At 38.5% G+C, this 144,179-nt stretch overlaps 1 protein-coding gene across 1 annotated transcript; it reads left to right on the forward strand.

Annotated features, from left to right (window-relative positions):
* Positions 1-5,685: 5,685 nt before the first annotated feature.
* Positions 5,686-109,401, forward strand: SLC39A12 (solute carrier family 39 member 12). Its single transcript, XM_020966907.2, is given in 14 exon segments — positions 5,686-5,887; positions 7,634-7,992; positions 20,241-20,522; positions 24,805-25,012; positions 37,410-37,588; positions 47,981-48,152; positions 64,108-64,170; positions 64,173-64,279; positions 65,942-66,094; positions 70,053-70,160; positions 72,487-72,553; positions 82,221-82,379; positions 87,350-87,537; positions 107,252-109,401. Coding segments are annotated over 13 exon segments (2,082 nt in total). The 5' UTR covers positions 5,686-5,887; positions 7,634-7,725; the 3' UTR covers positions 107,381-109,401.
* Positions 109,402-144,179: the final 34,778 nt, after the last annotated feature.

Below are 144,179 nucleotides of genomic sequence, written 5' to 3' on the forward strand. Positions count from 1 at the left end.
AGATCTGTGGATTCTTTCAATTTCTATTTTGCCCTCTGGTTCTAATATATCAGGGCAGTTTTCCTTGATAATTTCTTGAAAGATGATGTCTAGGCTCTTTTTTTGATCATGGCTTTCAGATAGTCCAATAATTTTTAAATTCTCTCTCCTGGATCTATTTTCCAGGTCAGTTGTTTTTCCAATGAGATATTTCACATTGTTTTCTAATTTTTCATTCTTTTGGATTTGTTTTACAGTGTCTTGATTTCTCATAAAGTCACTAGCTTCCAATTGCTCTATTCTAATTTTTAAGGAAGTATTTTCTTCAGTAATCTTTTGGACTTCCTTTTCCATTTGGCCAATTTTTCTTTTTAGGGCATTTTCTTCTCCTCATTGGCTTTTTGGACCTCTTTTGCCATTTGGGTTAGGCTGTTTTTTAAGGTGTTATTTTCTTCAGTATTTTTTTGGGTCTCCTTTAGCAAGCTGTTGACTTGTTTTTCATGATTTTCTTGCATCACTCTCATTTCTCTTCCCAGTTTTTCCTCTACTTCCCTTACTTGCTTCTCAAAATCCCTTTTGAGCTCTTCCAAGGCCTGGGACTGATTCATATTTTTCTTGGAGGCTTTGGATGTAGGAGCTTTGATTTTGTTGTCTTCTTCTGGTTGTATATTTTGATCTTCTTTTTCACCAAAGTAAGATAATATAGTCTGACTCTTTTTGTGCTGCTTGCTCATGATCCCAGCCAATTACTTGAGTTTTAAACTCTTTGTTAAGGTAAGAGTCTGCTTCCAATGTGGAGAGTGTACTGTCCCAAGCTTCAGGGGTTTGTGTAGCTGTTTTCAGAGATACTTGTAGGGACCTATAAATTTTCAGTTCTTCCAAGGTGGTATGATAAGGGGCGAGGTGTTTACTCCTTTCCTGGCCTGTGACCACAAATATTCCTTTCTGACCTGTAACTGTGAGGATGGGTTCCTCTTCACAGCCATTACAAGCTCTATCATGCCACCTCTCCTCCTCACCCCAGCACTGCCTCCCAGAACTGTGACCCAGATCCACACAAGGGCAAAGCAAGAGATTCCTGCCTCAGCACTGGCAAAGAGATCCCTGCAGTCCCTGTCTGATCAGCCACTGGATTTCCCCTCAGTCTGTGGGCTGGAAGCTCGGGAAGCAGCTGCGCCCCCCCCCGGCCACACTCTTAGGGAATGAAGCTGAAACCCTGCCTTCCTCTCTGACCACCGACAGAAACAGACTTTTCCCACTGACCTTCTAAGTTGTCTTTGGCATTGGTGGATTGAGGAGTCTGGAAACCGCCACAGCTGCCTGCGATTTAGTCCTCTGAGGCCTGCTCCAGGTTTGCTGTGTGGCCTGCGCGCCCACGCTGCGCTCCCAGCCCAGCGCGATACACCTTTCTGATCAATCATCCAGGTTGTCTTGGGCTGGAAATTTGTTTCACTCTGTCTTTTTGTGGGTTCTGCTGCTTCAGAATTTGTTGAGAGCCATTTTTTATGAGTATTTGGAGGGGTTTGGGGGAGAGCTCAAGCAGGTCACTGCTTTCACTCTGCAGTCTTGGCTCCGCCCCCCCCAGCCAGTTCTACTTTTTAAAAACTTCTTTTGTCCAGTGAATTTTTGTGCCTCTTTCGCCATTTGGCTAGTTCTGCTTTTTAAGGTCTTATTTTCTTCAGTCTTTTTGAGCCTCTTTTACCAAGCTGTTAATTTTCTTTTCTTAATTTCATCGCATTGTTCTCATTTCTTTCCCCAATTTTTCTCTACCTCCCTTACTTGACTTTTAAATTTTTTCTTACTTCTTTAGCTCCTTTAAGATTCTTTTTGTGTTTGTGTCCAATTTGCGTTTTTCTTTGAGCTTTTGCATGTAGCTGTTTTCACATTACTGTCTCCTCAGTTTGTATTTTGATGTTGTCTGTTAATTGTAGTTGATTTTTATGGTCAGGTTCTTTTGTTGTTGTTGGCTCATTTTTCTTCTTTTTTTCCTAAGGCAATTGGGATTAAGTGACTTGCCCAGGGTCACACAGCTAGTAAGTGTCAAGTGTTTGATCTGAGGCTGGATTTGAACTCAGGTCCTCTTGACTTCAGCGCCGGTGCTCTATCCACTGTGCCATGTAGTTGCCCCTGTTACTGGCTTATTTATTGACTTTGAACTTTATACTGAAATCAGTCTCTGCTCACCAAGGGAAAAGCTTTAGGCTTTTTTGTGCTGTTGTTTTCAGGTTTAGTTCTAGGGGTACTTCTAAGGTTTTGTGATCTGGGGAGAAGTGCTTTCATGGTCAGTACTTTGGGCCTTTATCCAGGAAGGATCCCTACTTTGCTGCAGCCACAAACACGACCATTTCTTTCTGCCCTGGAGCTGTGGGCCAGAACTCAGTATAGGTGATAGGGTTGCCAATAGTACCTGGTACTACACCAGTGCCAGCATAGGGGTCACTTTTAATCCCTTTTTGACCAGTTGTCAAACCCCTTTACATTCTCTGGGCTAAGAGCTCCTGGAGCTGCTTTTGCCACCTCCAAAGCTCACCACTAGCATTGTCTACCCCAACTTCCTACCCCAGTGTCATAGACCTCTCCTTCCAACCTCCTATGTTGTCTTGGGTTGGAAAAATGTCTTACCCTGATCTTTTGTTGGCTAAGATTCTCCAGAATTTGATTTGAGCCATTATTTTAAAGGTTTTTGGAGAGTAATGTTGGGAGAGCTCAGCTGGGATGCTATTTCTACACTGTCATATTGGCTTTGTCTCCCTAGTAACATTTTCCAAAAATTTTTCTTCCCATCACAACCTCTATCATATCGTTGGCACATTCAGTCAAACAACAAATTTTTATTAAGTACTTGGACTTGAAGCCACATCTTCTGATGCCAAATTCGCTATTCTTTCTATGGTATTACTACTTGTAAGTATTAGTATGTATAATGTCATACATATGTGTGTGTGTTTACACTTCAGTACTCTCAGATAGCTATGATTTCATTGATGTGGGTGCTTCTGTCACTGATCCATATCCCAACCCATACATGCCTTTTCACCTTGTATGCCAGGCACTGTACTACTGGCTGGGAATATGAAGACAAAGATAAATTAATACTTGCCCTCAAGGAGCTTTACTCTATTGGGTGGCAACATGTACACAAATACTATAAATATATGTGAATAAATATCAGGTAGTTTTGTAAACCTTGTGTAAGGCTGTGTGTTGCTCATGTAGGTTATCTCTTTCCATGTGGTTGTCTAAATGTGGCTCTCTTGAGGTATTGATGAATACTTCTAGGATCTTACCAACTTCTCTTTGATTCCTGCTTGGGAAGAGCAGGGGAAAGGGCTTCTTCTCTGAGTTAGAGTTGTGCCAGGCTGGAAGTGTATATCTCTTTCCCTTTATAAAATTGGTGGTCTAGGGGCATGGCTTTCTATGTGGTATGCTTATTGCTTCCAGAGTCTTTCTCTTTTCACAAGCCTTTTTCCAAAGATTATTTAGAACCATTTGTGTCTTTCTTGAAGTGTGAATTAAGAACGTCACTCCTTTCCAAAGATTTCATGCTAACACTGCAACTCACACAGAAATGCAATATTTACTTGTAATTCTCTTGACCAATCTGGAATCATGCCTAAGCAACAGCTTATAAAATATTTCAGGCTTGAAACCTGAGCTACATTCATATTTGTATAACTATACCTGCTCCCAAGAAGAACATTTCTATCCATTTAAAATAAGTAAATCTCTGAAACTTTAAGGTAGGCTTCCATTACACAGTGTAAATCTATGTCTTTGCTTTATCACTCTCACTACCTGTCTGTAGCACAGTGCATTGTTGTAGAAGATTAATACATGTGTGTTGTTTGTTAAATGGATGAATGAACGAATTAATAAAACAGCTTTAAAAAAACACATCTGTCATTGGTATAAAGGATTCATGTTCTTTTTCCTCCCCCAGCCTCAGTTTATATAAAACTTTGGTACAGTATGTAATCAATATTTTTCCGAGTGCACCATAATAATAACTTTGTGTAAAGTTCTTGAAGATTTTCAAAGCGCTTTATATGAGTTATGTCATTTGGCTCTCCCAAAAGTATTGTGAGATAGGTAATGCATGTATTATGCCCACGGGGCAGTACTGGATACAAAGCCAATTCTCCTAATGCCAACTCCAATGCTCTTTCTATTGCATTACTATTGTAAGTATGTTTACATATTATATGTGTGTGTATATGTACATATATGTTTTAGAACTTCAAGAGATGATAATTACCAAAATAATAATAATAACAACAGCTAGCATTTATATAATGCTTTAAGATTTGCAAAGCAGTTTGCAAAAATTACCTTATTTTATCTTCACAGCACTCCTTAGAGGAAGGTGGTATTATTATCCCCATTTTACAGATGGGGAAACCGAGGCTGAGAGAGGTGAAGTGATTTGCCAATGGTCACCCAACTAACTAGTACACATCTGAGGCCAGATTTGAACTCAGATCTTCCTGCCTCTCGTCCCAGTTATTTATTCACTGTACCACCTAGCTGTGTGGATCAATGAGATATAGGATCTCATTGCTGTAGGTACTTCTGCCACTGATGCAGATCGCTGACCCTTCATGCCATATTACCTAATCAGATTTCCCTCCATAGCTTCATGCAAGGAAGAAAAGGGGAAAATGTTATTAAGTACTTGCTAAGTATTGCCAAGTGATGGAGGTACAAATATAAGCATAAAGAAACACAGTCCCTTCCACCAAGGAACTGAAATTCTAGTAGGGGGCAGGGGGAGACAACACATAAAATAGAGCTGAAAGGGGGAGAGGAAATGGAGGTACCTTGTACAGGGGCATAATTTTAGAGTCCATAAAATCAGGAGTTGGGCTGGGAGGGCAATGAAGGCAGGCTGGTCTAAGCATCTCCTCAAGGAGGAACTCACCAATTTGAGAAGATGAGATGGGGACCCTTGTTGAGGGATATTCCAGGGTGAGTAGGGCTATTCCCCAGGTGTTGAGGAAAGTTTTGGGATGAGCCAGTGACAGAAGGGACACAGTTTTGAAGTCCAGAAAGTAAGGAACAGGGATGAGAATGCAAAAATAAGAATTAATTTAGATTTCTTTTTATTTTTGGGGTACCAGTGAAGCACTTTGACTGATCTTTCTGTCATCTCTTACTCTTGCCAAATAACTGGCCTGCCTCCCTTTCTGATCATACATTTTCTCAATTATAGCTCTCAAACCATTTCTTGAGTACAGGCTATTATTAGAAATTTACTGCAGTTAGCTTGTACCCACTATATATGCCCACATGCATGCATGCATGCATACACGCATATATACCTTATTCAAAATGATTATTTTGAGGGTGGAGCCAATATTTGAAGGTGGTCCTGTTTTAATAAAGACAATATTTTTCAATAATATTTGTATTGGTTCCTAAAGAAAACTGAAAGGAATTGGGAGATTCAACAGAAAAAAAAATACTTATAATAACCTGCACCTAAATGTGTGTTGAAAGTGTTGGAAAAGTTTCTTCTACAAAACTGGGCCGTCCTCAGGCTTTTGATCAGGATTTTCTTCCTTAAGGGACCAGCAGCAAAATGAGTGCCAGGGATCCAATCTTAGCCAATCAGGGAACGCTGATACAAAATGATAGCTCATTAATTAGCGAGCTGCATTTATTTAGCTACTCTGAAAACCTGCCAGGCAGAAAAATGTTGTAACTTTTATCCACCTTCATTGTTACCTTAAGAGCAGCTCTCTCCATAGCAACTGAAAACTTTTCAAGGCCTCAGTAAACTAATCCTCTCCAGTTCCCAGTGCACCATCAAGGAATTTTAAAAACATAGGACTTTGCAGCCGTGAAATACGTTCAGGGATTCAAAGGCCGCAAAGCTCCAGATACATTATCATTTATCTTCTTACTAAAGGTAAGCACTAGGTTTGGAAATGTTTGTGTCTTCCTCTGTCATTTTTAAATGCTAACATAAGTAACTTAAACTCTTTTTAAACACTGAAAGCAATCCCGGCCTCTCAGTTACATCACAATAGCTGTTAGATTTCAGGCCAGATTCTAACATAAGACGCTGTTAGCCTCCTGCACTCCATTAACAGCTGGATTCCACAGATTTATTTTTTCAGGAAGTTAGTCAGCTCTAAGATTACTTTTCTTTTCTTCAGTGACCAGCTAGTGACTTGGATTTATCAGGGCTACTGAGATCTTCAAACTCTAGTTTTCTTAAGACACTTTTCATTGATTCTCATTCATTGCTAAATAACCAAGAAGAAATTCACTGTGGAGAACAACAGTTAACTGGTTTTGGTTTGAATGTGGTCTGGTTTTTGTATTTAGGGAAGGATAGATGTTCTGACCTGTTCAAAAATGGCATCTTTGGCCTGCCACAAAATATTTGTAAAGATAGATTCACCTTTGTGAATTTCTGTTTTCTTTTACTAACTTTTCCCTTCCCAGTCTCCAATGTTTGAGTCAACTACAACTTTCTAACCTCCAATAAATATGATTTTCCCCTCTACATTGCCAGCAATGGGATTCGTTTTCTATTTGATTTAACTTTATATACTTGTCTCCAGATTGATGAGAGTGAGACGTGGGGAACCACAGGGAACAAGAACAAAGCTGAAAATAGGGGGAAAAAATGAAAAATCAAGAAAGGAAAGTTGGAGGGAAGGAAGGAAAGAGGCAGGGAGGGAAGAAAGGGAAAGAGAGAGAAAATGAGAAACAGAGTCAGGGGAGAGAGAGAGAGAGAGACAGAGACAGAGACAGAAAGAGACAGAGGGAGAGAGAGAGACAGAGACTATATAGTTATAGACATCTATTTCTTATATTAAGTTCCTTGAGGACAGGAAGTTCTTCATTTTAGACCTATTCCCACCACTTACCACTATGTCTGGCCTATAACTGATGTTTAATGAAGTTTTGCTGAATTGGATTGGATTTTACAGTGAAACAAATGAGAGTCTTTTATTTTGCAGACTTCTGTAAATAACTTTGACCAAACAGAAGTTGACATAAATAAATAGACAACGTTAACTAGCTCAGGTATATCAATGACAGGAAGGTTACCAGGATGGCGAATGGACTTTATGTTATGCTATACAAGAATCAGGTGAAGGATCTAGGAATATCAAACTGGAGAAGAGAAGATTAAGGAAGGACTCCATGGATGTCTTCAACTACTTGGAGGGCTGTAACAAGGAAGGAGGGAATAGACTTGATCTGGTTGGTCCAAGAGGTTCAACTAGGGGCAAGGCTTGGGGACAATGTAAGGAAACATCCTATAACAAATCTGAGTGATTGGAGTTATTGTAGGTGGTTTCCTGTTTAGGTAGACTTTGGATTAGGTGACTCTTGGGGTCCCTTCCAACTCAGACATTCTGTAAAGTAGCAATGAACTGAAAAACTTGTTTTTATTACTACTTTTCTTTGAATGTTTACATGAGGGCAAGACAACAAAATCATACTCCCATCAATGTTTCTACAGAATTTTTAAAGTAACAATCATCTTAGTTTCCTGCTGTTTGGGGTTATAAACTACCTACAGACCCTCTGTTGTTTAGTGACAGCTTGTCATTGCAAATCAGCTTAGCCACACAATTAATAACCTTTCAAACACATTGCATTCATTCTAATTAAAGCCTGTTTTCCCCCCTTTTAGCACAGAAATTCCTCAGGTTTCAAGTTTAAATTGTGAACTTCAGTCTGCAGATCACCATCCAAGAGAGAATTGTGCTCCAGTGTGGGGCAGAAATGCATTTAAGGACAAAGCATCCCCTGTGGGGGGTAGTATCCTTCTTTCTACTCCCCATTGTTGTTCCGGAAATTCTGCAAGAGAATCCCACAGCCTCTGACGGTCTCCATCCTCAGAGCCCAGGTCAGCTAATGGAAGTGTTACACGTTCTCTCAAGTGAGAACTACACCCGCTCGCAGAACTACTCCAGAAGACTCATCCAGACCTTACTGGAGAAAACTGGGTGCCCTCATCGGATTCATGGGATGCAAGAGGATTGCAATCTGGTTAGTGCAATGTAGAGGACTCTGACCGTCCTTTACTTCAGGGTGCCCAGCTTCCATGAAAATGCTTGGGATGGCTATGAATACAATTGCTACATTTGAGCCAAGTGCTCAGAATCTATACTTTTAAAGAAAGTGGGTACTTTGGCTTTAGGGAAATATTTCAGTAAGCCTTAAAATGTGACCCTGCAGGGTGTTTTCTTTTTTACTGCCAGAAGCAGTCAGAGGCATTTATTTCCAAATATGAGCCTTCTTCTTCTTTGTTTCTTTTTCTTTCCTTCTTCTCCTTTGCTCCTTCTATTGAGCCTACAATCTGCTTAGAAATGCTGAATTTGCCGTATGCCCGTTTTCTCCCAGGAAATGTGCATTCATTGCTGTAGGATTATGGACTAGAAAAGCAGGGGGGATAAAAGCAAGAGCTTGTGTTTAAAGATAAGAAGGGTGCTTGCAAAACTTTTAAAAATAGCTATTAATTTTTCTTCTGCTGCTGAATTCCCCAACGTTGATAACCTTTTTTGATGGACCCCCTCAGCAGCCTAGTGAAGATTTCTAATGTTTTTAAATGCATAAGATTACAAAGAAATCTATCAATCAATCTATCTATCTATCTATCTATCTATCTATCTATCTATCTATCTGTCTATCTATCAATCTATCTATCTATCTATCTATCTATCTATCTATCTATCTATCTATCTATCTATCTATCTATTTTAAATAAACAAGTTCACAGACCCCAGGTTAAGAACTCTTGAGCTACGATGAGATAATAGTTTTAGTCCAGAATGAATCAGAAAATCTGGTATAAGTGGGATTGGGAGAATGAATCTGGGAGGCATAAACAAGCCTTTGCTAATACTTAGAGGGAAAGTTCAAATGTTTACTGGTGATGTGTACTGTTTTTCATGGTCAAAATATCTTGTTGATACAAAGAATTGTTCATTGCTGTGGGTGAAACGTAAATAATTGAATGTTCACTCAACTTCTTTGCAGCCCCCAGAGATTACCCATACTATATAAGCACTGGAGCATATCTCTATGTAAGCATTTGAGATGTGGCTTTAGTTTTGGTTTACACCATTATAAAGAGAAATCAGAGCTCCCTGGAGTTATCTAGAAAATCATGGATTCTCAGTGTCCTCTAAGAGCTCACCTGAATGGCATGTTCTCTTTTAATGATATACAAGGGCTTATTAAAAATAGGTGACTGTAAGTTTACTTGCAAGTTTTTTTTTTAATCTAACCCCCCTCCACAAAGTTTGGTCCCAGAATATTATTTTAAATGCATTATTCTAAGATACTCTCAACATTTTTGGACCAGTTTTGCCTCAATTTGAATGAACATCTGGTCAGATAAATTCCAATAATAGGCAGTGAAAGTTATCATCTCATGGCTGACTTTTCTTGCAGTCCAGTTGTTTTTTTCATTCCTCCTTGAGTGAAACTCCGTATGAGGAAATAACTGGAAGAGATGGTGAACAAAACAAAGCGTAGATTTTAGGATCCTCTGCACAAAAGTACTTAAATTCAACTGCATAAACAAAGAGAGGCAAGCATACTAAATGTTTCACTGTCTACAAAGCTGGAGAGAAGCCTGGTATCCTCTGAAACATGAAGGAAAGGCTTTGGCTCAGACCAACCACTCAAGGGCCCAGAAAGGCTTCTTTTCTCTGGAGGTCAGTTGCCTCTGGAGAAATTGCTACATGGAAAATAAGAGGGTTAGACGATGTAGGCAATTTCCTAAGTATAAGGAAATGTTTGGGAGATTTGTTTCTTTGCCCTCAAATTTGGGCAATCAGTTAAGACCAAGTTGAAATTAGAACTGCGCATAAAATCCTGTATTTTGTTACTGTGAACTACTTAGAGTGTAGATGTGATTTTCTAAAAAACACATCTACACAAAGACCAAAACCAACAGGCTTTGAAAATATAAATGCTCCTGGAAAAATAGCTGACTTTATTTCAGTGACTGTGATAGTCATAATAGCTACCATTTGTATAATACTAAGGCTTTCAAAGCACGTTACTTTTTTCCTTTGATCCAAATAACAACCCTATGAGGTAGGTGCTATTATTATCCCCATTTTACAGATGAGAAAATTGAGTCTGGGAGAGATTAAATAATTTGCCCAGGGCCAGATAGTTAATTTGTGTTTGAGGCAGGATCCGAACATGAGTCTTCCTGATTCTAAGTCCATCTGAGTATCTATTATGCCAACTAGCTGCCTTGTATGCCTGCCACACTCATGGTTTTTATGCCACTTCTTGCACACAAGTGATTTTTGGTGATATGCTACAGAGCACTGTGGGTCTCTCTATTGTCCACCATTTTGATCCTTCTCAGAGATAATGGTGTTGAGTCATTAGACACCTTGAGGAAAGGCCAGGAGGCAGCTTGAGACAGGCAAGGCAAACCACAGCCACTATCTCAACTATTACCTCCCTTGAGACTTGGAAAGAGACAGCCTAGGACCCTAGGCCCAGGAGCATTGTGAGTAGCAGTGCCCTCCAACGCTCTCCGCCCAGACCATTTGTCTTGCTTCCAACCCAGACCCTCCTCCCTGCATCAAGGCAAGCAATGGATCAGCCATTCCCATCAAATGCTGACTAATTGCCATCTATGTGATAAGCAAGTCAGCCTACCTAAAACACTGAGGTGCCTGGGGGAGAGCTAGAAGGTGGCACGTATGTAGCAAGTCAAACAACCACTACCATCACTACTGCTTCAACTACCACCAACCCTTAGACTCTACTGGAGATACTCCAAGCTCCTGAACTCAAGAGTCTTAGGAATAATGTTATCCTCCACTCCACTGCTCCTATTTCCAGCCTGAACCTTACAATCATGATTTAGGAGAGAAATCACTGTGGATGGGGGGCCTGCCATGCTCATCACCACCAATGCCAAGTAATCTACAGGCAGAGTAAGCCCAAGAGCCCTGGGAGTAGCAACACTGCCTAGAGCACCAGTCTGTCTTCCAGCCCAGACCACACAAGCATAATCCTGGGAAGCAATGTTCAGAGACACAACCAGGAAACTTCTGAAGGTGCTATAGCTACAGCTACTGAAGACCTAGAAAAGAATTTTTGCTACCAAAGTCTTTGGCACTATCAAATGGTTTGCCATCAGAAAACAATAGAATTTTATCAGTGGAAATGACATTTTAAATGTCTCTCTTTTTAAATGTCCTCTTTTTAAAAGAGGAATTGTCAGCTGCCTCATGATCATACTGTCCTAAGGATGATAGGATTTTTCTATCTAATTTGCAACTGAAATCTACCATGTGTGTTGCCTCTTCCATTAGAATGGGAGTTCCTTGAGAGCAGACACTGTCTTAATTTTCGATGTCTCCTAGTGTTTTATAACAGAGTAAGTGTTCAATATGTGCTTTTTTGCATTCATTCATTCATTCATTCATTCATTGCATAACACCACTGGGAAAGTATTGGTAAAAAAAAATGGACTTTGTACCAAGGAGTGGTCTATGATCGTTGAAGGAACTATACAATCTTCCAAATGCAATTCGGCCAGTTTTCATTCTACTCAATTCTGGACTCTGATAATTTTTTTATACACAGTGACTACTAAAGATATGTATACACTAGATCTCCATCTGACTGCATGTCATGATATGGATAACATGACATCTCCATTTATTTGGTTCTTCCTATGCTGATTGCTAGGCCAATCTCTTTTGACTATCTGTGGATCTCACAGAGGAGGTTCTGGAGCATTCCAGGTTTTGACACAATTGGCATAATGTCATCACCAACCACGAACATCTGAAAGAGCTCACTATTTTCAAAGACACCTTCTTCCATTTTGATTGTGCACAGGACATCCTCCACAGTGGTGATAAAAAAAACCCAACAAACCTTTGGTGAGCATATGTCTCCATCTTCTTATAGCTCATTCTCTATTGATAGTCAGAAGATCATTAGATAAAGTCATTTCTGTTGATGGACCTATCAAGGAATTTTTTATTATAAAACATGCCCCAGAGATAAATATTATTGAAGAGAGCCCTTAAGACTATATTTTATTTTATTGAGTCAATTGCTTTTTTCCCCTTAATAACAAACAATAAATACAGAAGTAACTCATATTATCTAGACCTTTCAGTGGATTGTGTCTGAGGATATAATGCACTTGAGCAAATAATCAGTGATTCCATTCTCCTACTTTTGCCCAGGATACCATCAATACCTTCATAGAACAATTTCACGAAGATTTTGTAGATTTGACAAGTAAGCGCTTGGGTCAATAGTGGCTGATGTCTCTTCAGTCCCCTTTGTATTGTTAATACCATCTGAGATCTTTGCATTCATTTCAGTGTGTATTTATTCAGTGTGTATTTGGATTATCCAGATATTGCTTTCAACTTCATTCCCTTAAGTGCCATTTCCATTTATTGATATAAAACATCAGAAATTAAGTCCCAAAGTCGTGGTTCTACCATCATGTATGAGAAACGTCATCTCACGGTAGAGAACCAGCTTTGGACAATCATGTAACTTCTCAGGACAACTCAGACTACAGAGGAGTTACTTATCTAGATAGGCAGAGGAAGTTTCTTTACCTGGGAGTTACTTGTACCAATAAATCATACAAACAGTCCTTATGCCTTCAGTGGAAAGAATGTTGGATTTGGAATAAGGAGAGATCTATTCAAATTCTGTCTCTTATACTAGTTGTATGACCATGATCTTGGACAAATGACTCCAGCATGATCACACAACTCTGATCCCCAATTTCCAAATATCTAAAATGAAAATGAATATATTGCCAGTACTTATTTCAGACAATTCCAGTGAGGGTCAAATGAGATAATGTAGGTAAATAATATTCAAGCCTTAAAATACTTTGTTATTATTATTATTTTATTATCATATATGAGAATAGATTTCTATAGAAACATAGGCAGATCTGTTTCATCTCAACTCTATCTGTTGTCCTTTCATCTTCAAATATTGCAACCATTTAGCCTACTTTGGTTTATTGTGGGTATTCTGCAGATTTTTGTCTCCACTCCACTGCCTTTTAACGTTTTGAGGTCATAATGTAAAACTGTTTGAGGACAATTTTAATCTTCCATCATCTTTTTCCATCTGCATTGCAAATGAGTTTGCATTTCAAATTAGTGTTGCCTTTGTCTCCCTTTTCTTTCCAATTAACAAGGAGGTTTGAGTGTCTGCCCACTAAGGAGGTTTCTGAGCCTTTTAGTTCTCTCCATTGTGGCAACTGTTTTACAGCTTCATTTTTAAATTTCTCTAAAAATTGATGGCAATAAGATCTGATGCTTACTCTTATCTGTTTCCTATTTTTATGAGACATAAATTACTTACATGTGGCAAGAAGTGTCACAGCAGAAATATTGTTCTAAGATTGTAATTGTATAAGGTGTTTTCTTATCTTTATTCTTTCTTGTTATTAGGTAGTGACCTAAAAATATGTAAAACTGATTCTGAAATGTAACTAATAATTTCTATTCATGTAAGATAGAGATTCTGAATATAGGGATCCCTGAACATTTTTTGAAAATTGATTACTACATTTCAATATAATTGGTTTCCTTTGCAATCTTTGTATTCAATTTTATGCATTTAAAAATATTATTTTGAGAAGTGCTGCATAGACTGTCGGATGCTGCCAAAAATGTTTAGAATCCTTGGTTTAAGATATATTCCCTTTCAGATTTTTTTGTGTGTGTCTGTGAAATTGTGTTCTCCATGTTCAATGCTTCTGAGTCTCTTCTTTGAAGAAGTTATCTATGATAAATGATTAGGATGAGAAATCTGCAGCCCTTTGTATATTACATTTCTTAATCTTGAATCATCATTTCCAACATCCATTCCTCTGCCTTCTTCTGCGTCCCCCTTTTCATTGAAGTCACCTAGTTTGGAAAATCGTTTTGCTTATCATCATTATGTGCCCTGCAAGACAGAGGAATGTGTTCCATGGAATAATGTTTCTAAATTGTCTTTCAGCATGGAATAAAACCAGTCCCACCATGTCCTTTATTTAACTTTTCAAGGAAAATCTAACTCTCCATTTATCAGTAACTTTGCTATATTTTCTAGTTTCATTCATATCACTTAACATAGTTCCTGGCACTTAGTAAGTGCTTAATAAATATTCATTGGTGATGATGACGATGATGATATCAAGAATGTGAATATGGATCTCAGTGAGTTCCTGCAATATTATGTTAATCAGTTCAGTCCAACAAATTTAGTCTACTAGATGCCAGGGGAACAAAATCAAAATTAAAAGAATTTCTTTAAGTTTTTTTTTTCATTCTATTGGTTATGTAACATATGAACAGATAAGCATATACTGATTACTTGTGAAGGAAGTTTGCAGCAATGAAGGGGGGGAGGAGGGAAAGGGTTACAAGAAAGGCTTCCTACAGAATATAAAACATGAATTAAGCCTTGATGGATGCCAGAGATTCTAAGAGGTGGAAGTGAGGAGGAAATTTAGTCCAGGCCAGCCTATGCAAATACATAGATAGAAAGCTGCCATTGGGGAACAAGTGGCTGGATTGTATATGGAATGAAGGAGAATAGTGTGACATGCATGAAGACTAAGAAAAGGCCATTGAATTTAGCAATTAATTGATCATGGTAAATTTGGAAAACATAGTTTCATTTGCATAGTGAGATCCGAAGCCTGACTGCAAGTAGTCGAAAAATGAGTGAGAGGATAAGAAGTCAAAGCAGTGATTATTAATGACTTTTTAAATGAGTGAATGAAAAGTTATAAAATGATAGTTTAAGGGGATAGTAGGGTCAAAGTTGGTTTTTGAGAATGGAGACTTGGGGATCTTTATAGGCAACAAGAAAGGATAAGAAGAGATTGAAGATTAGAAAGTATTGGGAATGAGATCCCAAAGGAGACAAGAGTGGATGGGAACCAACGATAAAAATACAGGAGTTGGTCTTGGATAAGGAGGACTATCTTTTCATGAGAGAATGGAGCAAAGGATGTAAGAATGGGGATGCTGGTGAGGGGCTTTTGGAAATGGAATGGAGTAAAGAAGGGGAAATTTCTCAGTTATAAGTACAGGCCCAGTGATGGGAGAGATGGTTTAGGGGTATTGAGTAGGTAACAGAGGTTTTGGAATAAAATAGTTGGATGTGAAATAGTCATTCAGGGAAGAATAAAAAGATTACTATAGAGCGAGGGTCCTGGTAGAATTAAATGACATCAATTTGTAGTGGACTCAGCAAGTACGATTGCATAAGTTCCTCCAGAAATGCCTGTAAACACAGAGAAGGAAGATGGTGGGAGTAACTGGCTAGGCATGAACGGTGATGGGACAACAGGTCAAGGGATTCAAGTGTAGAGGGAAATGTACAATATTCAGAAAATCAGCTCATTGGTTGCTGGACAAAGGAATCATAGGTAGAATATCATCAGTTAAATAATTTAATAATTTAGATAGTCTTTGCATAGCCTTAGATAGATCTTTGCATGATCTGCCCTGTCCCTCTCTTTCTGCTCTTTTACTACTATCACTAATGAAATGGAAGTGGATTACACAGGAAGGAGAGCAATTAAAAAAATACTTTTTCACAAATGTCCATGGCTGAAGAACTTATTGCCTATAGATTAAACTTAGGTTGATAAGCCTTTCTACACTAAAGTGGGATGGTCCTTGGGCCTTATTGTACTGGAAGCCTTTCTAGCTTGGTAAAAGCTGTATGAGCTTGTACCCACCTGGCAAAGTCTTTGAGAACCTAAAGTCACTTTCACGCCATGGGACATTGGAATTGGACTTTTGTGGAGGAATTATGGCTATTTTTGTTCTTTTTTTGATCATTAAATTCCAGAGAGAAATTTTTTTATAGGAAAAGAAAACATACCAACATAGCTAAAAATTTACTAGGAACAAATAGTCTTATTGAATAGGTGATAGGGACTTTACTATTCAGTTTTAAATTTTCCAGACTTTTAGGTATATAAACCTAGTTTAAATAGCCTCTCTTGTAAAGATGCTGGATATTATTATTACATCTTTAGGAATGAGAGAATGGAGAGATTTAACTATCATTGCTGAGAAAGATTGTATGAGGCCCAGGGAGAAAGGATGAAGAGACATTTCCTAAGATACCGAATGAGGTAACTGTCAAGGAGAACGATTCTGCAGAGACATTTTCAGAGAAAAGAGTTTTGCTGTCACTGTGAAGAAGACATCTTGAGTAGAAATTTTAAATGCCATCCTAAGGGAAATGAATTGTTGGACTTCAAAAGTTGCAGCCTTTGGTTGGGCATGATACTGGCTGTGACTTTTCCCACAACAGACACATTGTTGAAATATTTAAATGTATTTGTATTGTATTGTATTGTAAAGTCTGTGACACTCATGTTTACTCAAGGTTATGAGACCAGTTGAGGTAGAGAGACAAGAGAGACTTGTGGAAAAAGAGCTTTCTCTGGTGCATTTGTAAGATGAGGTTTATAAAATATTTAATCTATATTTAATTAATTGATGAGAGATTCTGTGCTTCTACTAATTTTTGAGAAAACACCAAAATATACTCTTTGATATTTTTTAAACCCAAGATGAGAATTTATAAGGAAATTAGACAGTAGCAGTTAGAAAACGGGCGGGCTTGCTGTTGTCAGTGCACAGTCCATCATACCCCAAGTTTGGCAACGTGTAGGATTGTTGTCCCTAAAGCCTTCTATAAATATTAAATATTTAACATCTTGTAGGCAAAGCAACTCTCAGTGATCTAAATGCAATAACAAGGGCTTCCTAATTTTTTTCCTTCCTCTTGGGGCTTCTACCCAGCCTAAGAACAAGTAATTAAGCAAACCTGAATTAACTGATGATTAAATCAGGCAAATTCAGATTCAGCAGTGGGATAAAGATGATAGACAAACTCTACCAATGTATTAGTCTTCCATTTAGCTTAGTAAAAGCAAGAGTCTTTCTAGTACTTTAATCAGTGTCCAAGAAGATTTTGTTTCTAGAAGTTTCCATGGTTTACTAGGCCATTGCTCAACGTTTCAGCATCCAAGATATTGGCAGTGGCATAACAAAAATTCCACTTTTCCCCATGCTACAAACCCCAAAAGCTTGTTCTCAGATCCACAGTCTAGTGAGGAATCTATATTCTCTTAAATGGTGTCCCTATTGATTCAACTACTGCCAATCCAAGGCATTTGTGTCTTCCACTGTGAGGTTTGAAAACACTGTGAGCATTACTGCACATAGGAACCTTTAAGCCTTCCCTGTAATACTTATGATTTGACATATCATGAAATAGATGCCATGGAAAATGGAAATTTCAAAACATGTGCTCTTATAAAAAGGTATATCAAAAAGTATCTTTGATTGTGCCTCTTGAGCATTGCATGCTAGGTGGCTGCCTACCTTCCCTACCCCTTGCTCTAGTCTTGAAAAAGCTTCTGTTCTCTGAAAAGATCAGTCATCTTTTTCTTAGCAACTACCTAGCTAAAGAAAAAAAGTAAGTGAATGTGAGAAATTCAGATCCAGTTTATTGCATTGCTACTAAAGTTAAGTTAAACTTTATTCCCTCTTTCCTCTCCTCATAGTGAAGTAATCAACTAAGAAAAAGTAACAACTATTTAAAAGTTCAGAATTTAAAGACTGGGGGTTTGTTGCCAGCCACAGGTACATAACAAAATCAGGAATTTGGAACATAGAATTGAGATAGTGAATGCTACCTCTTCGAAAATTTACCTGGGATTTAAACCTTCATTTTCCTTTCTTTCACTTGCATAGAGACCAAAGGATGTTGGGGTAGGGGGAAGGGGTTAGGAAAAATCTTGGGGACTGAGGTTTATATAGCTCTTTCATATTTCCTTGAGAGACTTCTCTTCTCACCTCCCAAATGGAGTTTGAGGTTACAGGATCCCCAAAAATGTTGAGTGAGAATTAGAAGAATTTCTAACTAAATCAGATTATTGCCTGAGTCAACAGACTACAATTCAATTCCAGACACAATAGCTAAAAAGACAGAAACTTTTCTGGGGTGTTTTTCTTTGGGGCAGGGATAGAAATTGGGTCCCTGCAGGCTCTACTTAGCTTTATGGCTAATCTATATTACAAATGAAATTGGTCCCTGGAAGCAAGCCTCTCCATCTGGAGAAAGAAGCTAAGTTAAGAAAAGCTAAAAATGAAAATTGATTGTTTTCTCTCCCTATGAAGAGAAAATAACCAAGAACTTTTCCCTAGTCTGGTACTTATCTCCCTTGTGAAATGAAGCAAAACAAGCTAAAGCTTAAGCATCTAGAATCTAAGCTAAAAGTATGTGTATACAACTCCTTCTTTTATGGAGAGTAGATAAAATCTTAGCTGAAGAATCCTGATGAAACCAGAAAGTAGAAGTAAAGAGATTTCCACAACCACACACACACCTCAGAGCAGCACTCAGCAATAATCCTAAAATCAGTGGAGCACTACCTAACAAAGACTACATACCACATGAGACCAGTGTAGGGCAGTCCAGTAGGAGCAATGTGAGGAGATCATCAGAAGATATTGACAGTACTACAATACAGAAAGTCCAAGTTGGTCCTCTATACATGTGTCATGGCCATACATGTTCCTTACATATGTATCCCTCCACATGACATTCCTATATGGGTCCATTTGTCCCATTGAGAGTTTGTATTTGTAGAAGAGAGTGCCCTAGATTTATGGGGATAGTGATCTATTGCTATTTTTCCTCCTGTGTTATTTTATTACATGCCTTTATTTTGAATTGTGTCTTCTGGCTGACTAGTAAAATCAACAACATTGATGGGGGCTCATGAGCTTTTGTTTTGAGTTGATTTGTAAGTTTATAATTCCACTATCCCCTTACTTCTCCTATTGTTGCAGTTTAGTTAATGAATAATTGGAGTCACCCTGGCTTTGTTTTGGATATGGATGAAGTTGTTTCTGCCTGACTCATATGCTGTGTTACAGCTGTTCCCTGAGCAGGCTGCGTAACAGATATGAAGTCAAAGCCCTACAAGCTGTCACCAGAGGAGAATGGCATTAAGGACAGGCTGTTAAATTTCCCTTCTTGTGAAACAATTCCCTCTAAGAATTGAGACAGCAAATGCTTCTACTCTGATGCAAGTAAAAGGACATCTACTTTGTTCCTGGGAGAACAGATCACATGTCCTGCATCAAGAGAATTCCTGTCTAGCTGACAGATCCCCTTCTGTCTTGACAGAAAAGACCTGTCAAAGGCTAATCTTTGACCTATAAGTCAGCGAAATGAAAAAATAATCCATATTAATGCTGTGAGATAAGAGGGCAAGATATACTAGCAACATTGATATAGTGTATGTATCCCCATATAAATGTATGGGGATCGGTACTAGATTTCTGATTTCATTGATTTAGGGAACTTTCAGGCAGGGAAATACCCTTGGCAAATGTGGGTCAGCACCTCTTCTGTAACTTACAACAGTCTTAGAGAGCTGCCTACAGCAGTGATGCCAAACCTAAATGGAAACAGATCCCTGCTAGCCACATATTGACTTAGAAAACCACAGGTTAACATTATTGTGTTGTATTGTATTTTTGTTTATTTTTGTTAGACATTTTCCAGTTACATTTTAATCTGGTTCCCTGATAAATGTGGGAGTTTTGTGGCCACTTGTGGCCCCCCAAATTTGATTCAAAGGACAGTGACTTGCCCAGAGTCATACAGGCAGTATATAACACAGGTGAGACTTGAACCTAGGTCTCCCTGGCCAAAGCCATCTTCATATCCATTATGGTATGTTGCCTACACTCTTTCCCACCTCTCTCTCTCCTCTTTCTTTCCTTCTCTCTCTCTTTCTCTCGCCTTCCTCTCCTCCCTCCTTTCTCTTTCTGTCTTCCCCTCTCTTTCCCCCTCTCTCTCATCTCTTTCTTTCTTTCTTTCTTTTCTTTCTTTCTTTCTTTCTTTCTTTCTTTCTTTCTTTCTTTCTTTCTTTCTTTCTTTCTTTTTCTTTCTTTCTTTCTTCTCTCTCTCCTTCTCTGTCTCCTCTCTCTGTGTGTCTTTCTCTGTCTCTCTGTTTCTCTCTGTGTGTGTCTCTGTCTCTGTCTCTTTCTCTCTTGGTTCTGGCTCCTGGTTTGCCCCCTTTAGGTCTCCTGCCTTCCTGTGTAGCCTTCTCAAGGTCTAAGACCCCAGGCAGTCCCATAGCTGGCATTTTGTGGGCATTTCCTAGTCATTAATGAATAATGCATGTGTAGACATGTGTGGCTGTCTTCCTTTCTTTACTTTTTAACCTACAGTGTTTGGAACCAGACGCCCTGTTACTCATAGCTGGAGGAGATTTTGAAGATCATCTGAGTGAAGAAGTATTTCAGAGAATTTCCCTCCTCCTTCTGTATTACATAATTCATCAGGAAGAGATCTGTGCCTCCAAACTCAATCTGAGCAGTAAAGACTATCAGTTTTACTTGCACAGTTTACTTAGCTTAAGGCAGGATGAGGACTGTTACTCATTTTCCCAGAATGAGACAGAAGACATCTTGGCTTCCGTAAGGCAGCATTTTAACACGTCCAGAAGCCAGGTAAGAAAATCCCAAATGTGGAGGGTCTGAGTGCACCACTAAGGAAGAGGCTTGGGATTCATGCAAGTAGAGATTTAGAGATGGGAAGGTCCTGAGGCCATCTAGACCATGCCCTTCATTTTGCAGAGGTTGCCCAAGGTAGTAAGCTTCAGAGACAGGATTTAAACCTAATTTCTCTGACTCCAGCTCCATAACTCATTCTATTATACCATGAGTTCATCTTGGGCAAGCACTTATTCTTAAATTTCAAGAGTATCTATTCAAGGTTTCCCAAAAGCCTTAGTGTGGTTTTAAGCTTGAATAACTTAGGTTGTCCCTCTCTCCATGACCCCATTTGGGGTTTTCTTGGCAAAGATGCTGGAGTGCCATTTCCTTCTCTGGCTCATTTTACAGATGAGGAAACTGAGGCAACCAGGGTGAAGTGACTTGCCCAGGGTCACACAGCTAGTAAGTGTCTGAGGCTGGATTTGAACTCAGGAAGATGAGCCTTCCTGATTCTAGGCTCAGCACTCTAGTCACTGTGGTGCCACCAAGCTGCCCCCATTTGCCTATGGACTCTTGAACAAATTCACTTAAATGCCTTAGGTCTCCATTTCCTCCTTCGTGACACGAGTGAGTTAGACTAGATGGATTTTGAGTCCCCTTTCAGCTCCACAGCTATGATCCCATAACCTGGCAGGTATATGAAGGATGGCTTGGGGAGAGGGAGAGACCAAGGAGGAGAGTGTTTACTCCAGAGGATACTTTCCTGGCTCCTTCATGTCCATAAAATCCAGATTCGGCTCAGCCACTGCCATATTCACGTTTATCCAGGAGGGAGGGTTGAAAACACAGGATATCTGTCAGTGTATTTCACCTTCAAAGTGAAGAAAAACAAGAAACAGCTGCAGCCCCCCTTCGTCCCAGCTCCATCACTCATTATCTCCAGGAATGAAACAGGTTGCAAAAAGACTAGTGCTTTGCAGCACTCAGTACAAGCCAGCATCTCTCTGTAGCCCCTCATTAGTGCCCCATCTTTGCTCAGCTCTGCAGTTAGGTACTTGATGTCCCCTGCATTCTCCCTATTAGGCAATGTGCAGCCCCAGCTCCGGAGGCCTCTCCCACCCACTCCACATCAAAAACCTGACTTTTCAATTAACCTCTCCTTTGCTTTCTGACTCTCTGTGGGTAGTCAGGGGCGGGCTTGTTATCTGTGCTTCAGGGTGATCTTCCAAAGGCCCTAGGCAGCCACCTCCCATCACAGTTAGAGGGGTTTGGTACAGCCTGCTCTCCATCATAAATTATTTACTGGCAAGTATGGCTGGATTTGAATCTGAGTGCCAGAGCTGGTTTCCAGGAGCTCCAACTGTATCTCAGCAACCATTCAGAGGCCCTAAGCAAATATAGAGGAAAACAGTCTCCAAATTGCTACAAATGCAGCTCATTTGCTCTCAGTGTCTATGTAGCTGTAAGTTCCCCGGCTAATTGCAAAAAAAAAAAAAAAAGGAATGAAGGAAATGGATAGGAGAGCACTATTAACTAAATAGAAGGAAAATCACAACCACAAAGTTTTAACCCTTTGAATAGGAAAAATCATGTCAATTTCCTCAGTTTGGGGTTTATAAGAAAGCGCATCCTTCTCCAAAGAATTCTCCTTGCCACATGAAGAAGAGGAAATGCTGCACATAGATGTCATAGTGTAGAAAATGTACAAACAATGGATTGGTTCAGATTAACCACTGGAATTTCAGGCTTCCCATCCCCTGCTGGAGATCTGTCTTGTGACAAACATTAGATGCAAACTGGGAACCCAAAACCCCCAAAGTGGTGCTATATGTAGTCACTTTGGATTTCTAGAGTTTTGGAGTGTCCTTAAGAACACATATGGCTATGAGAGCCCCTGTGATGAGAGGAATAAAGCTTCCATGTTCAGAATCCACCAAAGATTGTAGGATCTTAGATTCAGAGCTGGAAGTGACCTTTAGAGGTCAGTAAATCTAGCTCCCCCATTTTATAGATGAAGAAAATGAGGGTTGGATAGCTTGTGACTTGTTCAAGGTCAAACAGCTAGTAAGTTCAGAGGTGAGATCTGAACCCAGGTCTTCCTGTTTTGAAGTCCAGCATGCTATGAATGATAACACCCAGCCTGCCATTACAATATTCACACGACAAAATGGGATGAGAATCACCTAGTTATTATTATTATTAGTGGTAGTGTTAACAGTGATGATAAGTCATTGGGAATAAGCAGGAGTCTAGTGCAGGGTGAGGAACCTGTGGCCTCAAGGTTCCCCACTCCAGTCTAGTGCATCAATATCGGACCTCAGTGTTAGAAAGACCTGGGCTTGAGTTCTGCCTTTGACATATGCTGGCCCTGAGTGAGTTGCTTAACCTCTTAATTCCTCCCAGACAAATCTCTAAGTCTATAAGGTAGAAAGCAAGTGCTGAGGTGTAAGGGTAAAGGAAATAATTCAATTCAATAAAGATTTATTAAGCACAAACAATGTGCCAGGCACTGTGCTAAGTGCCAAGGGTACAAAAAGAGGCAAAAGACAGTCCCTGCCCTCAAGGAGCTTACAACCTAACTGGAAAGATACTCGCTGGGACATCTTGATGCTGATAAAAATCTCAAAACCTACAAAAATGATGCTGATGATGCTGGTGGTGTTACTGTAGAATCACTGCAGATGGATGGGGATTTGAAAATAAGTAAATCAACTCAGCTTCAGTTTAATGTCTTTTTATTCCCATGATGGAATTCCCTGTGGATAATATCTGTATCTTCTCTAAATCATGCCACAGGGGGATAGAACATTCTACCTTGGGATGTGCTGTTAAATGTTTAACAATCAGCTTCCCCAAAAAATGTACACCAGACACTTTTAAATTGAATCTGTGTCATTAATATTTTCTCTACTGCACCATCAAGAAGGTGGATGAACATTGAAGAGAGTTTGGAAGGCATGACCTTCCTGGATGCAGTGAAAAGAATTGAGAACTCTTAGGAGTTTAAAGAATTTAACCTTAAATGATTATGCTCAGATTTGATTTCTGATTCCAAAGGATTTTGGGGCTAACTGGATAAAGTCATTGTTGATGCATTGATGAAGACATTGCTGAAGTCAACAGAGGTAGCTAGTTAGAACCAAAAGCTTAAGCTGAATTTATTGAGAAATGAGCAGGAGATAAAAACTTATTCACAGATGAGAAAATAAAAAATATATACATAGAGGAGACTTGCAAAGATTCAATTTGGGAGCAAGAAGAAAAGATATAGCTTTAGTTTAGTTTCTGACACGTTGCACTTGGAGTGACATGTAGATAGTTAAAAGGAGATGTTTAGGCATCTGTAAATAAGGGAATAGAGCTCTCAGAAGGGTTAGGTCTAGAAATAAAGAGTGTCTCAAAACTCTTAATATAGCTTAAAACTTGAAACTATACTAAGTTTTTTTAGGACACCTTATATAGATCTGAGAATCATTATCATTGTGCCCTATATATAATATGTAATTGAAAATATTTGTTGAATTGCTTTAAATAAATTAGGTAATAAATTTAGACTAAATTAGATAATAATTGTATACATGAGAACAGAGATGACCCTTCGGTTTTCCCCAAGAGAGAGAATGTAAAAATGAAGATTATAGAGCCAGGCTCCAAGTTTTTACTGATGCCTATGATTAAGGAGAATGAGTCAACAAAAGAGACAGAGAGGGTGAGCAGAGAAGTCAGAGAACCAAGGAAGTGTTAGAACATAAGAACCAATAAACCAATCAGTCATCAATCCACAAGCAGTTGATGCCTGCCTACAATGTGCCAGGAATTGTGCTAGGTACTGTGGACACAAAAACTAAAGTGAAACAGTCCCTGCCCTCAAGAAACTTACACTCTTTCAGGGAGACAACATATACTCATATAAGCATGCGTTCACACAAACTATGTATGAAACTAAAACACACATACAAGAGTCAATAAAGGGGCTTGGAGATAGTAGGTGGAGTGTCACATGTAAGGAACAGCAAGCAGGCCTGTTTGGCTAAACTGTTGAGTGTACAGTGGGGAATAATGTATAATAAGGCTGCAAAGGAGGTTAGAACCAGATTGTGATGGGCCTTAAATGCCCAAATAGAGAAAGTCGAAGAAGAAAGTTTCAAGAAAAAGCATTAAAATATTAATGAGAATTTTTGAAAAGTGCTTAAATGGTCCAAGACTGTTCCCAGCCTTGTCAGAGATACTACCAACGTTTAACTTGAATGATGAATGAAAATTAAAAATATTCTTCCAACATGTGTCTTGATTTCAGTGTGTGGAGACCAAAATTCTACAACAGAAATCTGGAATAATAAGCAATAATGGTGCTGACGAGAACACCCTTCCTCGGCTAGCTGCTACCATCATTTCTTTGTCCCTTCAAGGAGTCTGTCTGGGCCAAAGAAGCTTGCCCTCCCCAGATTATTTTATGGAATACATTTTCAGTTCTCTGAATAGTACCAACACTCTCCACCTACCAGGTAAGGATGCTTTATTGGAATTTCACTTCTGTATCCCTCCCGCCATGGAAACCAGGCTGACTAAGCAAAGATTAATGGGGGGTTACAGAATTACTTCAGCTAAGGCTGAGTCACCACTTTATCCTTTAATATGCATAAAACATGTGAACAGGGTTACAAAACAGGCATTGGCCTGAGTCCAGAGCTGAGTAGTTATTCTTGAGCCTTAAACACAATGAGGTATGAATGTTGACTAGAGATGGAAACCAAAGTATTCTTCCACAACTATAAGCTGAGTACTCCAAGATGACTGGCACTGTGCAGCAGTTATGGTCAGTTGTGGTCCCTGTGTTTAAAAAACTTGCAAGTAAAAGCATACTCCAAGGGGAAGAAGATTCCCAGAGGTATCAGACTCGTGGCCCATGGGTCATAGGGAGCCCGCAATACTCCTGAGGGCAGCCTGAGCCAGATTGAAATGCAGGATCCATCTGATTTTAATGGGTTGATTTGTTAATGAAAAAGAAATATAGAAGCACACATGGTTTTCTTAGTCAATGTGTAGCCTGCAAGGAACCACACACTGTCCTAGAACACTTTAGAGCCAAAATACAGCCCTGGAATTTTAGGAATGGGAGGGATCTTAGGGACTATCTGATCCAAATCCTGTATTTTATATATATAAGAAAACAGATGGGTCACACATTAATTACTGAGATACATAACAAGTACCTAAATAGCCTGCACTAAGACACCAGTAGTGATGGTCGTCTGTGCTGTTCTTCTGTAGGGCCAGTTGCAAAGGGAAGGAGAAGGGAAAAGGAGTAAGTATTGACATGGCACCTTCTATGTACCAGGCACTGCCAAGCACTTTATAAATATTAATTCATTTGATCCTAACCCACAACCCTTTATGATGGTTACTGTTCTTATCCCCATTTTGCAACTGAGGAAATTGAGACAAACAGAAGTGATTTACCCAAGGTCACACAGCTAGTAAATGTCTGAGGCTGGATTTGAACTTAGGTCTTCCCAACTATCCGTTATAACACCTAGCTGCCTACATTCAGTGAGAACAGCGCCTGATTTGGAGCTGGAAGCTTGGGTTCCTGCTGCTCATTGACTATGTAGTCTTGGGAAAGTCTCATCACCTCTCTGACACCATTGCCTCATCTATGAAGTGGAAATGATATTTGAAGCACACAGAGTATTTCATAACATGAAGTCAAATGACACAACAAACGTAAAAGTGCTTTGTGAACCAGAGAGTCTTCGAGAAATGTTTTTACTTTGTTATTACTATTTCCTGAAAAGCCCCTCGGAGAGTTACAAACCAAAGTTCTAACATCTAAAGGGGTAGGTAATTGCCAACTTGGTAGGGTCAAGAACATCTTCCTGGAGGAGCTGCCATTTGAGCAGGTCTTTGAAGGGTGGAATTTACCAGGTGAAGAGAAGGGAGGTCATTGCTAGGACAGGCATAGGGAAGGACATGGAAACACGAGAGGTTTGGACATGCCCAGAACATGCAGGATAGTTCAGCTTGTCTAAGACATGGAGTCTTTGAAGGGAATGAATATAAGATAAGCCCAAGAAAGTAGATTGTTGCTAACTCATGAAGCACCTAAAATTACAGGAAAAGATGTTTGCATATTATTCAACAATCACTGGGAAGTCATTGAATATGTTTAAGCAGAGGACCTCTGCATGACCAGACCCCTGCGGAAGTACAATTATTCTGGCAGTGATGTGAAGAATGGATAGGAAGGGAAAAGGGTAGATATAGGAAGCTCTATAAGGAGCTAGTATAGGTCTAAGGTCAGATTTGAATTCAGGACTTCTTGACTCTAGGCCAAGCTAGCTACAACTGAGAAGTTATGAAGAATGGAGAAAGAAAGCTTAGGGAGCTTGTAATGAGGAAGTCAGATGGTCTCAGGCTACCACCTTACCACCTATTATATTAAAAATATTTTTAAAAAATTTTAATTATATTAATTATAAGTATTTTTTGAAAGGATATTTATAAAAGCCAGGGAAACCAGTTAAGTGGATATGACAATGGAGAGCATTCCAGGCTTGAAATGGAGGATGGAGGATGCAGTAAGAGGATTATTGAGTGGCAACAAAGACCCAGGTGAGGTGTGAGATCTCTCCCACTCTCAAATTCTCTGAGTCCATGATTCTGTGAGGCTCTGTACCATTTATTTGTATGAGTGAAATCAGTCTGATTTTGTCATTTTTTCCAATGATACTCAGCAGCCCAGAGACACAAACAGACGAATCAGATGTCAGGTTTATCCTGGAGCAAGGATCCCCACGTTGAGTTTGGGGGAAAGGGACTGTAAGATGGTAGCTATCTGACCATTGAAATAACAGATCATTTGATACAGGCTCAATAGAGTCTAGAACAGTGGGAGACGGTCTAGGTGAACAGCGATGGTGAATATCAAAAGACTGGGCATGATGAGGATGAACTGTATGTTTTTAGTGCAAATGACAGACATTCAGAGACAGACAGAGACAGAGAGAAAAGGTTAAGATGATGAAGCTCTCGTGGAACAAAGTTTCTGACAGGGGAGGTGAAGGGATTTAAAGGGTGACCGTGTCTTCTCTCTGTTGCTGAAGTCAGTTGGTAGAGAATAAGGTCAATTGAGTTGGAAAGGTTGGAGAATAGTGTGAGGGCTTGTCAGTGGGAACATCAAAGTCCTGAATAATATTAGGAAGGCAACATGTATGACGGAGAGGGAAACTGTGAGCCAGGCACTGAACTCAATAAGAATGTTTTGACAGAATGTTAAAATGCCCAGGGCAAAAAGGAGGTAGTATGGCCTTGAATCAATTTTGTGATTCATTTGTTGAAACTAATAAAATAATTATGATTAATTTAATTGAATTGGAGGTGTACTTAGTGACCTCAGTGGCTTAGGGGCTGGCAGCTTAGAACTGAAAGGGCCTCAGCCAACACTAGGGACCCACGTTCTTTTCACTCTACCAGAAATGGCTCTTATAGACTCCCTAATCTGTCTCGCCCCCATAGTCACACACTTTCAAAAGGGTTTGAGGAAGGGAGGACTGCTATTCTCCTGTATGGTATAGCATGGAATGACCTCTACTTCCAGCCAAACTAGCCACTTCTTGTTCTCTGTGCTTGCTAGTTCATCCCCAGTCTATGATTTGGGGAGTTTTTTTGCACAAGCTGACCCCTGACCTCTACGTTTTGAAATCTCATTTTCCTTTCAAGTCTCGACTCAATCACCTCCTCCTCCAAGAGCTTCTTCCTAATTTCCTCAAGTTGTTCTTACTCCTATCCTCTCACCAATTACACTGATTTATTTTCTATATGTTTGGTATTTACCTCACTGTGCCTATGATCTTTCTCCCAAGTAAAATATAAACTCCATGAGGGCACTGGCCAAAGTCAGAAAACCTAGGTTTAATTCTAGATTCTATGCTTACAATCTGAGTGACCTTGGACAAGTCATTTATCTTGCCTGGACTTTAGTTTCCTCCTCTGTAAAGTTAGCCTCTGAGGTCTCTGGGCTCTAGATATGGATCCCCATGACTAATTCATTTTTGTCTTTTCATTCTCATATATAGCACCATGTCTGCCACATAATAGGTGCAGAGGAAATACTTGTCGAATTAAATTTGATGGGCTTGGATTCAATTACAGGCCCACAGGGTGTCGCAATAAAGAACTGCTGGATGGAGCAGGAGGGAGAAGTAGGGTTGTGCAGGGCATCAGAAGCAAGGAGGCTAAGTCACGGCATCAATGAAAGGAAGATATCAGTTGCAGTCAATGTGAGATGGAATGCTGTGGGTTTAATAGATAATCTGTCCTTGCTGGAGCCACATAGAAAGAGAGAGAGAGACAGAGAGAGAAGAGAGAGAGAGAGAGAGAGAAGAGAGAGAGAGAGAGAGAGAGAGAGACAGAGAGAGACAGAGAGAGACAGAGAGAGAAGAGAGAGAGACAGAGACAGAGAGAGAAAGAGACAGAGACAGAGAGAGACAGAGACAGAGAGAGAAAACCACAGACAGAAACAGAGAGAGAGAGAGAAACACAGACAGAGAGACAGAGACAGAGACAGAGAGAGAGAGAGAGAGAGAGAGAGAGAGAGAGAGAGAAGAGAGAGAGGAAATTTTACCTAAACTCATAAACTCATTAGTTGGCTTTGGAGACAGTCCCATTTTGCCATCATGAACTGGTGGTCACTGCATAAATGCAGAGATTTGTTTAGGAAAAGGGTTCTTAACCTGGGTCTGCAAAACTCTTTTTTTTAATGTGTCTTTTAAACCCTACACTTTAGTAGAATTAGTTTCCTTTTAGTTCTATGTATTTTATTTTATTCATTTAAAAAATTATTCTAAGAAGGGAACCCATAACACTGCCTAAAGGATCCATGACACACAAAAGGTTAAGAGTCATTTAAAACTAAATAATATATTAATAAAACAACAGTCTCAATGAGCTATCTGAGATTAATTAAGCAATAAGTACTTGTCAATCTGCCTTCTATATGTCAGGCATTGGGCTAGCCCAGGGGTGGGGAACCTGTAGGCTTGAGGCCACATGTGGCCCTCTAGGTCCTCAAGTGTGGCCCTTTGACTGAATCCAGACTTCACAGAATAAATTCCCTTATTGTTCTGTGAAATTTGGCCTGGAGGCACAGATTGCCCACTCCTGGGCTAGGCCATGGGGATGCAAGTACACAGAATTAAATATTCTTTCTTGCAAGAAGCTCACATCCTAAGGAAAAAGATAAGTACATAAAAATATATATACAGCTTCAATATAAATGGATAAATACAAATATATACAAAAGAGTAAAATACATGATATTTGGATGGGAAGACACTAGAAGCTGTGAGGATCAGGAAAGATCCCTTCACACAGAAGGTAGTATAGGAAGGAAGAAAGGAATTTTATGAGCCAGAGGGTGAGAGTGAATTCCGGGCATGGGGGCTGACCAGTACAGACACACTGAAACTGGAAATGGAATGTTGTGTGTCAGGAAGAAACAAGACCTGTATGATTGGACCACAGTATAACAGGGATTCAGGTGGGGGGGGTGTCCTGGGAAAAATTTAACAACCAGATCTCTAGGGGGAAGATTATTGCAAGACATGTCTTTAAGTTTAACCTGCTTTATTAACATTTTCTTCATCACTTTCTTAAGACTACTCTAGCCCTAAAATGTAGCATTTGCCAATTTCTAAGGTGTATTTGCTCCCACTAATTTTTTTAAAAATATATTTTTATTTATTTCATTAAATATTTCCCAATTACATTTTCCAAATGTGGGAGATAGCCAGAGAGAATGCCCAGAGCTGAGAGATAAAGTATCTTGTTCCTAGAAAAGCCAGGAGGTCAGTGTTACTGGATCAAAGAGTGTATACTGAGAAGTTAGGTATAGGAGGAACTAGAAAGGTCAGAAGGGGCTAGGTTATGAAGGACCTTGAATGCTAAACAGGGCTTTTTCTATTTGCTTCTGGAGGCAATAGGAAACCACTGAAGTTTTATGGAGTGGGTGGGAAGGGGAAGGTATGGCATGATCAGACCTGTAAGTTTGAGGAAATCACTTTAGTGACTGAATGGAGGATAGATTAGAATGGGAGAAACTCAACGTTGGCCCATCCACCAGCAAGCTATTGCAGTAATCTGGACACGAGGTGATAAAGTCCTACATCAGAGTGGTGGCAGTATTAGAGAAGAAAAGGGGGTGTATTTGGGAAATGTTACAAGGGTAGAATTGACAGGCCATAGTAACAGATTAGATATGGGAGTGGTGAGAGATAGTAAGGAATCAGGAATGACTTCCAGGTTGTGTCTGAGGGGCTGGGAGGATGGTAATAAAAAAGAGGGGGTCATCTAGGTGGAACAGTAGATAGAGCACTAGCCCTGGAATCAGGAGGACCTGAGTTCAAATCTGACCTCAGATACATAACTCTGGGCAAGTCACTTAATCCCAATTGCCTAGCCAAATAAATAAATAAAGGGGGGGAGCTTATGTGGGGAAAGCAAATGAGTTCCATTTGAGACATATTGAGTATAAGATATTTATTAGACATCCAGTGTGAGACGTCTGAGTGACAAAGATATGAGATGGAAGGTCAGCAGAAAGATTGAGGCAATATAGGTAGACTTGGAAATAGTCAACAGAAAGATGGTAATTAAATCCATTGAAGCTGATGAGATCACTGGGTGTAGCACAGGGCGAGAAGAGAACAGGGCCCAGGACAGACTCCTGAGGGACCCTGATAGAAGGTGTGATCTCAAGGAAGATCCAGCAAAGGAGACAGAGAAGGAGCAGTCAGAGAGATGGGAGGAGAATCAGGAGAGAAAAAAAACCTAGAGAAAAGAGAGTATCAAGGAGGAGAGAGTGATCAACAGTGTCAAAGACTGCAGAGAAGTCAGGGAGAATGAGGATTGAGAAAGGGCCATTGGTTTTGGCAGCTAAAAGATCACTGGTAACTTTAGAGAGAGCAGTTTTGGTGGAATGATAAGATCGGAAGCCATATTAGAAAGGAAGAGGAGAGGAAATGGAGGCATCTATTGTAGATGGTCTTTTCAAGGAGTTTGGCTACAAAGGAAGAAGAGATATAGTATATATAATTAGCAGTGATGGAAGGATCAAGTGAGGGTTTTCTTTGGTACAGGGGAGACACAAACATGTTTGTAGGCAGTAGGAAATGAGCCAGTAGACAGGGAGACTGAAAAGAAACAAAAAAGTAGGGATGGTAAAGGGAACAATCTGTTGGAGGAGATAGGATGGAACTTGAACAAGTGAAAAGGAGTTAGCCTTGGTAAGGAGTAAAGCTACTTCATCATGTGAGACAGGGGTATGGGAGGAGAGAGCGACAAAAGGCACTTGAGTGACAGGAGATGAGGAAGAGGGAAGAAGGAGTTCAAGAATTTTTCTGTAAAATATGAGGCAGGATTTGCAGCTAAGGGAGTGGGGGGACAAGGAGTTATGACAGGTTTGAGGAAGGTTAGAAAGGTTTAGAAGAGCCTCTCTAGAAAGTGGGATAGTGAGTTGATAAGTGAGGTATAGCAGAATTGCCTAGCAGCAGTGAGGGCCCAGGTGAGGTTGTCTAACATAAATTTATGTTAGACTGTCTAACATAAATTTGTAACTACTCCAGTCAGATCAGTTGCATGTTTTCCACCTTCATGTGCAGGAGGAAAGGTGATGAAAGGTGGAAGTAATCCAAGGCTGAGGCTTGGCATGGCATACTCAGTGATATAATAAAGAGGCTAGGGATTCAAGTGTGGAGGACAGTATAGGGTTGAAGTGGTTCACCAAAGAATCAAGATGGGAAGAAGAGGACAGAATGGCTAGTACAGGGGAGATGGCCTGAGAGAGAACTGAATTGATCAAAGGATTGGAGGTCACTGTGTGAATGAAGAGCGGGTCATATAAAGGAAGGACGAGGGAGAGGCAAAAAGCCAACAGATTATGATTAGATAAGAGAATTTTACAGTTCTTGAACATAGAAGTGATACATTTCTGGGCACTAGCAAGATTAAAGGGAGAACCTGGAAGTGGCAGTGGGGAGCAAGGAGTATGCCAATAACCTTGCCTCAACCCATGAGCCAGGAGAATGAATGAAGGTGCAGCCAGTGTAATAGAAGGCTCTGTAATCAGGGGAAGCCAGCTTTCAGAAAGAGCCAAGATGGAAGAAGTGGTAGAGGAAAAGATTTAAGATGAAGGGAAGTTTGTTGTTTATGGAACAGACATTCAAGAGGGCACAGTGGAAGAGCTGAGTGTAGTTAGGATAAAAACTGAGAAATAGCCATTAGATTTGATGATTAAGATAAAAACGGTCCGTTTGGAGACAAGAGCTTCAGTTGAATAAGATTGGAACCCAAACTGCAGAGTTAAGAAGGTGAGAGAAAAGGAAGTGGAAGCATGAATCACAGATGGACTTCTCAAGGAGTTTGGTCCTGAAAAGCAGGAAACATATAGAATGACAGTGGGGATCAAATGAAGTTTTTTTTGAGGGTGAGAAAGACATGGATGTATTTTTAAGAACAGGGAAGCTGCCAATAAACTTTGGGGATGATAGATGGCCTATCTGCTGGAAAAGATGGGATGGAATGGGTTCATTTGTGAGTGTAGAGGTTTGCCTTAGCAAGTAGGGGTGAAGGAGAAGGAAGCATCAGAAGGCATATTAGTGATGGAGAAGAGTAGGAAGGAGATGGAAGCTCTTGGCTAATAGCCTCATTTTTTCAGTGAAATATGAAGCAAGATTCTCTGCTGAGAGGGCAGTGTTGGTGGGGGTGAGAAAGGTCCCTAGAAGGTTTGAAGAGGGATGAAAAAGTTTGGAAAAGCTGCTTGGAAGTGTGGCATAGTGAAATCTTTTAGGGAGGTGTAAAGTGAGGATCCAGTCGAGATTTTGTAACTAAATTTGTAGTGGACCCAGTCAGCATGGTTTGAAAGGTGGGCTTCACAGTTTTTAAGTTTCTTACAGATTTGGTTAAATTTGAATTTATCATTCCTTGCTATATGCATGTATTTTTAAATGCACTTAATAACAATCTGGCATTTAAAAAAAAATCCAAATGGTAGGAAGGGAAATGGCAAATGCCCAATATAGTTACATAATAATATGTACTTGTTAAAACTTTTAAGGAGAGTTTAAGTACATTTTGATTTACAAGGAAGAGAATGAGTGAGTATGTGGGTGTTTAAGCCATTGACTAAGAGTATAATCAAACCAGTTTTCCATTAACTTTAATACTTTTAGGTCATGAAAAATGTAATGAATTCCAGAGCAGAAGTAACCAGGAGAATCTAGGCATTAAAGTTCTTGTCTCGGGCTGCCCATAGTATGAGGCACTGGGTGATATAGTCTCAAAGACCTGAGTTCAAATTTGGCCTCAGAAATTTAGAAGCAGTGTAACCATGGGCAAGTCATATAACCTCTATCTGCCTTAGTTTCCTTATCTGTAAAATGAGGATAATAAGAGTATTATCTCCCAGGGCTATTGTGATGATAAAATGAAATAATTTTGGTAAAATACTTTGCAAACCTTAAAGCACAATATCATTGTTGCTGTTGTTATAATGTCTATTAGCCAGCATCATCTTTGAGTAGGGCTATCCCTCAGTGCAAATTGCAAAGTGACTTTGTCCTGTGGCAGCTCCACCCCTGGCCCCTTTTACCAACTTTTTCCTCTATTAAAATCAACAGTTCTCTCCCCAACTTATCCTCAGTCATCCAAAATTTTCTTTCTATTGGGAAGAAAATAATGCAACAAACTAACTTAGCCAAAGACTTAGCTTTGAGGGATCTGAGTTCAAATTCCAGATGTACCAACTGTCTGGACCAATGTGATTTAATAACTCAACCTCTCTGGACTTCAGTTTCTTCTTCTCTGAAATGAGAAGGGTTGGACCAGGATATCACCAAGGTCTCATGCATCTCTACATCTATGATCTATATCAGTGCCTAGGGGGTTCAGGGAGGACTAGTCTCCCTGGTGTGGAAGTTTACCAAGCCATTTTCAGGGCTGCTCATCTCCCTTTAGTGTCCATCTTTCACCTAACTCTCACCTGTGGCTCCAAGAGGCTATAGCATTCACAGCAGTCATACTCTGGTGAAACCATCTCAACAGATGAGTTAAACCAGGTTGAGGGTAACTGATGGGCCTCAGATATGTCAGTGAGTAAGGGAGTTGTCTACCCCAAATATGTGAAGACTTTCCCCAGCAGAATGGGTGGATGAGAACAATTTGTACTAATGGCCACGAAGGTGGCTGAAGCATGCACTGTGGAGCACTTAGAGCTTGGTCAGGCATTGAATATGCTAAGGTCAGCCATCACACTAAGGGCCATCACCAGTCATCCTGACCTGTGTCCTGCCACTGGACTTCAATGACTCAGAAAGAGAGAGTGAGGCTGATGACTTTGTGTGACTCTGCCTCACTTTAATCCAATTCATGCAAAAATCAAGACATCACCAGCGATGCCACTGGTCCTCTTTTTAAACGGACAAACAATATCAATGATCATATGAAGAAGTTAATTACTCCATGTGGTTTCATTTTAAAATCCAACATCTGGAGTCCAGGGCAGGGCTTAGTGATGACTTTAGATATGACTTTCTAAGAGTAGAATTTGAGGTTCTACAGTATGTGAGTGAGGAGGATGTTTGGGTCAGAAGGTGTTATCTGGTAAAGCAAAGATCATAAAGACAAGAGATGGAAGGGACTTCAGAAATGTCCTGCAACCCTGTCATTTTGCAGATAAGGCTCAGAGAAATTTAGTGTCTCCCCAAGATCATAAAGGTAGCAAGAAGCAGAGCCTTTATTTAAACCCTATATTATGACTCCAAATCCAGATTCTTGCCTCTTCTCTCTTAAATGAGCAAGTCTTTCATATGACATAACTTCCCATGTGAGACAGTGGGTTCATAGTAATTAGAATGTTAAAGAATTATGTTCCCTAAGTGGAAATTGCAACTTTTATATAGATATTTCTCACCCCCACACCATTTACATGACTTCAATATGTGCTCATGATTCCTGACTTTCATTTTCCCAAAGATGGTCTAATACAAACTAATTTTACTTTGCTTATCTTTTCCCAGCCAGCAGTGGAGATGCACAATTTAAAACATTTCCTTCTTTGTTCATGCTTTTTTGAAAAAAACTCTGCTCCAAGGAGAGAATCATTTAATATCTGTTGATTGGACAATTGATATTTATACATGTCTAGGCTGATTAATTTTGCAGCCTCAAAACACCTATTGTTTGAGGAAGACAAGATCTGGCTCTAGATTTTGCTATTCTGGTTATATTCAATATGAGTAATTTTTGGAAATCTGTTCTTTCACAAAAAGATATGCTTATTTGCAAATGGTCAAAATTGCCTTGCCTATAAATGCTTGTCACCAGTTTATACTATTTAGATGACTGTATACTGGCAAAACACCTTATCCCTAGGTGTAGCTATCACTATGTTCATAGTGATTCATTTAGAATAGCAATGGTCAAGCAGGGTCCATGTAAGTATTCTGATTTTCTACCATTGGTAGGTATGCTTTAGGGCTAGGTTGTTGTATGTTGCTATGTGCCTTTATTGAAAGAATAGAGTAGTGTGATTGCTAGGCTATTTGCTAATGGTCTTTAAAAGTTTATGGAGAATAGAAAAGGTATGGCAGAAATGGAGAAAGGTTAATGTCCTAATTTTTAAAAAATGAAAATGAATAAAGTCTGCCAGTGATGGTCAATGACCTTGGCTTTAAATCTTAGGATGTATTATTAAAGGGATGGTTAATGAACATCTAGAAAAGGAAGCAGTGATCACAAGAGTACAAAGCATGGCTTTATCAAGAAATGTCATGGCAGAATAATTTTCTTCTCTTTTTTTGACAAGTTAACTAGACTGATCAGGAGAATGCTGCAACTGAAGTTTACCTAGGTTTTAGTGAAGTGTTGGAGATAACCTCTCGTATTATTTTAGTAGAGCATGTGGAAAGGTATGGGCTAGATCAGAGCTCAGCAAACTATGGCCCAAGGGCCCAGCCTGCTCCTTATTTTTTACAGCCCAAAGACTAAGAATGGAAACCATATTTGGTTCTCAGGCTGTGGTTTGCTGAACCATTGGACTATATAATTGCATAGTTATCAGAATTGTATAAAGTCAGACTCAAAGAGCTGACATGGTTAGAGATCAACTTAGAAATGTGTTGCATGGAGATCTGCTTGACCTCATGTTGTTTGACATGTTTTTTTTTTAATGATTTGTATAAACACATAAATAGGATGCTCATGAAGTTAAGCAGAGGATGAGAAGCGATATGTCATAATGCATAAAGATTAGGCTTTGGAGTTTGTAAGACCTAGTTTCAAGTCCTACTTCAGATACATACTGACTCTAGGACACTGGACAAGTAATTGAACTTCTCAGTGCCCCCCAAACAACTCTTTAAAACTATAATTATATGTTGAAAGGGAGATTCTTAATCGAGTATGAGTGGGGTAGACTCAAAGGTTTTAGAGATCCCTTCCAACTCTGAGGTTCTGTGATTCCATCATCTCAGAATCTCTGCTGGGTCTAGCAGAGATCTCTCACCTACCCCTAGGTTCACAGCTTTGTGATATTCACTAGTGTCTAAATTTCCTTTATAAAATGTCCCCTGAGCTGTGGTCACCAACCTATAAAAGCAAAAATATCATAGGATTATAGGATTTTAAGCTAGACAGTACCTTAGGAGTGAATCTAGTCCAACATTCTCATTATTATAGATGAAAAGATTGAAACCCAGAAAAGGATGTAGCTTGTCCAAGATTGACATGGTAGTGGGTTCAGAATTTGAACCCAGGCCCTATGATTATACACCCTATCTTCTTTCCATAGGTTAAAAGCAACAATAGTATGCTTTTACTCTGACATCAGTTTTTCTGTAACATTTCTAGAAATAGACCAACTTCTCAATGTTCTTTGGACCAAAAGTCCCTGCAACAAAAGAGAACAAACATTCCCGAACAAAAGGAGATGGAGAAACTTGACCACTCAAGACTGGGCCTCTCTCAATCTTTCAGCTTCTGCTGGCCTGGATGGAGACCCAAATGACGATACTGCAGCCTGGGACCAGGTACCATCTTTGTTCTTCTTATCCCCAGTGACTGTCAATAAGCAGAAATTACATGGACAAGTCAGAGGGCCAGGGAAGCGAAAGCAAATTTAAAAGGTAGTCATTACATTTTCTTCCATGGGAAAAATGATACAAATTTCACAAGGTCACTTGACCAGTCTTGGAAAGTATAAGAATGGTTTCTTATCCCCACCTGATTTCTCTCTGCAGATGTACGTAAGATTTGAGTTATTAGGAAAAATCACGTACACTTATCCTTTCCTTTGGGCCAAGATATGCACTTGTTATTATCTGTGCCACAGCATATGGCAGTAGAAAGAATGCTGGATTTGGAGACAGAAAAGCTGGATGTGAATTGCAATTCTTCTTTGTACTATTTATATGTGACCTTGGGCAAATCACTTTGCTTTTATGGGTCTCACTTTCCTCATCTGTAAAATGAAAGGTTAGGACTACATGATGTCTAACATCCCCTCCAACTCTAAAAATGTATGATGTAAGTCAGAAATTTTAATGGACCCCAAAGCAGCATGAAACATTTCTCCTTTAAATCTGATTTTTTAGTGATTTGGTTCTAGTCCAGGAGCTCTTAAGCTTTTGTGAATTATGGACCCCTTTGGCAGTCTGGTTAAGCCTGTGGACCCCTTTCCAGCATAATATCTATTGCCCAAATTCATGATTGAAGAGAATGATGTATTTCTGTTTGATGCTAATGAAAATTAAAGTGCAATTTCCCCCCCTCCAATTTCACGGGTCCCGTGAAATCTGTCAATGGGTTTAGTGCCATGCAGAAAGGCAATTGTTAAAATTTCAGTGTGAGTATTTATGCTTCAGCTATCAATAAATGCTACAAACCAGGGCTTGATGTATTGTTTTGTTAGTGGTCTAGATCAGACCTGCACAACTTGTAAGCTTCTTCAGCCATGAATAGGTTAGACTAGGGACAGACTGACAGTGGTTGGCTGCCGTGGGCCATGTGACAAACAGGAGAGTGCACAGTGGCCACCCTACATTTTTCACGGCCCCTGAAATCCTTTGGCAAGTGCCCAGTGAGGGCATAAGTCGTGCAGGTCTGGTCTAGACTTAAGAAAGTGATGGAGAAAATGATAACGCAGATTAAATTTAAAAATTTTTGTATGTATACTCTTTGAGACCCAGTTGTTAAAAATTTATAAGAACACCACAACATGGACCCCAGGGAAAGAATCCTTGTTCTACTATACAATTATGCTTCAGAGATAATCCTTATGGGAGAATTCAGCTAGCCTTCCTTCATACATTGTGTGAGAGGGAGACTTCTGTTTGGACTTCCACCAAAGTCTTCCTCTGCTGCTTACTCAGTGCATGGAAGTGACCCTGGATTCTTGAAGGCCGTGCTAGTGGAACTGAAGCTCTGGTAGGTCCTACCAGCCTGGGAAAATCTCCCAGTCAAGGCCTTGTTCAGGACTGTGGCCATTGTTGGGAGGGTAGCCTCTGTAAATTTGGAGAAGCTCATCACCACTTAGGCCAAAAGATGATAAATTTTTTTGGCCATAGCAGCTCTAGAATATTGAGAATTATCACCACCTACATCAGTGGAAGAAAGATCCATGAGGTACTGAAGTGAGGCATCTGTGAGCTCCATTGCATAGAAAGAACAATGGGTCCAGTTGATACTTGGGCCAAATGCACTATGACCTTGTGGTCCAATGATATTAGCGGGCCATGGGCAGAGACAGAGGGCATTCATTCTAATGGGCTTTGCCATATGGAGACATAAGGCACTTGATGCTCTAGCAAGATTTTCTACGTTCTTTGTTTTTGTTTTTTGTTTGTTTGTTTGTTTTTAGGCAATTGGGGTTAAGTGACTTGCCCAGGGGCACAAAGCTGGTAAGTGTCAAGTATTTGGTCTGAGGTCAGACTTGAACTCAGGTCCTCCTGACTTCAGGGCCAGTACTGTATCCACTGCACCACCTAGCTGCCCCTATGTTCTTGTTTGTAAGACTTTCCTGCATCTACCAAATGTGAAAAACAATTTGCTTGATGGCTTTCCCATTTGCATAGAGATCTGTGGTTACTTCATAATGTTTAGAGAGTCTCTAAGGAATGAGACACTCTAAAGAAAGTCCACATATATATGCATATATATTACATATATATAATTAGAGATTCTATATATATTGTATTAGAGAATAGATATACATGCATGTATACATACGTACATATTTACAAGTATACGTATTTGGCCCAGACCTGTTATTTTATCGGTGTGTAAAGCCCCAAGAATTTCCTTTACTGAGTCCCATTGGCACCTTCTTTACCATTAGTTTAGAGAGCTGCCTACAGCATTGAGAGATTAAGTAATTTGCCCAGGTTCACGCAACCAGTCTGTAGACAAAGGCAAGACTTGAACCTAGAACTATCCTGCTCTGACGCCAGCTCTGTAGTCAATGTGCTATGCTTACTCACACACAAACACATACATACATACATACATACATACATACATACATACATATGTAGTTCCTCTAGGCTTTTTCTGTGCAAATCCATTCATTTTTAAGGAAAAAAACCCTAACTTTTTTGGGTAATACAAACACTGATATTAAACAATTCAATTCAGTAGTTTAAGAAAACATTTATAAAGCACCTACTATGTGCCAGGGACCATGCTAAGCTCTGGAGAAACAAAAACAAAACAATCCCAACCCTCAGAGAGCTTACATTCTTTCTGGGGGTAGAAGGAGAGTGGGATATGCCATTAATACAAATGAGTTAATAACATGAGGTAATTTGAGGAGGAGAGTGTTGTGACCACTTGGGATCTGTAACGAAGTGCATCTAACATCAGAGGCTAATGCCACTTGGAAGGAAAAGTCGCTAAGCAAGCAGGTCCTTCCAACGACAGGAAGAAGCACACATTTTCTAAGCCTAAATTCTGTGAACAGCATGTGCTGAACAACAAATGAATCTCAGAGATCAAGACCTTTCTCTGTGAAATAAGCACCCAGTGCTTTCAACCAGGCAGACCCTCGTGCAGATGCTCTGGTTCGATTATTTATTTTTTTCCTTCTGGCGATTGGGGTTAAGTGACTTGCCCTGGGTCACACAGCTAGTAAGTGTCAAGTGTTTGGTGTGAGGCTGGATTTGAACTCAGGTCCTCCTGATTTCGGGGCCAGTGCTCTATCCACTGCGCCTCGTAGCTACCCCTTCTGGTTCAATTTTTAAAGTCTAGCATCCCCATTTCATTAACAATAGACTAGACTGAAACAAAACCTCTTCACTCCTGTGTTCTCTGGGCCTAAGCTAAGAACCATCTCTTCCTGCTGTCAGCAGGTCAAAATCTAAAAACTTCATTGCACGAAGGAAAAAAAAAAGTCGAAATCTGCTTAGTTTTACATAAGTGAATTGAGACGGGGAGGCGTCTGATTTATCGTCCCTATCATCAATGCTCTGGCAGACTCGGAGTAGTCAGTGTGACATCTCCACATGGCATGGCATGAACATGCAAACACTTTTGCTCCGTAGCCTGAGTAACCCTCTGGGTGCCCCTTCTGACCTACTCTGTGACCAAGTCTAGAGTTAGGAGGCAAGCCCTGAGCAGCCTGCCAGTTTGAATTAGGATGTAAGGGTTTAAGTCTTACACAGAAAGCAGCAAACCTAAGCCTGGCATATGCACGTCTTTTGAAGTTTCTCATAAAACTTCATATGGAATAGAGAACTTCATATGGAATTCTTCAAATTCAGTATTCCAAAGAGGTCTGGTTTCATCTAGTGCTCAGAAGTAGTCTGATACAATAAACAGAGAGCTGGTCTTAGAGTCAGGAAGACCTTGGTTTGAGTCTTGCTTCTGACTCTAATGTGTAACCAGGGGCAAGTCATTTAAGCTCCCTGTAAATGGAGATAATAGTACAGACGATATCTTCTCACAGAACAGTTCAGAAGCTCAAATGAGATAGCATCTATAGGGTGTCCCAAAAGTCAAAGAGCAGTTTTAAGTTATTAAAGTTTAATACTGAATGGAAAATGCAACCAGGACAGTCCAGTAGATAGTTATGTAGCTATTTCACCAGTAGGTTGATTACAGTCAGATCCAGAAAGTGTCCCTGGTGCTAATTTTTAAGCTTTAAACTGCACTCTGACTTTTGAGACACCTTGTATCAGGCCCTTTATGAATCTTAAAATCCTATGTAATTGTTAGCTATTATTATCCATATGTGTATTCCAACTTCCTCTGTATATCACAACTTTCCATACTTTTCATGAATTGCTATGACCAAAAAAGCGTCCACCAGTGGTCATCAACTTTCTATTGATGGGAGGCTCTAAACTTAGCGAGGCTGGTTTTCTCATAAAAAGATATGTCATCAGGTGGGCATTCTGCTGGTATCGCCTTTGTGAAGCCAGGACCTTCTCCATGCCATGATGAAGCACGTGGAAAGTGGAAAAGTTCCTATGGAATAAAGCAATTATAACAAGATGCATTTGAGTCAAGATAGCAAAAAACTGGTACACTTCCGTGCTGGCTGTGTTTGGAGGGACACTCAGGTGCCACCAGGACTAGAGGAAAATCACAGAAGGGTAGTAAAAGTTATTAAAGGGTGCCAAAAATTAGGATGGGGTTGGTGTATTGGCTTTGATGTGGACAGGAACTGGACACTGTGGGATTGATAGAAAAGAATATGTTAGTGGGAGCAAAAGGAGTAGAAGAGGCAAAGAGGGGCATTTATCTTGGCCATGCATCTCCTTGCTCTAAATAGATGACTGGGATGAATGACATTGTCAGGGTCCCTGCCTTAAGTGGGTGCTGCTAAGGCCACATGAATGCAGTATACCCCCATTCAGGGAGACAGTGAGGCTGACGCTGTAATAACAGATTCAATCTATTGACTAAACTGTTGCAGCTGAACTGGTTTCCATTTCGGCTCATGGAGAAGGATATGTCTCAGCATGAGTGAGTAATCTATCAAAGGACATTTTTACTCTTTGTTGTTGCCAGTTTATTTTATTTTGTTACAGTTCAAAGCATTATGACTTATCCTGGTGACATCAAATGGCATTCACATCAGTGATGTCAGGAGATATTGAAAACAATAGTAGCCTAAATGACCCAAGCATAGTAAACAAAAATCAGGGGTTGAAAGACTCAGAACAGAAGGTGTGTTCTGGTGAGGAAAGTTATTCTGGAGCTCAGCAGTACTTTCAGGGTCCACATTTTTGTTTAACTGTACACTAGGCAAAGATGCATGGCTTCCTGCTCCCATTTGCCTTTTCATTCCTTTCCTTACTAGCTAGACGTTTTCCATTTGGAGATTTTATCTAAAAAGATTCATCATTGAAAGTTTTCACTCATTTTTATTTTTATCCTGATCTTTATTTTTAGTATGCATTTATGTTCCATTAGCAACAGATGGTGCAAAAGAGAATTTCATGTAGAGTTCAGTCCAAGTTAGTGCCTTTGTGATTGCAAGATACTTTTCACATTTTATTTTTTGCATTATTTTTGCCTCAAAAGTTTTAGGTAAGAAATTTCACATTTCTAAACAATAGCAAATGTTTCACCATTATAATACCTTATGATGAGAAATTCATTGATTTATTGAAATGTCTTTCTGTTGTAGAAAATAAGTAAATCTAATAAAGCATAAAGAAGCAAAGGCTGGCCATGTAACCAATTAGAAATAAGTTCAAGTCAGTCAGTCTCTCTCTCCCTCTCTCTCTCTCTCTCTCTCTCTCTCTCTCTCTCTCTCCCTTTCTCTCTCTATATGTGTGTGTATATGTGTGTAACATATGTGTATATATGTGTACACACACACACACACAAACATGTAGCAGAGAAGGAATTGACCTGCATTTGGAGTTTCCTCCTCTGAGAGTCCTCAGTATCAATGAAATCATAGAACCAATCTTTATCCCATAGACTAGCATTTTGACAAACAAGCCACCAATGTTAAAACCTTATTTTATTGCAAGTGAAGAACAGAGCTGCAAAGGTCATCATTTCAGGATCCTACTCCAAAGCACAGAAGGAAATAAGATGGAAACCTAAGACCACTGAGTCAAGCCCAGACCACTAGCTTCTGGGAGCTTTACTTGGTGGTTTTCTCCTGTATTCTGCCACACAGTGGAAAATAAATCTCACAAAAGTTAGGCCAGCCTGACAATCATAAACCAGCATTGAAGTCAGTGAGAACCTACTTTCAATATCTTCTCTTGGAGGGCAGGGTCAAGATGGCTGAGAAAAGGCAGGGACTCCCAAATTCCCCTCCAAACAACTTTAAATAATGCCTCAAAAGAAATTCTGGAGTGGCAGAACCCACAAAAGAACAAGGTGAAACAATTTTCCAATCGCAAGACAACTTAGAAGGTGGGTAGAAAGGTCTGTTGAGTGTGGAGTCTGTGAGAGTGGAGCACAGTCCACCATAGGTTATGCCAGTGCAGGCTGTGTTCCTACAAACCAACAGCAGGCCTTGGGGGTGACTGAACTAGTAGTGCTTCCAGATCTCTCAGCTCACATATGGTAAGTGGGTGAAACAGCTGATCAGAAGGAGATTACAGAGGTCCTTTTGCTGGCACTTGGGGGCAGGAATCTGTTGCATTGCCCATCCTGAGTCACAGTTTCAGGCGAAGGAGGAGGACTAACACTCCAGAGCTTGTGGCTGACCCTGGTCACATTTCCATGGCTGAAAAGAGTGCTTATGGTTTCTCACAGACCAGAACATAGGCCAGGGGAGTAATAAACACACCTCTCCTTACAGCATACCACCTTGGAAGAACTAAAAACTTATAGGTCCTCAGAATTAGTTCTGAAAACAGTTGCACAAAAAAATCCTGAAGATTGAGACGGTGTGTCCTGCACCCCAGAAGCACAACCCACTTAAAAGTCAAGAAATAGGCAGGAACAATGAGCAAACATCAAAAAAAGAACCTGATCATAAAAAGTTACTATTAACAGGGAAAATCAAAACACAAACTCAGAAGAATGCAACAAAGTTAAAATGGCTATGCAAAAAGCCTCAAATAAAAATGTGAATTGGTCACAAGCCCAAAAAGAATTCCTGGAAGAGCTCAAAAAAAGATTATAAAATCAAATAAAAGAGGTAGAGGAAAAATTGGGGAAAGAAATGACAGTGATGAAAGAAAATCAAGAAAAAAGTAACAACTTGGTAAAAGGAGGCATAAAAAATACTGAAGAAAATACTTAAAAAACCAGAATGGGACAAATAGTAAAAGAAGCACAAAAATTCAATGAAGAGAAGAATGTCTTAAAAAGAAGAACTGGTCAAATGAAAAACAGATATACAAAAATTCACTTAAGAAAAGAACTTTTAAAAATTGGTGAAATGGAAAAGGAGGTACAAAACATAACCAAAGAAAATAATTCCTTAAAAATTAGAATTGGGCAAGTGGAAGATAATGACTCCATGAGACATTAAGAAAAAATAAAATCCAAAGAATGAAAAAAAAATAGAAGAAAATGTGAAATATTTCATTGGAGAAACAACTGACCTGGAAAATATATCAAGGACAGATAATTTAAGAATTCTTGGACTTCCTGAAAGCCATGATAAAAAAAAAGAGTCTAGATATAATCTTTCAAGAAATTATTAAGGAAAACTGGCCTGATATCCTAGAATTAGAGGATAAAATAAAAATGGAAAGAATCCACCAATCACCTTTTGAAATAGACCCAAAAGGAAAACTTCCAGGAATATTATAGCCAAATTCCAAAGCTCCTACGTCAAGGAAAAAATATTGCAAAGAAACCATTCTGATATTGTGGAGCCACAGTTAGGATAACACAAAAATTTAGCAGCTTCTACATTAAAGGAATGGAGGGCAAAAGAGCTAGGATTACAATCAAGAATCATATACCCAGCAAAACTGAGTATAATCCTTCAGGGGAAAATGGATATTCAATGAAATAGAGGATTTTCAAGCATTTCTGATGAAAAGACCAGAGCTGAACAGAAAATTTGACTTTCAAAAATAAGACTCAAGAGAAGCGTAAAGAGGTAAACAGGAAAGAGAAATAATAAGGGAATCAATAAAATTGAACTCTTTACATTCCTATATGGAAAAAATATTTGTAACTCCTAAGAACTTTCATATAGGGTAGTTAGAAGGAGTCTACATAGACAGAGGGTACAAATGTGAGTTGAATATAATGGGCCAATTACCTAAAAAATAAAATTAAAGGGAGAGAAAGAAGAATGCACTGGGAGAGGAGATAGGGAGAGGTAGAATGGGATAAATTGCCCCACATAGAGGAGGTGCAAAAGAGCTATCATAGTGGAGGGGGACAAAAGGGAATGAAAGAAGGTGGGGGGCTGATAGAAGAGAGGAGGGAAAGGTGGTAGTCAGAAGTAAAACACTTATGAGGATGAACAGGGCAAAAGGGGAAAGAGAATAGGATAAATGAGGTAGGGAGGAATAAGATGGAAGGAAATACCCAGTAACCATAACTGGGAAAAATTTATAGCAAGTTTCACTGATAAAGGCCTCATTTCTAAAATATATAGAGAAATGAGACAAATTTATAAAAGTAAGATCCATTCCTCAATTGATAAATGATCAAAGGATATGAACAGGAAGTTTTCATATGAAATAATCAAAGCTAATTCTAGTCGTGTGAAAAAAAATGTTCCAAATCACTATTAATTAGAGAAATACAATTAAAACAACTCCAGGGCACTACCCCATACCTATCAGATTGGCTAATATGTTAAAAAGGAAAATGACAAATGTTGAAGGGGATGTGGGAAACCTGAGATGCACTAAACTGTTGTACTGTTGGTAGAGCTGCATGCTGATTCAGCTATTCTATAGAGCAGTTTGGAATTATACTCAAAGAGCTGTTAAAGCCATGCATACCCTTTGACCCAGCAATACCACTACTAGGTCTGTATCCCAAAGAGATAAAAAAAAAAAACAAAAAGAAAAAAAAACATTTGTGTACAAAAATATTTATAGTACCCCTTTTAGTGGTGGCAAAGAATTGGAAATTGAGGGGATGCCCATCAATTGGGGAATAGATGACCAAGTTATGGTATATGATTGTGATGGAATACCATGGTGCTATAAGAAATGATGAGCAAGATGCTCTCAGAAAAACCTGGAAAGACTTACATGAACTGATGCAAAATGAAATGAGCAGAACCAGGAGAACACTGTATACAATAACAGCAATATTATACGATGATTAACTGTGAATGACTTAGCTATTCTCAGCAATACAATAATCCAAGACAATTCTGAAGGATTTATTGAAATGCTATGCATCTCCAGAGAAAGAAGTGATGGAATCTGAATGAAGATTGAAGCATGCTTTTTAACTTTATTTTTCTTGGTGTACTTTTTGTCTGTTTTTTTCTTTCATAACATGATTTACATGGAAATACATTTTGCATGACTGCACATGTATAACCTATAACAAATTGCTTTCCTTCTGAATGAGAAGTAGGAGAGAATTTTTGACTCAAAATTTAAAAAACGAATGTTTAAAATGTTTTTATATGTAACTAGGGGGAAATATTAATTAATTTTAAAAAATAAAAGACATACATTAAAAATTTTCATTTGACTGAACAAGGTATAGTGGAAGCTTCTGAAATTCATGATGTGGGGTCCCAACTATGTTTTTCTACCCTTGAACTTATTATTAATAGTTTATCTATGGCTGATGTCTATCTGACTGTGTCTACATCATGCAAAGAACTAGATAAACCAGTCAATTTAGTTGGAATCAATCAATTCAGTTACAAAGTAAGTTATTTAAGGCAACATGCTGTCTTGACTGAAATGACCACTCTTCAGCCATTTTGCAGGACAAAATAGTACAATTAACATTACATATTTGCTGAGACTCATTTATACCAATAGCAACATCTTCGATATTATTCCCCTCCCCTGCTTTTGATATTTCATATTACTTTTAAAGACTGAATACCAGAGGTCGGTAATTAGAGACAATGCCCTTATTACTTCAGAGCTTGTGTTTAGAGTACATTTATCTCTAGAGACCATTGGTCCAAAAAGCTATTCTCACTGAAAAACAACAACAAAAGCATCGGCTTAGGAAATGAGGCCAGCGTTCTAACCTACTTCATGAGGTTTCTGTGCAGAATCTCATTAAGCATGATTGCAAAACACTAAAATAAAGGAGGACGTCGCACAAAAAAAATGTTCAGAAATAATTACAATGATGAGTATGATATGTTAAATTTTGACCAGTGGACAAAGTGAATCCTCTTTGTTCACAGAAAATATGTTTTTAAGAAGTATGTTTGATAACCTTTATTTTTTTCCATTTAAAAAATTCCATTTAGTTCTCATTCATTCTTAAAGAATGGACATGCATACTGAGTTTGCTCCAATGGTGTGGTTAATAACAATACACATTTTCCTGCCTAGGCTTGCTTCTCTGCCAAGGAACTTGTGGAGATATTTTTACCAAACAGCCATTCTCCTATTTCTAAGGAGCACTTCCAGCAAATCAGCCCAGCGATCATTCAACAGCTACTCAGTTGCTCTTGCCAGCTCACAAAATACCAGCAAACCAAGCTGCCACCAACAGCTCTAGAAAGTGAGTTGTATCTCTTGACTGTGTGGTTTTATACTGTGCTAATTCACTTGGTTTGTATACATTTCATTCTCTCGAAAGACTGCAAGTATGAGCTACCTTCAAAGAAAAGAACAGGGCGTTCTGTAGCACAGGACTTAAGAACACTCATCCTACGTGGTACAGATGGGAGATTTGGCACATCTAACTCCAAGTGCCTGATCAGGGTCCAGTAACTAGAGTGATGGGAACTGAATTCCCCTTTTGACTTATTTTGATTTCCTTCTTATGTTTAAAATAAAAGTATCTTATATTTAAAACGGCAGAAATTAACTATCCTTTCCAATAATGCAAGGCAGCCATAGAGGTATCAAGAAAATAGAAATTCTTTTAACTTAAGACTAGAAGGTATTTTTTAAAGTAAAGTGTATTTTATTTATCTATTTTTCTTTATTAGATGGTAACCCCAAGTTTTCCATGGAGCAAAGTAGGAGATGGGAAAGAAAAGCACTGCATTACTGGAGAGCTCCAGTTTTGGTAGCAAATTAAATTGGTCAAGTCAAATTGATAATTTCCTACAACAATGAGCAGTTAGTTAGGTGGCCCAGTGGATAGAGTGCTGGTCCTGGAGTCAAGACGGCTCATGTTCTTGAGTTCAAATATGGCCTCGGACACTTACTGGCTGTGTGACCCTGGCCAAGTCACTTAACCCTGATTTCCTCAGTTCCTCATCTGTCAAATGAGCTGGAGAAGGAAATGGCAAACCACTCCAGTATCTTGGCCAACAAAACCCCAAATGGGGTCATGGACAGTCAGACATGACTGAAAAGACTCAACAACAAACAATGAATATACCAGTCAGTGCTTCTGATAGTCTGAATTCTTCATAAATTAAGGCTATTTAGGGATATTTCAAAAATCTCCAGTGCTACACTATGGATTGAGGTTAGAACCGTGGCAAGCTCATGGTATCTGCCATAAGTCAGACCTGCAATAGCATTCCTTTCTACATCCGTAATCCTCAAATGAAGACCAAGGTTCATACCCTACATCTGACACCTACTGGACATGTGACAGGTCACTTAATTTCTCAGTATTCTAGGTAACTCTTTAAGGCTAGAGGTTAAAGAAAATGTGCGAACCTGCTTTGGTGGAAGGAGTTTCCTCAACAGAGAATTCCAACTCTGGTCCTTATCCCTACCTATGTTTTTATCTATATGATGCTGAAATCTTATGTAATTAGGCAGAATGACACAGCAGATAGAGAGCCAGTCTCCAAGTCAGTAAGAATTAGGTTCGAGTCCTGTCTCCGATTGTCATTTAGACTCAAAAGGCTGATATGCATTGGTAGAGGGAACTTCCTCAATGAGAGTTCCCTACGACTATGAAATCAGGTTACATATACATACATTCACACACATTTATGTTCTCCATCAAATATATACCCTCCACTACAATCCTTTTCTGAGGCCTTAGCACAGCCTAAAAATGACATGGTGGGGAGGGGCTTTGGCGGTACAGGACAGGTGCCGACAGATATTGTTGGAAAAGCTCGAAAGTTTTGAACATTGTCTGTTTTCTGAGGAAAAGTTTAGCTAAATTGAAAGGGATTCATATAAATGGACAACCGGCCCAGAGACTGTTTTGTCAATAGCAGGTCTGGGAGCTATTGACTAAGGCATGGAGGATTGTGATTTATGTCAGTGAAGGGAATACTCACTTTGATGACGTCATAGATCCTTTGAAGAAAAGAATCTCTGAATGTACTTGATAGTGAACTGGTTAGATTTATGCCCAATGATCTACTTGAAATGTCAATGCAATTCATCCAAAGAAAAGTGAGATGACATAAAATTAGACTAAGGACAAAACAAATGGTCTCTGGCAATAGGACCTGATTCACATTCCTCTCTCTGGCAGAACACTAAGGATGAATTGGTAAATGGCTCAATAACTGGTCATTTAAAGATTCATCAAATGGACAAAGGTTAGTTAGGGTCAAGAGGCAGCTAGGTGGCACAGTGGATAGAGCACTGAACCTGGAGTCAGGAAGACTCCTTTTCCTGAGTTCAAATCCGGCCTCAGACACTTACTAGCTTTGTGACACTGGACAAATCACTTAATGCTGTTTGCCTCAGTTTCCTCATCTGTAAAATGAGCTAGAGAAGGAAATGGCAAATCACTCCAGTATCTTTACCAAGAAAACCCCAAATGGGGTCACAAAGAGTTGGACACTACTGAAACAATTGAAAAATAACAAAAAGATAGGGTCAAAGGCTTCATTGGTTATGAAAATCTTATTTTTCTTCCTGCCTGTCTCTGGTATTTTCCAAAGGAAAGTCTCCCTACACCCCCTAAAAATCCAACAAGAAAACTACCCCAAATTACTTACAATTTCGCATCATGCTGCTTGAGGAAAACAGATATTTGCCCTGAAGCTGCCTGTCTACATTATAGGAATTTGCAACATTACATTAAATGGGGCCCAATGGGCCATTGTTTCAAAATGTACCTTGCAGTACATTGTAACTAGTTCCCTAATCATTACACTAAATTGTTGTTTCCAAGAAATTAAATGTAGTTTCCAGGAAAGAATCCTGTGGTCAAATTCTGTTAATATTGCAAAATCAATTTTCCAGACTAAATGGAAGTAGATGCTCAGGTTTGGTCAAAAAATTAATGGGTAGGTCAGATATGAGGGATTCATCTTCAAGTTGGCAAATTACCGAAACTGGCTATGTAGGGACTGCCAGCAAATTGTGTAACCCTGGTTAGTAACCCTCACAGTACCCTAATGTCATTGTTAATAACTCAACTAATGCCTTTTCAGAATCCACAATCATATACTGAAATTGTTGGTTGATGATATCCACAAAGTTGTGCAGCAACAGCAGTTGATACAGCAAAGGGCCTTCCGAAAAGGCAGAGGGGTGATGAAAATGACATTGCTAGCAAGAGAAACTTACAAGGCCAGTTTTTCAGTGAGAGGAACTCCATCTGAATAAACTATTACGGCAGCTGACTATCGAGAGATTTGCAAACGTTTGATAAAAATGTTGACCTGCAGGAACCTTAGAGTTGCACTCAGCTTTACGATTCCCTGACCTCTGTTTTCAAATCGATTTGTCTCAAGCTTCCTGCTGTTTCTTAGGCAGACATAAATGAGACTAACTCTCAATTGTCTGTAGTAATTGAAGTACATGTCATTTTTAAATAGTAAATAATCTAAAAATCTGAATTTGGCTTTGAAACTAATTTTATATAATTTTCGAGTTATAGCTTCCTGTTTTGTTTTCCTTAAGCTTATTCCCTGAGTGATCTACATTTTAAATGACATAATTTGCAGGAAACTCGGGAGTATGTTGGCTGAGAGAAGTTAAACCAGTTTAAGATAAAAAAAAATGTAGGATCCCTGATAGTCAAGCTGTATTTGGATAACTGATATCCAACAGTATATGGGTCTGTTGATAGCACGGTGAAAGATCAGACGTGAATCATAAGATCTGGTTTGGAATCCTGCCTCCAAAACCGTCTACCCACATGACTATAGGCCAACTACTTTATCTCCCAAAACCTCAGTTTTCCCATCTGTAAACTGGGGATAGTAAACCTCACCTATGTCACAGGGCTGTGTGTTGTGAGGCACATACATTATAAACCTTGGTCATATAAATCCAAATTATTACTATATCTCTTAAAGAATAAGAAATTCTCTGGCATGTACAATATTTTAGGAAGTCTTAGGAGTTAATATAAAAGCATTCAAAAGTCCGTAATGTATTTAGCCTTCATCTTCCCTACATCTAGTCCATAGACTCATTGTTGCCTCCATAAAATATATTCTCAAGCATTTTTATGACGGGTTCTAGCAGCTCACCGATTCCTTCAGGCTTTTCCTAAATATTCCACGTATCAGCTCCTAGTAGATGTCCGCTCAGGGGAATATCACCCTCATAGTTATGCCAAGAGGCCAGCTCTCAGGTCCTCCCTAATTATGGCCCTAAGGATATAGTCATTTAGACTCTCGGAAGATAAGAAGTCAGGCTGATGGAGACTGTCTCAGCAAGCCGAAGAATAATTCCAATTCCTCACTGGAAGAACATGCTTACATTCTGTTTAACTCTACCCCAGCCTTTGCCTACATTTTGGAATAGTTAACTCACAGCCAACTATTTTATCAGTCTTACCACATTATAAACACCATCATATCTTGCATTTTATGCCATATCACCACATGCCTTACCCTATCACATAAAATATCTTATCACGTGACATGATATAGAACACATCCAACATAATAGAATGCAATACATCCAAATACGTATATGACATATCACTATATACAAAAAACATAATGCAAAACTCAAAATAAAATATTATATATAGCATGAAATAGAACACATTTAGCTAGATGTTAAAATGTATGCATATTAATGAATGCATTTAATTATTTTAATATTTATACACAATTAATATATTAATATTAATTATATTACATATAATATAAATTGAAAATTAAGTATAATTAAAATCAATAGATTTTTAATTATATTAATTATACATTATAATTATATTATATAATTCATGAGTTAACACCTGACTTCTTCCATTGTTTTCTGCTGGTCAAAAGAGAGCCGGCATCACGTGATCAGAGGAAGGGTGTGTGCTATATTGTTTTGCCATCAAAAGATGCTGTAGCTCCTCATAAGTAACTAAGCCTCACCTTTACCCCATGCCCACTATCATTATCCTATGCAGTTCCATTTTCTTAGCTGGCTAGTCACAAAACTATGTCAAGGTTCAGTGGGAGTCTAGAAGGCATGGTTTGAAATATACTCAGAATTACCCAAAATATAAAATAGTGCTCTTTTCAATTCATGTGGACCACCATCCTATGTACTAGTAGGCTTCATTCCCTCTTCCAATCATAATTCTCCCTCAAACTCATAAGATTCAATAGCTCTTTTTTTTTTTTTACTGGCCATGTCATTAATTCAATGGATACCGTAGGAAACGCCAGTGAACAATCAAACAGCGCTTCCAATAACAGCCTGTGTTGATTTTCCTTCTCTGCATCCTTCCTCCTGCTCTGTCTGATGTGAAAGGAAAGGAATGTCATTGGGCAGGTTCAAATATTCATTAAGTTCTTCCTCAACAAGTGTTCTGAGGAAATAAGGGGGACAAGTAATTATGGCGTGGAATTCCTTTTGATCTCCCAAAGACCAGCTGTCATACGGGGGTTGGCTGCTCTCTACTTCTTCCTGCCGCTCTGTTTTTTCCTGGCTCTCTCCAATTCTGCTCTAATCTGGCTCACGCCACATGAATGATGTCTCAGTCTGTCCCACTTCCATGAGTGGCTTTCCAAAGAGATTTTGGTTCACATCCCACTTTCTCCTGCTTGCTGCAACAGAGGCATTGTGCCATTGGTCCACTTCCTGCTTCATGTCAGGAAAAGCAGGGACTCTCAAAGTTGGATTCTTCTTCCTCCATTGCCTCAACTGTGGGGGAGGGGGGAAATCCCTACCTCTTGCCAGAAATCTCTCTGAAGGCAAAGATAGAGAAAATATGAGAACTTGGGGAAATATATGTATCTATCCCCTAGTTTCCTCAAGTCTCTCTGTGATCTCTCATGGTGCTCCTGGGAGGCTTAAAAATGCGATTACACATTGCATGTTGAGGAAGTCTGCTGGTAGCAGCTCCAAGAACTGATTGTTAAATTTTCGGTATGAACATTTACACCTCAAAAATGAACAAATGATGTAAATCAGGGCCTGATTTATTGTTTTGTTGAGTGACTAGACTTAAAGCGGTGGAGAAAATTTTGATAATACAAATTATACTTAAAAGTGTGTTGTGGGTATTTCCCCCCCTCCAGAGCCGGTTGTTAAACATTTAGCAGCATATATAAAACATTCACATACCCCAAAAAAATGTAATTCAAGAAATATTAAATGCATGACATCAGATATAACACATTTAACATATAATACATAATCACATAAAACGTGAAGATATGAGTGAAGTGTTGGTCCTTGAAAGACCAAACCCTGATTAATCACAGAAAAGGGGCTGGTAATATGTTTGACTATAAAAATTTAGTCATACCAGATAATATCTTTACAAAGCATCATAGCATATAATGTACAGCATGTAAGATAAACCACATCATAACATAACACAAAATGAAGCATATGACATCAGAGAACAACTTATAATATGCCATAAAGTATGTAGTAGAAAATATAATGCATGTATCCTGGTTGAATTGAACCACATAAGACACAACATATAATGAGGCAAACTGTAATGCCTAACAAAGAAGCCAACATGAGACATGCAACTAATGGCATAAAGGAGCATAACAGAACATTATCCTAATGCAAATATCACACGTAATATGTTAAATATAGTGTATAATGCATAAACAACATACCATATATCCGACCATATAATACATAACATAATACATTATAAAAACATGGGACATATATAACTATTGTATGATCCCCATCTTGTACTTATGAAATTGATCGTTTGAACCCAAAGGTAAGATTTTACATTTATCCCTATTATATTTCATATTATTTGATTTGGCTGAAATAGCCTATCCTGTTATGAAGTTTTTGAACCCTGATTCTGTCATTTGTTGTTTTGGTCAGAACTGTGGGGTCTGAAATTGGATCAGTATACCATTTATGGCTTTAGTTAAGTAATTGATAAAATGCTGAATAGCACAGAAACAAACAAAAATTATTGAGACACTACACTGTACATCTAATTCCAAGCTGACATTGAATCATTCACAGCCACTCTTTGGAATTGACTGTTCAACCAGAAGTGAATCCACCCAATTGTACAGTTGTCTAGCCCATAACTATCTTTTCCACAAAAATAAAATGAGGCTTAATAAAATGTTTTACTAAAATCTAGGTAAATTATAGTTATGTCATTCTTATACTTGGCTAGTTTAGTAACCCTGCCTTAAAAAAGTTAAACTTCTCCCTATTTTTTCCCCAAAGTTACTATTAGTAGCTCAGCAAACACACATACCATTTCTTCTAGTATGCATGTATACCATATAAACCCCAATGACTTTAACAAATCTAGGGAAATTAGGTTATATTTTACTATATCTCAACTTATCCTAAGTGTCAATTCCTTGTTTGTAATTTTTTCCTTGCCTTTCTGGTCAAAGATATTTTCCTTTGCTGGAAAACAATAGAAGCAAAATAAATATTGGGCATCTCTGTCTTCTCTCTACTATCAGTTATCATCATCCCATCTATCCCAAATAGCAGACTGATGCCTTTTTTTTAATCAATAAAGCTTTAAAAAATCAATTTGGTGGTCCTTAGATTTCTGGCCAAGTTCACCTAATTCTGAGGTTTAGCATTCCTGAGATCATTCTTGCAGGACCACTGTGCCTTTAAATCCATCCTCTGTTACCCTCCTTTGCTTCTATCTTCTGAATGTTTTTAAAAGTATAAGGGGCAGCTAGGTGGCACAATGGATAAAGCACGGAGTCAGGTGGACCTGAGTTCAAATCTGGCCTCAAAACTCAGTAGCTGTGTGACTCTGGGCAAGTCACTTAACCCTGATTGTCTGTACCCTCCAAAAGAAGAGTATAAATAGGTTGATGTATGCATCAACATCAGTATTTTCAGACAAACCTCCTGTTCTTGAAGCTTTCAAAGAATTTCATTCGTGAAAGTTTCTTATCTGTATTAGATTGACTTCTATTGAATTTAAATCCACGAAATCCTACTAATACCTGCTTTGAACCATTTAAAATCTGGTCTCTGAAAAAGCCCATTAAAATATTCCCTATTTCTCTCTCCTCTTTCACAAATTCTAAAATGAAATGGTCACTTGTCCCCACCAAGCTTCCTGTCCTTTCCACCTTAGCAATCCTGTTGATAAGAAACAGACAGTAAAAGAATCTCCTCCTTCAACTGTTTTTTCCTCTACCATTTTAGGATGATATTATTAAGGAAAGCAAGGAAATTATTAGTCACTCTGCTTTTGGCAGAAAGAGAACATGAACAGATTTCTGTATAATTAAAGTCCCTCGTCACCAATAGAGTACAATTCTGTATTAGATCTGGAATCTTTTTGCTAATTTTTTTTTATATTTGCCTTCTTGCTATTCAAGTGGGCTCTAGTATCCTTATATAGAAATATTGCTCCTGTCTCAACCTCCATTGACTTTCACTCACATATTTTTTCCCCATGCACTTACCTCCAAGAGTTGTGAGAATCAAATTAGATAATATTGATAAAGCACTTAGCATGGTTCCTAGCACATAGCAGACATTATATAAGTGCTAGCTATTTATTACAACTATGATTATTCTCTCTGGTTCCTGTATTTTCTCATGAGCATATCTTCTTAACACACTGTGACATAAATAAATCAATTATAGAAATATAAGGTATACAATGACATAATACACCATAGCAATATAATATACAACATAGCATACTATGCTACATATATCACAAATATGATGTAACATAAAACATGAATTATAAAAATCTCATATATAACATACAAGCTAATATAAGTATAAAATATTATATAATATCTGGCATAAGATACAGTATAATAAAAATATATACCGTAGCATATGCAACATGCACACATTACATAAAACATACTTTGAAAGGATTTATAGCATACAAGATAAGAAAAATATACTTCACATCATATATAACATAGTAATATAATAGAACATAAAACATGTAGTATAACATATATAACAATACATAATATAAAACATGTTATGTAACAATTGGACAATACAAGTGAGCGTGCAATATATTATCACATGTATACCACAGTCATATAACATGTAACATATCACACTAGCTATAGCGTGAATAAAACACCAGCTAAATATCATGTCTTAGCATAAAGCATAACATTTAACATAAAGCACGTTGTATAGCATAACCTAAAACAAAACACATATGTAACATACAACAGGATGCAACATAAATTATAGATGATAACACATATTGCCAATAATAATTGTAATCATAATTATTCAGTAGACATTGTAACATGTATGCAACATAAAACAAAACAAAACTTTACATTATAACATAGTAGGCAATATAAAACTTGGCACAAATCATGACATTATATAGCACACAACATAGGAGTATCCATAACCAAACATGTAAATATGACATAGCACATATCTTGTGCACATATGTATAGTATAGATACATCCACATGTAATATATCATGTGTGTTTGTATATGTATATACACACATATAATCATATACCATATAATACAGCCCATGACATAATATATAACATGTAATCTATAACCTATAGCATAGCATAAAATTAAATACTATCAGCTATATCACACAAGGCATATATAGTATATAATATGAAATTATATAAAGCATGGCACATTATAACAAATGAATCTAAAAGCATATAGCACACAACACATCTTAACATCCCATGAAACTTCTGTTATTTTAGAAGTTCTGACCTGTGATTTCAACAAGGTAGGGAACTTACAGTGAGGAAATCCTTTTATCAATGCAGATCAGTCCCTATTCCAGAAATTTGAGTTTAAGGTAATTGATTGGTATCCCTGAGAACTAAAGTAATTTGCCCTAAATCACTATGCAGCAGAAGTGAGACTTGAACACAGTCTTCTTGACTCCGAAGCCAGACTTTTATTAACCAGGCCATGCTGTCACCTTGCAATAAACATAAAATATAACATGAATTAATACGACAAATAGCATACATGCAATATTTTTTTACTCTTAAAGACCAGCCTTAACCTCAAATCACTCTGGCTCTCATTAATTGGCCAACAATAGGTCCCAGATCAAGCCCTACATGGACATTGTTTGGGCCCTGATTGGCTCAGAATGAATGTAAATAGCAATTGTTTCTCTTTTGATCAGAAACCCTGAGGGTCTTCCCCCCCATAACGATTTTTTTTAACTAGGTAAAGAGGCCATTCTTGGCCTCATTTCTTATTAAACCTTAATCACTGAATGGGTGTTGCCTCAATCAAACTGAGACCTGTTAAAGACCTTGCCTTGGAAAGGCCAAGGTCCCCCACTGTATCCTGGGCCTTCTCTAGTTGCCCTGATCTATAAGTTGCCACTGGACCCAGATGGCTGTGGAGGAGAAAGTGAGGCTGTTGATTTTGCACAGCCCTCCCTCACTTAAATCCAATTAACTCGCATGTCATGGCATCACCTCCCTGATGTCATGGTCCTCTTTGAGAATGAAGAACAAGCAACATGTAATATATAAAATAACACCTCTAACATAATTCACAATATAAGATAACATAAAGCATAACATCATAATATAACCTTGTATACAAAATACCATGCAACAATATAATGTTATCCTAGAACATGTAACACAAAAACTACAACATGGTACATAATAGCCCAGATAACATCATATCAAATTACATGACATGCTATGACATGACATGACATCCCCAAGTTTCGTATTATATCCCAACACTCTTCTACCTTTAACCAAATTGCATCAATGGATAATTTTGATAAAATACATTGATACAACATTTCTGAAAATAGTGTGGAAGTTGACAAGTAGCCTGTGTCCACTTGGGCCTGCCTTGAAAGATACTCATGTAGCCTGTGTACTGTAAGCCAGATTTAAGGGCCATTGAATGGTCCTGTGCCCTGTTAAAGGTCAAGTCAGTTTTTAATCGAGGAACTCCAACTTTATTACTGCCAGAAAATAACCTTCTTATTCCAATATCTCTCCTTGTCTGTCTTGTCTGTCCAGAGATGAATGGTTGAGGAGTATGTTTTGCACTCCACCCTATTCAAATTAGCTGTGGAGGAATATGGTGTCAATAGAAAATGAATAATGAAATAAGTGAAATGAAATTGAAATGAAAATGAAATAAATAAAAGTGAATAATGAAATACATATTGCCATATTTAGCTAAGCAGATGAATGCCTACTTCGTTCTCATTCTCTTTCTTTTTTTTAAGGCAATTGGGGTTAAGTGACTTGCCCAGGGTCACACAGCTAGTAAGTGTCAAGTGTTTGGTCTGAGGTCAGATTTGAACTCAGGTCCTCCTGAATTCAAGGCCAGTGCCCTATCCACTGCGTCACCTAGCTGCCCCATTATTATCCTCTTATTGAGATAATTCTCTGTTAACACTATTCTAAATGTGGGGGTCCAAATGGTATGACGCAATGGTCTCCAGTCTGAAGGAGTCCTTTAGACAGAATCCCATGTTCTTTCTTCTCCAGCAGCCGCAGCCTTCTCATTCTTCGGGAACTGATAGTATCTAGAGTCCCTCTTCATTTTTGTGTGTCACTTTTAAGGTCAGGGCCCTTTGGCTTCCAAAATGGAATGCAATGTCTTGCTTTCATTTCTCATATCTTCCATCTTAAAAAGTTCAAGGGGACTTGTGTATCCCAAAGTCCAACCTCAACATATCAATTAGTGGCAAAAGATAACACACAAATCTAAAAATAAAAGGGATGGCTATAGCTGCTCACAATCCAACATCAATCACCTTAACATTTCCTAATTTGGGAATCTGGTCCTCAAATCTAGTTTATCTATCCAATCCAATTCAGACCCAATTTTGACTTAATAGTCCCTCGATCTTCAGTTACCAACATCAGACTTTTCTAAAACTATCCACCCCCTTAATATTGTCTGCACTCAAAAAGGGACAAGTGGAGAAAATGAGAATGTACTCCTACATGATCTCTGTTAGTTAAAACCAGTTTTCCAAAGTCTGTAGTGTTACTGTAATACTTTTTTCAGAATCATTGCATTCAAATGTTCAAACAGGATTCCACTCTCCAGTTTTAGAAAGAGATACTGGATGTCACCAATGTTGTTAATATTCAAACAAATACAATCTCATTGATCTACATATTCCCTTCAGTGAAGTAGATCTCAATCCATCCATGCCAAGTCATCTTCTGTAACTTTGGTCCATTTCATCCTATAAGTTCATTTCAGGATGTCCACCTAATGTATTGGACGACTTCTTTGCCATCTCCTGGATGCCAGGAGAGCATTTTGACTCTCCACCTATTCTCCCATACCCACTCCAACCTATCTTTTCTTCTATCATTTAGTTCCTGGTCAATATCTTCTACTCCTCGTCTTCCTCATTTTCAGAATTCCTTGTTGGTTGTATGTTGTGGCCTGCTCATATCCACTCATTAGCCCTAATTAAAATTCAAAGAATAAAAATAAAAATTTATTACTACCAATGATAGTCTAATCAGATTAACTTGAATGCATATCCAAATTATTCATATGGATGAAATACCCCATGCCTACAGCTCTGAATGTTGGTATTCTATAGTGATTGCTTTCAAAAATCATTACAGAAAATTGAATCAAATTCAATGTGTACCACCTCGGCATAGGTGGAAGCCTCTTTTCCTATAAATGAAAATCAAATAGGCTACTAATTTCATCTCAAATAGTAAAAGAGATATAGTCAGAATTATATAAAAGCTTATTTTCCATGACATTATAATTTGCAACCCACCAGATCAATTTAACCACATTGTGCACGCGCGCGCACACGCACACACACACACACAATTCTGATTAATTTTACCAAAATGCAAAATATAGAAAAAATATTCAGTCTGAAGTCATTTGCCAGCTCATGCTCCCATCTCAAAGCATCATTTAGCTACTTATTCCTTGGTCTTCTTTTCAGACAGAAATTTGTAATGCAGAGAAACTCACATACTGATTAAGTAGCCCTATAATAAATTAATTTAGAGTCTGAAACATACTGTCCTATGCTGGACAGTTTTAAGAAGGTAAGTCAGCTAACATTTTCTTATCCAAAACCCAATTCGTTAATTCAGAAGACAAACGATCTCCCAATTCAAATAAGTCCTTTCCCCAATTAAATACAGATCTAAATTCATGAAGCCCTTTGTTTTGTTTTTCCTCCACTAAAAATGTCAGCATTCACCCAATCCCTCAATTGTAGAGTCAGAAATTTTAGGTAATTTCTAGCTTCCCATTCCATTCCCACTTTTCCATTGCTAAAGAAAGACACCAAACTTATCCCAAACCAAATCAACTCTGACACACTAGTACATATACATTTAAATACACACACACACACACACACACACACACACACACACATTCAGATTTAATACTGAACTCTAAAATCATTCCTAGTAACCATTTGCTTAAGGGACTATACCAAATCCTTTACACAAATACAAGCAGAGGCAGTGTCCCACAGGGATGAATTTAGCCAATTTTCCTTAACTGCAATCTGTTAGTCATCCAGTACCTATAAAACAGAATGTATATATCAATAGAAAACCTCTCACCAACCCCACCAAATCCTCCCCACCCTTCCAGAAGGTTCACCACTTTGGAGAAAATCTCCTTCCCTGGAGAGTAGCACCTGGAAATTCTTGCCTGTGGGCAAAGATTAAAACCTTGCAATCAAGGCAAATGTTCTCTAGGTTGTTGCTGAGAAAAATCCTGTTCTGCCTGACCCATACTACATAACTCTTTCTAAATTCTTTTCAGTCATCTTACCTCTTGTCTGAAACATTGCTTCTTGGTCTTCTGTAGGCTTTGGCCATTGACTCATCCAAATCTCCCTTGTGAATGAAACATCCCAAGTTTTTAAAAAGCAGCTCACCGATCAATTTTTTTGGTTTTGTGCTTTTGGTAACCCCAGTCTCCTGGGTTTTTTCTCCTATCTTTCCCACACTCCAGCAGGATCCCAAGGCTTTCTTAAGCTAATACATTATTCAGCATTACCAGATTTGTCTCCTCAAAATTCTTGCTCTTTAGAGCTTTCCTTCTTCAGAAGGAATTTCTTACCTTTTCATGCTCTTTTACTGAGGGAGAACCTGTGTCAGCTCATTAACGATAACAAAGAAAAACCTCAACTTCTTCACAGGCTACTTGCTTTCCATTTCTCACCTTACCTTCATCATAGAACTTTCTGGAGTGTTCCAGAATGTTCTGCTTGCCATCAACTGTTATTAGATAATATAAACATTAATAATATATTCCTTTGGAGACTTATGTGACTTCCCCAAAGTAAGGTTGAAATGTCACTGTTGATTCTTCCTGAGAAGATAAGACATCACCCCATGTCTTTAGAAAACATTTGACTCTTAGGCTCCTTCCTCCCTCTGACTGGAAAGGGTAGAGGGTGGACATCTGTGAGCTCCTTTCAGATCCCCTATTTAAGGAGGCCAAGCTAGACATACCATATAACTTCTCATCTGGCCACTGCTCTGGACTTGTCCAAAATTTCTAGAAACTTAACTCCCTGAAAGATCAAATCAGTTCTGAAACACCTCCTTATTACTCTCCTTGGAGAGGACAGAGTGGACATTTGGGAGAGTCTAGAGCAGACACTATTTTTCACCTAAATGAAGGACATTATTATGCCCCCATGTTCAAAACTCTCCCTCTCTTCAAATCCCCTTTTCATCTTCTTTTTTTGAGAGCAGGGAACATCTTCTGCCTTTCTTTGTATCCCCAAGGCTTAGTCCACTTCATTGGCTGACTGACCCAAGTGAAGTATTATCCTCAGAAGCCTCCTAATGTCATTCTTCCCTAAGTCTCCCTAGCTATTCCTCCCTGCTCAAACTCCATGGAGATATTGTCAGCAAAGTGATCCATTATCTGTTCTAATTTCATTACTAAGTGATGACAAAAAAAATTCATTTCTTCTGCTGCTTCTTGATATCCTAAAATTGCCAGAGCAGAACCTACAGATCACTTTTTATCAGCTAATTCACTAGTAGAAGTCTGATCTCTGTTCTTCTGTCCTCAACCTCTGATTGAATTCTTGTTCCCTTTATAACAGTTCCTTGCATAGTCTGTGCCTTTCTTCATCTTGCTTTTTCAAGCCTTATTTTCTTGTTCAAGGTGACTTACTGTGGTTTTTTTTATAACCTCTCCAGCTCCTGACCCCCTTTTCTTCTTTCACTGTTAAGTATTCCTTCCTTCCAAGTGTCTTTCCATATTTCTGGTGACCTGCTCTCAAAGACTGCCAAACTAACAAACCTGTAATACCATTTTTCCTTTTATAACTCAAGTTGTAAAGGTTTCAATGTTTATCAAATAAACTTTATAATTCCTTAAAACTTGATCCAGAGTAGAGGGTGGAATGTTAAATGAAGCTGAATCTCTTTTTTTCCCAGGGTCTAAGATCTGTCCTACATATTAAGTTTTTAAAGGTAGACTGTGGGTCTCCATTTTCCTCATCTGAAACTTGAATCCCTGCCCTGGGAGTATGTTACAGCAAGTAAATATATTCTCAAGCATTTTTACAACAGATTTTACATTCTAAAAACTCACCAAGTCTCCCAGGCTCTTCATAAATTCAATCAGCAAGTCAAAAAGCATTTATTAAATATTTACTATGTGCTAGGCACTCTGGTCCACTCAGCTCACAGCTTTAACTGGTAACTCCCATACTGACCTTTTCTGGTCCTTAGTTAAAGTCTTTGGGACACAGAATAACTTTATGTCCTCAGAAAATAAAATGGAGTTTAATTCTTCCATCTGGTATGGCCCTGCTAAATTGGGGGATCAAAGAAAAATCTCTAACAGGCACAGCTCCCTTGCAATTCACTTACTGCCATCCCCAGTGTTGTCTGTCTTCTAGAATACTCCTGAATGTTCTGCTTTGGGCCAACAATTGTTTCAAAATAACCTATTACCTTGAGGTTTAGATGACATCCCTAAAGTAGGACTGAAATATCAGAGTACCTAGGAAGTGGGAGCAACACCATTTACCATTCATCCACTGTAATTAAATGGAAATTCTTGTTCCACTTTTCCAGTTTCTTATTGAGTATTATAACTATGACTGGTTCTGTAAAGACAGTTTTCCCTAGCGTGGTCTCTGGCTTTATGCATAATGTGAGAGTGAGTAGGGAGTAACTGACATTTTCATCTCCTTTTGATCTAGAATATGGCTACAGTACTGCTGCTGTTTTACTCATCACGCTGGGTTCTATGTTTGGAACAACTCTCATCTTTTCAGCAACTGTGAGGAAAACTACAAACTCGTTTTACAACTCTTTGTGGGTTTAGCTGTTGGAACCCTTTCTGGTGATGCCCTGCTCCATCTGATTCCTCAGGTAACTACCCTATTCCAACTCTTATTTCCTTTTAAAATATCTTTAGCTCCTGGAGAAGCTACAGCCCTTTTTTAAAGCCTCAGCAGGTTATTTAGATAAACAAATTCAATGGCAAATGACATTCTAACAAATGGAAACTTTTTAGCCCTTTTCACAATGGTAAAGGAGGAGAGTAAAACCAACACAGAACACTTTAATACCTTATGCTAACTTTTCTCAGTGAGCAGGACAGGCCTCTGAGGAACTGGAAAGCAAATTCTTGGCCCTGTCTCTCTGGAGTTAGCTGCACATCCTACCAGCAACATTGTGAGTCTCACAAAATCTTTCACCAGGCAACCTAAAGAAAAGAACTCCCAGCGTTCTTTGCCTAGTGTAAATTGTACCACTCCCACATGTGGACTTCCTTTCGATCCACCTAGGGAGGAAAGTTGCCCAGAAATAGCCCCTTATTAACAATATGGAATAAGTCCTTTAAGAGCTCACAGATACTTTTGACACACTGACACTTTAATCAATCAATCAATTAGTCAAACAATTATTGTGTTTATCATCAGATAAGCAGGCTCCGGAAATAAGCAAGGTACTAGGATAGGTTCTGCCAGCTCCTTACAGATGCTAACAACATTAAATGCCTCTGCAATGGTAGATCCATTTGTCAAGAGTTTGGTCATACCCTTTCACAGTGAACTAGCCCAGATGGTAAGGGGTGCTAACCTACTCCGGCTCATCTAGCAAGAATATTTAGACCTACCTTTGTCCATAGCCAAAGTATATTTAGCCCCTGCTAGTATACAGAGGTTGAGAGTCAGCATGTTGTGATTAGAGGCTGGTCTTAGAATCAGGAAGACCTGGATTCAAGTCTCATCTCTGACATATACTCATTGTGTGCCCTGATATCAACCTTAAAGGACAGGTATTAGCCAGCTTCCCTTAGTTTCCATTTTTGGCTTTGTCGTTCTATGTCTGGCCTGGAGAGAATAAGATCCTCTATGCTGCTGTAGAAAAAGGAGAGCAAATAGCCAAATATCAATAATACCCTTCCAAAAAAAGGACGACCGGGTATTTCTATTTTCTGCTTAAATTTAGTAAGTGATTAGCCGTAATTACAACTGGTTCAACTGCAGCAAGGAAGGCAGACCATTTAACATACATCACTCTTCTTTTTTTCCAGTAGAATGTAAGTTCCTTGAAGGCTGGGACTTTCATTTTTTTTTCTTTATATCCCTAATACCTAGCAGCGTGACTGGCATTTAATAAATGTTTGCTGATTTGAATTAAGTTAAATTGAATCATCATGTACCAAATGACAAACCGCTCCTCTTAGATCAATCTAGGCATGAAATCAACTCAAAAGAGCTGATTGGGTAAATTGAAATAAAGGACTGGGAATGTAGAGGAAAAGATAACCCCTAGGAATGTAAAGCTCCAGAACAACTCACCTTGGTATAGATTCACTGTCAAACTGCCCCCCTTGTTTCTTTCTCATATTGTTGTACTTAATGCTTACCAAAGCTTATGGTATAACTGGAAACATTCCATCAAAACATATTGGTCTTGGGAGCTCTAAGGAATGTTCGTGGGCAGCAACTGGGTCTATCACTGATATTTAAAATAAAACAAAAGCCATTCATTTCTGCCTGTTTTCTGTGCCTGTGTTTCTAGATTCTTGGCTTACATAAGCAGGAAGCACAAGAGTTGGGACATTTCCATGAAGGGAAAGAATATATTTGGAAACTATTGGGATTAATTGGAGGAATCCATGGATTTTTTCTGATAGAAAAATGTTTCCTACTTTTCATATCACCAAATACCAAGGTAAATTTTTTAAAACTTTGCCATGCCCTGTACTGTGGGATTTTTATAATTTTTATCTGATGTATAATTTTTTTCGCAAAAACATAAAACTTTAGAATGAGAAGGAATCATAAAGAGAACCTTGTCTAACCTCCTCCCTTTATATGTAAGAAAACAGAAGCTGAGAAAGGAGAATTGGCGTGTCCATGGTTTCATAATGTTAGTCAATGGAAGAGCCAAGGTAGCAACGCAAACCATTCCATACTATCTTATTCTGGGAAATGTTATGTGAGTGGTGAAACCCTGTTTCCTGGACCATTCAGATTGTTATGACCTGCTTTTGTTTAAAAATCTAGAAAAGGACAATGTCTTCATTTAAATATTTACTGAAGAGCAGTGACAAAGATGACTATGGAGTCCAGGAGGACTGGTTTCAAGTCCTGCCTATCAGAAGTAATGGATATGTGATCTTGGGCAAGTCATTTAACTTTTCAGTGTTCTAGGCTACTCTCTAAAACTATTTAGGTTGCAGAGCAAGTGAGCAGATACTAATTTGCACGAGAAGAGCACTAAATCCCAGATCCCATCTAAGAAACAAGGGTAATATCTTAATAATAATTAATAAACTTAATTTACTTATCACAGCTAGTCATCAAAAGGCTTCCTTGTGGAACTGGGGACCTCTTTACTAGCCTCTGATAATAGGAGGAAAGAAGGAAAGAATGGAAATAGAGTAGTGGGAGCTCAAACCAATGATAGCCCAACCCCACAGGGTTAGGGAATTTGTAGCCTACTTAGCTCTGGGATAGTGGGCTAGACTGCACCTATTCCATGTTATTTTATTTTCAGTGGTATCTCAGATTGGTTACCTGGAACACCAGGAGAGAGACCCTTATTATTGGTCAAAGCACTGATGTTTCTATTTAGCCTCTATAGTCACAGGTCTCAAGGTTACCCTGACTGATCTTTGCAAGGACTATAAAAAGTTTTGGTCCAGGGAAGAACCCACCTTAGGTGAGCTTGAGCAATTCCCTGGAGGACATCCCTATGATGCTGTGTACCAGCGTACACAGTGCCTGTGGGAAGACGTGGCCCAGGTGAGATTGTTATGTCCTCAGTGGAGCTGAGATTTTATCTTTCTCCTGTGCCACAAGGCCCATTTACTCTTATGTATTCTGTTGTCTCCATTAACCTGTACAACTTCCCCATCTGTTTCATTGTTTGCTTTGTTAAATAGGTTTGCTTTCTAAAGAAAAAAAAAAGGCTTCCTTTTTAGAAACTGGTTTAGAAGCTGGAACACATTACATGTTAGAGTCAGAGAATCAATAATTACCCAATGAGGAATGAAGAATCCAGATGTATAGACAATACTCAACTTTGGAATAATTAGTTTCCTCAGGGAAAAAGTGCAAAAATGCATGAAATATCTGATATTTTTATGTCTGAAGGATTTATAAATGAAATCATAGAGACTTCATGGTACAGTTAAAAATGTGTTCGATGTGGAGTTAGAATACCCGAGTTGAAATCTCTGCTCTGCCACTACCTATGTGACCTTGGGCAACTTACCCACCACGAGCCTCAGTTTTGGCAAATACAGAATGAGATATTTGAACTAGAAAATCTGTGAGGTCCCTCCTCTTTCTATATCTATGTTCTATGATCTCAGAGAATAGAACCATGGCAAAATACAGAATCACTAGGTTGTCACAGTTGGAAGGGGTCTCAGGCTCATTTAGTCCAATTCCCTATCTGAAGGCAGAATTTCCTGCAAAAATCCAGACAAGTGGTTATGCAGCCTTCACTGGCCGATTTTCAAAGATAGAGAACAATATTGGTAGCTTATTTCATTTTTGTATAGCTCTAATAGTTAGGAAGCCTTTCCTTATTAAAATTTGCTTCCTTTTCATTTCTACCTCTAACGCTGGGACCATGCAAAACAAATCTGATATCTCTTCTACTCCGCAGCCTTTCAAATATTTGAAGAAGACTTTCATGCTCCCCTAAGTCTGCTGTTCTCCAGTGAAACGCCCCTGGTTTCTTTAAATGATCCTCATATGATATAATTTCAAGTCCCCTTGCCATCTTAGTCAAGCTTTCCTGTATGCCCTCCAAGCTTACAATATCCGTCATAAACTGTGGTACCCAGAACTGAACACAGAATTGCACCAATATTGGTCTGAGTAGGATGGAGTACAATGGTTCTATCATCTCTCTAGTTTTGGACACTCTGCTTATTAGTGCATTCTAAGACTGACTCTTTCACTGTTATATCATACCATTAATACATATTGAGCTTTCACTCCACTCTAATGATTTGTTTAAATGCAAGTGGGTTGAACATCTCTTTATCTCCAGAGCTACGGTAAAATGAAGAGGTACACTTTATAGCCTTAAAAATTAAGGCTAAATTGGTCATGTAAGTAAAAAAAGTATGGTTTCAAATAGATATCATATATGCTGTTTCTCTTCATTGTTACATGTTACAGAAATAACTATTTGGGGCACACCAAAAGTAAGCGTGTAGTGGGTGCGTGTGTGCGTGTGTGCGTGTGTGTTTTAAGCTCAGCGAGATTTGTATTGCCTAACCATCCAAATACCTTACTAATAGCTTATATTTATGTAGCTCTTTTTTTCACACATACATTCTCTTATTGCAACCTCAATATAACCCCAAGAAGGTAGGTGGTACAACTGTCACCTTCAGTTTGCAGATGAGTGTGAGGCCTATCTGTGTGTAGTAAGATGTAGAGCTGGGCTTCAAATCCATTTTCTCTGACTACCAAGTTCCATTCCTTCACACTGTCCCTGAGACCTTAGACTTTTTCCTCACCTACCAGATCCTCAATGGTTCTGATATTAATGGATGACCTAAATAAAATGTCATGGCTATAAGGAAGTGTTCATTAACATCCTAGCGATATAACATTTCAACTGCAGGCTTTCCTTCCCACTTTTATTTAAAGTGTTTCTTGACTTTCAGGATGACTCCTCTGGGCCCACACTAATACACTATAGTAGAGAGGAAAGGTAAGGGTAAAAACTGCTTTGTGATGTTCCTGAACTAGCAAAACAAGCTAGGGCAACAACATCTGTTCTAAGGGCAGAATGGGAATACAGCTGAGAGAGAAACATGACAGCTCAGACATTTACGTTTGGTCTTTACTGAGATTATCTCTGTGTGTCAAAGCTGCCTCTGAATGAATTCCTTGTAAAGTACTTGAACAATTAATGACATGCATTGTGCAGAATGAAGGGGCTGTCAATATTTCAATAGTAATTCTGTTTTAATTTTAAGTTGCCTAAGTGTCTGTTTTCTACATGGTGAGCTTCGACTTTATGTTATGTTATTTGGGTACATTTGGGGCTGTCAATATTTCAATAATAATTCTGTTTTAATTTTAAGTTGCCTAAGTGTCTGTTTTCTACATGGTGAGCTTCGACTTTATGTTATGTTATTTGGGTACATTTGGGGCTGTCAATATTTCAATAGTAATTCTGTTTTCATTTCAAGTTGCCTAAGTGTCTTTGTTTTCTACATGGTGAACTTCAACTTTAATTTGCGTTATTTGGGGACATCTATCAAAAACACATGAATTGTAAGCTTTTAGCAAGTATGGCTGTTGAACAAGTCCATTCTTCTTGCAGACAATGTTAAAAAAAAACAAAAACAACAAACCTCACTGCTGTTCTTGTTCTTAATCTCAACTAGCAATTTTCAGTATTTAATTTTAAAAGCCCCCAATCACCTTGAAATTGTGAGAATCCCTGCCTAATTTTTCAGATTAAGTTGGAGTTTTATAAGTCAAAATCCATTAACAAATTTTTATCATAGCTAGAACCCTTCCAAAAGCATCTGCTATCTAGTAGATCACTTTCTGAGATAACAGAAATGCTCATTCTGAGCATGAAACTGCCCAAGGCTGAAGCTGCATTCATCAGCTCTGGCACTAATTGAAACATCCTCATCCTCCAACAGGGCCTATCCCTAGTTAACGGGCATGTGGGACATTCCCATGAGCTTGCAACGGACACTGACTTAAATGACCAATCAATCAGAGACAAATCCACTTCAACTATCCAGTTGGTAGGTCATCCGTCTCAAATATTCCTTTGACTTGATTTTCTTTTTTCCTCTTTTCCTCAATGAAAAGATGAAAATCAGTAGAACCTCTAAATGTGACTCTCACTGATGATTTATCTATTCTTAATCATGACAAGTGCTTCTTAGAAAGAACTGCCAGACACCTGGAAGTTGTTTTGATATGCAAAAAACATTTTTTCCCCAGACAGATTCAGATCTATTCAAGTAAAGAGTAGATTGGCATTGTGCACTTTCTCTGATTGCTCAAAGGAATCTGTTAATGATTTCATGAAGAAAGGTCAGTGAGACCTTTTGGTCTTCTAACTTACGTGACCTTATGCCATGACTGGTTGGCAATAAACAGATGTCTGGGGAAGGAATAAATTAATGCATCTTATCATAGGTGCTAATTTCTTAACAGGACAATGGCCTGACCAATGAGATGTTTTCAATGAGGGGAATTACCCACACAGAAATCTCTGTCAGAATTCAAAGCACAGAAATTAATTAAGTCCACATCAAGACATATCCATTCTAGCTTCCATGTACAGCAGCAAAGAAAGAATAAATGTATTTGAGAATTTTTTTTAAAAAAAAATGACTAGAGTTGGAAAACTTACTTTAGATAGTTGTGACTTTAGGTTGTATGTCCTCAGTAAGAAAGATCAAAGGTACATTAACTTGAACTGGAGTTTCTCCTTGATTTAAGCAGAAATATAAGCATCTTCCCTAGTAGATATCAGGTGCACCATTATTCAAGGAACATGTGCAAGAAAACTGAGTTTTAAAAAATGAAGCCCACGTGTACTTATTATTTGAGTATGTTTAGTGTCTTTCAGGTGGGGATAAGAGACCCACTTTGTCCTGAAAACATAAAACTTATGTCTTGAAAGCATAAAACTTATGTACAGTCAGATTTCATTACTTCTATATCAGTAAAGTGATTGAGGTAGTTAAGCAGAATTCTGATGCCTTCATAATACATTTGCACTACTTAAACACTTCAGCCCTTCCTTTTGCTCTACAAATGGTTAAGTCAACCAGAAGCAAAATCAAAATGATATGAATTACTAGGATGATATGGTAGGATCTCATTTCCTCTTCTTTTCAGAACTGAGTAGGCAGAATGAGGCATATGAGCAATTCTTTGTAGTCAATGATTAGTCCTGGATATTTAACTATTAGTTCTCCCCATCATTGGACTGGATCACAGATATTGTTATTTATGTCCAGAGAATTAAAAAGTATTATTTCCAGTGTGCCACAGGCCTTTGGTGTACTTATTCCACAGGATAGTTATAAAGAAAATACTTTATAAATCAGAAAGGTGAGCTATTCTTTAGTTATTCTGAAAGTTTGACCCAATTTCACAGATCTTTCACCTTACTGCCTCCACATGATTTAAAACAAAACAAAACACTCCTTGGTCAAAGGAAAATTCCCTTAATTTATGTTGCTTCTTGGATAACTTTGTGATGAGGGGCCTTCCTTGTAGCATCTGGACTTGAGCAAATCTGTCCATGGCATCATATTTTATTTTGTTTGAAACAGAGGCTGTGTCAATGACATTTGGAGGCATCTTCATAGTGGTCAAGTTGAGTAGACAGGTAAAAAATAGACTCTTCATATTATCCCATAACTATCTGAGGCATAAAGATGGAGAAGGAATGGCCTGCCAATGAACTATGAGTCAGTCACAGAAATCAGATCCTGCAATCTTGATTTATGATCTAAGGCTTGATTTCAAACCCTCCCGCCTCTGGGACCTGAATGGCTGAAGGCAAAAAACTGCTCTAAAAAAACCTGTATTTTCTCTCCAAAGTCCAGAGGTATAGCTTGTTACCAAAACAAGATTGAATTACTGAGTGGCAAAGAACAGATGCAAAATGACGTGCTACTATGAACAAAACCTGATATGTGTGTATCATTTGTCCATATAGAGTATACTGTATTATTTGAAGGTCAGTAAGAGAATCTTGGCCAATATATAGGGACAGCATAAATTAATTCGAGAATCTTGTCTATAACCTTTCAGTTTCACAGATGCTTCCATAATTTAAGACTATCCTAAATCACAAACCACTTCAATGGCCTCTAGCCACCCTGTGGAGTAATTTGCTTTGTAGAGTACATTTATGGTCAAATATATCTCTGCTTTCAGCTCTTCAGTCCTATTTTTCTAAGTTAATCGTGAAAATGTAAATGATTTAAGATATACCTGTGCTTTTAAGATGTCGCTTTAACAACTGTAGCACCTTTTTTTTTTACTTTTGAATAACCAGTGATATAAAATCCTTGCCTTTCATTGATTACTTTTTGTCTCATGCAGAAAAGCTCCGAAGATTCAGACACAGCTGAAATTCCAATAGATAGTATGACTGCCTCGAATAGAAAGCGTAAGTACTGCGGAAAACATTTACTATTTAAAACTGAGGTGGGAGGAAGGGAGAGAACAAGTGTTTATTAAGCCCCCAATATGTGCCAGGCACTATGCTGAGTGCTTTGCAAATATTATTTCATTTGATTTTCAAAACAGATGAAATCTAAGGTTAAATGTTGTCAGAACTGTATTGCTATTTTGCATTCCACTGTCATGCCAGCTTTGTAATTAATCTTCAAAGTCTCAAAGCCAAGTACCTCCCTAAACTAATCATTGATCTTGATATTATACCATTTTCCCCAAATCTTATTAATCAGTCAGCAATTGTTTATTAAACATTTACTATGTGCCAGAAACTTGTGCTAATTTGCTGAGATACAAAGAGAAAAATGAAATAGTCCTGCCCTCAAGGAGCTTATATTCTATAGAGGGAGATATTTTATAGGGAGATTTTCAATCTTCATCCTGAGAAGAATATATTTTACTGTTACAGCACATTTTAAATAATATACGGAGTAGTTTTGTTCAGTCATTTCAGCCATGTCCAATTCTTTGTGACCTCATTTGGGTTTTGCTTTGTTTTGTTTTTTTGTCAAAGATACTGGAATAGTTTGCTATTTCCTTCTCCAGCTCATTTGACAGATGAGGAAATGGGCAAACAGGGTTAAATGACTTGCCCAGGGTTATACAGGTAGTAAATGTCTGAGGCTGGATTTGAACTCATGAAAATGAGTCTTCCTGACTCCAGGCAGGGCACTCAATCCACTGCACAACCTAGTTGCCCCCACATGGAGTATAAGTGATATCTATAAAATGTATCCCACATAGAGTATTAATGAGTCGCATATACATATATGCATATGATATATGTATATACATGTATGTATATATGCATGTGTATATATGTATACACGTGTGTGCGCGCGCATGTGTATATATGTATATACATGTATGTATATATGTGAGTCATACGTATGCTAGTGAGAACTTCTAAGTAACCATTAGTGCTCATCTATTGTCACAGTATACTATAAATTCCTCTCAGGAGTCTTATCTCATTGGCTCACTAGATAGAGTCTGCTGGTCCTGGAGTCAAGAAGACCTGAGTTCAAGTCCAGCCTCAGACATTTACTAGCTGTGTGACCCTGGGCAAGTCACTTAACTTGTGTTTGCCTTAATTCACTGGAGAAGGAAATGACAAAGCACTCCAGTATCTTTGCCAAGAAAACCCATGGACAGCATTGGCATGCTATGGTCCACAGGGTCGTGAAGAGTCAGACATGACTGAACAACAGTAACAATATACAAAGCAAGTTGGCTTAGTCTAACTCCAAAATGTCTCATTATTCAGATTTCAATTTAGAACTCAGTTATTCTTATTTTTTTCAATCTAACCTTTTCCATTCTCCAACTTTCCTTATTTCAGAATTTATGATTCTTAGAAAGATAACTGTTTGACTGAGATTTATTGGATTACTGTTATATGTAAGGCAGTTTGACTGGCATTATAGGGGACACAGAAGTGAATCTGGCTTTGTCTGCACTGTCACGAACCCTATAGCCTACTAGACAAAAAACAACACACATGCAAATTATGAAAAGAACATGTATAATGCGAAAATATGAGAACTACAAGTGGGAATGTAGTAAAGGGAAGGAAAGATTGTGTCCACCTGAGGATTCACAATAGGTTTCAAGTAGTTGTTTTCAAACTTTGTGGTCTCAACATTGCTTTGTATTCTTATAAGTTATTGAGGATCCCTTTACACTCTTAAAATTATTGAGGATCCCAAAGACGTTTTGTTTATGTGGGCTATATCTATCCATGTGTACTGTACTAAAAATTAAATCAGCTTATTGTTATAATGAAAATAGTGTCGACCTCATGCATCCTAAAAAGTACCTCAAGGATGCTAGAGGGTCTCTGGATTATATTCTGAAAACTGCTGATTTAGAGTTGGAAAGGATACAACTCTCATTCAAACCCCTCATTTTAGAGATGAAGAAACTGAAGCTCAGTGATGTTAAGAGGTTTGCCTGTGGTCACACAGCCAGTAAACGGTAGAACCCAAATTCATACCCAACTTGTTGGGTTCCAAAACCAACGCTCAGAGGAGCATTTGGACTAAACTTTGAAAAGTAGAATTTCAACAGGCACAATAACAAGGGGGGAAAGGCCAATGTAGCTAAAGGGAACATCTTTTTTTTCTTTTTTACTGAGAAATGTGGCTGATATTTCTTTTATTTTGCTCTTTTTTTTGGAAATGGGAATATAGAGAAGATATTCAAATCCAGGTTTATGAACTCTATGAGGCAACATGCATGAAAATGGCATATTTGGGTGCATTTCCATTATCTCCTTTGTGAAATGGCAGTTGAGTAATCTGACTGGGAATGAAATGCTACAAATATTTGGATTTCAAAGATCATCTGAGATGGAAAGCTTCTGGAGATATAACCTTTAAATATGACCAATGCCTTTCTGCCTACCTAACTCCTTGCCCTGCCTCCCATACCCATAAACATAATGTGATTTTAAATCTAAGCTTTCACTATAGATCTTATATGACTATTTGGTAGTCTCAGAATAGGAAGAGAAAGCAGACAGTAGTTCTACTTGCATTTAAGGACTGGTAAAAGAACAATAATGGATAGATTGTATGATAAGAGAAACAACCTTGGAATGATTGACAATGGTTCAACAAGGTTCAACAAGAAGGCAAATAAAAAATTTAGGTGATTTGGCTTTGGTGATAAAGAGATTATTAGACTTTAGAGAAAGCAGTTTCAGTAGAGCGGTATGAGTAGAAGAGAAGTAAGGAGAGAATGGATACTGAGGAGGTTAAGGTAAGAGTTATAGATTATTAGTGCTAGTAATTTGTCAGTGAAGGAGAGGAAGATGATAGGATGAAAGCTTGAAAGTATAGGAGGATCAAGGAGAGGTTTTGTTTGTTTATAGAATTGGGAAGACATACACATGTTTACAAGCAGTTGGGCAGGAGATGATCAGGATATTGAAGATACATGGGATTGGGTATTACTGATAGGATAAGGTCATAGAGAAAGGGGGAACGAATAGGATTAAGGAGTGGGGAGGGTTTGCCTTCGCATAAAGTGGGGCCAATAAGAGCTGAGTTCAAATTCTTTCTCGTGTATTTATTTGCTATATGATACTGGGTATATCATTTTTATTTCTCCCAGTCTCAGTTTTCTTATCTGAAAAATGGAAATAACAGTAAGTGAAGCAATTCCATCACAGGGTGGCTGTTGGGATCATCATGCACATAAGGAGTTTTTCCACTTCTTTAAGTGCTTTGGAAAGGTCTATACAGAGACAATGTGGGGTAGTAGTCAGAGACAGTCTTAGATTTGGAAAGACCAGGATTCAAGTCCTATATCTCACTCATAATGGATATGAGTTTCTGGATAAGTGCTTCAACTCTCAATGACCCCTCGCCCACAAGCAACTCTCTAAGATTGTAAGCTGCAAAGCAGGTGCCAATCTGTGTTGGTGGAGGGAGTTTGCTCACAGGGAGTTCCCTATTACCAATGAAATCACAGATTGATTCTGAAAAACAAAACAAAAACAGTTGATAAGCTAACATTTGTCACCTCGTGATCTAAGACTTTAGATAACTGTCTCAAAACACTAATACTTAAGATTTTGTAAAAACTCTATTAAGGACCACAAATCTCAACGTAGGCAAAATACAAACCATTAACTTCACTTATTATGCAGTAACACACTAAAAAGTGCCTTTTGCTCTGGACTGATGACAAAAAAAATATTGACCTAATTCCACATTTAAAAACAACAATAAAAGTTAGAACTATCCACATTAATTCTGAAAATTGGCAGGAAAAATTCATAAAGCTGCCAGCATTACTAGATTCGAGAAGTTTCCAGACAACTGTTATAAGTACTATCCACATAAAATGATTAGGAATTCATTCTGTGTATTTCTGTGTCCTTCCCCAAAACTATCCCATGTGACACTTCATTGTGGTGGTGAAGGAGCAGGGTGAATACTTAGGGACATAGTAGAATGTGAATCAGTCACTGTTTTGTTTAAAGAAACTTGTGTTTTGTTTCATATTATATGTAAGCACATGAAGGAATAGGACTAACCCCCACCTTATTAGCTTATGTTTCAATTGAGCTTTTACAAAAATAGTTTTATCTGAGAAACAACCTATTGAGAATCTAACAGAATAACCTCTCACTCTTGTACAAGGTAGCATTTAGTCACCAAGGGGTGAGATTGGTTCTGTGCAGGATATGAAAGGGATACAGAGGAGAGCCTCAGAGATGGATGGTTTTAGTTTTTAATTCTTTAAGGTGGAAAGACTAAAAGAACTGAAGAGTGGAGGATGAGTTCATCAATATTAAAATATAGGATGAAAAAAAGATGCTGGGAACTAGCTGTTTCCTGTCTTCCCTGGTGATAAAATGGGGGAAATAGGATAAATTATAGTATTTGTGGAAGAAAGGGAAGTTAGGTTGGATACAGGGAAGAGTTTTCAAGAATGCAGCATGCTGGAATGGATTACTGGAAGTCTTTGCTCTCGTCAATATAACAGCAAAGAAGATCCAGCAAACATCTCGTTAATCCAACAAATTTGACAGCCAAATGAGACCAGCTCAGGCTGCCCAAATAGGCTTTGACTTGAATTGTCCAGATTGCCTTTCATTGTTGATCCAATTAACCTGATAATTACTAGCTCTTTACTTTGTGCTCTACTGATACAGTCAAAGGTCTTGGATTGTCTTTACAAATAGAATGCATTCCTAGACTTCTGGTATGACTACCTTTTCTGAAGAAAAGGAAATGGATGAGAAGGCTTTTCAAAGTCATTAATTATCAGGATGAAATAGTTATGTTTTGGTAAAACCTTGTCCACTTAGGTTTTAATGACCTAAAAAAATGTGTTCTAACTACTTCTCCCTGGTCTAGCATTTCTCAATACTTTTAAATTTTGTTTTGCATCTAGTCACCCAGATAATAATAATAATAATAAATAATAATAATAATAATAATAATAATAATAATTCCTACTTATGGTATAATGGAAAGAACACTAGATTTGGATTTAGGCCCTCAATAAGTGGCTCTGTCTCTTCCTACCCATGGGACTTTAGACAAGTCCTATAACTTCTTTGCGATCCAGAAAATTATACACTACAGGAAAGAACATTGGATGTATTCAAAGGACCTGCGTTTAATTCCCACCTTTAAATTTTATTGTCTGTATCCCCTTGCGCAAGTAACTTAATATGTATAAGGCTTGAAGTCAGGAAGACTCATCTTCCTGTGTTCAGATTTGGCCTCAGATACTTACTAGCCAGCCATGTGAGCTGGGCAAGTCATGTAACCTCTGTTTGCTTCAGTTTCCTTATCTGTAAAATGGGAACAATAGTAGCACTCACTTCCTAGGGTTGTTGTAAGGATCAAATGAGATATAATCGTAAAGCAGTTAACACAGTGCTGGGCACATAGTAAATGCCATATAAATGTTAGCTAACTAGCTCATCCGTAAAATGAAGGGATTAGACTAGAAATGGCTTCTGAGGTTCCTTCTTGCTCTAGGTCTTTGGCTCTTGGATTTCCACTTAGTTTCAAACAACCTACTCTTTAACTCTGTGACTGTAAGTTATCTAATTTCTCTTTGAGCCTCAGTTTCCTCATCTGTCATCTCTGAGATCTTTTCCAGCTCAGAATCTTATGACAATTATATAAATTTTCTCATTTATAAATTTCTTTCTTCACAGGAAGAGTATGAGTTTTATTAGACCATTTTCACAGATGAGAATCATAAGATTCTCATCGATAGAATTAAGAGGGACCTCAGAGGCCATGTAGTCCAGGCCCTTTCTTACATAGATGAGGAATCTGGGACTCAGGAGAATCCAATGTTACCTGGTAGTAGATGCTCTGACTCCAAAAAAAGTGATCTTTCTGAAAGGTAGTTGACTTGCCCACAGTTACGATACTTGGATATGATGAAGCCCAAGGTTAAGCCCAGACCTCACTTCACATTTGCCTCCAAATCTTTGCATTACAAGGCATGATACTTTATAATATAAGATGTAAAACGCCATATCTAAGAATCTACTGCATCTACAGGAAATCTTCATGAAATACGTGGCATTTCCTTTTCAGGACGCTAAATAACTAGATTTACTCTTTTGCACAACTTAGCCTGTGCCAGATACGTTGCCTGATTCTCTTTTGGAACACATTAATTTATGCTGTCTCCATGATGCCAACCCACCCAACTAAGTTTGGAGCCTGGACAAACATCTGGATCATTACCTGAATTTTCCACTTTTTATCTGAATATATTACATCTTGGACTGTGTGTGTAGCCAGTGTCAAAACAATGTCATTTCCATGAAAAAAAATCCTTCAGTTTGTTTTACATTGTGCAAATTTTTGTTTAAAAAATATTATGTTTCACATCCTTTAGCATTTAATGGGATGAATGTTTTATTTTGTTGTTTTGTTGTTCCCACCTTGAGTTGTAGCGTTGATCTTGTGTTATGGCATTAACCTAATAGTGACAGAAGAATTTTCAATCTGCATCATGGACGAAGTTTTCACATTGGGAGTTCTCCAAATAGGTGAAACCAATAGCCTAGACTCTTTTCCCAAGGGGCAGGGGGTATTAATTGCGTTCCATATTATTTGCAGCTAATTATTAATTACATCAGGATGCCAAGAGTTTTTTTTTCAGGCAAAGACAAGGTTTATTAGAACATCATCATATTGGGCAGACTCTTAAGGAGTCTGAACATGAGTAAGCAGTGGATTATAAGAATCTAGCAAGAGTTTTTGATCAACAATAATACGCAAAACATTTGAATATATGACTGACATTAAATTAAATTTGTGGCTACAATGAGTTATAGAATTCTTGACGTGCATTTATTTTGATAACTCATTTTAAAATGAAAAATCTCTAAAACTTGAGGGAAAGAGGTGGTCTATTATTGCAACTGACTTCAAATTTTTTTTTAAAAGATTATTAAGCACATCACTTACATACAAGACTATGCATTAGTTGCTATGTGGGAATGCAAAGAAAACAAAAATAGCAATAGCAAGCATTTATAGATCACATCAAGGTTTGTTAATTATTTTACAAATATTAGTTAATTTGATCCCTACAAAACCCTAAGAGGTAGGTGCTATTATTTTCTCCATTTTACAGATGAGGAAACTGAGGGTGGCAGAGGTTAAGTGGCTTGCCCAGGGTCACACAGCCAGTAAGTATATGGGGCAAGATTGGAACTCAGGTCTTCCTGCCTCTTAACTCCAGCACTTTATTTACTATACCACCTTCCTGAAGGAGTTTAGAGTTCCTTATATGACTTTAATGTGCTGAAGTATCTAATTATGTATGACATTGGGTCATGACACTACAGAAGTTGTAATTTGTGAAAAAAAATCCTACTACTTACTGTTTACTAATTATGTTCCAAAAATACATGATTTCATTGATGTGGATACTACTCCTTCTCAGTGCCTTACTTGACAGTGACTGTTACTGTGGCCAAAAACCCATCATCTGATAATTGACTGCAGAGTTAGTGATGCAGAATTCTCTATACTTTGCTATCCTGGTCCCTACACAATTGCCTTTCTCTAAGTCTGTGCTCAAAGTACTTGCAGTTTGAAAGATCTGATAGACCTTGCTTTTCATTGGCATAGTTCTGGGAAATGTGGGATCACTTAACAGCGTAACGATGAGGAAATAGAGCAGGACTTTAGCAATATAAAGTTGACCTTTCATTCTCTTTTATTGCTTTTCTATATTTTAAATGAACTTTATTCTTCTGTGGCTTCTGATTATATTATGATATCCCCAAAGAAGTAATTTATTAAATGGTATCCTGGCGTATATTATTCTGAAAGCACATGTTTCTATCTGCTCTCAAGAATCTCACAGTAGTATCTGTATGTGTGATATACACACACATGTATGTGTGTATATATATATATATATATATATATATGTATGTATGTAGTATTACAAAGTATTGAAATATGTATTAGAAAGTATCAAAATATACATTATTAAGTATCAAAATATATGTGGTCATGTATCATGGAGCAATAATCCAATTCAATCCAATAAACATTTATTAACTGCCCATTCTGTGCCAGGCACTGTGCTAATCACTGGATATACAATTGATTTTTAAAAAGATAATTCCTGCCCCTGAGTAGCTCACAATCTAATGGGGGGAGACCACACAAAAAGAAGGCAGGAAAATGGGGGTGATAAGCAGTAGGGTGGAACAGGGCTACTGAGCGCAGGGCCATCTTGTTGCATGGAGGCAGAGCAACAGATGCAAAGTGAATTGAGGTGAGAGTCCAGTTTCTGCCTTCTCTAAAGGAAGGCACTGGGAGAAGTTTGGCAGTCTACCTGCCAGCCCTCCAACCAGAGGCGAGAGGAGACTTAGGGAGGTGGCAGCAATGAAGGCTTGAGTTAAGAACTTGGTGATGAAATTAGATGAGATATATTAGAGATAATCAGCAAGTTTAGCATGGTGATCATAGGGACATCATGTGTCATAAGATCGTAGATTCCAAGTTGGAAGGGACCTCACAGGCCCTCCAATTCAACCCTCTTATTTCACGAAATAAGAAACTAAGGGTCCTGGAGATTAAATGATTTGACCAAGGTCTCACAATCAGTAAGTGTCAAAGATGACACTTTAACCCTAATCTTCTAAATTCTGAGCCAATTTTTTCCCCACTGGACCATCTCTGGGATATTTATTTGTTTCTTTCACTTTGAAATGACATAATGCTCACCAATGTCAACATGCACCCTCAAGGTCTGGAGATTTTTCCCAGAAATTTAACTTTTGGGGGGATTGGACTTGAATTCCAATCCAATAAGCATTTCTTAAGTTTCTATCATATGCAAAGGCACTCCACTGTTCTGGAAATGCAAAAATTTAGTGAAAAAAAAAAGGTGCTTGCCTTCAAGAAACTTCTACTAAGGAAATATAATACAAAAAAAGTGATTACATATAGACAAGATTTTTTTAGGACAGAGAACACTAACAAGTGGGAATTGGGAAAGGCTTTGGTTTGAAAGTAGCACAAAAAAGTCATGGGTTCTAAGAGTCAGAGGTGAGGAAGGCATGCATCCGAACTGTACAAAGACAGAGAAGTGAGAGATGGGATGCCATGTTTGGGAACAGCAAATCAGCCAGTTTTGCCAGAAGAGAATTCATAGGAAAGGTAGGGAGCTTAGAAAAACAATGGCCTTACTACCCAATATTTCCATTCACATGTTCAACTCCTTTTTATTTTTTTCTTTTTTGCCTAGGCAATGGGATTAAGTGACTTGCCCAGGGTCATACAGCTAGTAAGTGTTATATGTCTCAGGCCGGATCTGAACTCAGGTGCTCCTGAATCCAGGGCCCGTGCTCTATCTGCTGTGCCACCCAGCTGCCCCTTCAACTTCTTTAATAATCCTTCTTTAATAATATATCCTTTTGAAAATCTGGAACCAAGTGGGACTATGTATTTCACTTAGTTAAATGTTACTGTTGATGAGTAAAATGAAAGTTAGATTCATCTTGTGCAAATTTACCATCTTGTAGATTAAGACAAAGAGTCATAGCCCCTCTTAGCTAGTCTTAATGCCTTCATCCCTTTCTGTAGGTAAAGCCATTAGTCTTTTAGCTGTTATGATACTGGTTGGTGACAGCCTTCATAATTTTGCTGATGGTCTTGTGATCGGAGCTGCCTTCTCATCTTCCACTGAGTCGGGGGTGACAACAACCATTGCCATCCTGTGCCATGAAATTCCACATGAAATGGGTAAGTTGACCGGTTCTCTACCAGCTGTCCTCTAATAGCTGAAAAATTAGTCATGCTCAGTGTGTAACCTGACATTGCTTGTTTTCTTTCCTTCTTCTCTCCAGCATATCATTGAATGGTGACTAGCTTCAGGTCATATTCCATTTAAATCATAGGAAGAAAAGAGAGAAGAAGGCAATATTTCTGTAGCCCAGGATAAAATTCAATCTGACATTTTCATAATATTTCCCAAGGATGGAGAGCGATAGTTTGTGCTTCAGAGCATTCTGGATGGGAGGCTGTCATTTTCATGTAACATCATTTTAAATACCTTTGGCTGGGACTTGAAAATCTGAATATTATATGTGGGAAAAATATCAAGGGGAGAACCTTATCCAATATGTCAGCAAAGAGACCAATGAAACAATAGCATTTTAATTAAAACCAGACCATGGCTTCATCAAGCTGATTTATTCTAAATGTTTAAAACCAGGCATGAAATTAAAGTGACAGACATATGGTAGCAGAGAGAGACACAAGACTCTTTTTTTCAGGGTATATTTTAATAGCCTTATAATTCAAACCCTGTCTCTTTGGAACTCATGAAAGATGGACAAGCCTTTTCGGAAACATATAGAACAAGTAGGTCAGCCTTGAGCAAAAGTGTGTAATACACAGTTTGTCTTCAGCGATCATCCTATCATATCCCAAAGGAACCCAGGATTTGGGGGATTAACTGATGCAGTGGGATCTCATGATGGGGAAGACTGGATCGATAGAAGCCCAACCGAAGATAGCAAGGAACTCTAAGGGGACCTTGTTGCTGATTTCAATCTGTTCAGCCTTATAACATTCTTCAGCAGGCAAAGAAACAAATTTTCAGTTGCTGATGTACCCAGGCAACGGGGAGATTGGCTAATCAGTCATTTCTTTGGGACCCAGGTGTTAGCACATAAAGGAAGGCAGTGGGCCAAAACTTCTGGGACTGGAGGAAGCAGATGTGAGATTAAACATGAGTGGGAAACATACCTGTTTCCCTTTTGGTGGTAATTACAACGAGCCAGTATGTTTAAAAAGTAGAACTAAGAATAGTTTTATTTGTTTAACATGTGTAAAAATACAATAAATAATACAATAAACCCTTAATTTAATACAATAAGACCTTATTTTAAAACGTAAAAAGCATTCTTAGTTACAAAATCAGGTGTGGATGGGATTTGGATTACAGGCTGTAGTTTGCCTACTCCTAGTCTAGACTTAAGGAAGTGATGGATAAAATGTTAATAAAGTAGATTAAATTTAAAAGTGGGCTATTGTTACAATCTTCCCCTCCCTCCTCCCTAGGAGAACCAGCGGTTGAACGTTACCAGCACACATCTGGCTCGAACCTAGCTCTTCCTGGTTTTGAAGCAAGTTCTCTATCCATTACACCAAAGATGTAAAATGTCCAGCCCAGAGGCCCCGAGCAGACTCAAAACTCCATAGTGCAGGCTGAACCAAATTAAAATGTAATTCGGAAATGTTTATCAAAATAAATGAAAGTCTGATATAATGTAGATAATGTTAATTTGTGGTTTTGTAGATCAAGATGCAGCCCCCAGAGATCTGCTTCAGTGTGAGTTTGATAGCGCTACAATATATCATACTGTGTCTCCAAAACTGTAGGGAACAACCTCTGTTTCTAGTGTTTGGTCTTCTAGTTCCAACATAATTCTGCTGTCTGAAAGCCTGTGAGTTCTATGTAGGAGACAGAAAGGGACAAGGCAGGACCAAAGCAGTTGTCTTGGTGTAGATTGGGTGGTACTCTCACCTTCATGTTTATCTGCATACTGTGCTCCGAAAGAATTCCATCATCTATTTTTTTTTTTGGATAGGCGATTGGGGTTAAGTGACTTGCCCAGGGTCACATAGCTAGTAAGTATCAAGTGTCTGAGGTCAAATCTGAACGCAGGTCCTCCGACTCCAGGGCCGGTGCTCTGTTCACTGCACCACCTAGCTGACCCAGAATTCCATCATCTAGAAAGAGCCAAAGGTGGCATTCACGTGCCTCCTGTCATGAATGGTTTGTCCATAGCCCTGTGTGCCTTTAGTACATATACCATGAGATCAGCAGTAGTCTGGGGCCCCCACTTTGTTGCATTCCTGATATGACATCTTCCCTTTGTCAAGGGCACACCCATAACAAATGCCAGGGATCCATGTCACAAGAACTCAGGTTTGGACTGACTATCCAGTCCAATTCTGGCCTGAATTATTTCTGTACCAGTTTTGGGGGGCTTTACTCATTCTAATCCTTAAAGGAGCTTAATCAGACCAGGTTCTGGCATCTGGTGGAGTTCTGGCACACCCTGCTCCAGTTACTGCGTGAAGACAGGCACCTGCCAGAGCCAGCTCCTCTCTGCTTACAAGAGCTGGCTTACATTTTCAGTGTGAGCATTTTCACCTTGGAGAATTAACAGGGCTTGATTTATTGTTTGATTGGTGATCTAGACGTGAGAAAGTGATGAAGAAAATGGTACTGAAGATTCAGCTGAAAAGTATGTCATGTGTACTTTTTTTTCCCCCTTGGGGAGAGCTGGTTGTTAAACATTTACCAGCACACCACTGGCTTGGTATAACTTACTACTTCATGAAGTAGTCAAGTCTACTTTTCGATCACATTAATTATATGGAGGTTTTGCCCAACATCAAGGCTACAGGAGCCTCTTTACAATCTGGACCCATTGGTCCTAAGTTGGCCCTGTGACCTGAGATCAAAACATGAGAAGAAACCTTAGTCACTACAAGAAGAAGCCAGGCTCTAAGGATGCCCCTTTATCTCAGCAGATAGGCCATTAGCAGAAGGGCCTCTGAGAGGATCAGGCAGATGCAACTTTCACTGACCACATTTTTGTGGTTAGGGCTGTACTTTAAAGTCCCTAGGGAGTTTTTTGGGGCTTTACTCATTTTAATCCTTAAAGGAGCTTAATCAGACCAGGTTCTGGCATCTGGTGGAGTTCTGGCACACCCTGTTCTGTCCCCCATGCCCTTTCTCCCACCAGCAATGATTATCCCTCACTTTTTTCCATCTCTGCTCTGTGTCTATACTCTGTCCTCTACAGGCCCAGACCCCCATTGGGCCTGCTATCTCTGGTAATTCTCTGTGCTCTCAGCTTTTTTCACCATTACTGAAATTTCCCTGTCCTACATATTGTTCTCTCATGGCCCTACCCTGTTTCTGTGTTATAATGAACTAATGCAATATCTCCTCCTAGTAGCCTATTTGTGTTTTAACAGAAGCTATTTAGAGACCATTTCTACAGCAGAAGCATGGCTGTCCTGGCAGGAAGTTCAGGACCCATGGGACCAGTGAGGAGAATGTACATACATTTAATCCTGCCTACAAAGAAGATGTATGAGTTCCCAGACTTTTTTATTTGAATGTCATTCTTTAATATTGTCAACACAGGAAATATACCAATGTATGACGAATTAGAGTCATAGCATCAAAGGGACAATAAAGGTCATTTAGTCCAACCCATACTTGAAGCAAAAATTCCCTCTGCAACCTCCCCAGCAAACAGTCATTTGATGCCTGCTTGATAAGCTCCAATTCCAGGAAACTCAATTTTTCTTGAAATAGAGAAGTGGAAACAATCTGGTTGCTTTGCCTCAATTCAAGGTAGAGCGCCCATTCATTTTCTCAAAGGAAAGGGGATCATTGTCCCACATACCTCTCGTGTTGTTTTTACTTAATGGCAAATGGTGGATTGTTTTTTGTTTGTGTTTCTGCTTTTGGCTTTGTTTTGTTTTTCCCATATATGGTCGGTCAGTACCTGTTTAAGTAAAGAATAAATACCATGCCACAGATATGATCTCTTAATGTCAGCTGGCAAGTTCCCAGGCAGGAAAGATTTAGAAACTCTGGGAAAGCATGTGATTTGACTTTGCATTTTTCTAAGTTGAAAATGTCACAGGCCATCAAGAACTAACTGTGGGTCACAGGTCACTCCGTATAGGCTATCTTTAGGACCAGTGCAACAAAGGTAATAGTTGAAATATAATTTTCTGTTCACTGCCTACAATGGCAATTGGAAAATGAAGCAAAATATCGGCTGATTGGTCTATATTACCTATGTGTGCTCTTAGCAATGTACTGTATCAGATAGAGGGCTGGCCTCTCTCAGAACCAGGAGGATCTGAGTTCAGGTCCTGTCTCTGACAGTTCCTGGATGTATCACCCTGGATAAGTCCCTTAACTTCTCAGTTCATTCCCTAGCCAATTTTCTAAGACTGTGAGTTAGTGAAGATGCCGCCCTCTACTTGTAGAAGGAGGCTTCTCAACTGGGATTTCGAATTGTCAGTGAAATCACAGGTTCAGTTCCTATCCTTATCCAACCGTTATATATTATTTGACCATTTAACCATCCACAAACAATTTGACTGAGTTTACTAGACTACTATAGCCATTTTATAGAATCATAGAAGATTACAGAGGTCATCTCACCCAACCTGATTATTTTACAGATAAGGAAATGGAGGCCCAGAAAGGTTAAATAACTAGTGTAAGACCACAAAATAAGTGACAGAGTCATATTTGAACTGACTCCAAATTTAGCACCCTTTCCTCTGTACCAAGTCATTTCTCAATTTATAACCTATAATAATGACAATTAATAATAATAACTAACATTTATGTCACAACTGCTATGTGCTTTATGAATGTTATCTTATTTGACCTTCACAACAACCCTGGGAGGTAGGTGGGATTATTATCCCCATTTTACAGATGAAGAAGACTGAGGCAGACAGGGGTTAAAAGACTTATCTAGGGTCATAGAGCTACTAAGTATGTGAGGCAGGATTTGAATCCAGGCCTTCCTAACTCAAGGCCCAATGCTCTATTCACTGTGCCACCTAGCTGCCCCTGTAAATCTTGCCAGGGCTAATTTGGAATATGTAAACTTACCACTGCTGAATCAACATATTACTTTTTTTCCCTTTAATTTCAGGAGATTTTGCTGTACTGTTAAGTTCTGGACTTGCTGTCAAAATCGCCATCTTAATGAATTTTATAAGCGCCCTCACTGCTTTCATAGGACTTTACATTGGCCTTTCGGTCTCCACCGACCCCTGTATTCAAAACTGGATTTTAACAGTCACTGCTGGGATGTTCCTTTATTTATCATTAGTGGAAATGGTAAGCATTGCTGCTTTTTCTGCGTTGATTCCTCTGAACACTGAATGTTTAAAATAGAGAATAAAGGTCCAAAGCCCATTGGAAAGGGTTTATCCAAGAGACAAGGCAGGCAGAGAGAATACAAAAGCCTAAGGAAGCATTGGCACTGGTTCGAGAGAAGACATTGTGACTGAGTCATTTTCAGCTGTGTCTGACTCTTCATGACAGGTGCTTTACAACTGTTACCCCTTTTAATCTCACAGAAACTCTAGGAGGTATTATTACCCCCATTTTTGCCATGTGAGTGGCGTGGTGGATAAAGTGCCCGGGCCTGGAGTCAGGAAGACCTGAGTTTAAATACGGACTCAGACGTTTACTAACTGTGTGACCTTGGGCAACTCACTTATCCCTTTTTGCCTCATTTTCTCATCTATAAAATGAGCTAGAGAAGGCAATGGCAAACTAATCCAGTATCTTTGTCAAGAAACCCAAATGGAGGGGCAGCTAGGTGGTGCAGTGGACAGAGCACCGGCCTTGAAGTCAGGAGGACCTGAGTTCAAATCTGGCCTCAGACCAAACACTTGACACTTACCAGCTGTGTGACCCCGGGCAAGTCACTTAACCCCAATTGCCAGACAGACAGAAAGAAAGAAAGAAAGAAAGAAAGAAAGAAAGAAAGAAAGAAAGAAAGAAAGAAAGAAAGAAAGAAAAAGACCAAGTGGATCATAAAGAGTCAGACACAACTGAAATGACTGAACAACTAATGAGGAAATTGAGGTCAACAGAGGTTAAGTGACTTGCCCAGGGTCACACAGCTAGTAAGTGTCTGAGGCCAAATTCGAACTCAGGTATTCCTGACATCTAGCTGCCTCTATAATCAACTCAATTCAATTCCACAAATATTTATTAAGTACCTACTATGTGCCCAATACTGTGCTAAGTCTATAAGTGAAATCTAAGAGAAGACTGCAAGTGAAAAACTCAGCTAACCAATAGTTTAATCTGTGTGGTGCTAAAAACCAATGGGAGTGATTTTTTTTAAATGGAATTGGTTAGTTGTTAGATTGAATTGGCTGAAAGCACTGGTTGTTTCAGAGAGCTTCCTTCTCTCTTTTGGTACGAAAGGGATGTGGCACCAGCTCTGCAGAATTGCCCTTAACATTCTATGTTGCTAGGCTCACTGTCAGGTTCACTAGCTTCATTCTTACTGAATGGAATAATGGTGATCTGACCACATTTTATAAAGGAATCTTGTTTCAGAAGATTTACAAGACGGTTTCTTAGCTCCTCCAGTTCTGAAGATCTCTGTGGAAGAAACTGGCCCTTAGGCCATTTGTAGGTCGCCCATTTTTAGATGTGTTGACAAGCCATAAAGAGGCTCAAGATGGATTCCAGGGTGATTGCTGAAGTCAAATAAGGGAGAGTAGGACAAATACAGCGACCTGAAAGCTAACAAAGGAAATGCTTTCAGCTGAAAACCATGTTCTCCCTCCAAGGAAGCTAAAAGCACATCTTTACAAAGCTTTCAAAAGTAGGTAAACTAAAATAACTGAAGCAAGACATAAGACAATCAGGTCAAGCTGGATGATAAATAATAAGAGATATTTATATAGCACTTTAAGGTTTGAAAAGTACTTGACATATGTCATCTCATTTCATCATTGCAACAACCTGTGAGGCAGGTGTGGTTATTATCCCCATTTTAGAGATGAGAAAGTTGAGGCTGAGAGAACTTAGGAAAGGAATCAGGAAGAAGTCTATCAAGCAAGTATCTCACCTAATACGACCCAAACCGTTCTGTAGAGGCTCTTTGAGAGTCTCTAGGTTGGAGAATTCACTCCCTTTTCATCTCTGCCTCTTAGACTCCCCAATCTCTTTTGATTGAAAAAGTGTTTGTTAAACACTACTACTGTCCTTTGAAGTTTAGCCTTGCCATTGCCTCCTAAAGAATCCATTCATCTGTCAGTACCTTCCCCCTCTCGAGTGACTTTGTATGATATAGATTATATATAGATAGACACACACACACACACATACATATTTACACAATATGTGAATGTGTGTACACATGTGTCTATATGGTCTATATATGTACGCATGATAATAGGTTACATATATCACACAGATATACATATATGTATATATGCAAACCATTATCATCAAAAGGACTGATGGGAAGTGTAGTTTTCCCAGCTGTAAGGAGGGCCTGAAGGATGTGGGAGATAGAAGCCTCGTGACTTAGGGGAAGCTTGAGAACTTTAGCTTTCTACATAGAGGGGAAGAACCTAGGGTCAACCTGCATCAGAGCTGAGCGGATAGCAAAGAAGGCCAGTGCTATGCCATACTAAAAGTAATCATAAGCAGATGGAGCCTTGTTTGATTCACTTAGCACTGAAGGAGTTATCAGCCTACAAAGAATTTGCTGTTTGCCTAGGTGGTCCTGTCTACTGTACAGAAGGACGTGGCAAAATTATCCCCTCCCTACTCTCTCTGTCTCCTCTGACTCATCAACGGTTGGCCAAATGGCATTGTTAGTTTGGAAACTTTATTGCTTTATTTAAATCTTATTTAATTTTTGATGAGGAATTTTGTCTTCAGTTAAAGAAAAGCCAGATTTTGTTGTATTCCAAGCAAGTGTTTGTTATAAAGGAGTGAATTGTGTGAGGGAGAGAAGGTTAAGAGAACCCCTGACACTAATCACCTTATATTTGCCTGGGAGTCTGTATCACTATCTGTATCTCCGTCACTAACTGTACAAAGAGGGCGTTCGCTTAGCTTATGTGTTGTTTTCTAAATAGACTGTTAGCTCCTTGAGGGTATGGAACTACTTCATTTTTATCCTTGAATCTCCAGCACTAACACAGTCCTGCCATTTTAAAAATTCCAACTGGACCTACAATTTCACTGAGGTATATAGCAGACTTTAAGGGCTGAAACTCCTGCTACCAATGCAGATCCCTAACTGTCTGGCACCTCTCACTTTCAGAGTGACTAGGGGACATTGAGAAATCACAGGTCCAGTCCCTCTCAGGAGACCATATACACATACAAGTACATACAAAATAAATATATAGAAGAGTGGGAGCAAGAGACATGAGCACCTGGGAGATTTACTGAAGGCACCATTAAGTGTGCATAGTAAAAATAGATTGAAGAACTTCATTTTGTTAGTTAGATTACTTTCTCATTGTCCCATAGCTCCTGTTTTTGTTTGTGTTTTTGCCCAAGTGTCCAATTTACTACTAGAAGGTAACTCGGGTCTCTAGAAGCATGCTAAAGGCACTACTGAAAATCATCTCAAATGCCAAAATGTGGTGGTTTCCATCACTAGGGCCCAAGTCAAATCTGGGTAAGAATAACTAATCTTTATATAGCACGTTGAGGTTTGAAAGTGCGTACTTTCCAAAAACAAGCTATGTGCTATTATAAAATAAGGACACAGAGAGTTTGACTTACCCAAGATCACACAGCCTGAACACAGCAGAGGGAGAACTTGAACCCAGATCTTTCTGACTATAAGCCCAGCCCTCTCTCCATTGTGCTTATCTGACACAGAGGTGTTTTATAAATACTTGCTACTCATTGATTACTTCCTTTCCATCAATAATAGCCACACTTCTTGGGAGTCTTAAATAGCTGGAGTCACATCTCATTGCATATGCTTATATATCAGGACTTGAACATGCTGCTGGGTTTCCTGGTTTTCTTCTTCCTGGTTCAAATTCACTTTTTTTGTGTGTGACCTATATACTATGACCTCACATAGTAAGACCTAGCCTACTGCTCTGTATATCTCATTCTGCCTCATTATTTTGCATTCTGAGACAGATTGTTCATCCCAAATGGGAAGATTCTTGATAACCTGACAAAGCAAAGAGACATAGTCCCATGGAACCTCACTCGGCCTTCGATCAAAAGGTCATTTTGTCGTCAGTTTCCTGCTTCTAGTATCTGCCAGCCATCAGAAAGCAACAAGACTGATGTCCTCAGAGTCCTTAGCTAACAAATGCCCTGACCTTATTGCAGAGAAATGTTTTCCAAATTTATACACGCATACCAGCAAAAAAAGATAGCAAGTCAAAATCTCTTTGAATTTCCTGGGGCTACTTCCTCCAGTCAAGGTCAGATCCTCCGGCCTTCTGAGTAAAATATTGCAGCAAACATGGACCTTTCACATAGCAACAACTTTTTTTCTGTTGATGCACTCCTCCACCCAGCCAAGGATAATAGTCTTCCATCAAGTGAATAAAGCCGAGTTTCATGACTCTGCTGTAAAGCAAAGAAAATAAATGACAACAAGTAAAGACGGAAAAAATTACTCTGCTGGTTATTTACTGAACTCTGGAAATTTACCAGGAACCCTTTTGAGCTGGATTAATCAGAAACAAGAAGCTAGATAGTTTCCTTGGGTGTGTGTGTGTGTGTGTGTGTGTGTGTGTGCGCGCGCACGCGTGCGCATGCACGTGGGTTTCAAAGCATTATGGCATAATGTTTTTAAATGAAAAAATGGAGACTGGAAAAAGGTTTTATAATCAATAAATGCCCCCACCCCACCTGGCCCCCTACCCGCCTCCAAAGGAAAAGGAAGAGTATCTTGTGCAGTGAAAACAGCCTTGAAAGTGCTCCAACAAAATGCCTCTCCAAGTACTATCATACTCAGGTCAAGAAAAGAAAGGTTTACGCCAGCTGTGTGACTCTGGACAAGTCACTTAACCCCAACTGTCTCGCAAAAAAAAAAAAAGAAAGAAAAAAGGTTTCGGTTTTGGTGGTAGGAAGAATCAGATTCCCTGCCACAATGATCAACAATCTTTGGATCTACCTAGAGACAAAGAAGTGAATATCTCCTTATTCTCCTTCTTAGTGAGGAGTCGAAACCTTGATTGTCTCTCAGCTTTGTTTGAACTTGACATAGAGTTTTGTTTGTCGCTGTTTCTTCTGGCATTCACTCATTTTCCCTTCTCTTTCTTATATTGGAAGCAAAATTTCATTCCTCCTTTAGACGTCTCTCCTAAGTCTTGAATTATTTTCCATAATGCCAGATCCATGGAAACCTCAAAGGGACACACACTCTGTAGGTATAAATAGAACCTGGTAAGTATTAAGTGAGAATTCAAAAGGATTTTCTATTCTAGACTCTGGTTCTATGGCAATGGGGAAGGACTGCTTGGGATCTATTCATTAGTGGAGGGGGCAAGTTGCTCCTTCTAGCTAGAAAGTGCCTCAGAAAGGTAATCAGCAGAGAGGAGGCCGTTTATCAGATGATGTTAGAGGAACTCGGGTTCAGAGAGGTGTATTGGAATAGTGGATCATTTATTGGACACATAGACAAGAAGATATGGATTCAAATCCTGCCTCAGACATTTACTTTGTGACTTTGGACTAGTCATTTAACCTTTCCATGCCTAGGGCTTTTTTAAATATATATTTTATTTTCTCCTAGTTACTTGTAAAGACCATTTTAAAATTTAAAAAAAGTTTTAGTTCCAAATTCTATCTTTCCATTCCTTCCCTCCCCTCTTCCTGAGACAAAAAGTAATCTGATACAGGTTATATGTGTGCAATCATGTAAAACATTTCCACATTAGTCATTTTATGCAAGAAGATGAACAAAAAAAGGAAGGAAAGGAGGGAGGGAAGGAGGAAGGAAGGAAGGAAGGAAGGAAGGAAGGAGGAAGGAGGAGGAAGGAGGGAGGGAGGAGGAAGGGAAGGAAGGGAGGAGAGGGGGAGGAGGAGGGAAGGAAGGAAGGAGGGAGGAGGAAGGGAGGGAGGGAGGGAGGGAGGAAGGAAAGGAAGGAAAGAAGGAGGAAGGAAGGAAGGAAGGAAGGAAGGAAGGAAGGAAGGAAGGAAAGGAGAAAGAAAGAAAGAAAGAAAGAAAGAAAGAAAGAAAGAAAGAAAGAAAGAAAGAAAGAAAGAAAGAAAGAAAGAAAGAAGAAAGGAAGAAAGAAAGAAAGAAAACACTATCTGTCCTTAAGGAACTTACATTCTACCAGAGGAAACAACTCATACCTATGTACATGTACCTAGGATAGTGGCTGGCACATAGTAGGTGCTTAATAAATGTTTATTGACTGGTGAGTAGGTATATAAAAGATTTATGCAAAATAAATATAAGGTAAAAATTGGAGCAAGCAGGAGAAATGCTGGATCTGGACTTAGGAAGTTGTTGTTCAGTCGTGTCTAACTCTTCATGCCCTTATTTGGGGTTTTCTTGACAAAGATCCTGAAGTGGTTTGCTCTTTCCTTCTCCAGCTCATTTTACAGATGAGGAAACTGAGGCAGATGGGGTTAAGTGACTTGTCCAAGGTCACACAGTTACTAAGAGTCTGAAGCCAGATTTGAACTCATGAAGATGAGTCTTCCAGACTCCAAGCCCAGTGCTCTATTCACTGCACCACCTAGCTGCCCAGAGTTAGGGAGACCTGAGTTCAAATCCAGCTTCAGACACTCACCAGCTTTGTGACTCTAGGCAAATTCCATAACTTTGTAAACAACTTTGTAAATTTGGGATCATAGTAGCACCTGTCTCCCAGGGTTGTCGTGAGGACAAAATGTGATAATATTTGAAAAGTGCTTTGAAAACCTTAGAGTGGTGTATAAATACTAGTTATTTTTATTATAATTATCATTATTATTATTGTTTTCTGATCTCCTATTTAGGGGCTTGTTGGGGCATTTGGTGATCCAAGCTCATGAGCTAGATCCCAAATAAAGTTTTACTAGTGCAACAACTGTATCTCTCCAAAGAGGGAGAAAATGTTCTAAACTTTCTAACTACATGGCTAGAAAACCTAACCCAAATAGAAAGAAAGACATTTAGAAAGTTGAGTTCTTTCTCCATTATCTTTGCTCAAGTCTAATTGACTGAGCTCTAACAAGGCTTCAATCTTCTCTAGTCAGATGTAGAGAAATTATAGCACAATTTAGTCCATGCAGGACTATTACTGGGGGGGCTTTAGTGCTTCATTAAATTGAGCCTCCCCTATTGAACAAACAAGTGGATTCTGTCATTTTTCAGAGTTTGGCAACACCAGGGGGAGTAATGCCCTTTGAAAAATATCCACCTACCAACAAGTAAGCCCTTGTTTCTTTCCTTCTTTTTTTTCCGAGGAATAAAAAACATTAATGAATTTGTACTTTTTGCAAAGCATATTTTACTCCAAGTACAATGGTATCGTTTTAAATGTTCTTTTGCTGAGAGAAAGGACTTACATTTGAAAATCATTTTAGGAAGCAAAAATTAATATAATTTAACATTTGTAATTATTAATTTAACAAAGCAGTAAGTATGAATCATGCCTATAAAGAGATGGAGATTTTTATATGTTTTTTCGGTCTCTCCCCAAAGCAGCTGAGAACTATACTTAGAATTTTACTGAGAAAAAGATTGATTGATTCTAAAGGTTGTTTCTAGAAGTGGAAAAGCTCTTTCTAAACCTTCCCCATTTTGGTAAATGTCTGAATCTTATCTGCAATTTAAACAAACAAAACAGGAAAAAATCCTAACAACAATGATGTACTTACTTACTTTCCAATAATTCTTTGCTTCTCTCTCCTCCTACAAAGAAAAATATACACAAAATCTCCCAGTTCCTTTCTATTTCATCTGAGAATATCCAAGAAGGCCTACAGAGATTTTTGTAAGAGAGTTTAAAGTTCTCCCTAAGGAATATGACACATAGATTGGGAGTGATTGTTATGGCAGAGCATAATTGAGAACAAGTAACATTTTTTTTCTATCTTCTCTCTCTCAATCCTCTGTATCAGGAAGGATGTTTTAAACACAATTCAGAGAGTACAAAAGTAAAATTTTCACTTAACTCTTGCAGCAAATTGCAATATGATTCACATTGATAATAGATTAACATCCTTTTAAATAACATTTTTTTTTGCTTTTTAAAAATATTTTTATTATGAACTAGAAAAACATCAACAATTATAAACATTTCCATATACAAAGAAGGCTAGAAAGTGAAGTTTGTAGATTAAAAGCCAGTACAGCTTTTTTAAAAAAAGTTATATTAAATATAATATGGTAGTACCAACATTGTCCGGATTCTCTGTGTCACTTTCTGAATATCCTTCTACTTTCCTCTGTGTATTGTTAAAGGAATTTATGCTCTTTTTCTTCTTTTTCTTTTTGCACCACTATCACTAGTTCCCCCTTATACGTTCCCACAATTTCATACCTTCCTAAAAGAAAAACTCAAAGTTCCTCCCTTATAGCAAAAGTTTTGTCAAGCAAAACAAATTTGTACCATTTTTGAAAATGTGTGCCTCCTTCCACATTCTTTCTATCACCTTGCTACAGAGAAAAGGGAAGCATGCTTTATCATCTGTCTGCTGCTATGATTGATCAATGTATTGATCCAGGTTCTAGTCTTTCAAAGCTGTTCATTGTATAAACAATTCTGATTCTGCTCACTCCACTCTGCATCCAATCATGCAAGTCTTCCTAGGTTTCTCTGAAACCATCTCCTTCATCATTTTTTATAATGCAATAGTCATTATATTTGTGTCCCACAATTTGTTTAGCCATTTCCAGTTGATGGGAACCCCTTTAGTTTCCATTTCTTCCTGCCATAAAAAAGCTGCTATCAATATTTTTGTACATATGAGTCCTTTTTCTATGTCTGTGGTTACTTTGGGGTATAGTAGATTTTATCATTTCTTAAGATTTAATAAATCTTTACACATGTGTATCATAATTTGTTCAATTATCTTGCATCTTCATTTCTCTGATTTCATTCCATACTCTATTCAAATCCTACCTTCTACAGGAGGCCTTTCCTAGTCTCCAAACCCCACTTTACTTTCTACCTCCTGCTAGCATCTTCCCTTCAGAGGTTACATCTCATCTGAGATACATATCTTGTACATACCTAATTATTTACATGTTGTCTCCCTCAATAGAGGTCCTTGAGGGCAAGAATTGCTTTTGTCTTTCTTTATATGCCCAACACTTACTGTCTGGCACATGGTAAATTTTCAATATATGCTTTTAGACTGATTTATAGACATGCTAGTTAGTTTCCAGTTCTCTGATGTAACAAGAAGAGCTGCTACCAATATTTAAATACAGTTCATTGATCTCTTTGCGGTATTTGATCAGGAGTTCCATCACTGGGCCAAAGGAAATACATGGTTTTAGTGACTCTTTGGAGAGTGTTCCAAACTGCATTTGAGGATGGTTGGACCAGTCCATAACTCAATCAACAGTACAGTAGTATGTAGTATGAGTGCCCCCACAGACCTGCCAACAATTGTTTTAACTCAAAAAATGAAAAAAGTTCTAAAAATTGAATAGATTACAGAAACACAGAACCTGAGGTGTAATATCCTCTTCCGCCTTGACATTCTCTCCTTTGATGGTCTCATTTGCTCCCATGAGTTTCTGTTGCACTCCAGACCTACATGTCCAATGCTCTTAGACTTCTTTGCCTAGATCTCTCTCTAGCGCCTCAGACTCAACATGTCCTAAAAAATAAATAAATGAACAAACAAACAAACAAATAAATGAAAGATAATGGAGGGAGAACTCAATCTTGTAAATGTCTTTTCTCCTGTAAGCTTCTGGCTTCTGGCATTTTCATTATCATCCATCCTGTCTCCTACAATCACAACTGGTCCTTTTCCTTACCTCTTACATCTAATCAGTTACCAAGTCCTGTCAATTCCTCCTCCACAGCAACTCTCTCCTCAATCACCTCTCCTATTTTCAATGCCCAATCTGTTTTGGTGACTTTCTAATATGTCTTTTTTTTTTTTTACTTTTACTCCCTTCTCCTTCTAAGCCTTCTTGCATACCATTGCCAAAATGACTTTCCTTGTATAGACTTAGTCATATACCTGTTCTGCTAAAAAAAAAAAATCTTCAGTATCTATTACCTATTGGGCACAATTGAAACTTATTGGCCTGGCATTCAAAGCCTTCCAGAATGGTACATCCCCACCTTTATCTTCTTAGATCATTTTACAATTTTTTACACACTCTGTACTCCAGACACATTGTCTTCTTTCTGTTCACTGAACCAATCCATCCATCATTAAGTATTTATAAAGTGCCTACTATATGCCAGGTACAGTGGTAGCTGCTGGTGATACAGGTATAAAGAATAGAACAATCCCTATTCACAGGGAGCTTACCTTCTAATTGGTGGCAGGGGGAGACCAAAATTACATATCTATCTATCTATCTATCTATCTATCTATCTATCTATCTATCTATCTATCTATCATAATGTTAAATAACATAAGCATATACTAAGTAGTCAAATGCAAGGTAGTTTAGGAAGCAAATCACCAGCAGTCAGAGGGATTAGGAAAGGCTTAATGCAGATGATGGTGCCTAAGCTGAAGCTTAAAAAAAGAGGAACTCTATGAGGGAGAGGTAATGAGGTTGTGCATTCTAGGCACAAGGCCCAGAGAAGGGAAATAACATTTCATTTATGAGACAGAGATAGAAGACTAGTTTGTCTGGATCATACAGTGCAAAAATAGGGATAATATCCAATGAGTTTTGTTTTTGTTGTGCAATCATGTCTGACTCTTCGTGACTGCGTTTGGGATTTTCTCAGCAGAGATACTAGAATACTTTGCCATTTTCTTCTCCAGCTCAGTTTATAGATGAGGAAACAGGCAAACAGGGTTAAGTGACTTGTCCAGGGTCACACAGCTAGTAAGTGTCTGAGGCCAGATTTAAACTCATAAGGATGTCTTCCTGACTCCAGGCCTGGAACTCTATCCACTGTGCCATCTAGCTGAATTGTCCAGTAAGGCTGGAAAGATATAGTTAGACCTGATTGTGTAAGGCTTTAAAAGCTACATAGAGCAGTTCATATTTTATCTTACAAGGAATAAGAAACCACTAGAGTTGATTGAGTAGTGGTGATCTATTTTGTTACTTCGACAGCCTTGGGCAGGATGGACTGGAGGGGAGAGAGATCAAGTAGGAAGTAGTTGCAATAATCTATATCAGTGTGGGTAACCTACCGACTTGAAGTCACATGTTGCCTTCTAGATCCTTAAGTGCGGCCTTTGACTGAATCAGCATCTTACAGAACAAATTTTATTAAAAGGAGATGAGGACCCAAACTTCATAGTGTGAGTAGAGAGAAAGGGTCAGTGTTATGATGAGGTGACAAGTGATTGGCAATGTAGGGTGAGGGAGAGGGAGAAGTTCATAGTAATGCCAAGATCATGAACCTGGGTCACTGGAAGGATTGCAGCACCTTCAAGAGAACTGGGGAAATTTGGAAAAGTGAAGGGTTTGGAAGGAAAGATAATGTGTTCAGTTTTAGACAGATAAGAAAACTGAGAGATGTTAAGTGACTGTTGCAGAGTCACACAGCTTATAAGCACCTGAGCTAGAATTTGAATTCATGTTTTCCCAATTTAGCATCTAGAGCTCTATCCATTATACTACCCAGATGCCAACAGGACTACAGGCATACCTCAGAAATACTGTGGGTTTAGTTCCAGACCACAGAAATAAAGTGAATATTGCAATAAAGCGGGTCACATGAATCTTTTGGTTTCCCAGTACATATGAAAGTTATGTTTATACTATACTGTAGTCTACTAAGTATGCATCAGTATTAAAAATAATGTATATGTCTTAGAAATATTTTATTGCTAAAAAATGTTAACAATCATCTGAGCCTTCAGCTAGTCATAATCTTTTTCTGATGGAGGGTCTTGCCTCGATGTTTATGGCTGCTGACTGATCAGGGTGATGATTGTTGCAGGGTAGGATGGCTGTGGCAATTTCTTAAAATGAGACAACAATGAAACTTGATTGACTCTACCTTTCATGAAAGATTTCTGTATAGCATAGGATGCTATTTGATAGCATTTTACCCAGAGTAAAACTTTCTAAATCAAACCTTGCTGCTACTTTATCAACTAAGTTTATATAATATTCTTCAATATTGTTGTGTCCCAGGGAATAAGGAGGCCCGATGACAGGCAGAGAGATGGGGGAACAGCAGGTCAGTGGACCAGTCAGAATACACATTTACCAAATAAGTTCACCACTTTATATGAGCTCAGTCCATGGCGCCCCAAAACAATTACAACAGTAACATGAAAGGTCACTCATCACAGGCCACCATATCAGATACAATAATGAAAAAGTTTGAAATACTGCAAGAATTACCAAAATTGGACCGAGAGACACAATGTGAGCACATGTTGTTGGGGAGACAGTGCCAATAGACTTGCTTGACATGGGGTTGCCCAAACCTTCAATTTGTAAAAAATGCTGTGTCTGCAAAGCTCAATAAAATGTAGTGCAATAAAATGAGATATGCCTGGACACATCCTTGAAGTGACCTAGATCAGAAGCTTAAAGGCTGAGTATCTAAACTTACAGCACTGAAATTTTAAAATGAAATATGATCACGATGAGCCCATCATAGGAAATGATACCTCTTAGAGTTGCCGAGTTCATTAGCTCTCATTCATACCCTTCCAGCTATAATTTCATCCAATTTCTTCCTGCAGTCCCCATTGGAGTTATAGACTCATGATCTAGGTATGTGGAATGCTTAAGCTTATGGTCCTTGGCAAGAGATATTTTTTTTATGTCATAGAGAAAAAAGAGTAGATATATTTATCTAAATCAGGGCCTAATGGAAGAGCAAGGAAGATTTAAAGTACAGCTCAAATAGCATCACAGGGAATAATAAAGTGTGGGTGAAAGGCATATTTACAAATGAAAATAGTGTACTGTGGATCATATTAACCAATTCTCTCTCTCTCTCTCTCTCTCTCTCTCTCTCTCTCTCTCTCTCTCTCTCTCTCTCTCTCTCTCTCTCTCTTTCTCTCTCTCTTTCTCTCTCTGTCTGTCTGATTCTCCTTCCCTCCCTCCCTCTCTCCCTCTTTTCCTTCCTCCATTTTAAATTTACTAAAAAGTAGAAGGCAGAATGATTCAGCCTACCCAATACATGCTATTCCCCTCTACCCCAATTTTATGTTGGATAACTAGATCAAGATCAAATGAACAAAAGAGGAATTGACCATCATCTTTTAGTTAAAATTATGGAAGCTTTTTTATTGTTTTCAGTAAGGGTTATAATTGTGAAGTTGTTACTGGTATGAGTTCCAGGTTAGCAGGTAAACTTTCCCATGCTAGATATAAAGTTCTTCACGCCGGGGAATATGGAGTACAATCCAGTGGGCTCAGGCAAGGTGGAGCCAGGCTAAACCTGACAGTTCAGAAAACTGAATGAAGATATTAAACAAGTCAGTTTTTGGTCACCTAAAGGCAGAAAAGCAGCCAGGTGGGCGTTTTCCCTTTTCACCTGCCTGTGGCCTCACATGTACAAAATCTGGGTTTGCTCATAATATATTAGAGGATAAGTTATACAAGGTGAGGTCCCAGGTAAACTGAGTGGTCTCTTAGTAAGTATGGAATTTTTATCTATGTTTTGGCCATTCATTCTGAATCTAACTAAAGAGTCTTTGGTGTGGCATCTTTAGTTCCCAAAAACATTCCATTTGAACCATCTGCCTTCCAGGTGTTCTTAGATAATCAAGATACCATTTCATTGCCATCACAAAACATCTGGACAAGAAGAAGAAAAAGTATCTCCATGGCTTGGCTACACTACACCAAACATTTGAATATTAAGAGGCATCTGGAAGATTGATTGAATTTTTTGCTTTTGCTCCAGATGTTTGGCATTCTGGAAAAATAACCATTCCCTTGACTTTTTAGCAGTGATCAGCCCTTGAAGAAAGGAAGGAAAGAAGTGTGGGTACATTCGTGGGCAGGCTATGGAGAGGGCTTGTACTACAGCCACCTGTTCTGAGGATAAATAAGACTCAAGTTTCCAGGGCTATCAGTCTGTTACCTCTATCAAGCATCACAGTCACTCGAAATGTACTTTTTCCCCCCAAAGGGAATGTGTGGTGGGATAGAGAAAAAGCAAAGCACTGCTTTGAAGAAAATGCCTAGGTATAATGAGTCTTCCCCAAAGGAGACTTGCATTTTTTCCTTCTCCTGCTAAGAACAAAAGTAGATGGTAACTTACAGTGTACAGGACTCATTGTTTGACTTGCAAATGTCTCAGATTGCACATGTAATTGTATATTTGCATACCAAAAAGGAGTCTTCACAAACCAAAAAAAAAAAAAGTCTCTACTTGGCCCATTTGCAAAGACAAAATTGAAGTATCCACAAATGGGGCTGAAATGAAGGCAACCTCTGAGTACATGCTACCAGACAATCTGATCAAGTTCAAGAATATCTATTCCATGAACTTTTCTGTGAAGATTCATCATGTTGAGCAACCTTTGATGTTCACCTGGCCCATCCAATCCAATGACGTGTCTAGATTTTATGTGCACAGCTGTGGTGGCTAGCTCTACCACACAGCAGATGGTCAGGAAGGAATCACTGATCACATACAGGCTTTTTAAAATGGAAAAAATGTCACCTTTCCTTAAAAATTAACAACAACAAATCTTAGTGTATTACAGTGACAGGCATATTTTAAAGGTTTTCCTTCATGAGATATATCTCAAAGTATTTTCGATGAATGGATGTAAGCATTTGAACCTTTGCCAGATGATGTAAAAGTATCAAATGCTGTTTATTTTTTTTTTTGTGGCACGTGCATTGACAAGCCACACAAAAGGTAAACCTTGACATATGCAGTATTAGATCCGTAAACATATATCAAAAAAAAAAAACCAAAACCAAGAAATCAGGCTTTGTTCAAGTTACAGATGGAACTAGAGAGGAAACATCACTTGGCAAAAAAAAAAAAAGTCTGAAACTCAGTAAAATCAGGGATCCTTAGACATATCTGTTCCATTGGGAAAAGATTGAATATTGAATGCAATTCAATTATAACAGTGTTGCAAGGGCATGAGTATATAGAAGAGGCAGTTTAGGAATGGAATTCAGGAAATCTTAATTCCAAAGTAAGAGTGCCTTGGGAAATATAGGGAGCCAGGGAGCTATCAAGGTCAATTCCCAGCTGGCCCCTCCTAGTGCTTGTTTTCATGAGTTACTGAGAACCCCTTAATTCCTTAATTTGTGTTCTGTAGGGCATACAATTTTTTTTAAAATTTCATTAATGTATTATTTTGGTGTTTTTGTTGTGAGACTCAGAGATTCAGTATGAAAAAAAACCTTTCACTAACGCAGCTTGATAATTCACCTCTAAAGTTTTAGGGACTTACTGGGATGTTGTGACTTTCCAGTCAAAGGTCACAGACAGAAAAGGACATTTACTAAACTGAAAAAAAAATTGTGGCCTACTCAGTTCTTGGTAGAAACTGTGAGAACTTGTATTTTGCCATCATTGCTTTTGAAAACCCAATTCACCTCCATTCCATGATGAGTCATCAGAGAAGGACTAGAGCAAAGGTCCTTTAATAGTGTTCAACATTTTAAAGTTTCCAACTGTGGCAGTAAAGCCTACTTCCCAAGCAGACGATTGTGCAGATTGTAGCATTAAAAAAAGTACTTGCCTCATATGCATAGACAAGTCATGTTTTGTGTGTGGGCTCTGGTATGCCTCATGGAATTTCTAATCAATGCACTAAGACTCTGAATTTGGGTAAAGGACTTAAGAACTGGCAGGTCTGTTGGATAGATTTTGGCAAAGCTTATATTTTTCTTGACAGTTAAAACTCCTAGAACATCATGTCCTAGCATTTTCTGATCTTGAGGGGAGGCTGAGAAACCTTGGGATAGGGATTCTTAACCTGCTGTCTATGAACCTGATTTTTTAAAAAAGCATTTCAATAACTCTATTTCAATATAATTAGTCTTCTTTGTAATCCTATGTATTTTATTTCATGCATTTAAAAGCATTTGAGAAGGGGTCCATAGACTTGACCAGAGTGCCAAAGAGGACCATGAACACAAAAAAGAGGTGAACACCTGCCTACGTAGTGAGGTGGGATAGCAAGAGAAGTGCAAATGACCCACCAAAGGATGTTGATATTACTTCTTCAAGGATTACCTCCAATCTGAATGTTTCCAAGTTTTAGGCAGAAACAGTCAGGCAGTATACTTGAGGCCATATGTGACCTTCTAGGTCCTTGAGTGCAGTTTTTTGACTGAGTCCAGGTTTTACAAATCCTTTTATTATGGGGATTTGTTCTGTGAAGTTTGGATTCAGTCAAAGGGTTTTATTTGAGTAGCTAAAAGGCCACATGTGGCTTTAAGGCCACAGGTTCCCTGCCCGCGAATCCCTGGGCAATGCTTCTAAGCAATAGCATTTTCGGTAGCTTTCCAAGATCAACATCAATTGTCCATTGGCTTACTCCATTTTTCTCTAGGACCTACGTCAGTCTCTCAAATATTGAGGAATAAGCATGTCCAATTGCCACATGGGAGAAAAGAGACATTTCTTATCACAAAAACAACAAAACAAAATGGCAACTCATTATTTCCCGGTTTAAAAAAAAACCATGTAAAAACCTAAAATCTTCCAAAATATCTTTTCCTGAAAACTGGAAACATTCTGGATCTTCATTTGTCTCCAAAATTAACTGATTCTATGAGGGGGAATAGATCCCCTCAGTATAATCATACATAACTGGAGCTTTGGCAGGATAGTGGGATATTTGTATCTCTTTGGGACACAATTCCTGTGGGGCTCTCTGGTATTCTGGTACTCGTCCAAAAGCTGTTATGGTTTGTGTGTGTATGTCCATAACCATGCTAAAAAGAGCCCAGTGGCCTTTCAAAAACCAGTCTAGTTGAAACTTGTTGCAAAGCCAATTTATATACAGTCCTATTTGGGGGGTTAAAAAGCACAACAATTTGTATTTGGGTTAGGTTTATACGTTTGAATGGGCTGTGCAAATTATGCTCAACTTTGCCTAGGAAGATGAATATTTCTTCTAACTTTCTGAAGTTTTTGCTCACTGTTGTGATGTCTGGTAGTACTTTGAGTGCCCATTATGGTTATAAAATATAGAAAAGAATTTAATGGCACAGTTCTGTTAACCTCTGTTCCTATTCATCGTTCCTATCTTTGGCAAATGAAATGTCCATCTCATTTGCTGATTTGCGTCAGATCCATAAAGGCAGCAATATATGGGAATACTTTTTATGGTGAATTTTAGTATCTTTTGTTTCTGTTCTCAGCTTCTAGTTTTCCCTGGTTGCTTAGAATTGGAATGGAAGTGATAGAAAAGAATGAGTGTCAGACCAAAGTCCAATATGGGAAAGCTTCCTATAGGAAGAGTAAGTTGAGCACGTCTTTGAAAATATAACCATCAGCAGCTTCTTGGAAAGGAAGATGTACTTAGAAGAAAACCTTCAGGATTGGAAGCTCTTTCTGTACAAGGAGATATGGGCAATGATTTTGTCCAAAAAACCCCCCCTATTTTTGGTACCCATCTACAAGGAATAAATGGGTTTTTGTTGTTGTTTGATGCACTAATGGTCCTTATAAATATACTCTCTTTGATCTTCACAACCTTAAGAGACAGATATTATATGGTTTGAGAGGCAACTAGGTGATGCAGTTAATAGTATATGGGACTTGGAGCCAGGAAAATTTGAGTTCAGGTCCTGGCTAAGACACTTACTAGCTGTGTGATCCTGGGCAAGGCATTTAACATCTGTTTGCCTCAGTTTCTTCCACTGCAAAATGGGGGTAATAATAGCACCTACCAGATAGGGTTTGTGTGAGAATCAAATGAGATATTGGTAAGGTACTTAGCACAGTGCCAGCACATCGTGGGTGCTATTTACATGTTTATTCCCTTTCCCTTCCCACCCAAAGGAGTATTAGAATGAGTAACATGGGGAAGGTTTGCCATGACCTTATTTCAAGTGGACTAGCAGTTTCATGTCAACATTTATTGGAATAAAATTCATTCTATTATCAACAAACATTTTTTTAACATGTCTATAATCAGAGCACTATGCCAGGCTCTGGAGATGCAAAGACAAACACATAAAACCGTACTTGTCTTCGGGAAGCTTATATTCTACTAGAATACAAAAGGCTTTCTTACAATAAATAAGCTTGTTGTGTGAGGATGTACATACTCTTGTCAATTTTTTTTTTATATCCCTTAACCTTTCTGGGTTTCAGCGTCCTTACCTTAGGAGGTTGGACAAAAATGACCTCTCAGGCCTTCTCCAGGTCTCAAACTCTAAGATGGCCTTTTAATTATTATGAATTAAAGGTATTAATTAAATTAAAGATAAAGATAGGAATTAAAGATAACTAGGGGACTACATAGGTTTTCTCTGCAATAACATGGCTAACCTCCATTTAAAAAGTTGAACAAATAAAAACATGGAGAATATGTGGAAGGTTTAAGGTCATACAAGCAGCAGATTAATGTCTGGTTCACAGGGTCATCAATTTAGAACTAAAAGGGATTTTAGAAGTGACCTACTCTAATTCCTTCATTTTATATATGAGGAAACTGAGGACCAGAGACAGGAAGTGATCTGCTTAAGGTCACATGGATACGAAAGCTGGGTTGTGAAACCAAATTTTCTTACTATACATCTGCCATTTTTCCAACTATATCGTATGGTGCCTTTGGGCATACTAAATTCTTCCATGATGGTGTTTTGAATCACAGATTTCCATAATATGAAATCATCTCCTTCATAAATAAGTAGCAGATCGCCACCCAAAACAGGTCTCATATTTTCTAATGCCAAAAATCCAGTAAACTTGCTTATCTCAAGCTCATATTTAACCATTTTTGTTGCTAAACTGTTTGAATTTGGGGGAATGAAGGTCACAATCTCTGTTGAACCAAAACTTGATAGAAATGAAAACTTATCAAAGTGACATACAAAGTCGGATGTACAAATCAAGTGGGAGGGGTGAGACCTCTATGGAAATTAATGTAAGACTGCCACCTGTTGGGATTTGCTTGGAAAACTTTTCACTCAAAGTATGGGTAATAGTTTTTCACAAATGTGCTAAGTAACAGCATTGGCTTCTGAATACAATACAGAGCTTCATCCAGTCATGCTTCTGAGTCCTGAATAAAAGTTTATGAAGGGTCAGATTCTTGGGCATTTCTTTAAATACCAAAAAAAGAAAGAAAAAGCAGCATGTCTTGCAGTCATTTATCTGCTTAACGGACTACATGAACAGAACCGTTAAAATAGGGCATTCTTAACCTTGTTTGTCTAATGGATCCCTTTGCTAGTCAAGTGAAGATGACAAAATAATATTTTTTCAGTGCTATAAAATACATAGAATTACAGAGGATACCAATCACATTGAAATATAATTATATATGTATATGTTCAAACATATACATATATGTAGATATACACATACATAAGCATATGCATATATATGTGTGTGTACTTATGTATGTATGTATGTATATGTGTGTGTGTGTGTGTGTGTGTGTGTGTGTGTATTTCAATTTACAAATTCCAAGCCAAAAAACCCACAAGTAAACTAGTTTTCTTCCAACTACAGGTACTTTTTCCATTTAGGTTCTTAAATCAATGAAAAGTGAGACTATTTGGAGTTGTTTTAACCTGGTAACTATATACTGTTAATGATATTTCTTTTGCCATGGAGCTTATAGATGTTTCTTCTGGCTACTTGTAATACAATTGCTTCTATCATTTTAATTTAATTAAGTATGGTAACTGAGTCAAGAATCTGAAAGGCTACCAGTAAGTCTTGAACAACGCGGTTTCTCATTCTTTCCCATCAAACTTTCTTTCCCAGCCATGAATATATCTGGATCTCATTCTTTTTTATTCTTTTTTTAGCTTCCTGAAATGACTCACGTTCAAACTCAGCGACCCTGGTTGGTGTTCCTCCTGCAGAACTTTGGACTGATACTCGGTTGGCTTTCCCTTTTAATGCTGGCTATATATGAGCATAACATTAAAATATAAAGTCTTTGCTGGGATCCTCAAAGTTCCTTTAAAATTAATTTCTTTGGCCTTGTTTCATCATTTTCTATGCACTATATAGTAATGTGTAAATGAATTTTTTGTGTCTTAGGTAAAAATAAGCCATCATTTCCTTTTATTAACTTATTCAGATTTTGCACTATGGTATTGTATTCTGATGAACATGAAGGTTAAGACTTAGTCTTATGTGGATGTTTTTTAGTTTCCCAAACTGTTCAAACTCATAGTATTTTGAAGGTAGGAACTACTGAATTCATTCTAAGAAATTGCCCTGATACTCTGCCCCTATAATAAAGAATGTCTATAGTTATTGAACTGTCTATATAGTTTTCAGATATATATATATATATATACATACATAAATATATACATACATATATAAAACATACACACATATATGTATATCTACTGCAACATCTTTAGTGTAAAAAAGTCTTTCTAAGAAACTACAAATTATAACCACACTCAATTTTATAGGAATGCAATAAAATCTGGTTTAACATGATAGCAATGTGTATTCTCTTCTGCTCCTCTTGAGAGTTTTCCTATCATCTTTTACTAGGTCTGGGTAACACAAGAAAAAAGAAAGTACTACGTTTCAGCTCATTCGTTTTTATAAATGCATAATCTCTAAAAGCCTAAATGTCCCTGTATGTCAGCGGTCTGCTATGTATTCAGCAAATGAAATCTGTTCCAGACTGCAATCAAAAGATGAAGTTCAAAAATAAAACTAAATCTTCCATCATGAAGCAGCTTAACTGATCAAGTCCCACGGACTGTAGCAGAAGACATTTATGATCAAGCTCTTACTGGCAGACACTAAATATGTTTCACGTGATTACTCATGCTATATGAGCCCAGCATAATGAGGGCAATGGATATGTAATAAGATGGTGATGTGCCCCTACAATAACAGCTGAATGGCTAGCAGTGCTAGTCATAACAGCCAAAACTCCAGTTGATATGTAATCCCATCAGTTTTGGTAGTCTCGTTAACAATGTGGATGACCACCCATTCATTCCTGCCATTCCTGGTTGATTCATATACGTGTCCTTCCATAAATCTGCCACACTATTTCCCTACAAGGTGCTGTCACCCTTCTTAAGTTCTCTTGACATTATTTGACTTCCAGTAGGATACACATTCTGTTCATTGGTTATATCCTATATAACCCATATATCTTTTTCTTTTCTTATGTCCAGATAATAGCCTTTTCACCACTTTTCCTAGATACTTCCTCATTCTTAATATGCTACAACCTGCTCATAGCCACCAAACACTTCTTAATTGCTCCTTATGGGATTTTTAATATCAGTTCTTTAATGATTGATATTCCATGATTAGGTCTTTCATAACCAGTAAAGTAAAAGATGGCTCCAGCATTATCTTTTTTTTTTAAATAAAAAGGTATTGTTTGTATTTATAGCACCTTAAACTCTACATATATCCTTCCTCTTACCCCTATTCAGAGAGCCATATCTTCTAATAAAAAAGAAAGGGGGGAAGAAAGAAAGAGAAAGTGAGAAAGTAGTTTAAAAAAACTAACCAACGTATAAATGACTCTAACTATATATGCTATGTTCCATACCCGTACACCAAAATAGAGTGCCATTTTTTTTTGTAATAGCAAAGAACTAGATACAATATAAATTGATGAGAATTTTCTATTTCTCTGCTTAAGAGAGGGAGGGGCACATTTTATCCCTTCAGAATCAACCTGGGTCATTACAATCTAGCAACATTTCCTTTTGTTTCTTTTTTTGTTGTTCTTTTTATTTCCATTCTTGTAGTCATTATACATACTGTTTTCTTGATTCTGTGTACTTTACTTGGCATCAATTCATGTTTTCACATGATTCCCTGTGTTCTTGTTTGTCATTTCTTATGACATTGTAATAATCTATGGTATTCACGCACCACAATTTATTTAGTCATTTCCCAAGAAAAGAAAATCTACTTTGTTGTCAGTTCTTGCATAAAATAAAAAAAGCATTATTAAGTATATTTGTATGTACATGAGACATTTTATTCTGAACTTAACAACCATCAACTAATAAACACTTCAATATAAAAAGGAAGACATAAAAGAGAATCATGTAAGAAATTACTAAGTTCTATAAGCCACAGTTTGTTCTTTCAACGTATGTATTTACATATAAAATTTAACCAAGGTAATAACAAAATTACTCTGTATACCTTTCTGTACTCCTTGTATTCTGAGAATTTTTAAAAATGCTTTACCGATGTTACTTTTTTTGAGTATATATCACTACCTATTATCCTACTCCTCTACCCTCTGCCTCTCCACACACTTGAGTAAAGAATCTCCTTTATATAAACACAGTCCAGCAAAACAACAAAGCAATATATCGGCCATATATGGGAATGCACATCTCATTCCACATCTCTAGTCAATTAGTTCTCTGCCAAGAGATGGGAAGCATGTTTCATCATTAGTCTTTTGAAATCATTATTGTTCGCTGCTTCACCTAGAGTTCTGAGGGCTTTCAAAGTAATTTTTCTTCATGTTGTTACTGTTGTTATTATATAAATTGTTCTCCTGCTTCTGCTCATCTTATTTTGCATCTGTCCATTCAAGTTTTAACATGTTTCTCTGACTCCATAATAGTCATCCTTTCTTATGGTGCAATTATTTTTCATTTTATTACTATACCACAATTTCCTCAGCTATTCCCATGTTGATGGACATCTATTTTGTTTAGAGTTCTTTAATACAACAAACCATGCTGTTATAAATATTCATGTATGTATGGGTCCTTTCCCTCTCTCCTTGGCCTCTTTTGGATGTTTACCTAATAATAGTAAAAAAACCCCAAAAACTTAAAGACAGCTTAGTGGCTTTTGCAGCATAGTTGCAAATTATTTTCCTGAATTCTTGAGCCATTTCACAGATCCATCAACCGTGGATTAATGGGTTTGGTTTTTCCACAAAACATCCAACATTTATTATTTTTCTATTTTTGTATTCCTTTTCAATGTCATGAGCTTGTGGTGAGGTATTGTTTGAATTTGCATTTCTCTTATTATCTATTATTTGGAACATTTTCATATGGTTGTTGATAGTTTTTCATCATTTGAGAACTGCCTATTCATAGCCTTCTATCAGTTATCCATTGGCTCTTCTCATATATTTGCATCAATTGTCTGTGATTCTTGGATATGAAACCTTGACCAGGGAAATTTGGTATGAAGATTTCCCCCAATTATTTCGATTTTAATTTCAACTACATTTATTTCATTTGTGGCTGGGGAATCTTTTGAATTTCAAGTAATTCAAATTGTGCATTTTATCTTTTAGGATAAAAATTATATCTTGCTTAGGTATGAATTCTCCTCTAGCCAGAGTTGTGAAAAAAACATCACCTATTTTCTAAGCTATTTTTTTTATCATATAGCTTTTTATATTTAGATCTAGTAAGTCATTTCCTTGAAAAAAATAGCTGCCAAGATCTTTTTCTTCTCAGTAATATGCAAGAGATAATATGATTCTAGGTGCTACAGAGATGATTAAGATTTATCTTGCCCTCAGTGGGTTTGTATTCTGGTGTGTATGTGGGGAGGAGGTAGGGGGAGGAATGAGAAAAACTCATAAAAATATTTTTCTGCTTTATGTAACATAGCTAAGTACCATAAAAGGCTGCCATCAGAGAAGAGAGAGATCGTGTCCATGATGGGATCAGGGATTATCTTCAGAAATGGACAAAATGATTTGTTATATTTAGTCATGACTGTTCTCTTCTCCATATCCCTTACTTCTATAAATATTCTTTTGTTGCCTCATCCCAGACAAGAGAGACCGCCTGCATTTTCGATTTTATGATTAGGTGGTTTTCAGATGGCTCTGAAAACTTACTCCTAAAAACTCCAGAGGGCCTGATTGGCCCAGGTGAAGAGAGTACTCTTCTCCAATGTCAGGTGCAGATCTAATGAAGAGATCTCAGAAAATACCGCCCCCCCCCCCAGTCACGGGTGCAGGAGTTTGCAGCTCCCATTTCAGTGTGAGCTGAATTTGCATCTCAGAAATGGACAAATACTATAAATCAGGGCTTGGTTGGTTTATTGTTTTGTTGATTGTCGAGGCAGAAAGAAAGGAAAAAAGAAAAAAGAAAGAAATGATGGAAGCAGTGGTAATGATGTAGGTTAAACCTAAAAGTGTATCCCAGGCACTTTTATTTTCTTCTGTAGAACTAGTTGTAAAACATTTACCCACATACCCCTGCGTTTGATTGTGTAATTTAGAAAGCATGGGGTTGTTGTGGAAAGATTTATGTAAATTCGTTACTTTTTCTCTACGTAAATCTCTCAGGAAGCCCATGCAATAGCTCAGGAGAGGATTTTGGCTGACTGGGGAACCCTGTTTGACTTTGTTAATGAGGGTAAGTTTTCTTTTGCCTTTATTAGAAGGTTTATTATTTTCACTCTTTGACATCACTAAACAAACCAAATTATTTCTAAGGCTTTTGCATCCTATACCTCTATGAATTTTAATGCTGTGATTCAGGATTTTTATTTGATATGAAAGGTAATAATTTTTTTCTGGGTGAGTGAAGCTACTTATTGGGGTGTATGCCTAAGAGAAATATTTCCAGGTCAAAGGAAATGATACTTTTATGTACAGTACCTACCACTGCGCTAGGTGCTTCCAAAACTATTAATTTGGTTGGTTGCAAGAGAAAGAACATGATGATGAAAGGTTTTATTGTGATTAGCTGTGAGATTTTGGAAGTCAGTAGTCAGTGGACCTTCTCAAGGGAAGAAGGGAATTTTTTCAATGTCCAGAAGACCTTGTTTTTCTCTGACCCAATGGTTAACATTTTCCATGCCATTTCAAAAGTTACAGAGAAAGCATGTCCTTGCCATGACCTCAGACATATCCTCATTTCCCACCCAGTTGCACTCATTTTGGATTTCTTTGGTTTCTCCACTGTCCCCTCAGCCATCTGTTTGGCTTCACTTCGCTATCATCTTTATCATGCCCCACCTAGGATAAACTTATCACCAGATAACACATCAGCAAGAAACTCATCAACATGGAGATTGCTTCAGCTTTGCTACTTGGACCTCAGTACCCTCAGTTGCCTCTGCCTCTCCAATTGGGAGACTGGAGGTCAGAAAAAAGCTCCTCCCTTGCCCTCCCTTTATAGGAGGCTCAAAGTCCCAGCCTTCTCTTCATTTGATCTGCTTGATTTCAGCTCTACCATCATCTTTGTCATGCCCTGAGCCAGGTACCCTCTGGCATTGTCCCCTGCTTTTCAGCTTCATTTTGTGTATTGTCTTCTTCCATTACCTTGTAAACTCTTTCAGGGAAGGAACTGTCTTTTTTTATCCCCAGTGCTTAGCACAGTGCCTGGCACATAGTAGGTGCACAATAAATGTTTTTTTTCATACTCCATCTTTGCCAAGAAACCCCCAAATGGGGTCATAAGAGTCAGACATGACTCAAACAATTGAACAATAATAAATAAATAACCTTACACTATCTCCGCATGGATACTACAGTGCTTAAGTCCTGGGTGAGCTCTACTCATCAGCTGTTTCTGTCTTCTTTCCATTCAATAATGGGCCCTGTTTGGCCCATTCATCCAAGTAACTGAAGTACTTGTGATAAGTGAATAACAGTGGGAGCAAAGACGGATGTTAAAGTCCCCAGCTTAGGTTCCATCACCAGCTGAATAAATCACAAGGTTAGGGAAGCACCCTTGACAAATATATGCTTCCCCATTCTAGCCTTAGTGGTGTGCTGGAAGAGAGCTGCTGGTTAAATACTTAGTGTGACCACATAAACCCCAGAAACTGGCAAATGCTACAAGTCAGGGCTTGGTTTATTGTTTGATTGATTGTACAGACTTAAAAAGTGGCAGAGAAAATATTAATTATTTATATTAAGCTTAAATGTGTTATGCATACATTCTTTTCAGAGAGCCAGTTGTTAGATATTTATTAGCACAACCCTGCTTGGTATTAATAATTAGAAGGTGAATTAACAAAACAAACTCAAGGAACTTTGTATTATTTTGACATGGAGTGCCATTTGAGGCAGTGTGGTATAATGGAAAGGTCATTGGCCATGGAAAAAGAAGACCTGGCTTTAAGACCTGCCTCAGATACTTACCAGCTATATGACCCTGGGCAAGCCACTTAACCTCTGACTGCCTGAGTTTCCTCATTTGCAAAATTAGGGAGTTGAACCCAGTATTCTCTAAGGTTCCTTCCATTTATAAATCTATGATCCTATGAACTAAGGACTGATACACAGAAATACTGTAAAATAATTGCAAAATGTGACTTTAAAATTGTTCCCTTATTTGGAGGAGAGTTTAAGGTTATGTTTTATTCTGATGAGATAAATACTGTTTTTTATAGTCGGCAAACCATAACCACAGTAGAGTTCTATATTTTTTACAGTGTTTAGTCAGTTTCTGAATCTAAAAGTGGACTGGTGTAGAATACTATTTTCAAAAATCTTTCTACTCTCTTCTCAAACCATCTTCAACAATGTCTTCAGTGAGTATGTAAATTATTCACACAAAGTGTGTAGAAAGTAGACATGTAGATTGGTTATTATTGACCAAATTGACCAAAAATGTCATTATTGAAATTTTCTCAAGTTTTTTTCTTTTTAGTAATAGTCCATGATTTCCAATCCCCTCATGTCTTTTGTACTTTCTACCCTTTCACAGACCTTGAGAATTTCTCTCTCAAACACCTCAAACTTATTTTATCTCCTGATATATACCTAAGTGCCTGCTTTATGCCAGTCACCACTTCCTGACTCTGTTGTGGAAGAAGGGATAGCTGAAATATAAGTATGGAGTATTTAAATCATCTACAAATTTGGGGCCTCTCACACTTCTTAGATCTGAACCATGTTTTCTGATGTTTTTTCTCTGTCCTCCCTTATGAATACTTTTGCATCAAAGTCACTGAGTGTAAAAGAATATGTTGATTTAATTTAGACAGTCTTGCCAAGATCTACATAGATCTTGTCTACCTAAACTTTTGCAAAAGATGGTGACATATAAGCTGCAATTATTTTCATGGTGGTCTATTTTAAATAACTTTTCATGAACCCTGCAATATGAGAGGACCAAGTTTCCCATGAAGTGATGTTTCTTGTTTCCTTTGGCCTCACAATAAAACCATCTTGGCTAAGTCTTCTGTATCTCTAAGGAGAACCTGTAAGTCATCTTTCCTTCAGTTTCCTTTGTTATTGGGTCTCATTTTTAGGGAAAATGTCAAGATTGGTATTCTTCAGTTCCCCCAGTAGTATGTAAACTTTGTTCCTTGGCCAATGGATGTCACATTTACAGTACAGACAGCTAAGTTAATGTTTATAGATGTTTTTAAAACGTTGAGATTCCTAACACCTTGTGTCACCTTTTCCACTACTCTTGTGGAATTACTGAAGAATGGAAAGGGGCTATGCAGGATTGAACCATTTTCTATTTTTATTTCATGGATTGTTTAAGTCAAATTAATTCAGCATTGTGGGTCAGTCCACTGGTAAAAAGATTCTCTATACTTAGCCAAGCTTGCCCATGGAAACCAGAGTCAGTTTGTTGAGAATGTAGCTGAAGCCTTTAGAACAGTCCTTGTACTTCCTGGTCATAGCTTTCTAGAATCTAGGGTCACCTCCATGCAGCAGTAAAGCATTGGAATAGGACTCTATGGAAGAATAGGTTGAGATATAGATGTAGATATAGATATAGATACAGATAGAAGAGATCTCTGTGTATGATATTATGCAGGTAAACAGAATGTGGGCCATGTGAGGAAGATCTAGTACAATCTTTGTTTGAGGTTTCTGTGGTTTGCTTTTGCATTTGGCTTTGAGCTTTCATTCAAGTGAGTTCAATTAAAAATTCTCTGATTGATGGATTTCTGTTCTAAATTCAAATGTTTGGGAATTTTGCTAAATTAGAAAAGAAAAATATTGGCATTAGTGAAAGGAGCGAGCCATTTTTGACCTTCAAAACACAATGAGCCTATTTTCAGTTCCAACAAATGTGAAGAAGGTAGTGAATGAGAAAATAGCATGGAAAACGGTAGGACTCTACATGAGAGGTAAGAGTCTACCCTTTTAATACAATGTGCATTTGAATGGGACACTTCCACAAAGCTTCCATTAGGGATATGAACAAGGCAACTGAGACCCATTAGTCCACATAACTGATCATCTTCTGGTAAGATAAGTTTGCTTCCTCAATCAATTCATCAACAAATAATTAATAAGTTGCTGGTGGGCAAAAAGACAAAAATGAAATACTTTCTACCCTCAAAGCACCTACATTCCATTATCAGAGACAACATGTACACATATAAATACTTTTTAAATATATGCAAAATAAATATAAGATAGTTTACAGGAGGGAGACACTAACAGAGGGGATCAGAAAAGGTGTCACATTGGAAATGGCTTTTATATTGACTTTGATGGAAGTTGCTAAGAGGCAGACAGGAGGAGACAGTGCATTCCAGGCATGAGAATAGCCTTTGCAAAGATACAGATCAGATGTGGGATTTCACATGTGAAGAACTGCAATAAAGACGGTTTAGTGGGGCTAAAGAGTGTGGGAACTCTCTAATCTACGCAGTCACAGAGTGGGTGGTGCCAATAATAGGGGCTGACAACCATGCCTCCCTTCTGCCTGGGATTGTCCAATCCTACTGTAAATGGCGCAGGGGCTGACAACCAAAAGCAGAAGATTTAAGAATGGAGGGAACTGAAACCCCAGCTCCCAGCCTCTGTCACTGGCTTAGGCTTGAAGGAAAAGGGAGTGGATGCTGAGTCCAGTCCTATCAAGGCAAAATTTATTTGAGGCAGAGATTGAGATCCTAGTGGCAAATCTTATCTTGCCTCTAGCGAGCTCTCCACGCCACATCTAGGCTATCTCTATACCATATCCTCCTTTGTGTTTTGTGTTGTTTGACCCCATAGAATATGAGTTCCTTTAAGTCAAGGACTACTTGCTTGCACATATTTGTATACATAGTAAGTGATTTAATGCATATTATCATCTGTCTATTAGCAAAGCAGAATTGCACTAGCTCAAAAAGAATGTGAGATGCAAATTTGGAGACATCTCCTTCCCAAATATTTATACTGACTGTTTGTGCCCAACCTGTGGTAGAGCCTTCTGAACTCCTACTGGCTTGATCAGCCACAGATGGACACGCTACCTTGATCTCAACATCGCAATGGCATTTTAGTCCTCTTTGATTGCAAAGGACAATGACAAGATCATCCATTTACACGTAGGTGGAGAATGGGTGGGGATTTGAGGGTGACTCTAAAGTGGCGGGCAAATTTTTAGGCAAATAGAAGGATGTTGGTGGGTGACCTTTACAGAAATAGTGAAGTTTGGAAAAGAAAAAATGACGTGGGGGGAGAAATAATAAGTTTTAGATGCTTATGCAGTATCCAGTTTGAAATGTCCTATAGGCAGTTGGTAAAACCGGAGCTCAGGAGCTCATGATAATGAATATATGAATAAATTGGCATCTGGCCTAACATTTTCAAAGCATGCTACATAATTTTGATTCTTAGATTTAACTTGTAAGCCATACATATCTCCTCTGTGATAACAATTAATTTCATTTGATTTTTTAAAAATCACTACATTTGATACTCAAGACTTTTTTTCCTTATCCCAGACCAGTGTTAACCAGTAACTAACAAAATAAACTGGCCACCACCCATAAGTGCTGCTATAATCTCCGCTCTGGTGGTTAATTTATAATTTCTGAAATCTTATTTAAAATATTTCAGTTCTAAATTAGATTTGTGTCTAAACAAAAGGGACTTGATCCTCGTGGCTTAAGTTTTGTGTTACTACTTTCTAAGCAAATGTTATTTTCTTTTTAAAACCAGGTTTCTTAATAGCTTCCCAGTATTTCTGTGTATATTTCCTGAGTCTGGATTCTGCCATAATTCTCCTGTGATTTGTGCTTCTTTGCTGTGAGTCTAAAAATGCTCCTTGATACAAACCAATGGGCAAAATGAGTAGGCTTATTGGGTCATTCATTATATCCTGACAGAGTGGATAATGCCAGATCCTTAGGGTGAGGCAAGTCGGGGTGACCATCGATGGGGGTCAGTGGAGTACCTGAGGTGCAGCAGTGACAGGCAATACCTGAGAGGACAATAAATATAATAATCTATAACAAACCACAATCCTTCATCACCAAGTAGGTCAAGTTGACTTCCCCCTCACATGTACACAACAATTCTACAGATGTTGTACTTTTCGTGACTTCTTTTCCTTTCCAAAATTATCACTGATGTTTACTTTACCCTCATTTCACTTCTATAAAAATATTGTAAGTGGATACAAGGAGAGAGGGGAGAAGACACTCTCACAGTATGATCTGTCCCATGTCCCACAGCTACCTAGGGGCAGCTGCCTCTATGAATCTTCAGTTATAGACACAGTGATATGAAAGGATGCTAGACTTCCGAAAGTATTGGAATTCTCGTTCTATTGCTCCTTATGTGTCGTTGGACAAGTCATTTAATTCTCTGAACTCAGTTTCCTCATCTGTAAAATGAGGAGATTGGACCGGATGGTTTCTATGGTCCCTTCCAGTTCTAAATTCATGATCCTCATTTCCTGCATTTATCTGTTATGCTTTTCCTTTTCCACCACTGCTATCAGATGAAAACCTTTCTATTCCACACTAGTCATTCTTAGAAGGACGTTCATATGAATAGTTGAGTCTGACTGAAATCATCCACAAGCTAATTTCATTGGAGAGGAGAAAAAAAAAATTCTAATTTTTTCCCCCTCTGCTTCAATAGTACCTGCTAAAGAAGTGGAACTAGCCTTAAAAAGAGGGGATTATCATCGTGAAATAAGGAACCTGCTTAATGGAAAACAAGACTTCTGTGAATCAAGGCAGAGGCCTTCTTTAGGTTTACGCTAATCCTGGCAAACATCCACAGCCTGCCCTCCTATTTTTTTCCTTGTTTTTTTTTTTAAATATGAAGTACACATGACATATTAACAACCCTTAAATTGATTTCTATATTCATCTTTTATGAATCACATAGTGACAGATTTTCAGAACTGGAAGAAGCCTGCAAGGCCATTTCATCCAAGCACTGTCTGACCAAGAATGTCTCCAAAACCATGTCAACAAGGGAATGTCCAACTGCTACTTCAGAACCTCAAGTGAGGGGGAACTGTTACCTGTAAGGTGACCCATTCCACATTTGGGTTACTCAAATTGTCATGAAATGTCTTTACTACGTTAGCCTTAAAGCTCCTCTTTTCAGCTGCCACCCAGAATTCCTAGTTAGACCTTCTGGGCCAGCATGAACAAGTTTCTCCATTTCTCTCTTTCTGTCTCTCTCTCTCTGTCTCTGTGTTTCTCTGTGTGTGTGTGTGTGTGTGTGTGTGTGTGTCTCTCCCTCTCTCTCTCTCTGTCATACACACACACACACACACACACACACACACACACACACACTTCAGATACTTTAACTATCACAGCACAAAAGAAATTTTAAAACCTATGAGGCAATGGATCTTGTAATGCCAGTTACTAGGAAGGAGGAGGCTGGCAGATTTCTTGGGAATTGTGCTGATTGCCTGAGCACACAAAGTTTAGCTTCATGAATTAATATGAAAAGACCCTGGGAAGGAGAGGCCACCAGGGTGCCTAAGGAGAGGAGAACAGGCCTAAGACTGGAAACAGAGCGGGTCAAAGATGCCATGTAGATCACTAGTGGATTCAGTCCTATGAGTAGCCTCTGCACTTCTGATTTTGGTGAGATAGAGAGATCTAGTCTTTAAAAAAAACAAAACCCATGAAACTAAATGGGTTGACACAGACCATATTGCAATTGTAGTCTCATTCCCAATCCCCAATTCACACACACCACCACCAGCGCTAAATGACAAATTATCTTTTAATACTCAAAAAATTAAATCAGCTCACATTTGTTAAGTGCCTACCACATACAGATGCTGAGGATACTGGAAGCGGTTTGGAACCAGGGAATGAAGTCAAGTAAGGCTTCAGGGAAGAAATGACACTTGAGTTAGGACTTAGAGGGAGAAAATGACTTCAATGGGTGGGTGTGAGGGAGGATCCATCTCAGGGATTAGACATGTCTTAAGCAAAGCCTTGGAAATGAGGAAATAAAGAACTAGAGGAGGGGGCAAACAGTAATCCAGATTAACCAAAAAGGAAAGAAAGGGAAAAGAGAAGGAAAGAGGGAAGGAAAGAAAGAAGTTGGGAAGGAAATTGGAGCCTTGGAAGGAGGTGGGGAGCATATGTTTGGAAGATATCTGTGCTTAAAATTGGAAACCACAGAAGTGGATAAGGTCATCAAGGGAGAATGTGTAGAGAGAAGAAAGTCCAAAGCAGAATCTTGGAGGGTGCCAAAATTTAAGATGTTATGGAAAAAAAAATTAGGATCTAACAAATGAGATGGAAGAAGGAATCAAGATAGGAAAAAAAACCCTTATTTTTAAAAATTAAAATTTTTTGGATTGCAAACTCAACAATAATGAACAAATACAAGTATTTCACCATACAAAAAGAAACAAGAATGAGATTTGTGTAACAAACCGAACTTTACGGTTTTTTTGTTTTTTTTGTTTTTGTTTTTTTTTTGGCTAGGAAATGGGATTAAGTGACTTGCCCAGGGTCACATAGCTAAAGTGTTATATGTCTGAGGCTGTATTTGAACTCAGGTCCTCCTGACTCCAGGGCTGATGCTCTATCCACTGTGCCACCTAGCTGTCCCCTATAGCTTTTTTTAAGACTATAGGTAGATAGGCCAATGCGTGATTTTTTTTGGTGTGGGGAACTCCCCTTTGTCAATAGAAATCAGCGCTTATAATTTATAGTCTTAAGATGTGTCTATGGCACCAAAAGATTCTATAATTTGGGCAAGATCACACAGTCAGTATGTGTCACAGGTGAACACAAATCTTCCTAACTTCAAACCCAATACTTCCGTGTCACACTGCCTTTCTGAACTGGATGTACTTATATATATGACCAGTTAAATCGCAGGTCCATTCCTATCTGTCTCTCTGTCTCTCTTTCCCATCCTTCCCCCTCCTTCTATAAAAACAGTGGAAATAAGTCACTAAAAGCTACTATTTCAAGGTATGGCTAATTACAGATGATCTATGGTTCTAACTCTATTGAAGTATCAAGATTCTTTTACTGTATGAAATGATCAAGGTTTTTACCTTTTTCTGCATTCCATCTTTGCTTTTTAGCTAAAGACAAAATAGATCTTCTTGGTGTTTGCAAAGGGAAAGTAATCAGAGATAGTGCTGGGATTATCAGATTCTCCAAACGTATTCCCTAGAAATATGTTTAATAGCAACAACTTAGTTGCTATTAAATAATTTTCATACTAGCATCCATTAAAATATTAATGAACAAGGTCTAAGAGGCTTTCAACAGGCATTCTTAAGCATTTATGTTGCTTAAGTAAGGGAAACTGGGCCATAATTGGCCTGGGCTACTGTTGTTAGATCTACCTTAATAAATGGAAAGGGAAAATTCTCCCTTTTTCCCAGTACTGAGAAATGCAGAGTTTAAGTAGCTGCAATGGCTAATGTCTCTTCTACAATCTACTGTCGGATTTTTTGTCTCTATTTTTATAAAGACATTCCTTACCCCACCATACACACACACACACACACACACACACACACACACACACACACACACACACAGAGTCTTTCTTGTGCTCTCTCATTCTTGTTCTCCCCCCTGCTTTTGCTTTCTCTTGTGCTCTATAGATAGATGGATAGATTTGTATCTACATTACTTTATTTCCATTCTTAATGAAAATCGCACCATTATTTAAGAACATTTGAAAACTCTTAAAATAATTTAAGCTGAAGGCACAGAACAAAAATATCGATCTATAAGATCTTCAAGAGAAAAGATATTTCAATGATAATAAATTATGAACAAATTTCCATCACTAAACATCATTCTGACCAGAAGCTACAGCTTTTCGCGATAATACCTACTGTGCAAGCCAGATTATATTTTTTGTGATTAAAAAAAATGTTGAAAACGGATTCTGTTTTTTAAGGTACTGTATCACCTAGTTCTATAAGTACTATTAGACTGTATTACCTAGTTCACCTGTAGCACTTTCTATCTGGTAAAGCTTAAGTCAAGATACTGGCTGGTAGCTACTCCACCAAAAGATGACCTATTTTTATAAAACGTTTAAAAATGCAAAGTGGATTACAAAACTGTATTTTGGGGAGGTGGAAGAAATTTGTTGCACATCAGATAGAATATCTAAGACAAAATACTGAAGACAATTCAACAGCAACCATTCTATTTTCTGTGGCCACAATTACTCTGTACATAAAACTATGGGTAAATACCTTATGCATTAATGTCTCATGCTTTTGTAGATCATACATATATAAAATATTTTATATATATAAATATAAAATAATGAAATATAATTGTTTTATAATAATATATATATAAATATATAATATAATGTTATATGGCAAGTATACTGTATACTATATAGATAAATATGTATATATATAGAGAGAGATATGTGTGTGTGTGTGTGTGTGTGTATACACATACCACTTGCTAAAGAAATGGAGCTAACTTTGAAAAGACCATGAAATGAGACCCCCACTCTCTCTACATATATACGTATGTATATACATAAATGTATATGCACACATGCATGCACATACACACACATTCACACACCCACCACTGCCAACAAAAATATATTGCAATAGTCCAGGTAAGAAATAAAGAGGTCTGAATGAGAGTGGCAGCCATTTGAGTTCAGTGAATGGGCTGGATGTAAGATATGTCATAGACATGGAATCAATAAGGCTATGCAATCATTTGGATATATGGAGTGTGGATACAGTCTAGGGTAGGCAGAACTTTTCCATGTAGCTTCCAGAGTAGCTGTCTTATGGAAGTTAAGATGTAACCATCTTGAGGTGCCAATACCTAGAGCAGAAGGGGAGAAAGGTTGAGACCTTGCGCAGCCACTAGAGGGCAGTAGTTAGAGACAGCAGAATAGGATGACAATGGTTGAAGCATGGTGGGCTTGTTTTGGAGACAAGCTCCATAAAAGTCTATTGCAGATGATGCAATGATGCAACCCATTGTCTCACTCCCAGATTGGTTACCCCTTAGAGTCATACCGTAGATCTCCTAGGGATGCAGGACACACACTTTAGAGATCATTGGCCGAGGTGACTTCTAAAGGTCTTTTCCAAGCTGAAAAGTCTATGATTTTCCTATAAATTACATCTGAAGTTTTGAGATTATAAGAAGGAATAAACCAGGGAAGTTAGGTGACACAGTGGATAGAGCATAGGCCTTGGTGTCAGGAGGACCTGAATTCAAATCTGACCTCAGATATTTAACACTCACTAGCTGTGTGACCCTGGGCAATTCACTTTTAACCCCAATTGCCTTGCCCAAAAAAGGAAGGAAGGAAGGAAGGAAGGAAGGAAGGAAGGAAGGAAGGAAGGAAGGAAGGACCAAAGAGAATTCAACAGCAACCCATCTATTCTCTGTGGTCACAATTACTCACTGTATAAAACTATGAGTAAATACTATATGCATTAGTCCAACACTTTTGTGGATCATGAAAGGTTTTTGTAGCTGTTTATCACGACAATTCTACAGTTTGTATCAGATTGGCTAGCCCTGTTTCACAGAAGAGGCAGCTGAGGATAAGTGAATGACTCTAAGGTACACAGTGAGTCAATGACAGATTCTCCAATTAAACTCTACATCCAGAAGTTTTTATATTACATTAGCTACATTAATCTACCTCTGTTCTGACATGCCCTTTGTGACCAATGACTAAAATACAGTTATCTTACTGGCATTATCAGTCCTTAGCTTTTATTCAGGAAGTTGCTGCTCTTGGCTAGCCTACTGCTCTTTTCTTGGCCTCCAAGATTTGATCTCCTATCTAACTATTTATCTAATTAGTCAACAGGTTAGCCTGTTGGTACCTAATAACAGATTGCGTAATTCCTGTAAGCAGTAACTAATACGGAGTCTGCATGGATATCAAGCATATGAGTCAGTCATCCAGCATTTACTAAGTGTCTACTTACTGTACTATGATCCATGCACTGTGCTAAGCATGGGAATGCAAAAGAAAGTAAAACAGAAACAACAGCAACAGTCTCTGTTCTTAAGGAGCTCACATTCTAATGAGAGAGACAACATGCAAACAATTGTGTGCAAACAAGGTATGTACAGAACAAATTGGAGAGAATCTCAGAGAGAAGGCACAAGTAATTAAGGGGGATAAGCAGAGGCTGCAGAAGGTGGGATTTTAGCTGAGACTCAAAGGAATTCTCATACTCGAAAGATGCACACTTTAGTCTTAATATTATACATTGCTGGTCCTAGCAATAGAATCATAGAATGTTGGAGCCGGAAAGATCTAACTCAAAACTCCTCCTTTTTTGCAGACGAGACTGAGAAAAGTCCAACGATTTGGTCAAAGTAGTAGCTAGTTAGTAACAGGTGGTATTCAAACCTAGCCCTCCTGGTGTCCAGTCCGGGGTTCTTTCCATTCTACTGTGCTCCCCTTCTAATGGGAAAAGCTTTGACAGGAAGCATTGATAGTGACAAAAGCCTTGGTCCTGAATTCAAATCCTACTTCTGACTCTTGCTAACTGTGTGACCTAAAGCAAGTCACAAACTTTCTTCATCTGTAAAACCAAGAGATTAGACCAGATGACCTCTGAGGTGCCTTTTAGCTCTAAGTCTGTGGGCCATGAAGCCTGCATGCGCCTACTGGCCCAGCCATGCAATAGCCCCTATGAATATGAACCATTCAGCACGGATAGTCCTGGCCTTTTCCTTCTGGCTTTGATCTGGCAAATGTCTCTCAGCAATCTCCAGTCTTGTCAGCACCACTCTTAGAGGGTGATTAGGGCCAGGACAGGTCAAAGGAGAAAGCTCAAATCAATCAGTTTTGCTAGGATTGAGTTGTTTTGGTAAAAAGATACAGAAGGGAAGTCTGAAATTCGTGCCCGAAGAGACCTGTTTCCCCTCCTTAGCACAGATAATTATGGCCTCTAATCACCGGCATCCACTTTTTCTTGCTGACTTCCTGGGTGGTCTGCAGTTTACCCCCAAATCCTACCCAGCCGTAACAGCTTTTCCTTTTCCCAGAGCAAACACTGAAAAGGTTAAAAAGAACACCAGTCTCCCTGGAGAGATCTGAATAGCAAACAAGCTTCTCCCAGAAGCACTGTGCTTTACAGGTCAGCCAAAATAAGAACTATTCCCATCCCTTCTTGTGTGTGTGTGTGTGTATCTCGCACAGAATGTTCCCCATCCCCAACCCTACCCAAACCTGTGAGTACTTTTCCTAGATTCCCAGAGAACACATGTATCGGGTCTGTATGCGTACATAGAGGTGAGGCACCATATGTTGGCCTTTTAACTGTTTATGTTTGGAGAGTATGGCTCACTGGCACCTCTGCTTACTTGCTTTCTGGATACCCCTCTGTTTGGAGGGGTGGGGATGAGGGGAAACTTGAATAAGCCTGTCTCTTTTATTTTCTCCCCCTTTACCTAACATTAATGTAGGGGATTCCTGGTAAGAAAACTCCCTCTCCAAATGCAAATCAGCACTGGCTTTGCAGCAAGTTATAGTTTTAAAAAGTTGACCAGAACACTGAGAAGTGAAGTGACTTGTTCAGGGTCACACAGCCAGGATGCATCAGAGGTAGAGAGACCAGCTCTCTATCCACTGCACAGTACCTCCTCTCCTTTGTCCCATCTGCTCTAAGAATCACTATCGTTTGGGTCCCCAGCATTATCATTTGGCACTCTTCTCTTTCCCCAGTACACTCAGTTCTCAAAGGCCAGCAAGGTAGAAAATATATTACATGTAAAAACATAAATATTTCTCCTCCAAATGTACTTAACTGAGCAAACCAGGGTCTGGTTTATGTCCCCTCAGTCATCACGCTGACACTGTTTGCTAGCCCTTTCCTGGGACCCAGCTGAAAGGAACCCCAGACAGGAAGAGCAGTAGAGAAGCTGAGGGGGGTCCAGGCAGGCCTGCCAGGAGACTGGCCTTCTCTCCCACAGATGAGTCCCCTTGCCTCCTAAAAGGCTTCCTGGCGTGTTATTGTTTTATGGTGACAGATCCCTAGCTCCGCAGCTCTGCTTGTAATTAAGCTGTTGTGGGCACAAGCCAGCCTAGAAAGTAAGCCAGAAAATCACTCTGCACCCTCCCCTGCCCTGCCTAGGGGGGGTGACTAAGCCAGGGGATTCTGAGACTTTTGCTTTGTGAAGGTCACTTTCAAGTGCCCATATCTCCTCTTCTCTCCCTCTCTTCCTTCCCTCCTCTTTCTCATTCCCAGGCCTTCCTGCTCCCCATCGATGTCTTTGTTGGAAGCATCGCTGAAGCCTCAGCAAAGCAACTTTTTCTCAGGCTCATGGATACAGAACTGGAAATCATCTATTCTTCATTTTTTTTCTTTCAGCGTTTTCCAGGATTTCTTTTTCTTCCCATAATGAGTCAGCTGGAGTGTGTGATGGTGCCCTGATCACTCAAGCATAGGGAAGGATTAGGAAGGACAATTGGATCCCAGATCCTACAATGCCACAATCCCCACAGCCGCTTCTAACTTAGGGCTGGAGTTCTGGTGGGACTCTAGGATATCAGTAAGCCACACCATCATTTGTCTTTGGCAAATGCTTCTGGGCTCCTGCCACCTTCCCTGTCCCTCTTCACGGGCCTGTATTACCTCTCAAAATCTTTGTTACCCTCAAAAATGAAATGCAGGAGCTTAATTAGATAACATCTAAGGCTCTTTCCAACTGGAAATAAAAAATTCTGTGATTCAACCTTGACCAAATGCAGAAAGGTGGATAAAGAATAGTGACGATTGAAATAATAACAACAGGGACGTGGACACCACGGTCTCGAGCACCCAATTATTGTGGATGTTATTGATCTCTATGTCTAGAAGTGGCAAAGCGCTGACCCAGGGGTGGGTCACCAGAGAGTGCCTCAGCTGAATGTTGTCCTACACTATGGAATACCTCAGAGACAGCCATTTATATCCTGCATGAAATATTTAGTAAGCCCAACTGTCAAGGATTATGTCTAAATCTGTTTTGTCAAGCTGGAAGAATGTGTCTGATGTTAACAACTCAACTCAATTATGCTTCAGTGATCTCACTGGTGTGGGCGTCCCTTTCAGCTGTATACTTCAATTCCCATTCTTGCCTTCCCATCCGGAACAACTTTTGTCCTTGCTTCTCCTATAACTCATTTAAACGTGTATCTATTAAGCATTTCCTGTATGACAAGGCGTTCCCACTAAGTGCTACAAGAGATACCAAGATTTTAAAATATGAATCCTGCTTCTAGTGAGCTTGACGTTACTGCACAGGACTATAGGTAAACTGGTTTCCACTAACCTGAGGAAAGTAAGGGAAACTTTGTTGATGCTAGAAAGAAGAATGGAAAGTTTGTGTGCTACTTGATTATGTAATATTCAATAATTCATCAGCTTTAATCTTTTATTTCTCTATTTTGGAGGGGCTGGTTAAGTCTCAGGCTTTGAATGTACCCATTAATTTTGAGAATAAATTCATGGGCTCATTAATCTCCCACATTTTTATGCCCTTTCCTCCCTGAACTGCACTGCCCACCATTTGATTCTTGGCCTCCCATCCTTTCATTCTGTTTCCTTAAGCTCATACAAAATTTTGCTTTGCTTCATCTATTAAAAGGTGTCCAAATCAGACTTTTCATCTGGAGGATAGAACTATCTCGTACGGCTACATGTTAATCAATAAAAACAAATGTGTTGACCATGCTGCATCAGCATACTGCTAGTTATTTCTCTCATATAACATTGACCTCATAAGGAACTTGTACAAAAACTATGATGTAAGTTAGAAAGTGACAAATAACTTACAAAGAGTATAAACAAAATATTCTTGGACTTTGAAAGTGGGAGAGGTCACTTCTGGCTGGAGTGACAAAGCCTCCCCTGGAGAGAAAGATGGAGAAATTTGAGTAATAGTACAGTATAGTTGGGTGGGTTCATAACTGATGTATCAAATCCAAAGAGTAAAGTTTTTTTTTTGGGGGGGGAGTGTTGAGACTTGGTTTCCCTATATTACCAAAGAGGCAGCTGGGTGGCTCAGTGAATAGAGCACTGGGACTAAAGTAAAAAAAGAAGTTAAAAATCTAGCCTCAGACACTAGCTGTGTGACCCTGGGTAAGTCACTTAACCTCTATGTGCCTTAATCCACTGGAAAAGAAAATGGCAAACCACTCTAGTATCTTTGCCAAGAAAATCCCACGGACAATATGGTTCATGGGGTCACAGAGAGTCAGACAAGACTGAACAACTGAACGACAAAATATCACTGAGGAGGGAAGTACGGTAACTATTCACGTGCCCAGTCTCACTGCTTACGACTTTTGGCTCCTTTCCAACCTGGGCTGACTCCTGCCTCCTTGGTCAGCCTGTTGGCCTCTTGCTCCCAGGGTCTCACAATATTGATGCTGGACTTAGTATGGAAACTTGATGCGCTTTATCTTTACTGTAACTCAGAACTCCAAAGCTCAATTGATCCACCATTCTCCACCTCCCCATTGACAGGGATTGCAAGTATGCTCCACCATGTCAGACTAATGTGTGATGATTACTAAATCGGAATCTACTTAATGAGAGCCCCAAGGCCTCAGGAGGTCATGCGGTACCCTCAGCTCACAGTCTGCAGTCTTCTCATTATCTTCATCGCCTTTTTTAGCACATGCTCCAGCTTACCAAATACATTGTTTTCCCATGTAACTATCTCCAGGTGCTTTAGTCTATCCTAGTATAACTCAATTTCAAATCCCCTAACCACTCTTGTCCAACTTTTCTTGGACTTATCGATATTGTTATTATTCAGTCCTCTTCAGTTGTGTCGAACTCTTCAAGACCCCATTTAAGGTTTTCTTGGCAAAGGTGCTGGAGCGGTTTGCCATTTCCCTTTCCAGCTCATTTTACAGATGAGGAAACTGAGACAAACAGGGTTAAGTGACTTGTGCAGGGTCACACACCTAGTAATTGTGTGAAGCCAGATTTGATGAGTCTGCCTGACTTAAGGCACGGCACTCTATCCACTATTTCATCATTTTTTTTTCAATTTCATGATATCAAAGATGTCCATCTGTAATATCTATTAAAGACCTGTGAACCAGTGGGGGAAATCAATGGGCTGCCCAGCCAACCCCATATCACAGTCTGGCCAATGTGAATTCTTCATCCATTTTCTGCTTATTTTTGTGGGGTTTTTTTCTGTGTGGATTGCTGTGTGATCTCTTTTGAATAGTTGTGGTCCTTATCTAGGGATCCTTGTAGTATTCTGGGCCTTGATGCAATCAGCACAACATTATCTACAATCGTATCAAGAGGTCAATTCTCTTCTGAAAACATAGGACTCAGAAAGGGACACAATATTCTAAATGAAGTCTGACTTTGTTCAGAACACTCTGATTCTTCCAGTGCAGTTTGAGATCACATCAGCACTGTTAGCCACCTCATCATATTCCTGGCTCATTTGACTTGCTGTCTAATAACATCCTCAGGTCTTTTTCACGTGAATTTTCTGTGCACACCTACTCCATTTTATATTTATGCAGCTGGCTTCTCTTAGCCTAATTGAAGCCTGTGATTTCATTGGTGTAGGTATACAGAAACCCTCTCTATTGATGTACATCCATAACCCCTATAATTTATGGTCTGAATTGCCAGGGACATTGAAAGGTCAAGAGACTTGCCCACAGTCACTTAGTTAGAAAGGATTTGAATTCAGGGCTTTCTGACTATGAAGCTGACTATCTAGGGACTGAAAGAAAGGTGATCATTTAGCTAAAGTACTTCGGTGGTGGTCTTTTTAAAAGCAATTTCATCAAATGCTATCCACGTCCAGAGAAAGAACTGATGGAGTCTGAATACAGATTGAAGCATATTATTTTCACTTTCTTTGTAGGGTTTTTTTAAATTGTTTTTCTTTTTGTTCTGCTTCTTGTTTCACAACATGACAAATGTGGAAATGTTTTACGTGATTGCACATGAATAACCTACCTCAGATTGCTTACTGTCTTAGGGAGGGGGGATGCCAGGAAGGGAAGGAGAAAAATTTGGAACTCAAAAATCATTAAAAAATGGATGTTGAAAATTGTCTTTACCTGTAATTGGAAAAAATAAAATACTATTTACATTTTAAAATAAAAGAAGTTTCATCATAGTGATTGCACATAATTTCTTAGTAAATACTTGTTCAATTGAACTAGTTTGCAGTATTACAAGTGGATTTTCTGTTCAAATGTGGCTCTACAACTTACCAACAATATGACTTTGGGTCTTTTCTGGGTTTCAGTTTCCTCATCTGTAACATAAGGGGGTTAAACCCAATTATGCCTAAGGTTCCCACCAACCATAAGTTCTTTGCTGTTTATGTTAAAGAGTGAGTAGCCAGTCAGTGAGTGATAAGTCAGTCAATTAACATCTGTTAAGTCTATGTGCCAGAAATAGGCAGTGGTAAATGTATACAACAATTCTGGGGGGAAGTTTGGGGCAAATAAGAGAATATTGTACATTTTGAATCTAAGGCCACTGAAATGTGGCCATTGCGAAAGACTACACAAATTCAAATGCCAACTGACATAGGGACCTTTCGAAAATCCTGTCAGTGGAATATCAGATTTTTCTTTCTCAGTTTCTAATGGCATTGAGATGATCACCTCTGATCTTGGGTGTCTGACAACTCTTATCAGGTAGCCACTAGAGCAGAATCACGACCTCTGAAAAGGTCAGCGGAGGCTTTGTCAGAAGCTTCAGGTGATAGATGACTTCAAGAAACATGAGCCAAATCAAAGGTCAACGGGATGACGGTGTTTTTAGCTTGAAATGAGAACTATGTCTTTCTAGTCTAGCTTCTGGGGGCTATGTGGTATATTGAAAAGTCTACTGGACCTGGGTTTGAACCCCAGCTCTGCCGTTGACTACCCATAAGGCAAATCACTTAATATCACTAAGCCTCAGTTTCTACATCTGTAAAATAAAAGTTAAATTAGACAATCTTTAAAGTCCTTTCTGGTTCAAAGTCTATTATGTTGTATTTTCCAAGATACTTAATTTCTAATTTTAGGGCACATTTTTGCTGGCCAATGAATAACGATATTTTCGCCTTTACTTATTACAAAACAGACCTCTGGTTACATTGGAGCTAAATTTAAATACACGAGTCTAATTTGTCCTCTGATATTGTAAGTGGGTGTCTTCTCTGACATGAATTGCAGAAAGGCGCCATCCTGTCTTAACTGTGAGATAAGAATGTTCTTAAAACCTTGTGACTCCCGTCTCAAGACACTTTCCCTGGGGCCAGGGCCATCCTTAAAGTACGGTAGACAGAGGTGTCACAGAGACTTCCAAAAACAAATATAAAACCTTATCCATTATCTGGTTAGTCCCTAAAATTCCAAAGTTGGGGTTTTCATTCTTTTAACATATATTGCTTTCAAGTCTGTTCAAATACAGAGACTTCTGGAGAGCAGTAACACTGTAACCCAGGGGTAGGGAACCTGTGGCCTTGAGGCCATGTGTGGACCTCTAGGTCTCATTAGGATTTGTTCTTTGAAGTTTGGATTCAGTCAAAGGCCACACTTGAGGACCTAGAGGGTCACATGTGGCCTCGAGGTCACAGTTTTCCCATCCCTGATGTAAGCTGTAATCTTTTACATAGTAGAGTGAATAAGTTTCACATCACTTGCTGACCACACGTTTAGTGGAGATGAAGGAGAGAGGACATAACTAAGCATTTGACACATGTCTAGATCATTGTGCTGGAGCTGTCTACTTGAGTGAATTTTTGCTTTATTTTGTGGGGGCTTTCAGCAGTCCATGATACATTGTGGCCTGAACCATGCCACACATTCTGCTGTCTGGTAATCATCCTCATCTCCTTATCACCGGAACCTTATCACCGGATCTTCCCTCTGCTGGCTCCCCAGTTTGGCTAGGTAAGCTTTGTCTTTGACTTGTCTTGTTGGGGCCCAGACTTTTGGGTGAATAATCCCCTCTAGTTCCTCTTTATGTGTTTTCTTTACCGTTAGAATACAGGGTGTCCCAACGGTCTTTAATAGCTTAAAACTTCATTAAGACTTTAGGGACAGTCTCCTGGGACTTTATATAAGGGACTATCTTTCTTGCTTAGATTTGTAGCTCCAATACTTAGCTTAGTACCAAGTGCATAATTAAGTGTTTAATGATTTTTCTATCTATTCTAACATCCTCATTTTTCAAGTGTTGATGGGACTTGATCTAGACTAAGACTGAAGTAGACATCAGAGGCTATGTTTGAATCCAGATTCTCTAACTCTAGAACCTGTGTTCTTTTCATTGTACCACAGGTAGGGGAGAGAGGTAATTGTGTTTAGGGCTTCTAACAGCATGGTGTGACAACGTTTTTTTCCTAGGTGTCCATGGAATGTCTCTTGATAAAATGAGGTCTCAGGTGCCTTACTACAATTACCAGTAGAACTTCGTGTGTCTTTATCTCTTGCTTACTTCTGGTTAGTGGTGGTGTTGGGCTATTCAGCACCAAGTCACACTGGATTCCCTCACAATATTATTATTCTGCCAAATAAACACATGAATAATATGGGTTGTAATGATATAAATAGTTAAATAAATCTTTTCATGCCAACTTGTGGTCTGAATGGATAGACCAATGCTATGCATAAATTCACGACTTCATTCCCATCCATCCCTTCCTTTGCATCCATTCCCACTTTCATTGCCCATGTTCAGGCCCTCATCATCCATAGCTTGCAGTTGTACAATAACGTCCCAACTGGTCTCTCCACTTCTAATCTCCTCTTCTCAGAGGCAACATGACAAAATGGATCCATAAATGGTGTGCTGAGCTTGGAGTTCAGATGATCAAAAAGATCTGAATCTCACTGAAGATACTAGTTGTGTGACCCTAATCAAGTCACTGACCCTGCTCTGCCTCAGTTTCCTCACCTGGAAAACGTGGACAAATATTATCTGGACTTCTTACTTCACAGGTGTGTAATGATTTGAAATGAGATAATACATGTAAAGTGCTCTGCAAGCCTTTAAGTACTATCTAACCATCAGTCATTAGGATGCAAATCCATCCTTATGCTAGGCCAACAGATGAATTTTTGTAAAGCACTGCTTTAGTCATGTCATGATTCATTCCCCCATCATCCCTACTCAAAAACTTCTAGTGACTGCCGACAGAATGAAATTTAATTCCTTTAGCCTAGTTTTCAAGACCTTTCATAGTCACCCCAACCATACTTTCCAGCCTTATCTCCACCTACTCTTTTCTATATACCCTCGACTTTAATTTTTTTTATCATTCCCCAAGCATTCTTTCTGCTTTCCAGCCTTTGAGCTTTTATCCATGCCAGGCTTTTATCCTCTGCCAGTCAAGATGTTATCTACCTTTCAAGGTTTGGCTCAAACATTACCTCCCCTAGAAAGCTTCTCCTGATCAGCATAATCAATAGTGATTTTCCCCTCCTCAGAACTCCTTTAATTTTTTTGTCTGCTTGTTTTAGTCATGTGGCGTTTGTCTTAGACCAGAGTGCCAAACTCTGAACCCACCAGCTTGCAGCCTGAACCAGATTAAAGTGTGTTTGGGAAATCTTGAACAAAATTAGTAAAAATAAATATTGTTACTTTGTGGTTTTCTAAAGGAATATGCCACCAGTTTCTATTTGAATTTGAGACCACTGTCTTGGACTGCATATTAGTGCTATTATTTGTTTACATGTCCCCTGTTAGAATGTAGGCTACTTGAGGACAAAAATCAGGTCTTATCCAACTTTGTATCCCTGCCAGTGCCTATTTGGTTCAATGGCTGGTAGGTATAGTAATCAGTTGATATTTATTGACTGACTGGAAGAAAGACAAATAAAAGCTCAAGGGTAACAGTAAAAAACAGAGAGAGAGAGAGAGAGAGAGAGAGAGAGAGAGAGAGAGAGAGAGAGAGAGAGAGACAGAGACAGAGAGAGAGAGAGAAAGAGAGAGAGAGAATAACAATTTCTCACCATGAAATCTTTGGATGGAGAAAAAGTTATTGCATAAGTTAGTTTCCAATGAGAATTTACATATAGTTACTGAAGAATATCTAAGAAAAAAATACTCAAAGGATACAAAATTAAGTCTGCCTTAGATATTTACCTATATTGCACCAACTTCACTACCTTCAGCATATGAACATCAAACTCAATGGAGAAATAAGCCAGGAGAAGGTAGGGTAGGTTAAAAGGGAGGATAACACCAAGGAGGGAATAGTCACATACAAAACAGCCTTCCAAGGGGAGATTAAAAGGAGTGGGGGAAGAAAAGCAAAGAACTAAAACCTAAAAGGGTGTCTTAGATTTCTTCTTACTATCGGGGAATGGCTGAGCAAATGGTAGCCAATGGATGTAAGGGAATAATTGCTGAAAGAAATGATGAAAGAGATCATTTCAGAGAATCCTGGGTTGTATGAACTGATAACAAGGCTAAATGAGCAGAACCATGAAAATAGTTTATACAGGATAGCAACGATATAAAGGAATACAATCTGAAAGACTTAAATCTGATCAATGCAATGACCAGTCAAGTCTCTGAAGGACCTCTGTTACTCACCTCCTGAAAGGTGTTGAAAGGTGCGGAAAGAGACAAACGTTTTTGAACATGGCCACTGTGTGATTTTGTTTTGCTTGACTATACCTATATCATCATCACAGAGATAGCTTCACCTTTGCTACTTACACTTCATCAGAAGCTGCAATAGCCTTGCCCCAGTGTTTGGAGGGCTGGAGGGTGGAGCAGAAAACTCCTACCAAAGAAGGCTCAGAACTAATGAAAAGAAATGCAAGGGAAGGTGGCCTAGGTGTACCAGATCTTAAATTGTATTATAAAGCACTAATCATCAAAACTACTTGGTACTGGCTAAGAAATAGAATGGTGGATCAGTGGAATAAGTTAAGTATGCAAGACACAACAGTCAATGAATATACTAATCTACTATTTGATAAATCCAAAGACTCCAGCTTCTGGGATAAAAAATCACTATTTAACAAAAACTTCTGAGAAAACTGGATAAATGAATGGCAGAAACTGGACATAGACCAACATCACACACTCTATACCAAGATAAAGTCAAAATGGGTACAAGATTTAGATATAAAGACTGATGCAATAAGCAAACTAGAAGGGCAAGGAATAGTTTACCTTTCAGATCTGTGAAGAAGGGAACAATTTATGACCAAACAAGAGCTAGAGAACATTATGAAATACAAAATGGATAATTTTGATTACACTAAGTTGAAAAGCTTTTTGCACAAACAAAGTCAATGCATCCAAGATTAGGAGGGAAGCAGAAAAGTGGGAAAGAATTTTTACAACCAATGTCTCTGATAAAGGCCTCATTTCTAAAATTTAGAGAGAACTGAATCAAATTTGTAAGAATACAAGTCATTCCCCACTTGACAAATGGTCAAAGGATATGAACAGGCAGTTTTCAGAGGAAGAAACTAAAGCTGTCTATAGTCATATGAAAAAATGTTCTAAATCACAATTGATTAGAGAAATGCAACTCAAAATGACTGAAGTACCACATCACACCTATCAGATTAGCTAACTTGACAAAACAGGACAGTGATAAATGCTGGAGAAGATGTGGGAAAATTGGAATGCTAATGCATTCTTGGTAGAGTTGTGAAATGGTCCAACCATTCTGGAGAACAATTTGGAACTATGCCAAAGGGCTATAAAATTGTATACACACTTTGACCCAGCAATAGCACTTCTAGGGCTATACGCCAAAAAGATCATAAAAATGGGAAAAGGCCCCACATGTACAAAAATACTTACAACAGCTCTTTTTGTGGTGGCAAAGAATTGAAAATTGAGGGGATACACATCAATTGGGGAATGCCTAAACAAGCTATGGTATATGAATGTAATGGAATGCTATTGTGCTATAAGAAATGATGAGCAGGCAAACTTCAAAAAAACCTGGAAAGACTTACATGAACTGATGCAGAGTGAAATGAGCAGACCCAGGAGAACACTGTACATAGTAACAGCCACATTGTGCAATGACCGACTTTGATAGACTTGGCTCTTCACAGCAGTGCAAGAATCTAAGACAATTTCAAAAGACTCACAGTGGAAATTGCTATCCACATCCAGATAAAGAACTGTGGAATCTGAATGCAGATGGAAGCATACTATTTGCTCTCCTTTTCCTTTGTTGTTTTGTTTTATTGCTTCATTCTCATGGTTCCTCCCATGAGTTCTAATTATTCTTTACATCATGACTAATGGGAAAATATACTTAATATGAATGTGTAAGTAGAGCCTATAACAAATTGCATGCCATCTTGTTGGGGGGGGGAGTGGGAGGAGGAGAAAATTTAAAACTCAAAATCTTATGGAAGTGAATGTTGAAAACTAAAAATCAATTAATCGTCAAGAAAAAAATCAATACTAGTTGACTAATTCCACCAAAAATTACCTTGTTTCATTTTGTGTGTACTCATTTATATATACATTTTCTCCCAAATAGAATATAAGTTTCTTGGGGGAAGGGACTGTTTCATTTCTGTCTTTGTATCCTCAGCACCTAGCAAAATGCCTAGCACATAGTAAGAACTTAATAAAGATTTGTTGATGGATTTATAGATTAAAAAAAAAATGCAAACAAGTCTCAGAAACTGAACAAACATTTCACTTTCTATTAGCTGTATTCTTTGGATTCAACTCATCATCATCTAGCCTTCTGAGCCAAGTACCTTCTCTCCCCACCCCCCTTTCAGTTTTCCTTTGTGTGTTGTCTTCTCCCATTAGATTGACAGCTCCTTGAAGGCAGGAACTATGTTGCTTTTTCTTATTTGCATACATGATGTTTAGCATAGTGCCGAGAACACAGCAGGCACTTAATGTTTTATTGTTTATTGTGTTATTAAAAGGATTTTCCCCTTTTCTTTCTCTTGGTTTTTAATTGGGGTAAGGGGGATACAAGAATAATGCCTCCCCCAACTCCCTAGGGTTATTAAAACTTTTTTAATGCATAGAAGAGAACAGAAGAAAATTTAAAAGGAAGTATGGACGAGTAAGACATTACCGAAAGTGATGTGTAGAATTTATTATATAATTTTAAAAGAAGCAAGCAGTATGACATGGACTTCTATGGTTTCATAAAGTACCTTCGTTTGTGTTCTACTGTGTATATAGAAATTCTATTTATTTATTTTGGCATTTAAGTTCAGAACAAAAAAAACCCATCTTTTACAAGAAAATACAACTTTCTTCCTCTTTAAAAGGTGAGGGACAGTGGCTATGGAACATTGTCTACACTGTCAGATTCAGTAGATATGTGCTTGCTGTATACTAGGTGCTTGTCAATTACGTGTTACTTTTGCTAACCTTTTTTTTCTATCCTAATGTTTTATTTAATAAGAGATAGTTAACAGGAGAGGAGAGCAAGGAAGGATAGAAACAGAAAGGAAGGTGATGAAAAAACAAAAAGTTATCATTAAAGATTTTTTTTTCAAAAAAGGAGAAAAATTACAACAGGTTAAACTTCTGAATAAAATTATTCTATTCAAAGTCAGTGCCATCTCTGTTGTCCAGTTCTGCTGTCCAATGAATAGATCGTTAGGCCTAGGGAAAGGAAGACCTCAGTGCAGATTTAGCCTCACCCGCTTACTGTCTTAGATGCTTGACTTTGGAAACAAAGCGAGGCAGAAATGAACTCGAAAGTGCCACTAGCCTAGAACTGAACCTTTGGAGCTGATAGTCCATGTGACTTTTAGCAAATCAAGATTGTGAGCTTACTGAGAGCAGGGACTCTCTTTTACTTTTCTGTGTATCCTGAATACTTAGTACAGTACCTGGCACACAGTAGGCACTTCATAAATTTTTATTAACCAACTTAATCTCCCTGGGCCTCAGTTTCCTCTGTTATTTGAAGTAGTTTAACTAGATGGCCTTTGTAGTCCCTCATAGCTCTAGATCTGTGATTGCAAGACCTCTGAGCCTCAGTTTCCTCATCCATAAAATGAAGATAACAATCCCCATTGTATCTGCCTCACAAGGTCGTTATAAGGATCAAATGAGATAATGTGTGTAAAGTACTTTGCAAACTTTTTTTTTTGGTGAGGCAATAGAGGTTAAGTGACTTGCCCAGGGTCATATAGCTAGTAAGTGTCAAATGTCTGAGGCCAGATTTGAACTCAGGGCCTCTTGACTCCAAGGTCAGAGCTCTATCCACTGCACCACCTAGCTACAGTTACAGTTATAGTAACCGCTGTCAGTTACTATTAATAGGATTTTGTGACAAAGTGGATAGAGCACCAGTCCTGGAGTCAGGAAAACCTGAGTTCAAATCCAGCCTCAGACACTTACTAGATGAGGGACCCTGGGCAAGTCACTTAATCCTGTTTGCCTCAGTTTTCTCATCTTAAAATGAGCTGGAGAAGGAAATGGAAAACTGCTCCAATATCTTTGCCAAGGAAATCCCAAATGGGGGGGAGGGGGCAGAGCCAGGATGGTGGAGTGAAAGCAGTGACTTGCTTGAGCTCTCCCCCAAACCCCTCCAAATACCTATAAACAAATTCCAAAGCAGCAGAACCCACAAAAAAGACAGAGTGAAACAAATTTCCAGCCTAAGACAACCTTCATGGTTGATTGGAAAGGTATATTGTGCCAGGCTGGTAGCAGAGCACAATGTGGCGTGGGCACACAGGCCGCAGGGAACCTGGAGCAGGACTAAAAGGACTGAATTGGAGGCAGCTGTGGCAGTTTCTAGACTTCTCAACCCATGAATGCCAAAGACAACTTTAGAAGGTCAGTGGGAAGGTCTGCTTCTGCGGTGCTGAGAGAGGAAGGCGGGGTCTCAGATCCATTCCCCAACAGCTCGGACCTGGTAGGGGGGGCAGCTGCCTCCTGAGCTTCCAGCCCACAGACTGAGGGGGAATCCAGTGGCTGATCAGAGAGGAATTTTAGGGATCTCTTTTCCAGTGCTGAGGAAGGAATCTCTTGCTTTGCCCTTGTGTGGATCTGGGTCACAGTTTTGGGCGGCAGTTCTGGGGTGAGGAGGAGCTCTGGCATGGTGGAGCTTGTAGTGGCTGTGGATAGAAAACCCTCCTCACAGTTCCAGGACAGAAAGGACTGCTTGTGGTGACTAATAGACCAGAGCACAGGCCAGGAAAGGAGTAAACACCTTGCCCCTTATCATACCACCTTGCAACAACTGAAAATTTACAGGTCCCTACAAGTATCTCTGAAAAAAGCTGTACAACCCCCAACGCTTGGGACAGTACATTCTCCACATTGGAAGTAGACTCTTACTTTAACAAAGACTTTAAAACTCGAGTAATTGGCCCAGATCATGAGCAAGCAGCAAAAAAAGAGTCAGGCTGTATTATCTTACTTTGGTGACAAAGAAGATCAAAATATACAACCAGAAGACAACAAAGTCAAAGCTCCTACATCCAAAGCCTCCAAGAAAAATAGGAATCAGTCCCAGGCTTTGCAAGAGGTCAAAAGGGATCTTGAGAAGCAAGTAAGAGAAGCAGAGGAAAAACTGGGAAGAGAAATGAGAGTGATGCAAAAAAATCATGAAAAACAAGTCAACAGCTTGCTAAAGGAGATCCAAAAAAATACTGAAGAAAATAACACCTTAAAAATAGCCTAACCCAAATGGCAAAAGAGGTCCAAAAAGCCAAAGGGGAGAAGAATGCCCTAAAAGAGCAAAAATGGCCAAATGGAAAAGGAAGTCCAAAAGATTACTGAAGAAAATACTTCCTTAAAAATTAGAATAGAGCAATTGGAAGCTAGTGACTTTATGAGAAATGAAGACACTGTAAAACAAATCCAAAAGAATGAAAAAAACAGAAGACACTGTGAAATATCTCATTGGAAAAACAACTGACCCAGAAAATAAGTTCAGGAGAGATAATTTAAAAATTATTGGACTATCTGAAAGCCATGATCAAAAAAAGGCTTAGACATCATCTTTCAAGAAATTATCAAGGAAAACTGCCCTGATATTTTAGAACCAGACAGCAAAATAGAAATTAAAAGAATCTACCAATCTCTTCCTGAAAGAGATCCCCAAAGGAAAACTCCCAGGAATATTGTAGCCAAATTCCAGAGTTCCCAGGTCCAGGAGAAACTATTACAAGCTGCCAGAAAGAAACAATTCAAGTATTGTGGAAACACAATCAGGACAACACAAGATTTAGCAGCTTCTACATTAAAGGACCACAGGGCATGGATAATATTCTGGAGGGCAAAGGAGATAGGATTACAACCAAGAATCACCTACCCAGCAAAACTGAGTATAATCCTTCAGAGGAAAATATGGTCATTCAGTGAAATAGAGGACTTTCAAGCATTCTTGATGAAAAGACCAGAGCTGAAAAGAAAATTTGACTTCCAAATACAGGACTCCAGTGGAACATGAAGAGGTAAACAGGAAAGAGAAATCATAAGAGACTTATTAAGGTTGAACTGTTTACATTCCTGCATGGAAAGATGCTATTTATAACTCATGAGACCTTTGTCAGTATTAAGGTAGTTGGAGGGAAAAAATTATATGTATGTATGTATATAAATATAGATAGATAGATAGAGGGCACAAGGTGAGTTGAAGTTTAAGGGGTCATATCTGGAGAATAAAATTAAGGGATGAGAGAGGATTACACTAGGAGAAGAAGAAAGGGAGAAGAAGAACAGGGTAAATTATCTCAAAAAAAAAACAGAAAAGAAAAGGCTCTTGAAGTGGAGGGGAAATGGGGGAAGGTGAGAGGGAATGAGGGAATCTTATTCTCATAGGATTTGGCTTAAGGAGAGAATAACATACACATTCAATTGAGTATGGAAATCTGTCTTATCCTACAGGAAAATAGGGGGAGAAGGGGACAAGAGAGCAGGGGGATGATAGAGAGGAGGGCAGATTGGGAAAGGGTGTAATCAGAAGCAAATACTTCTGAGGAGGGACAGGGTCAAAAGAAAGAGTAGAATAAATGGGGGGGCAGGATAGGATTAAGGGAAATAGAGTTAGTTTTTCACAACATGTCTACTATGGAAGTATTTTGCACAACTGCACATGTATAACCCATATTGAGTTGCTTGCCTTTTCAATGAGGGTGGGGAGGGAGGAAGGGAGAAAATTTGGAACCCAAAGTTTTAAAAAGACATGTTTAAAAAAAATGTTTTCACATGCAACTGGGAAATAAGAAATACAGGAAATGGGGTACAGAAGTCTATCCTGCCCTATAGGAAAATAGAAAGGGAAGAGGATAAGAGAAAGAGGGGGAGAGATAGAAGAGAGGGCAGACTAGGGAAGGGATATTCAGAATGCATGTCATCCTGGGACAGGGGGAGGGGCGAGATGGGCTGAAAATTTGGAACTCAAAATCTTGTGGAAGTGAATGTTGAAAACTAAAAATAAATAAATTTATATTAAAAAGAAAAAAGAAAAAAAAAAAGAAAACCCCAAAGGGGGTCATGAAGAGTCAGACATGACTAAAACGACTCAATGTATTACACTAAAGACTCAAATTCTCAAATAAAGTCTTACACCGGAGAAATTTTCAAATGGAGGGGAACTAATACTTCAAACCTTGTCTAGGGCCTGCCAGTCTCTTATCTTGGTTCCAACTTTGGGTTCTAAATTCCTAAATAGTTGACTAGTATTTTTCAACATATTAATCAAAATACAGTTCTTTCACCAGTTAGAAAAATACCTTTACTTAAGATGTCTGTCAGTCACGTGCCGAATACTGGTGAATTAAGTGAACTGCCTGGAATAACACTGCATTATTTCCTATTCAAGGAAAACAGCATTGGCTTTTTAAGCAAGCCCTGCAATTTTCCATTCTCTTCTAGATGACTTCCTGCCAGCAGAAAAATCAAACCAAGGTGAAACAACAAAGTATACTTGTTTGTCTTCAATCAGAGTGAGTTTGACTGAGCCCCAGTTATTGACAGAAGAAAGGTTCTTTTGTACCACAATCATTTGTTTTGCTTTTACTTATTTATTTTTGGGGTGTCTTCTTTGGCTGCCATGAGTGTGTGGGCAAAATGGCAACATTCCCATTAATATCAGGGGTGGTTTATGCAGGTGGATCTGCTGGGTGATGACAACTGTAAATGGCCACTTTTTTTTTTCAACAGTCCTGCTCACTCCTGTTTGCACAGAACATAGCAATTATTTTAAATTACTTTTCAAAATTTCCACGCTCAATTGTCTTTTTTTTTTCATTTTGAAGGCTTTTGATTTTCTCTTGGTTTAGATTAGCTTCTATCATTGATGCGTGAATTTTCAAAATGGCTTTGTATCTTGGTAGCTGGTGCTCTTGATTTGATATGTTCTTTTTCACAAAGTCTCTTATACCTAGTTATCAGAAATAGAAGGGTTGGAAAAGACATTAGATATTTGATACAATCTTCTCATTTTACAGGTAAGGAAACTGAGACCTGGAGGGGTGAACTGAGTTAGTCAACATAACTGGTTAGCAGCAGAGCAAGGATGAGTACAGAAATGTTCTGATGCCCAGTCTCACAGCTATTCCCATTAGATTGTGCTCTCGCCCTATTGGATAAAAACATCTATTCTAGTGATTTTTGTTAAATCTGTTGTAAAGGGTTAAAGGAAGTAGAATCTTGGTATTACATGGGCTTGAAAATGATGTGTCAAATCTGATCCTCAGAAACATGGGCATGTATATATCATTGTTCAGTCATTTCAGTATTGTCTGACTTCCCATGACCCTGTTTGGGATTTTCTTGGCAAAGATATTGCAGTGATTTCTCATTTCCTTTTCCAGATCATTTTCCACATGAAGAAATAGAGACAAACAGGATTAAATAACTTGTCCAGGGTCACACAGCAAGTAAGTGTCTGAGGCCAAACTTGAATTCATAAAGATGACTTTTCCTGACTTCAGGCCTGACGTTCTATCCTCTGAACCACCTAGCTGCCATGTTAAGGGGAAAAAAAAGACAAATGTAAATACACAGCAAACTCAATGGCCAACTTAGATTTCAAAAAGCCGTGAACAGAAGAAGGCAGCTAATGGGGGAGGAATGCAGAAGTGTGGTAGAGGGCTATACTAATGCTGTCCTGTGAAACAAAGCAAAGAATGATCTGAGGCTGGCAAAAAAGGCTAAAGACAAGGAAAATGGGTTCAACTATCTGTTCTGCCACTTACTCCTTATGTAATGTTGGGGAAGTCATGTAACCTCTCTAGAGTTCCTTTTCCTCACTGATAAAATGAGGAGGGTGATCTAGTTGTGATCACGTTCAACTTCAAATCTATAATCTATGATCCTACTCAACCCAGTTCAGTTTGGTTTTCTCTGCCGAGGACAATGGCTTGATCTTTGGACTAGAAAGGATGCAACAAAAATGGCTAATATGGAATCGAAATCTAGGCTAAACAGATAGATAGTAGAGGCAAACCTAGCATCCCTTGATGAGTTCAAGCCACTAGGTAAACTACTCCCTGAAGTACTGATACAACTTCTAGACGTGTTTGCTGAACCACCATCATCAGTCATTAAAAGGTAGTGGAAAATGGGAAAGATATCATAAAATTTACGAAAGGGTAAATATTCTGGTTTTCAAAAAAGGGAGGAAAATGGACTCTGAAATATAGCCCAGTGAGCTTGGCTGAATTCATGCCAAAATCCTTGGAATTATTAGAAGAATGGTGAATGTCCATTTAAAAAGGAATCAATAATCACAAAAAACCAGCATGACTTTATCAAGAAAAGATCAAGCCGAGCTAACCTCATTTTCCTTTTTTAACCAGATTTAACCAAGTAGATCAATGGAGTGCTTTAAGTATTGTTTACCTAGGTTTCAGCAGAGCATTTGTCAAAATCTCTTATGCTATTCCAGCAGATAGGATGGATAATAGTACAGTTAAGTGGATTAAAGCTATTTGAGTGGCCAGATACAAGATGTTGTCTTTATTGACCTGGTATTAACTTGGAAAAAGGATGAGTGCTCCAGGGATGGGTACTTGTCCCTAAATTGTCACATTTTTATTAGTGAATTTGACAAAGGCATAGATGCCATGCTTTTCAGATTTGAAGTACAAAGCTAAGAGAGATTTGATATTATTTTTTCAGATTATATTTCTGAATATTACATCATTAAATTTCAGACTAGAATGCTGAACTACTTCTAACAGGATGAAATTCAGTGGAGGGAAATATGAAGTCCTGCATTTGAGTCTGAAAATTCAGCTTTGCCGTGTCCAAGAAGGGAAAGTGTGGCTAAATAGTAGTTCATCTGAGAAAAAATCTGGGAGAGGCTGAAGGTTAATGGACTTCAAACTCAATATGATATTAGTGCAACTGAAAAAGCTGTGTTTCATATTTATCTGTATTAAGGGATTCATAGTGTTCAGGACAAGGAAATTGATAGTCATGTCCTACTCTGCTTTGATCAAACTAAAGTTAATGTAATCATAGAAGGTCCAGACATCTTGATGGAATCTTATCAAAAGTAAACTAAATTTGAATACATCCTTAATCAATTTGAAAGGATGAGAGGGGCTTTAGGTCTCTGGAAAGCAGATGAAATGACACAGGAAATTTTTTTTAACTGATCAAAACCAATAAATCATTCCCCATGGGATGATGCTATGACAAAACAAACCATTTGGGATCACAAATT

The sequence above is a fragment of the Phascolarctos cinereus genome, unplaced genomic scaffold, assembly GCF_003287225.1.
Source record: "Phascolarctos cinereus isolate Bilbo 61053 unplaced genomic scaffold, phaCin_HiC Scaffold_1;HRSCAF=81, whole genome shotgun sequence".
Taxonomy (NCBI): domain Eukaryota; kingdom Metazoa; phylum Chordata; class Mammalia; order Diprotodontia; family Phascolarctidae; genus Phascolarctos; species Phascolarctos cinereus.